The 117,856-nt window shown below is 41.4% G+C and overlaps 2 protein-coding genes across 4 annotated transcripts; both read left to right on the plus strand.

The window, feature by feature from the left end:
* Positions 1 to 11,644: 11,644 nt before the first annotated feature.
* LOC109890737 (uncharacterized) lies at positions 11,645 to 15,528 on the plus strand. 2 transcript variants are annotated; one of them, XR_004210462.1, is made up of 5 exons: positions 11,645 to 11,756; positions 12,110 to 12,332; positions 12,465 to 12,632; positions 12,916 to 13,022; positions 13,618 to 14,411. XR_004210462.1 is itself a non-coding variant. In XM_020482754.2 (5 exons), exons 1-5 carry the CDS (start codon positions 11,689 to 11,691, stop codon positions 14,068 to 14,070), a joined length of 1,008 nt encoding a protein of 335 aa, XP_020338343.1. In that variant the 5' UTR covers positions 11,645 to 11,688; the 3' UTR covers positions 14,071 to 15,528. The 2 variants fall into 2 exon arrangements, 1 of the variants encoding a protein (XP_020338343.1); XM_020482754.2 differs by having other exon boundaries at positions 12,476 to 12,632; positions 13,618 to 15,528.
* A 7,049-nt stretch (positions 15,529 to 22,577) lies between these two features.
* Positions 22,578 to 112,700, plus strand: sptbn1 (spectrin, beta, non-erythrocytic 1). 2 transcript variants are annotated; one of them, XM_020482574.2, is made up of 36 exons: positions 22,578 to 22,690; positions 42,747 to 42,962; positions 60,464 to 60,615; positions 71,565 to 71,738; positions 72,946 to 73,040; positions 73,360 to 73,440; positions 75,489 to 75,604; positions 76,032 to 76,144; positions 76,433 to 76,620; positions 77,224 to 77,341; positions 77,893 to 78,051; positions 79,334 to 79,636; positions 80,349 to 80,502; positions 80,787 to 81,657; positions 84,750 to 84,887; positions 87,242 to 87,998; positions 88,830 to 89,032; positions 89,682 to 89,772; positions 90,094 to 90,240; positions 93,021 to 93,284; positions 93,566 to 93,790; positions 94,275 to 94,364; positions 96,166 to 96,444; positions 96,591 to 96,721; positions 97,098 to 97,302; positions 97,675 to 98,049; positions 100,045 to 100,289; positions 100,460 to 100,598; positions 101,184 to 101,268; positions 105,876 to 106,072; positions 106,636 to 106,736; positions 109,293 to 109,347; positions 111,201 to 111,415; positions 111,577 to 111,750; positions 112,002 to 112,044; positions 112,423 to 112,700. In XM_020482574.2, the coding sequence occupies exons 2-36, from the start codon at positions 42,812 to 42,814 to the stop codon at positions 112,639 to 112,641; spliced, it is 7,053 nt and encodes a 2,350-aa protein (XP_020338163.1). In that variant the 5' UTR covers positions 22,578 to 22,690; positions 42,747 to 42,811; the 3' UTR covers positions 112,642 to 112,700. The 2 variants fall into 2 exon arrangements, with proteins under 2 accessions (XP_020338163.1, XP_020338172.1); XM_020482583.2 differs by lacking the exons at positions 22,578 to 22,690; positions 42,747 to 42,962 and adding an exon at positions 50,207 to 50,654.
* Positions 112,701 to 117,856: the final 5,156 nt, after the last annotated feature.

Below are 117,856 nucleotides of genomic sequence, written 5' to 3' on the forward strand. Positions count from 1 at the left end.
AGGAGCACTTGGTGTTTTAGTGATTTTGTTTTCTCAAGAGGGTATTGTTGCTTTCATAAATACGTTTGGCTGTCGGCTTGTTTTAAAGTCAGATCATGTTGAGCTTGAGTTCATTCCAGGCTGAACACTTTCATCCAATGGGTCTACAGGCTCTGTACTACTGAAGCTGGTGTCAACGTCATCATCAGCAGCTGGATTAATCTGTAGGACATAGTCTGTGATTAGCCAACGTTTCACTATACTGAACAAAAATATAACTGCAACAATTTCAATGATTTTACTGAGTTATAATTCATATAAGGAAATCAGTCAATATAAAATAATCAATTAGGCCCTAATCTATGGATTTCACATGACTGGGCAGGGGCGCAGCTATGGGTGGCCATGGGAGGGGCATAGGCCCACCCACTTGGGAGACTGGCCCACCTACTGTGGAGCAAGGCCCAGCCAATCAGAGTGAGGTTTTCCCCACAAAAGGGCTTTATTGCAACAGAAATACTTCTCAGTTCCATCAAATGTTCGTGTGGCTGGTCTCAGAGAATCCCGCAGGTGAAAAAGCCGGATGTAGAGATCCTGGGCTGGCGTGGTTACACGAGGGAGGTCTGCGGTTTTGAGGCCGGTTGGACGTACTGCCAAAGTCTCTAAAACGCCATTGGAGGCGGCTTAAGGTAGAAAAAAAAGAATATTAAATTATCTGGCAACAGCAAATAAATTCATTAAAAATCCTACAATTGGATTTTTTTCTCCATTTTGTCTGTCATAGTTGAAGTGTACCTATGATGAAAATGACAGGCCTCTCTCACATTTTTAAGTGGGAGAACTTGCACAATTAGTGGCTGACTAAATACTTTTTTGCCCCACTGTATATGCAGTCAGCATGCCAATTGTGCGCTCCCTCAAAAGTTGAGACATCTGTGTCAGAAAGTTCCCTCAAAATTCGAGACATTATATGCGCAGAAAGCTACATTTGTATGTGTTCATCTACAAAGCCCTTTTAGGTATACTCCCTCTGTAATCTGGTCTCCCTCACCACCAGAAGTTACTATACCCAGTCTGCTATGTGGTTGCGGCTATGTGGTTGCGGCTTAAGGTAGAAAAATGTACATTAAATTATCTGGCAACAGTCTCTGGTGGACATTTCTACAGTCAGCATGCCAATTTGCGTCTCCCTCAAAAGTTGACATCTATTTCATTGTGTTGTGGGACAAAACTGTACATTTTAGTGGCCTTTTATTGTCCCCAGCAGATCGGGAGGTAATAGGGATAGATGCCGTAAAGAGGTCAATGGACTGCAGAACGTGGGGGATAGGGTGCTGACAAATCTGTCATGATTGATTGTAAAATGCCCACAATGGGGTCACTAAAATAAGATTTAGATATATTTGGCTGCATAACATTTAGAAGTTGTCCCTTTTTAGATTCAGAAAAAGTGGCTTCTAAATGCTAACTCCCGTTTGTATAAACTGGTAGCATTAGCTAGTATACAGAAATCGGTGGTGGTAGTCATGTTTAACTGTAATGCAGTTGATTGATGACAATGACATGAACATGTATTGGGGTTGACATCCATGCAAGCATTATACTCAGATTTTTACCTCAACACACTAAAAGTATTTTTATTTTATTTATTTCACCTTTATTTAACCAGGTAGGCTAGTTGAGAACAAGTTCTCATTTGCAACTGCGACCTGGCAAAGATAAAGCATAGCAGTGTGAACAGACAACACAGAGTTACACATGGAGTAAACAATTAACAAGTCAATAACACAGTAGAAAAAAAAGAGTCTATATACATTGTGTGCAAAAGGCATGAGGAGGTAGGCGAATAATTACAATTTTGCAGATTAACACTGGAGTGATAAATGATCAGATGGTCATGTACAGGTAGAGATATAGGTGTGCAAAAGAGCAGAAAAGTAAATAAATACAAACCGTATGGGGATGAGGTAGATAAAAATGGGTGGGCTATTTACCGATAGACTATGTACAGCTACAGCGATCGGTTAGCTGCTCAGATAGCAGATGTTTGAAGTTGGTGAGGGAGATAAAAGTCTCCAACTTCAGCGATTTTTGCAATTCGTTCCAGTCACAGGCAGCAGAGAACTGGAACGAAAGGCGGCCAAATGAGGTGTTGGCTTTAGGGATGGTCAGTGAGATACACCTGCTGGAGCGCGTGCTATGGGTGGGTGTTGCCATCGTGACCAGTGAACTGAGATAAGGCGGAGCTTTACCTAGCATGGACTTGTAGATGACCTGGAGCCAGTGGGTCTGGCGACGAATATGTAGCGAGGGCCAGCCGACTAGAGCATACAGGTCGCAGTGGTGGGTGGTATAAGGTGCTTTAGTGACAAAACGGATGGCACTGTGATAAACTGCATACAGTTTTCTGAGTAGAGTGTTGGAAGCTATTTTGTAGATAACATCGCCGAAGTCGAGGATCGGTAGGATAGTCAGTTTTACTAGGGTAAGTTTGGTGGCGTGAGTGAAGGAGGCTTTGTTGCGGAATAGAAAGCTGACTCTAGATTTTTTATTTTCGATTGGAGATGTTTGATATGAGTCTGGAAGGAGAGTTTACAGTCTAGCCAGACACCTAGGTACTTATAGATGTCCACATATTCAAGGTCGGAACCATCCAGGTTGGTGATGCGGGCCGGAAGTATACAGAATGGTGTCGTCTGCGTAGAGGTGGAGGGAGCGGTTAGAAAGCAATTGAGTGAGTGAAACAAGGTGGGGAAAGTGAATTTAGGGAGATGCACATGAACAAATGGTACGCTAGAATCAAAGCAAATTAGAATTGCTTCAAGACTACATTTTGACCAAATAGTTTTACAGTATTTGTAAAAATGTCATCTCTGGTTAAAGATTGTGTTTTCATGTCTGTTTGAGTACTCGATTACTCATGCCCATCCCTAGAAACAACATTGAGGAACTACTAAGTTGTGTGTAGAGTACAACTTCAACTGTCTCGTTGGATGTCCACACGCTGACATGCACAGCTCTCTGGGTGAGGTTCTGTCTTCAAGTCTCCAGTGGGGGGTGAAGTCCATTCCATCTATGTAATGTATTTCAGGTTATGGACAGGTGCAATCAGGTGGCAGGAGGGGTGGAGTGTACCTCATCCTGGATATGACAGAGTTTGCCTCAACCCATGGGTCCAGAAGGCAGAGTTCAATAACTACAGACAGATGTGAGATGCAGGAGGATGGCACTCTTCTCATACCACTCTCTAGGCTACTGCCAAATTCAAAGCTACCTCCAGGAGGAAGCTGATAAAGTGTTTTGATAACTTTCAAGTGTAACAGTTCCATGTAGAACATACCATACTACACATAATATTGTTCAAAGCAATGTTCTGCTAATATAACAATGTACAAATATTATACCTGTCTTATTTGTATCACCTTTTGTCCCTTCTGACACGTTAGCTTGATGTACTTAGCTCGCTAGCATTATCAAATAATGTTGCATAGGAACAGCTATCTACTAACGTACTCACCATCACCAGTAGTTTGACGGTTGACAGGCAGCAGAAGTAACCATGTTGAATGTAACTTGTAATGTGCCATCTCGCCGTGACCTCCCAAATTTTGTAACAAAATAGCTCCGTATTAACATTGGTTGACGGAAGGTGGCGGCGATATGTCCTGTATAAACACAAACTCACTTCCTTGACAACAGCTCTGCTCTGAGAAGCACAAGTATGAATGCCCTGACTTCTGCAGAGGCCGCATCGCAGTAAATGCTGTACGTTCAATGCAGACACCAGAATGTCCATAAATTGGCTTTAAGTAATCCATACCCAACCCTCCAGTAGTTGTGATAAATTCACTTACAAAACACAGTTTTATACTTTGTCGTCAATTTTGACTCTGAAATGAATGTTTCTGACTCATATCGATGCCACATAGAACCAACTTCTCTGGTTTGAAATGGCCTAAGGGGCAGTTGACCATCTAGGCAGGAGTTTTTGCTCTTGCTCCACAAAAAAAGTATACACTGAAATCAGATTCAGCTTTCCTTGACTTTGCAGGCTTTGATTTTGAAAAAAAGACCAGGCAAAATGCATGGAAACAGATTAACCTGCGCAGGAACTGGAATACACATTTGCAGAATAAAAAATGTTAAGTATTTAAAAGGAAATTGCTTTCCCATCATAATAAGAAAATACTTCCCAGCATGGCCGCCTGTAGTAAATCTGCATATACACTGCCAGCCAGGCCAGAATCCTCTTAACTGACAGCAACGAGATTAGATCAGAGGCTTAAGGGTTTATATACAGGCTTTACCACCCAGATGGGAAAAAACAATACAAGGTCAATATATGGGGTCTGTGTGTGTGTCTCCGGAAAGCATTGTGTCCTGCAGTCCAAGCAGATAGAGGCACTTTGCACTGGTTAAACTCTTACCGCTCCAGCTTTATTAGTGTAAAGCCATTTTGCATTCGGATCATTAAGCTACCCCATGGATGGAGCAAGGGTTTCTAAATCACATTTTATCCGATTAATTTCGTAATTTAGAAGTGATGTTGAAATAAATGTCATTGTTTGCACTTATTTAACAACATACGCAGATGTGAGTAACTTGGAATTTAATATTCTCAGTTTAGAGCTACAGTCTGCGATTCGAAAAACAATAAATAGGCTTCTCTGCCTCTTATTTTGATATACAGCTGAGCTGAGGGATGGAGCTTGGGAAATGTGACCCCTCTCAAGTTCATAGACAGCACTCTAGATGCACTCTAGCCTGTTCATGACACCGAGAGGATAGTTTCAACAATGTTTTCAAGCTATACACTGTTTGATTACAATGACATTGTTTATAAACAATGGAGTAAAACAAGCTTTTATTTGGTTGTATGTCAGGGTAAGACCGTTCCGTTGTACTAAACTCATGAACTATGCATAAGTTATATTCTTAAAGAATCAATGGCATTAATTTAAAATCCAAAAATGGATGTATCAATTCCAGACTGTATCTTTAAACCCAGTCCATACTAGTAGGACTTGCTATTGTTTGCAGACCAATAACACAATAATAACCAAATCAAATCAAATCAAATTTGATTTGTCACATACACATGGTTAGCAGATGTTAATGCGAGTGTAGCGAAATGCTTGTGCTTCTAGTTCCGACAATGCAGTAATAACCAATGAGTAATCTAGCTAACAATTCTAAAACTACTACCTTATGCACACAAGTGTAAAGGGATAAAGAATATGTACATAAAGATATATATGAATGAGTGATGGTACAGAGAGGCATAGGCAAGATGCAGTAGATGGTATCGAGTACAGTATATACATATGAGATGAGTATGTAAACAAAGTGGCATAGTTCAAAGTTGCTAGTGATACATGTATTACATAAAGATGCAGTAGATGATATAGATGATGATATGATATAGAGTTCAGTAGATACGTATACATATGAGATAAATAATGTAGGGTATGTAAACATTATATTAAGTAGCATTGTTTAAAGTGGCTAGTGATATATTGATATATTTTACATAAATTCCTATCAATTCCCATTATTAAAGTGGCTGGAGTTGAGTCAGTGTGTTGGCAGCAGCCACTCAATGTTAGTGGTGGCTGTTTAACAGTCTGATGGCCTTGAGATAGAAGCTGTTTTTCAGTCTCTCGGTCCCTGCTTGATGCACCTGTACTGACCTCGCCTTCTGGATGATAGCGGGGTGAACAGGCAGTGGCTCGGGTGGTTGTTGTCCTTGATGATCTTTATGGCCTTCCTGTGACATCAGGTGGTGTAGGTGTCCTGGAGGGCAGGTAGTTTGCCCCCGGTGATGCGTTGTGCAGACCTCACTACCCTCTGGAGAGCCTTACGGTTGTGGGCGGAGCAGTTGCCGTACCAGGCGGTGATACAGCCCGACAGGATGCTCTCGATTGTGCATCTGTTATAGGGCTAAAAGGAGTTGTAGCTTTCATTATTAAGCAAATATTCGAACTAGTTCAGCGCAGAAACTTGGGAACTAACTACAATGACCATAATCCATTGCTCCTGTTCTTTCCATCTCGGACAGAGACGGATACACTTTTACACCTGCTATGCTAGGTTAGATACACACAGACTGCATGAGAAATGAATGTACACAATGATGAGAGGGGTAGAGACAGTTTGTGAAGGTATGCCTAATCTACTTTGAAGAACTAGTCCAATGATTTCGTCAGACAGCTCTGGAGCATACAGATGTCGGATCTTAACTTGACCACTCTTTGGTCATGGAGAATTTTCCTAATTCATCAGGATATTCAAATGAGCCTCGTGAGTGGCTGTAAATGAGCAGTTCTCGTTCTCCCGTACGGGTGGTAGTCGATTCATTGGGATCAGGGCTATCAAAATTATTTTCTCTTTCGCTCACACAAAAGCTATGCCTACTGCAACATTCAAATCGATAAAAATGTATCTGAAATGCAGCCATACTCATCAACAGCCATCGTTTTATTGATCTCCACTAGGGTACCACATACAAATGTGTAGCATATCCTAAGGTCTGTGGTCGTTTAGTGGTTAGGGCCACTGCCTTCTGTGTGCAGATATAGACCTACTGTGTCAGAGTGGGTCCGATTCCAGACCACAAAAAGCGCTATTGACTTAATGTAGTTACACATTTCAAATATGAACAGTCCATGGTTATTTGACCCCCAATCTAGGTAAGAAATTACCATCCCAAATGCTTTTGTATAACATAAATAGGAAATAATAATAACAATCAGTAGGCTTTACCAGCATTACTTTCCGTTCATACAACATGTCGGCTAAATTGCCACAGTAGAGGAAAAACTTTATTTCTATTCTACGAACTTTTGTCTATAACCACGTTTCCATCCATAGTTTTTATGTGAATAATGTCATACCTTATTTAAAAAAATTACGGCAGCTGTGATGGAAACAGGAAGTTTTGGTACAGAAGTTTTGGTGCAGATCATTTGTTCGTTCGACATGGTGGGATCTTTTTGTGTATGTAAAATGAATTAGAAATCAGATAATGGGACAGTTAGAAAAGATACTGGGACACCTTGCAATCATAACGCAATATGCACCTACACACACAGACTATATTTTCTACAAAGTTACAGAAAGCTAAACCAACAACCACACAAACTGAAATTGGATACATTGTAAATGCAGGTCCAACCAGGAAAAACGTAGCTAGCTAGTTAACTAGCATTTGTGTTTTTGCAGAAGACATCTTTTTTCAGAGCATCTGATGACAATGTGTAACAGTCTTGAGACAACAGAAGCTGGGAGACGGGAAGCAAGTACAGGGTGAGAATTTAATAATAAATAGTCAAGAAACAAAGAAAAAACAGCGTCTGGACAAGAGAAACAAAACCACATCAATGCAGACACGGAGATGAAACTGAGGAAGTGACAGATATAGGGGAGGCAATCACTGACGTGATGGAGTCCAGGTGAGTCCGATGTAACGATGGTGACAGGTGTGCATAATGAGCAGCCTCGCAGCCTCGAGCGCCAGAGAGGGGGAGCAGGAGCAGACGTAACATAATGTGGGGAGTGATGAACATGAATTTCACAGGTCTCTAATGTTACTGTTGCAGTCATGTTGCAGTCATGACAGAAGTGCTGTTAAATCCTCCCACATGTTTCTAGTTTGACCAGCTGTTATCAGTAACTGGTATTTTTGAATTCAGTTGTCATATTGGCAGGTTTGTTAGCAACAAACTATTTAGCTAGCTTCTAGCCTAGTGTTTGATATGCAATGTAATGAACAGTGTCCTGACGAGAAGGCAAACTTTTCTAGCTGTGCCGGGCAATTTTGTTTTCATTACCTTGGAGAAATTAACTCTGCAAAGGGACTCGACTTCAGCACTGCGTCGTCCATTATTTCCAAGATAATGTACAGAACATCAGCGTTTATCCCTTACATGTTCTCCTTCTATGCATAATAATCTCATCGTGTAGACTAGCCTACCCGCATTGTATCTGTGAGCTGTTGGTTAGAGCGCAAGTGCCAAGACCAGAGTAGACACATTTTCTATTTATTTGGTACATAAAAAACGTAAGCGAAAAAAGGACATTTTATGTGCACTACATCACACACTGATTTTTATCCACAAGAAGTCAGTTTGTTGGAAACATACCACTGGTGGGAAAATGCACATATTTTCTTTATGCAGATTATTTTATATTCTAAGGAAAATCTGTCGCCAATTGGATGGAAATCTAGCTAATGTCAAATAGATCAATCGCCCTTAGTCTGTTCAAAAAGGACTCAGTTGTTGTGATGACAATACCAACCAAAGGGCAACATACAGTGAGGCAAAAAAGTATTTAGTCAGCCACCAATTGTGCAAGTTCTCCCACTTAAAAAGATGAGAGAGGCCTGTAATTTTCTACAATGTGATTTTCTGGATTTTTTTCAAATTTTGTCTGTCATAGTTGAAGTGTACCTATGATGAAAAGTACAGGCCTCTCTCATCTTTTTAAGTGGGAGAACTTGCACAATTGGTGGCTGACTAAATACTTTTTTGCCCCACTGTATCTTGAAAGACTTTGGTTGCAAACCGGACACCAACATCATCTTTTAGGGAGTGGTAATGATGTGACCTTTAATGGTTGCAATTGAGATCAGCTGTGCAGGTGAATTTAGCCTCTTTGATTGTTTAACGAGAGATCAGAATTGGCATTTTCCAATCCCATGTATCTTTCACCGAAGAAGCTATCCCATTACACCTTGTGGCGCAGCGGGAAAAAAATGTATATTCCTGATTTAATGGCGGACAGAAGTCCCTCGGATTACATTTTCTAGAAGAATACAGAATAACTTCAGGAAATGTAAGTATAACGTTTATTTATTCACCAAATATTGAACATTTTCAACAAATTACTTTCATAGTGTCACGTTGGCATGAATGATTCGGGAGACAGGTGCAGGAATAGGTAATATGGGTTTTTATTTCACCCAAATTACGGTGTGCCTTGTAAAAGCACGAGAGGACCAAACAAACACGTAACAAAAACACAGCGTTGATACCCAAACAAAAGAGCGAGGAGTACCTTGAATAAATAACACACACTCACGATGATAAACACACGGGACGAGACCCATAATCATCTGCGCAATGCACAAGGGCACGAAAGCCCAAAACACACAGCACAGGTACTCACACGCACTAATGGACATTGGAACAATAATTGACAGCACCATGGTGAACAAAGGGCAGGTGTACGCAATGAAAGCTCCAGAGGGATCCGTGACACATAGCTATGAATTTTTTATTCAAATGTTGAGTAACTAGTATTTATCAGCCCGGTGCAAAGCTAGCTAGCTAGCTAACACCATGGCCGCTATAGCTAGCTAGCAGGCGATCTTATTCTGCTTATCGGCTGTATAGAGATTAACAACTAAACTAACTAATTGTAGATTCAGCAATGTGTCAATTGTGAAGACCCAATAATTTTATATATCATGAATTGGTGAACTTGCTAGTGCACTAAAGACATATAGCAAATCGTTTCCCCCCCATTTGATTTCAGGGACTAAAGTGGGCACCTAAATGCGTTTCACTCCATTGCATTGGCTTGGCAGGAGAAAACAGTCCTGCTCGACTCATTTGGAGTTAAGACATTTTAACAACATCTGATGAAAAACGGCTTGCTAGCCAGCCAAGTTATTTGTGCATTCTGTTGATGAGTCTGTTTTACTAGCTAGCTGCATGCAATGTCTGTTTACCTAACTAACTTTCGCTAACTGCCTCTTGCCACTTTCCGTTATTATATTGTGTTGCACCATTGGGGTTAGTGTTACTAGGTAATATTAGGGCCAAGCCTTGGCCAATTGCACATTAATAAAGGTAGTTGTGGGTTCAGCAACTTGAACCAGCAGTGACATTTTTGCAGTGAGGTTAATTTCTTCTTCCTTGTCTCTGCTTGTTCCAGGTTGAAGCACATCCCACAATGACACTCTGCAGATGTAAAGAACTTGTTGTGAACCTCCCAGCCACCAGGATAATTACTATATCCCAGGGTATTATTCAGGAGCCAAAACCGCAATTTAGATAGAAAAAGATTCACCCATGTTATTGTTTATCATGCAGATTTGTCATGGCATTGTAATTTATGAAGCCCATTCTAAATTATGATTTATGCCGTGGGGATTACAGTGTGCAAGTCTTCAATTTAGACCACAATTACTTTAATTAGGTGTTAGTGAAGGGCTGGAACAAAAACCTGTAAACTCCTGTCCTGTGTATAAAAAAAACAACCCTGTGGCTGTCATGACTAAATTTGTCCTCCTACTGAACAAGTTTCTGAATGTTGGAGGTTAATCTCCTTGAGATGTCCCTCATTTGGGAATTACTTATTTTAACATTAAAAATGACAAGTGTTGATGTCTCCACATGTTTCTGTTTTTGAGGCTTGGGCAGCTGGTGACTGCAGTTCATACTGTATGTCTAATTCCCTGCAAGGAGAGAGAAAAGCATCAATAATATTACAATGCTGTATTAATTGAATTGAATATATATTCCTGTTTGATATTCATTTATTTAATTATAATATCATCTTATATTACATTCTAATATTTGTTTTGGATCATATGTATTTAGCTTACATTAGGATGAAGTAGTTTAGGCCTTCTCATCTAGTTAGATTGCATCATATCACCTTTAATATATATGCACGGGTGTGATAGTTGTATGAATTAATCACAATGCAAGCCTACACAGTAGAAACAAAACATTATCAGCTCTAATGCAATATTAGCTTCACAGTGAAACACCACTATTCTGACTATTAATCACACAGTCAATAAAATAGATGATTTAGCTATCTCAAAAAAACATTGCCTGTATGATATCATGCAAGCAAGCTTACCTATGTCCACAACGATGGAGTAGCAGACCAAGCAATGTGCGAGAGGAGGACCCTGTACTGTAGGATAATTATTCTAATCGGTGTCAACGTCATTTATTAACAGGTACTGAGATCTACTCTACTTGTTTACTTGTTATTCGTGTCAGATATTTCCATTTTGGGATAGTTGTTCACTGAATTGCTAGCACTTCATTTCCTAATGCTTTTGTTGAAAAAGATTATCGAAAACCATTAAATTATGTTTTAATCATCGAACCGAAACCGAACCGACCTCAAAAAGCACTAATCGCTCAGCACCATCCAACACAGAAACACTGCTTGGACCAATACAGTAGGCCTAGGCTATTACTCAGATGTATCCTGTTGGTTGGCCTACTGGTTCAGTTGGTTGGCCTACTGTAAAAATACATATGTTTTTATTTAACATTTATTTGCACAAGGAGTCCCGTTGAGACCAAGGCCTCTTTCGCAAAGGAGCCCTGCATACACAATTTATAGGCAACAAGTTATACGATTTACCACAAATTATTATCCTATGTATTTCTTATTTGGCATTTGTGGAAGGGTTGTCACTTATGATCTAAGAGTTAACATTATTTTACATTGGTTTAGAAAAAATAGTTTCAAGATCTTGTATTGATTTATACCTAGGTTGCTAACTGTCAAAACATATATACAATATATATATATATAAGGTTAGTGTTACATTGACCATTGTTCCAACTTGTGTCGCCAGTTGAATTGTCGCTGCGCAATAATTAAGTTGCTTAGCAACCTGGAAATAATGAATTCGCTGCCAAAGTCCACACGACAATTTCTTTCACACACTTTATCATGAGTAAAATGTATCAGTGTGCTGAAATTTGCTTGCCAAGAAAGAAGAAAGTCTGCGAGTCTTTCCAGTAAGTACAGTATTTCTGATTGTAAAAGGCCTAGATTCGATGTTCAGAAGACATATGACTAATGATTGAGTAGATATTGATTCAATAAACGTTCTTCATAATCATTATGTGCACACTTACAAGTAATCCACGAGGTATTTTAATGACTATTTTAATGATTTTAAATTCGTGTTTGTCGTTTATAAACGGCAGGCAATTATTTACAACCCAATGCTATACAGTTACATGTGAATTGTTTCTATCTGTTAGGCTATGTCATATTGCAACAGTGTGATTTGGAGGTTGGCCTATTTGCTGCCATTTATTTGTTCTTGCAAACTTTAAGTAGATTGACTCTTTCCCTCTGTTTTTAGCTCAAACACATACAGGATATTTGATGAAAAGATACCTGACAGATTGGACCCTGATAAAGTCTATAAAGTAAATTCATATGCTCAGAGAGATCCCAAGGAATATGATCAGCTTAAAATACACAATACCCCACAAATGTACAATGCCAAGTTCATAAGAACCAATGTCAGGTTCATGAATGCACCCATTTCTCACATGGAGACAGAGAGTACAATGGCTGAGCAGGTATGTTCCATGAAATGTTATTCATAATTGTAACCATTCTGCAATGACTAGTTTAGTTCCATGCCGGATAAATAAAATAACTTCCAGTTTAGTTACATTTCATTCCATGATAATTCATTTTCTCTCCATGAGACTTATAACAGTGTCACTGGTGGCCCAATACATCGTATCACGATGTGAGCACCCAGGCACCTTACAGAAAGGACAGCACTCAGAGACAAGACTACCAGGCCATTCAACAAACACACGCCCTGGTCAGACATGGGAGGAACAACAACAGAGTGCCTGCTTCAGGAATCGGTGAGCGCGTGTGCGTGCGTGTCTTGTGTGTGTGTTTGCGCAAGCACGTTCATGATTGTTTGGTGTTATCCAATTAGGCCTCTATCTTATACATTCACTTGCATTAGACTCAAATAAAGGCATTGATACTATGTCAGGTTGGCACTTAGGTTTGAAGGAGTGTAAGGATTAGAACAAATAGATTTGTGTTGCTTAGTTGCATCTGAAAGGAGATCTGTGCAAGAAAAATGTAACTATTTAACTGCAGTGAGTGACATTTTACTACATGGCTTATGGTTCACAGTTCCCATGCTGAGCTCTATTGGTAGCCCAAAAGTGTTGCTCGAGCACATGTCTTTTATTCACCAATATGATTCAAGGAAATTACAGGACCAACCATACCAAGGAAGGGTAAGATTTATACAATTTCTCAGTAGAGTCATTTTGCTGCTTACTATCCTACGCAGCTAACATTTAATAAAGTCTTGTTCCTGGAAACTCATAGGGCAGGTTTCCAAGACACCGATTAAGCCTAGTCCTGACCATTCTCCATGGAGAATCTCCATTGAAAGCATTTTTTTTTCATCCAGGACTAGGATTAATCTGTCTGTGAGATCAGCCCATGGGTTCAGTGTTAAATCATGTGTATTAGTTATGGCCTGGAATGTATAGTATTTTTCCAAAATCAAATGTAATATTGCAATGTTACAAATGTTATACTGTGATGGTATTTTAATGAATTGATAATGCTCTTATTTACATTCTCAGAATGTGATCCAAGAAATACAACAAAATGGGATTCAAAGCAAATTAATATTAGCCTTCAAACGTTCTCAAAACTTTCCTTTGCTCGATCGGGGCGTCAACTCTGGACAGCGTTTGAACTATGTGATGAACTCAACTCCCAGCCACAGCTGCATTCCCCCATCCCTCCCTCCCTCCCTCCCACCCTCCCCACCCTCTGCTTCCCCCCAGTTATGCTCATGTCTGTTTCCCCTTTCTCCAGCGACATGGAGCTTTAGTGTGGAGCGAGGCTGGGCCATGGTCTCCTGTCGGGGAGAGCACATACCTCAACTCCGAGGGGTCATGTTTGCCAGCGGTGCGGGGAGGAAGAGGGGGGAAAGAGGTAACCTCTCCCCAGCAGCAAGTTTTCAATGACGGCAGGATCCACTCCGGAAAGGCGGGCCCCAGCGCTAAAGGCACCAAGGCCATCGCCTGCCACTCACCGACCCATCCCTCCAGCCAGCTGTTTCACAGCTTCTATACTCCCATGACACATAGGGGAGGGGTTGAGGGAGGGTTTGAGGGGATCTCCTCAGTCTCTGACAGGGCTGCGGAGGGTCGGAGAGCTATGCATGCGGACGGCGAGGGGACTGTCTTGCAAAGGCAGGGATCCAACAGTCAACAGGTAGAGGTTCAAGCCCCAGCCCAAATTGCAGGCTCAGAGCATAACAACTGATGGCACTGATGGCATTTGAACACTTTAGGGGCTGCCTTATGTAAAGATCTGAGTAGAAATCGGTTGCAATTGTGTTACATTTTTGGTCAAAAGTAAGATAAAGATTAAAATAATAAATGGTTCAAACTGCAAAAGTAACTGCTGTTAAATGGTATTTTCAATTAAAGAAAAATAGTGTATATGGTATGTACAACTGTCATACCCAATTCTAACCCCAAATCAGGAGCCTTAAGCAAGATTTGGTTGGGCCCCCCCTCCCCACCTTGCAGCAAAAATTTTTTTTAGATGAAATGTTGCAGTTTTAAAGCAAGTTTTCTGCAATTTTACTCATTGTACCATGGGGTGGAGAGACATTCTTGCTGTTTTAAACCTAATTTCCTGCAATTCTACACATTTTTTCATAACTTATGCCATGTTAATATGATATTTGAGTGAGAATGTCTAACAAAATCAATGGGGCCCCACTGGAAATCAGAGCCCTGGGCACATGCCCTGCATGCCCGGTCAGTATTCAGCTATGATTACTATAAGTTTAGATAGCTGGCTAGAATAACTACCAATTTTGTTTGTTTGTTGCTGATATGGCAAATTGAGTGATTGTCAGTGACTGACATAACAAGAGAAAAGCTTCCAAAAGATGCACAACCAAATTTCAAAATGGAACCTAGTGTATTCTACTATATACTGTTCCTAAAAAAATTGGAACTCAAAAATGCGTCAGTGGCTGGTGGCCCTAAGCGACCGCTGATGTCGTTTATGCCTGAGCCGGCACTATCCAAAATATAAGGTTGTTTTACTTAAGAAAAACTAATTAAAATTGTGACTATTGTGGCTATAGATTGTGACTGATGTACTGGAGTGTTAACATGAACAGACTATATTTATAACGTTTAGCAAAGTGAATATACTTTGCCAGCACACAATTTTTGAAAAAGAAAGAGCATGTTGAAACCATAGAATACAGTTTTTGTGAGCTATCTAATTGCTTTTCATAGTCCTTATGATGAAGCCCACACCAGTTTTCTGCATTTAGATAGAATAGTGGATCTGCGTCAGGTGATGGATCTATATCAGGTTTCAGTACAACTGTGTAGAATAAAAGATTAGAGGAATAGTTATTTTATTGTATATTTGGTTAGAAGGGTAATTATATACTCTTTTCCCATTACCCCAAGACACACACATGTTGAGAGGCCCAGGCATTGCCGCGCCCCTGGATAGAGAAAAATGTTGTTCTCCAAGTGCTTTGCTCAAGTACCTTGCTCAAGGGCACAACGTTAGTGGTTTGTACCTGGGATTAGAGATTAGCAGCCCCCCAGCTACAAGATCAGTTCCCAGTTCCCATTTCTATTAATGCTCATCTTTACCCTAAAGTGCAGTGCCTTCAGAAAGTAATCACACCCCTTTACCCTTTCCACATGTTGTTGTGTTACAGCCTGAATAAAAACTTGGATTCAATTGAGATTTCACTGATCTACACATAATACCCCATAATGTCAAAGGGGAATTTATATATTTTCTAAATTAATAAAAATATATATACCTGAAATAAGTAGTCAGCCCCTTTGTCATGGCAAGCCTAAATAATGTCAGTAGTAAAAATGTGCTTAACAAATTGCATAATAAGTTGTATGGACTCATTCCATGTTCATATCTGTACCCCACACATACAATTATCTGTAAGGTCCCTCAATGTTCAATGCCTCACAAAGAAAGACACCAATTGGTAGATGTGTAAAAATAGAAAAAGCAGATGCTGAACATCCCTTTGAGCATGGTGAAGTTATGAATTACACTATGGATGGTGTACAGGCGTGCATCCTAACTCAGTTGCCGGAGAGGAAAGAAACCGCTCAGGGATATTAAAACAGTTACAGAGTTTAACGGTTGTGAAATGAGAAAACTGAGGATGGATCAACAACGAAGTTACTCCACAATGCTAATCTAAATGACAAAGTGAAAAGTGAAAAGAAGGAAGCCTGTAAAAAATAAAAATATTCCAAAACATGTATCCTGTTTGCAACAAGGCACTTAAGTAATACTGCAAAATACTGTATGTGGCAAAGAAATACACTTCTCACTGCCTTCCTGAAGACAAACAATGTATACGAAATGCTTCAGTCTGGTTTTAGACCCCATCATAGCACTGAGACTGCACTTGTGAAGGTGGTAAATGACCTTTAAATGACATCAGACCGAGGCTTTGCATCTGTCCTCGTGCTCCTAGACCTTAGTGCTGCTTTTGATACCATCGACCACCACATTCTTTTGGAGAGATTGGAAACCCAAATTGGTCTACACTGACAAGTTCTGGCCTTGTTTAGATCTTATCTGTCGGAAAGATATCAGTTTGTCTCTGTGAATGGTTTGTCCTCTGACAAATCAACTGTACATTTCGGTGTTCCTCAACAGCTGTACATTTCAATGAAACATGGTGAAGCCCCAAAAGCCTGTGTTTCAGACATAAGGAAGTGGATGGCTGCAAACGTTCTACTTTTAAACTCGGACAAAACAGAGATGCTTGTTCTAGGTCCCAAGAAACAAAGAGATCTTCTGTTGAATCTGACAATTAATCTTAATGGTTGTACAGTCGTCTCAAATAAAACTGTGAAGGACCTCGGCGTTACTCTGGACCCTGATCTCTCTTTTGACGAACATATCAAGACTGTTTCAAGGACAGCTTTTTTGCATCTACGTAACATTGCAAAAATCAGAAACTTTCTGTCCAAAAATGATGCAGAAAAATTAATCCATGCTTTTCTTACTTCTAGGCTAGACTACTGCAATGCTCTACTTTCCGGCTACCCGGATAAAGCACTAAATGAACTTCAGTTAGTGCTAAATACGGCTGCTAGAATCCTGACTAGAACCAAAAAATGTGATCATATTACTCCAGTGCTAGCCTGGCTTCCTGTCAAGGCAAGGGCTGATTTCAAGGTTTTACTGCTAACCTACAAAGCATTACATGGGCTTGCTCCTACCTATCTCTCTGATTTGGTGCTGCCGTACATACCTACACGTACGCTACGGTCACAAGACGCAGGCCTCCTAATTGTCCCTAGAATTTCTAAGCAAACAGCTGGAGGCAGGGCTTTCTCCTATAGAGCTCAATTTTTATGGAATGGTCTGCCTACCCATGTGAGAGACGCAAACTCGGTCTCAACCTTTAAGTCTTTACTGAAGACTCATCTCTTCAGTGGGTCATATGATTGAGTGTAGTCTGGCCCAGGAGTGTGAAGGTGAACGGAAAGGCTCTGGAGCAACGAACCTGCCTTGCTGTCTCTGCCTGGCCGGGTCCCCTCTTTCCACTGGGATTCTCTGCCTCTAACCCTATTACAGGGGCTGAGTCACTGGCTTACTGGTGCTCTTTCATGCCGTCCCTAGGAGGGATGCGCCACTTGAGTGGGTTGAGTCACTGATGTGATCTTCCTGTCTGGGTTGGCGCCCCCCCCCCTTAGGTTGTGCCGTGGCGGAGATCTTTGTGGGCTATACTCGGCCTTGTCTCAGGATGGTAAGTTGGTGGTTGAAGATATCCCTCTAGTGGTGTGGGGGCTGTGCTTTGGCAAAGTGGGTGGGGTTATATCCTTCCTGTTTGGCCCTGTCCGGGGGTATCATCGGATGGGGCCACAGTGTCTCCTGACCCCTCCTGTCTCAGCCTCCAGTATTTATGCTGCAGTAGTTTATGTGTCGGGGGGCTAGGGTCAGTTTGTTATATCTGGAGTACTTCTCCTGTCTTATCTGGTGTCCTGTGTGAATTTAAGTATGCTCTCTCTAATTCTCTCTTTCTCTCTTTCTTTCTCTCTCTCTGAGGACCTGAGCCCTATGACCATGCCTCAGGACTACCTGGCATGATGACTCCTTGCTGTCCCCAGTCCACCGGGCCATGCTGTTGCTCCAGTTTCAACTGTTCTGCCTGCGGCTATGGAATACTGACCTGTTCACTGGACGTTCTACCTGTCCCAGACCTGCTGTTTTCAATCTCTAGAGACAGCAGGGGTGGTAGAGATACTCTTAATGATCGGCTATGAAAAGCTAACTGACATTTACTCCTGAGGTGCTGACTTGCTGCACCCTCGACATCTACTGTGATTATTATTATTTGAAGATGCTGGTCATTTATGAACATTTGAACATCTTGGCCATGTTCTGTTATAATCTCCACCCGACACAGCCAGAAGAGATCTGCCCCCCCCCTCATAGCCTGGTTCCTCTCTAGGTTTCTTCCTAGGTTTTGGCCTTTCTAGGGAGTTTTTCCTAGTCACCGTGCTTCTACACCTGCATTGCTTGCTGTTTGGGGTTTTAGGCTGGGTTTCTGTACAGCACTTTGAGATATCAGCTGATGTACGAAGGGCTATATAAATACATTTGATTTGATTTGATTAGATTTTTGGCCTGAGTACTAAGTGTTATATTTCGGGCAATTCCATCACAACACATCACTGGTGGTGGCTGATTCATGTTATGGGTATGCTTGTCATTGGCAAGGACTGTAAAGATGGCGCAGAAGAAGAAGGCAGACGTTTTACGTGCCCCCAACCGATTGTGTTTTTTTTGTTTGTTTATTTGTGTTGGTTGTAACTTTTTTTAAACGTATTTTGTACATAATGTTGCTGCTACTGTCTCTTATGACCGAAAATAACTTCTGGACAACAGGACTGCGATTACTCACCACGGACTGGCAGAATCATTATTTTCCTTTAATGAGTCTGACGAGGCTCACAAACGATATACTGCTTTCTTGGGAACAGATTCAGATTCCTGTGATTTGCGTGAAGAGGAGGCGGAGAAAAAGGGGTCGGCGGGCGGGCTGCCTTCTGAGAATTCGTAGGCGATCGAATAAACCCCCACTTCCTTCCATTCTGCTAGCAAACATGCAATCTTTTGACAATAAAATAGATGACCAACGCGAAAGATTGAACTACCAACGGGACATTCAAAACTGTAATATCTTATGCTTCACGGAGACGTGGGTGAACGAGGACACTATCAGCATACAGCTGGCTGGTTATGCGCTGCACCGGCAGGATAGAACAGCTGCGTCTGGTAAGACAAGGGGCGGCAGACTATGTATTTTTGTAAATTACAGCTGGTGCACGATATCTAAGGAAGTCTCGAGCTATTGCTCGCTTGAGGTAGAGTATCTCATGATAAACTGTAGACCACACTACCTACCTAGAGAGTTTTCATCTGTATTTTTCGCAGCTGTTTTACATCCCACAGTCAGAGGCTGGCACTAAGACAGCATTGAATGAGCTGTATTCCACCATAAGCAAACAAGAAAACCCTCACCCAGAGGTGAAACTTACATTTCTATCAGCATGTTAAATGTGCAACCAGAGGGAAAAAAACTCTGAACCACCTTTACTTCACACACAGAGACGCATACAAAGCTCTCCCTCACCTTCCATTTGGCAAATCTGACCATAATTCTATCCTCCTGATTCCTGCTTACAAGCCAAAAATAAAGCAGGAAGCACCAGGGACAAGATCAATAAAAAAGTGGTCAGATGAAGCAGATGCTAAGCTACAGGACTGTTTTGCTAGCACAGACTGGAATATGTTCCGTGATTCCTCCGATAGCATTGAGGAGGATACCACAACAGTCATGGGCTTCATCAATAAGTGCATTGATGACGTCGTCCCCACAGTAACTGTACGTACATATCCAAATCAGAAGCCATGGTTTACAGGCAACATCTGCACTGAGCTAAAGGCTAGAGTTGCCGCTTTCAAGGAGCGGGACTCTAACCCAGAAGCTTATAAGAAATCCTGCTATGCCCCCCGACGAACCATCAAACAGGCAAAGCATCAATACAGGACTAAGATTGAATCGTACTACACCTATTCCGAAGCTCGTTGGATGTGGCAGGGCTTGCAAACCATTACAGACTACAAAGGGAAGCACAGCTGAGAGGAGCCCAGTGACATGAACATACCAGACGAGCTAAACTACTTCTATGCTCGCTTCGAGGCAAATAACATTGAAAAACGCATGAGAGCACCAGCTGTTCTGGAAGACTGTGTGATCACATTCTCCGCAGCCGATGTGAAACAGATCAACATTCACAAGGCCAGAGGGCCAGACTATTTACTAGGATTTGTACTCCGAGCATGTGCTGACCAACTGGCAAGTGTCTTCACTGACATTTTCAAACTCTCCCTGTCCGAGTCTGTAATACCAACCTGTTTTAAGCAGACCACAATAGTGCCTGTGCCCAAGAACACCAAGGTAACCTGCCTAAACAACTACCGACCCGTAGCACTCACGTCTGTAGCCATGAACTGTTTCGAAAGGCTGGTGATCGCTTACATCACCACCATTATCCCAGAAACCCTAGACCCACTCCAATTTGCATACCGCCCCAACAGATCCACAGATGATGCAATCTCTATTGCACTCCACACTGCCCTTTCCCACCTGGACAAAAGGAACACCTATGTGAGAATGCTATTCATTGACTACAGCTCAACACCATAGTGCCCTCAAAGCTCATCAATAAGCTAAGGACCCTGGGACTAAACACCTCCCTCTGCAATTGGATCCTGGACTTCCTGACGGGCCGCCCCCAGGTGGTAAGGGTAGGTAACAACACATCCGCCACACTGATCCTAAACACAGGGGCCCCTCAGGGGTGCGTGCTCAGTCCCCTCCTGTACTCCCTGTTCACTCATGACTGCACAGCCAGGCATGACTCCAACACCATCATTAAGTTTGCAGACAACACAACAGTGGTAGGCCTGATCAACGACAATGATGAAACAGCCTATAGGGAGAAGGTTAGAGACCTGGCCGTGTGGTTCCAGGAAAACCTCTCCCTCCACCTGATCAAGACAAAGGAGATGACTAATCAAGAGCATGCTGACTGATTGCATCACTGCCTGGTATGGCAACTACTCGGCCTCCGACTGCAAGGCACTACAGAGGGTAGTGCGAATGGCTCAGTACATCATTGGAGCCAAGCTTCCTACCATCCAGCCCCTCTATACCAGGCGGTGTCAGAGTAAGGCCCTAAAAATTGTCCGAGACTCCAGCCACCCTAGTCATAGACTGTTCTCTCTGCTACCGCACGGCAAGCGGTACCGGAGTGCCAAGTCTAGGTCCAAGAGGCTTCTAAACTACTTCTACCCCCAAGCCATAAGACTCCTGAATACCTCATCAAATGGCTACCCAGACAACTTCTGCTCTTTACTTGTTACTTTTATTTCTTATTCTTATCCATCTTTTTATTAACTGCATTGTTGGTTAGGGGCTTGTAAGTAAGTGTTTCACTGTAAGGTGAACACCTTTTGTATTTGGCACATGTGACTAATAAAATGTGATTTGATATTTCGCAATTAAAGAAATGTCATTCAAATTTTGCAGAGGCAAAATCCTAGAGGAAAACTTGGTTCAATTTCCTTTCCAACAGACTGAGGTAGCCTAGTGGTTAGTGTGTTGTGCCTGTAACCAAAAGGTTGCTAGATCAAATTCCTGAGCTGACAAGGTAAAAATCTGTCATTCTGCCCTTGAACAAGGCAGTTAACCCACTGTTCCTAGGCAGTCATTGTAAATAAGAATTTGTTCTTAACTGACATAAATAAGTTGCTTACCAAGATTACATTGTGTTATAGTTTTGACTTGAAAATCTATGTCAAGACTTGAAAATGGCTGTCTTGCAATGAACAACAATAAACTTGACAGAGCTGAAATAATTTTAAATAGAATATTGGGCAAATATTTTGCAATCCGTGTGTGCAAAGCTTAGCTGTAATAGTCACCTGTATATGAGATATTTCTGTATTTCATCTTCAATAAATTTGCAAAAATGTCTAAAAACATGTTTTCACTTTGTGATTATGGGATATTGTGTATAGATGGGTGAGAAAAAAATATTGAATCCATTTTGAATTCAAACTAACACAACAACATTGGGAATAAGTCAAGGGGTATGAATGCTTTCTGAAGGCTCTGTAGATCAGAGGTCCTTCTGAAGATCCATTATGACGTCCTGTGTATGACTGCAATGCATTATTGATAAGCGTGCACAATGGATGAACAAGATGAGGGCCAGTCAGAATCATGACACACCCTGTCCTTCTACAAGCAATGAATGAAAGAGAATATTACAAGTTAACTTTTCACATGTACAATTGAGGTGTAGAAAATGTGTTGTACTGTAGATATGACTCACAGATGTAATTATCTTCGATAGCCTCAGTGTCTTTAGGGCCTGCAGTCCTACATTAAAACTGGAAATGACACATCTTAAAGCCACAAAGTGACACACATTTAGTGTACAGAAGGAACATTTTCTAACTAAAGGACATATATGTTGATGCAGACTAAACTATGCAATATATATATATATATATATATATATATATATATATATATTTTAAACATAATCGATATCAAATATAGCTTGTTTTTTAAATGGTGTAGGCCAGTCCTCGGCGATAGGTTTACTTCGCTCTCTATAATCCCCGCCCCTTCGAAATTCAGTGCAGCACTACAGTTTTTGCTGGATTTGGGGGCGGCAGTGCGGATTCTCCCAGTCACTCCCAGCTCTTGTTGCCCAGCCTCTCGTTTGCCCGTTGCGGACTCTCAAGGAGGTGAAGTTCGTTCCTTATTATTTGATTGGTAAGTCAAATAAATGTGTTATTTCAAACAGACGAGTTTATCTCATCACATTGCCAGTTGTGTTGTAATTTTTGCCGAGGTTAGACAGTTTCCGTTACACAGATTTGCTACAAAGCAAATAGGTTACCTAAACTTACTGGGAGATGATGGAAACATTTGAAATCAAGCAAATATGAAATCGTGACTCACGTATATAGGCATACGATTTAAACTATGTTTTGTCGGTCTTTGTTTTTTTTCATAGGCCTGCGCAATTAACACCATTAGACATGTTGATGTTGTAGGCCTACTGTTCATATCAGAAATACCTTTATTTAAAGGAATATTTTATACATTATGCGCAATTTGGATTATATTTAATTTGTATAGTGTCTGATATCGATTTCCATGGTGTTCTGTGACTTCCATTATGGGTGGAATAACGGTAGAGTAGAATGGATGCAAACAGGCGTGGTCGTGCGGATCTGTGGCGCTGCGCGGAAGGTAGCCCAGGGTGATGCTGCGAGAGCAATGATTTAGCACGTTTGTTTATTCTGTACAGTTCGAAAGACAGGCTAACTGTGGCATTAACATTATGTTTGAGTTAGGTTGTGCACAATAACAAAAAATCCCCCCATGTTATGGTCCTTGGTTTACGTGGTGCGTAGTTGTTGATTGATGATTTGGGGTTATTGATATAGACAATATTACTCATTTTAGGTGAAGTGTATCGGTTGTTGAAATGGCCGCAGAAGGCTAATATTACGTAGGCAGCTACAATGTTTAATTGCATGATGCGATGATGATACAGTAACTATCAAAACGTAAGTGGTCGGCTCCTCCTCAAAACATAACTTCAAAGACATGAAGCCTCGCCTTCATGGTTTTCTTTAGTATGTGCTAATGATCAAATACTTGACATGTATCTCGTCAACATGTCGTTTGTGTCTCTCTATTTGGTGGACTGTAAATATTTGCGGTTGATGCTACATGCGGCCTTCTTGTCGTGATGCAGAGGACTCTTCAGACTCTCCAACGTTGCAGCACTAATGCGACCTGGTCGAGTCGAGTCCTCAATGTCCCAGTCACAGAGGGACTCGAACAACATTTAAAATGCGAGCAATGAGGGAGAAGAGTAGGTTATACAAAGGGATTTTACTGAGCAAAAAACTCGGGTTCTATAGTAGTGAAGCTATAGGCCTAGGCTACTGCAAGCATCTATTTTTCAAGCAACCACTCCACTCCATATAGCAATGAATGAAGTCACTTCCTAGTTCCAGTGGTGGCATGTTAGCATGGCCATACTGTGCTTACCTGATTGTCAGCCACAGTGGGAACTGAAGTTGTCAAATATCCACTGTGAAAAACAAAGGAAAACATGCACTGTTAAAGGTGGCACAGGATATAAAGGATTTGTAATAAGACCTGTAATTGAATTACACTGTGGGACTTCATATTACTGAATCAGTACTTTTTCTAAACAACACGACTTGAGTGAAATGTTTGGTTCAAGTTATTTGGGGTTTTAATGGTTCTCCGGAAGTGTGTTTGATCAGGCTTTGCATGGCATAGTGGCAATTAAGTGTGGCACTCTAGTGCATTTTCCTATTAGGTTTTGCTTGATGGAGCAGGCTCTTTTCTTAAGACCATTTGCTGTATGCAGACCTAGTGTCTGCCTTCCCCACTCAGCCTTGTCTGAAAGGGCGGGGTCCCTTTGCAATGGGAAAACACTTCACAGTTTGTGAATGCAGAAAGACACAAGCACACATGCACACACAACCTATCCATCTGTCTAATATCACACACATGGATGAATGCAAGCACATACACACACATACACAAACACAAGACGCATTAAAGCGTCTTTATAAGCTCTAAAACTTGTTGTTCGTTTAAAATTGGACCAACATTTGAATGAGTTTCCAACTTAGCCTTGTACACATACAGTGTGCAGTCACATGTGGAACGTTTGTGTCTCACTGAACCTATAATAGGGGTGAAGATAGTGTAAAGGCCTTTAATCACTCAGGTTCCTACCAGCAGACACAGACAAAATAGTACATCAAAATATTACATAATATCTGGTTTCCAAATGATGTGTTCTGCCCTGCAAATTACAAGATGATGATATCACGGCATATCCTAAACCGACATATTTTCCAGTATCTTTAGGTTGTTCTTTTTGTCTTTTGTTTTTCTCAGTTTGAGTGTCCGTGCAGCTACACCAATGTTGTTGCATTAGCCTCTCATGTCAATTGAGTTCACTGTGTAGCGGGTGGATAAAACCAAGGCATCCCTTTCAATGAGTATCATTTGTTCAGGGAGCAGTGGAACAATTATTTATATGTGCCCTGATGGTTTCACAATAAATACATCAGTTGTGTTAAGGAGAGATTATTTTCACAGTTCTGTCTTGAATTGACCTTCAGTCTCCATTTTCCCCAAACTCTCCTTTACATTATATGCTCATCCAGTCAAATGACTGATAAAACAGTCATGCTCAAACTGCACAGATACTGCATGTCCCCTCCACTGTAAGCAAACGGCCATTTTACCCACGGGCCCTTTTTAACTACAAACTGCTTCTTCTACTTGTTCGAGATAGATAGTCCTGTCTTAGAGGCTTCTTAAGAATCAATTATTAAAAAGACAATGAATGTCATGACATAAACTGATACCTGGTGTGTTTGGGGCAGTTATTCGAAATGGATACAACACCATGTGTTATAGTGAAACAGGTGGTGGAGAGGGTGGTATCCTGTTTTATATCAGGGCAGGCGATGGTCAGTAAAAGAGGAGGGGAATGGGGCAGCGGAGGGGGGGGCTGGGGGACAGCTGCCACCACAGGGGTGACAGGTGAGGGCTGCTGTGTGTGTGTGTGGTTGTGCGCGTGCATGCAGCTGGTAGCCTAGCAGTAAAGAGCGTTGGGCCAGTAACTTAAAGGTCGCTGGTTTGAATATCTGAGCCGGTCAAAAATCGTCCGAAGTGCCCTTGAGCAAGGCACTTAACTATAATTGCTCCTGTAAGTCGCTCTGGATACAAGCGTTGACTAAAATGTAAAAGTAAAAAATAAATGGTTGGGTGATGGTGTGTACATTGTTTTGGGAGTGGTCAGCCAACTGGACATGCTTGGGCCACCTCCCCCTCAGTAGGACTGTCAAACATCTCAGCCATGGCAAGCATGTTTCCACAGCTGTGTCTGTTAGGCTGAAAGGAATTGACGCTCTTATTTTAGGGACCAAAGACTGAGAATACCTAGAGACTGAGCCATTTGTCTTGTAGTCTCCCCAGTGCCGTTTTTGTGTCTATAATACCAGGCCATTTTAAAAGGATGGAATTTCTTGAAATTAGTAGTAATAGTTTAGTCATTTTCATTGTGTTATTCAGTTCCATCTTTTCATCCATAAGGTGATACTATGAGTATTTAGGAAACAACACTGAGTAGATTAAGGAAAATACAGTGCCTTGCGACAGTATTCGGCCCCCTTGAACTTTGCGACCTTTTGCCACATTTCAGGCTTCAAACATAAAGATATAAAACTGTATTTTTTTGTGAAGAATCAACAACAAGTGGGACACAATCATGAAGTGGAACGACATTTATTGGATATTTCAAACTTTTTTAACAAATCAAAAACTGAAACATTGGGCGTGCAAAATTATTCAGCCCCCTTAAGTTAATACTTTGTAGCGCCACCTTTTGCTGCGATTACAGCTGTAAGTCGCTTGGGGTATGTCTCTATCAGTTTTGCACATCGAGAGACTGAAATTTTTTCCCATTCCTCCTTGCAAAACAGCTCGAGCTCAGTGAGGTTGGATGGAGAGCATTTGTGAACAGCAGTTTTCAGTTCTTTCCACAGATTCTCGATTGGATTCGGGTCTGGAATTTGACTTGGCCATTCTAACACCTGGATATGTTTATTTTTGAACCATTCCATTGTAGATTTTGCTTTAAGTTTTGGATCATTGTCTTGTTGGAAGACAAATCTCCGTCCCAGTCTCAGGTCTTTTGCAGACTCCATCAGGTTTTCTTCCAGAATGGTCCTGTATTTGGCTCCATCCATCTTCCCATCAATTTTAACCATCTTCCCTGTCCCTGCTGAAGAAAAGCAGGCCCAAACCATGATGCTGCCACCACCATGTTTGACAGTGGGGATAGTGTGTTCAGGGTGATGAGCTGTGTTGCTTTTACGCCAAACATAACATTTTGCATTGTTGCCAAAAAGTTCAATTTTGGTTTCATCTGACCAGAGCACCTTCTTCCACATGTTTGGTGTGTCTCCCAGGTGGCTTGTGGCAAACTTTAAACGACACTTTTTATGGATATCTTTAAGAAATGGCTTTCTTCTTGCCACTCTTCCATAAAGGCCAGATTTGTGCAATATACGACTGATTGTTGTCCTATGGACAGAGTCTCCCACCTCAGCTGTAGATCTCTGCAGTTCATCCAGAGTGATCATGGGCCTCTTGGCTGCATCTCTGATCAGTCTTCTCCTTGTATGAGCTTAAAGTTTAGAGGGACGGCCAGGTCTTGGTAGATTTGCAGTGGTCTGATACTCCTTCCATTTCAATATTATCGCTTGCACAGTGCTCCTTGGGATGTTTAAACCTTGGGAAATCTTTTTGTATCCAAATCCGGCTTTAAACTTCTTCACAACAGTATCTCGGACCTGCCTGGTGTGTTCCTTGTTCTTCATGATGCTCTCTGCGCTTTTAACGGACCTCTGAGACTATCACAGTGCAGGTGCATTTATACGGAGACTTGATTACACACAGGTGGATTGTATTTATCATCATTAGTCATTTAGGTCAACATTGGATCACTCAGAGATCCTCACTGAACTTCTGGAGAGAGTTTGCTGCACTGAAAGTAAAGGGGCTGAATAATTTTGCACGCCCAATTTTTCAGTTTTTGATTTGTTAAAAAGTTTGAAATATCCAATAAATGTCGTTCCACTTCATGATTGTGTCCCACTTGTTGTTGATTCTTCACAAAAAAATACAGTTTTATATCTTTATGTTTGAAGCCTGAAATGTGGAAAAGGTCGCAAGTTTCAAGGGGGCCGAATACTTTCGCAAGGCACTGTAGAACAAAACATACGCCAATGTTTGGACTGGGGCATAACTGAAGCCAAATAGTTGATAGCATACTGTACTCTCTGTTATCTAAGCCCGAACAGAACTAGCGGAAATGACAGACCCCTTGGGAGTGGGCGAGAACCATGCGCGGCAGCAGTAGCCCCAAATAGTTTTACTCTTTCCCAATTCTCCCCTGGATACTTGATACACATTTGTTTCCATGATTTGCCCCTAAGTGCCCTAACTCAATATCTATCCTGTGAGGTAGAAGCACAGCAAAGACTGTGTTGGGTTGATGTTTTGTCCTTCCTAACCTCAATTGGGGCCTATACCACCTTGAAAGCATTAGTAATACGTATTGTTTTTGGTAAGGATGAGTTACACAGCGACAAGCTTTCCTTGCATTGCTGATACGGGCTCCCAGTTGTATTTTATTCAGATCACTTACTGTTTCGACACATTAGCCATTTACACAGCTGGCTTAGAACCAAGAGAACCAAAGGAATTCTGATGGAGTGTCCTGCCCAAGGGTTCACAGCTGGGCACACCAAGATTTCACTCCTCTGACTGACCCTGCAGTAAGAAGTTGTCTTGAATGTTGGCTGTATGATTCATATACATAATGAAATAATATAATCAAACAATCTCATTTGGTAGCAGTGCTCATCTAGAACCAAATAGTGAATGATGTGTCTAACTCTTGTTCAACTTTAGCTCATTTGCAATAGATTGTCATGTCATTCAAAATGTAGATTTGCAACTGGGCTAGTCTCTTGGAAAGGGAGAAGTGTCTTTTTTTGTGCTTTAATTTGTGCCACGGCTGTAATGACATTATGCCGTCCTTTGTTTGTCGTGGTCTATCTCTTGTTCAACGGCGTTAGTGCACGTTCTAAAAGCACTAACGCCCTGGACCAGCGCTATCCATGGTCTATCATTCTTGGCTGGAGGGGAAAGTTGTTGAAGAGTCTCTGGAAAAGATGAGGTAATTCTAAGAGGATGCATTTCCCGGGTCATGAACCTCCTATCACTTGTGTTCCCCCATTTCCCACGTCTCTGTGCCACAAAAGCAGGAAATCATAACCTGGTTCCACTGGTGCAGTTTCCATGTCATGTGGCTTGTTGCCACTACACAGCTGAAGGGCAGCATCCATCTTGGCTCCCTATACTCTCTCTCAAGCAATTTCAATACCAGCCACATTTAGCGTATGATTCATGTGTAAATAGACAATCCTTGATTCCCTACAGTTTTGACTAAGCCAAACAGGTAGTCATTTATAGAACTTAGTTAGACGTTTAATTCCACCTGTTGCATAAAGCTGTCGTGGGCCGCGTTCAGACGGAAATGTTCTATCCTCCATATACATATTTAGCATACTGTTTTTCTATGGGGGTTGACAGACAATGGAAAGATTTTTTCTTACGTAGGTCAGAACTTTAAATGAGGTTGAAGTTCTAACGGATAGATGCTTAATTCGTTGTTTGCACAAAGACATGCAAACAAAAATATTTGGAGGAAGACACACAAAAGGTTAAATGAAATGCACAGTATCCTCACCTCCCAGCTTAGTAAGTGAGTAAGCCTTGTCTGAGCCAGAACGGCCCATAGGGGCAGGAGCCTTCCTCCTGTTTCTACTGCGTGAGGCAGCTTGATGTACAGGTACACCTGCTGGACAGGATGCTAGTCTGTCGCAAGGCTTTACCCCCAATCCATCTTGTTAAAGAAATAGTTCACACACAGAGGATTTTATCTACTTCCCCAGAGTGAGATCAACTCGTGGATACTGTTTTTATGTATCTGCGTCCAGTATGAAAGAAGTTAGTGATAGTTTTCTAGCTGTTCCTGTAGACTTTTCCAGTCATTGTGCTAATGCTAGTTAGCAATTGAGGAAATGCTAGTTAGCAACTTCCTTCGAACTGCACGCAGATACATCTCATTGCAAAAATCACAGACTATCCCTTTAATGCTGAGTGCCAAGCAGAAAGGCATTAGGTCCCATGTTTAGTCTTTGGAATGACTCGACCAAGGATTGAACCCCCAACCAATCTTGGTGCGGACAATCTAACCCAGGGTTTCCCAAATTCGGTCCTCAGGATCCCAAGGGGGGCACATTTTGTTTTTTCCCCTAGCACTACACAGCTGATTCAAATAAACTAATCATCAAACTTTGATCATTTGAATCAGCGGTGTGTTGGGCCAAAAAACTAAATGTGCACCCCTTTGGGTCCAGTTTGGGACCACAATCCAGTTAGGGATCAGATTTTATAATTTGTGTGTAATATGTGACAATGTATACTTATCACCTAATTAAAGTATTGGTAACAAACCAACGTTATCAGCCATCTGTTTCTGGCCCCGGCCTTAGACCTCTCTCTGGAATGTGGCTATCACCTCCTCTGGCCAATAATACTACAACCCAGAGGAAGATGGTGATGCTCTCTCCCTGGTCTCTTCCCACACCACTATCTGATCTCAATGGTTCTCTACTCTTATAGGGATAAGTGGTACATATTGTTTCATTCCACTGGCTGATAAAGATATAATTTGTTACACCCAGGAGTGTTTTCTTTTTTTCAGTAAATCTTTGATCTTTGTTTTCATTTCATTTAATGGGAAATACTGTATTTGGCATTTGTATTTCAGATAGTATTTACATCACAGAAACTGAAAAGTAATAATTACCATTTTAGCAGGTCATTTGTATGGAAATAGAAATACAAGTCAACAGTAAAATAAAGCAGAACCCATTATTCTTGTATCTGTTTTGTTACTGAGATACAGTGTATTCGGAAAGTATTCAGACACCTTTCTTTTCACACATTTTGTTACGTTATAGCCTTAATCTAAAATGGATTCAATCGTTTTCTCAGTCATCAATCTACACAAAATACCCCATAATGACAAAGCAAAAACTGGTTTTCATCAAGGATCTCTCTATACTTTGATCCGTTCATCTTTCCCTCGATCTGGACTTGTCTCCCAGTCCCTGCCGCTGAAAAACATCCCCACAGCATGATGCTGCCACCACCATGCTTTACCGTAGAGATGGTATTGGCCAGGTAATGAGCGGTGTCTGGTTTCCTCCAGACGTGACGCATGACATTCAGGCCAAAGAGTTCAATCTTGGTTTCATCAGACCAGAGAATCTTGTTTCTCAGAGTCCTTTAGGTGCCTTTTGGCAAACTCCAAGCAGGCTGTCATGTGCCTTTTACTGAGGAGTGGCTTCCATCTGGCCACTCTACCATAAAGGCCTGATTGGTGGAATGATGCACAGATGGTTGTTCTTCTGGAAGTCTCTCCCATCTCCACAGAGGAACTCTGGAGCTCTGTCAGAGTGACCATCAGGTTCTTGGTCACCTCCCTGACCAAGGCCCTTCGCCCCCAATTGCTCAGTTTGGCCGGGTGGCCAGCTCTAGGAAGAGTCTTGGTGGTTCCAATCTTCTTCCATTTAAGAATGATGGAGGCCAATGTGTTCTTGGATACCTTCAATGCTGCAGACATTTTTTGGTACCCTTCCCCAGATCTGTGCGATCTGAGCTCTACTGACAATTCCTTCAACCTCATGGCTTGGTTTTTGCTCTGACATGCACAGTCAACTGTGGGACTTTATATAGACAGGTGTGTGCCTTTCCAAATCATGTCCAATCAATTAAATTACCACAGGTGGACTCCAATCAAGTTGTAGAAACATCTCAAGGATGATCAATGGAAACAGGATTCACCTATCTAAATTGCAAGTCTCATAGCAAATGGTCTGAATATTTACGTAAATAAAGTATTTCTAAAAACGTGTTTTCGCTTTGTTATTATGGGGTATTGTGTGTAGATTGATGAGGATTTAAAAACATTTTTTTTTTTTTGAATAAGTCTGTGACAAAAATGTGCGAAAAGTGAAGGGGTCTGAATACTTTACGAATGCACTGTAGATGGGCCAGAAGAACAGGTTCATTCACTTGATTGAAGACAGTTAGGTTGGGGACATTTAAGTCAAATGCTTGCCACTTTAGGCAACAACTACATCTGTATTCTCACTTTGGGGCTCGTCTGCATGTAAAGAAAGACACATCCGTATCATAGCGTCTAGGACCAATGGAGAAAAAACAGCTAACATTTTCCAGAGGTTTTGTCTTCAGGAAATGAAGTCATAATTGTCTGGCATGTGTGACATTTTAAGAGCATGACATTGATGCATAAGAAAAGACAGAGTACTCATTACTGGCTGTCAGGGGCTGGTTTGTCTGATTAGATCACAGTAAGATACTTGCATCTCAATAGTCTACAGTGGCCTCCACACCTCTTCTACTCTACTTTATCTGTACCAATCCAAAAGAGGACAGGTGAAGGCAATCTGGCTCAATCGTAGTAGATCATATGCTTGCATCTTGCCAGTTCTTTCTGATCAGTGCTGGGAGGCAAGCAGCAGAGGATAGTTTTAGACTCTGGAGATGCGTATAGATCAGGGGTGGGCAAATATGGCCCACAGGCCAGATCCGGTCTGCATGCCCATTCAATCAGGCCCATGGGAGGTTTGAGTGAGGTTTTTTTTGAGATGGGAGAATTATTGTTTTGGGACTCCAGGCCACACTTGAATATTTAAAACTAGATAGGAAGTATGTAGAAATGATAATGGACCTATATATTTTCAAATTGATTTTAGCAAACAAATCTTTCCCCCAGAAAATCTGTGTGGCACACCGTTTATTATTTTCGTCCCGATGTGGCCCTCGAGCCAAAAAGTGTGCCCACCCCTGGTATAGACTGTGTCCTAATCCTTTCCTTGTATATATGACTATCAATTGGTGAAATGACTACATAGAATCTCACTTGTCAGAAGAGACCTAGCCTATGCCCCAGTTGGGACCCAGAACACATTTTTAAATATATTGTTTAGTTACTGTAAAATGGTGGAGAAATCTCCGTTCAAAAAAATTGGATTGGTTCTCAACCCTGCACAACTGTTGTCCATACTCTTTGTTATCCCACTAGCTTTGTCATTCATCTTGCAAATAGCTGAACATTACATAATAATAAGAGCTTTGGATGTGTGCCTTTACCAACAGTATACTGGATAGCCATTAGCACATTTGAAACTGAAAACTGATCATCTTGCAGCTGTTGTAGCAAGACATTTCTCAGATTAATTTTCTCAGATTAATGTTGGTTTATTATTTAAGGATGCATGTCAGTAGAAACTGCAGACAAGTACAATTTATTTAAAAAAAACATCACCCTTTTAAGAATGGATCGTAACATTCATGTAGCTCATATGAAAATAAAAAAATGTAAACATTTTTTAAATGTGTGTTTTCTGGACATGGTATACGTCAACAAACTCACTTGAGAAAGGGATTAGCATAGTATGGCATCGACTGTAAATATAATAATGTTGGAGGAGATACGGTCAGCTAATGGGGCTGAGGGAGGTAGGTGACAAAGATCTGATTGGAAGGCTTGGATCTCTTCCTTCATAATCTTAGCATGTGATGCACATGCTTTCATACATTAATGTCAATAGAAGATTTGCACTCAAACAATTGAGTTACGTAGGCGGATGTCAAAGTAAATGAGGATTCAGGGCTGAGTGAGTCACTGTATTATGGGGACTCCCCAAATCTCCCTTCAACCAAAGCCCAATATCATCATCTGGAATTCACATAATTTGCCTTGTTTTTGCACAATTCTACACAATTTAGAAACGATCTAGTTTCAAATCCGACTCTGAGCAATTGTATCTCTTTCAGCACATACGCAGTAGAATATAAATGAGTGCCTTCTGTAGGGCCTTGTTCTATGTGTGTCATGCTAAAAAGCTGTAGCACAGCTGTAGCAAGCACTTGCGTTAACACACATTCCATGCATGTGTGTCCAGTTAGTAGGAGACCCTCCCAAAATACGATTGCCTGGTATGCTAGTGATGCGTTACAAAAAGCCAGTCGTACAGTAATATGGTCAGCTGCAAAACTACATGCCTTGGATAGCATACATGTTTGAATGCACAAAGACTTGAGTGGCATGATGTCTCTCCTGTCGCTTTAAACAGAGGTAGTGAAGGGGGGGCTTAACAATAGATGCAATCCGTATCCGTAGCACCAGTATGCGATGCGAGGTGTAGAGCAGCATCTGTGTGGGTGTGTGGAGATACAAAATCAGATTTTGTTGCGTGTGTGTTTGGGAAGGGGATGTGTGATGTAACAAGGATTGTCTGGCTTTATACATTGAAAAAGGGGGAAAGTGTCCATATTGTATGCTCTAGAATGTCCTGCTTGCAAAGGAAATCATCATTGTGTGATTGCCATGTAGATTTTAAACATGCATACCCTCGGCTTAGCCCTAGTTTAGAAACACACAGCACTGTCATGGTGAGCTGATGTAGAATGCATGAAAATTACTGAAACAAATTATGCCAGACGGTTGCTATATCAGGATAGTATGGCCATCATTCCCCTCTTGTCCATACAGCTTTACATGACGGACATTGTGGAGAATAGATGGTAAAATGATAGCTTCAGACTGAACGGGTCCACACAACAGCCAACTGTTAGATAGCACAAAGGTTTCTGGGTATATAGGGCTCCATGGTGATTTGCCAAGCTAGTATCCAAGCTGTTGCAATTTCTGTTATTGCTCAGAGTGAGGGGGTGGAAGCAGCCTAGTCTCATAGACTAGATGTAGTATAGTAAATGTAAATCCGTGACACTCAAGTTAGTTTGGTATAGTTACATAAGACAGAAGGTTACTTAAGGCAAAACCAAAAGTAGGGTGGTTGGTTGTGATGGATGAGTGGGCGTATATAATGTGAACGTCTAGCAACATAAAGGTTGCGCGTTCAAATCTAACCAAGGACAACTTTTAGCTAATTAGCAACTTTGCAACTACTTACTACTTTTTAGCTACTTTGCAACGACTTAGCTTGTTAAATTACCTTAACACTAACCTTAACCCCCTACGGTAACCCCCTTAACCCCCTTTAACCCCCTACAGTCGATGTCCGTGCCCCCGTGGGAAATCTAATTAGCATGATGAAATAAATCCCCATCCAAGTCCTTCTGTTTTAAGGTAGAGATATCATTTTTTTGCATGGGCTGCGTCTCAATTCAATAGCGGCTTTCTGCATCATGGGTGGAAGGTGGCCAAGCTACAGCGGTGATCGTCAGCACAAGGAGACATCCCGAAAATCGGTTTTCTCATGAAAACGTCTGTAAGCTTCCGAACAGTTTGGGCTACACTCTAATATATCTGTTTTTCCATGTCTGAATCTGCCATTCAATGCATATCTATGGGCTAATAGCAGTAAGGCCAAATTAAATGTTTCATCAGAAATACCTAACATTCAAAATCAAATAGTTAAATGATACTTGGTATGACCATCTTAAAACAATTCTTTCCATATGTTATCTTAGTAGAATCCCCCCCACCACCCCCCAGTTTAGACTCATAAGGATTAACCCTAACCCTAACCTTAACCCCTAACCCCTAGCCGAGCTAATGTTAGCCACCTAGCTAACGTTAACCACAACATATTGGAATTCGTAAACATATCATAACTTTAGCTAATTCGTAACATATTGGACAATATGCCATTCTAAACATATCATATGAATTGTTATTCATAACATACCATACAAAATGGATGATGGACATCCACAATACACACCATGTGAAACATGACATATCATTGGAGAAACCCACATCTACATCTACTGGATTTTCATACCATCTGAATAGGGTGTCAATATCATGATACTTTTTCTTGGGGGAGGAGGCAGGTGGGACATTCAGATTCTGAATATACCCCATAGCCTCAGTTTTTTTGGAATGTATGTAAATAGCATGTATTCCATCAATGGAGGTGCCTTGTAACTGGAATGTATATCTTGTAGCCTGCTCTCATTCTGTGAAGTAAACATGACTGTCTGTAAAAATAAATTGTTCAAATGTTGCCATTTGAAGAGACAAAATGCTGGTTGATATTCTATGATTGCACCATCTCAGATCAATGTGGATCTCCGTTCCCTAGTGGGTGAAATTGTGTCTGCGAGTGAAATATCATTACATTTATAGTTGAGTCATTTAGCAGATACTCTTAACCAGAGAAATTTATCCAGAGCAACTTACTAAATGGCACATTGACAGATAATTCCCTTAGTCAGCTTGGGGATTAAAACTAGCGACCTTTCGGTTACTGGACCAACATTCTTAACCGCTGAACTGGACTGCTTTGCCATAATATTTAACCTGGGGTGTATTCAAGAAGGTGAAATGTTCAAACTGTTGCTCATAGAAATGTGATGTGTAGAGATGATATTACTCACCTTTCCTTACCAAACCCTAGATTTAGGGTGATGAAAGGGCTGTGGGGTGAAGTTTCCCCTAGGTACAGGCTAGGATTAGTTTCCTTTACTCAATCCGAACCCGCCTGACAAATGATCAGCGTCTAGGGACAACTTCACCCTACTCCGAATGAAAGGGCTGTGGGGTGAAAAATTATAATATATCGAACAGAAATGCCAGCCAATAGAGATGAGTCTAAAGGCCTGCTTTAAATATCCCATAGGTTTGAGCAGCCCTGAGATTGTCGGGAAGGGAGTTCCAAAGGCGTGGTGAGTGGGAGGAAAAAGGAAGTTTCATAGATCTGACAGGATGGAGGGTCCAATGCCATTTAGGGCTTTTGTAGGCCATCTAGGGATTCTGTTGAGATGGACCATAGCAGAAATTAAATGACCCAACAGCTGCATATAAGCAATGTCATAGAGGAGCGGAGAGAAGGAGAGGGAAGGGGGTACTGAGCCTGACTTGATAATTCTAGCAGTTGTGAGAGCCTTTGGAAGAGGAGGACACCTAGTGGTGGTATGGTAGGGCTTTGTAGTGTTTCTTAGAGAGAAAGGATGGCTACCCACTGGGCACAGATGTCAGTTCAACATCTCTTTTTGATTTACATTTGGTTGAGTTGTCAACTAATGTGAATTCCATGTGAAATCAACAAAACGTGTCACCATGTCATTGGATTTAAAGTTGGCTGAAAAAAAGACTAAATTCCCTTACGTTGATGACCTTTTGCAAATCCAATCAGTTTTCCATGTTGATTCAATGGTATCACATTGACTCTTTTTTTAAACGACATGGAAACATTGGTTCAACCAGTTTTTGCAGAGTGTGTAGTTTCATGTTATTCCTCTCTGAAATTAGTAGATGGAAAGGTCTATAGTGAAATGTACGCTATATTGCAGGCAGGGAGTACATGTCGAATTGCAGGAAAAATCAGTACACACACGAAGGAATTTAAGAAACCCAGTAAGTATTTGGCATAAGAACACACTAGAAATAACATCATTTTAACAACATAATTCAAATTCTTAAGGTATTTCTTACAAGGAATGAATAGATGAACCTGAATCTACTACCTGACCCCTTACAGTCTGACCTGACCTGATGACTGACCATTGACCTAAACTCACCCAGCAATATGTATACCTGTATCTCAATATGAACAATGCATCACTTCTGCATTTGATATTTGCCATACTTTACGTTTGACGGAAGTCTGTTTTTATATCTTCATGGGATTTTTCCACAGGTTTATGGAGTGTTTGGAGGGCTCATGTTACCTGTTCCATTAGAGTTGTTCTAGCCCCAGGGGACCCTTATTAGCTCTGCTTTCCTTTCAGGACATTAACACGAAGGCCATTTGAAGAGCTCCATACCGTCCCATATCTCCTCCTCCATTTCCTCGAGGGCTGATATCTCCTCTTACATCCAGTAAATGTTAAGATCACTAATACACAATTGCTAATGAACTTTTTTTCTGAATCCTAGGACTTCTTATGATGATTAAAATGTATCCCCCCTTGATTCATTCTATCAAAACAGAACATTCATTTTGTATTTAGAATATGGATGGGGGCCTCCCGAGTGGCGCACTACAGACCCGGGTTCGATCCCAGGCTGTGTCACAGCCGGCCATGACGGGGAGACCCATGAGCCGGTGCACAATTGGCCCAGCGTCGTCCTGGTTATGGGAGGGTTTGGCCGGCCAGGATGTCATTGTCCCCTCGCGCTCTAGTGACTCCTTGTGGCGGGCCGGGTTCCTGCAAGCTGACTTTTGGTCGCCAGTTGGACGGTGTTTCCTCCGACACATTGGTGTTGCTGGCTTCCAGGTTAAGCGGGCAGTGTGTCAAGAAGCAGTGCGGCTTGGCTGGGTCGTGTTTCAGAGGACGCATGGCTCTCCACTTTCGCTACTCTCGAGTCCGTACGGAAGTTGCAGTGATGGGACAAAACTGTAACTACCAATTTGAGAGAAAAGGGGTAAAAGTGAAAAATATATATAATACGGATGGACATTTTTTATTAAAGAAGACATAAACGATCAGTACAGAGCAGTTGAGCAGAAGTATTATCAATGATTGCCGTAAAGTAATGCTTTTGCATAATTTCAGCCAGTAGTTTTGAATGTTGTGATCATGTGCCAAAACGGGTCACTGAAGATTTTGCACAATTGTGTTCTACCTCATCTATGCCGTATGATATGTTACATCCTGCATTTAAAAAAATGTGCATGGTATGTTACGAATTCCAATTCGTACAATATGCTACGGATTTGTAAATTCTTAAGATCCCGGACTACATCTTTAAAATTATTTGAATTATTTTTTACCAAACAAAGACTGAGAACTTGAGAATTTGTATGTTCAGATAACTAGTCAAATATAGACATTAGCTGCGTTGGTAACCAGCTAATGAAATTGGTTGAGTTGAATACTCTTTGGCGGTAATGGCTTGGCAGTCTTAGGAGCAGGTTAGCATTTTTCATGTTATGCAGGCAGCTCTGCAGTGTCTTCATAAAATCTGATTTTAAACCTAACCCTTACCTTAACCACACTGCAAACGCCTAACCCTAACCTTAAATGAAGACCAAAAAGCGAATTTTAGTTTTCTGTAATATTTACAATATAGCTAATTTTGACTTTGCGGCTAGCATATCTAGCCGAAATCGCTCAGTTCCGCCTCCAGGACAAGACTCATGACAATACATGTCAACCTGCACCCTAGGCTACATCACAAATGACAATCTATTCCCTTTATAGTGTACTACTTTGAGCAGGGCCCATAGGGCACTAGGGAAAAGGAAAAAGGGTGCCATTTGGGACTCATGCCTAGACAGGGGAGGGATAGAGGGGGATACACAAAGTATCAGAGGAGCAGGAAAAGGCTGAGGCAATCTATAGATAACTACTAATGTTTACAGGAAGTGGAGAGCCCTTTGGTTGCAGTTTCTGCTGATGATCATATGCACTTAGAATTGTCTGCTAAGTGGCGAAGTGGGTAAAAGGCAGCTGTAGTCCCTGTGGAGGCCTCTGGTTAGCGAAATAAAGTATGTACTGTATGTACACTGCTGCTTCCATCAACTGTAGGAGCTGTGATAATGACAACGCCAATGATGACGCCCTCCATCTCTCTTTCTTTCTTTTATTCTTAATTATTCTTTATTGTAGGGTATGATGCCTATTTTCGAAAAAGCATCTGATTGGGAGTATTATTAGTTTATGTATTATATACAGTACCAGTCAAAAGTTTGGATACACCTACTCATTCAAGGGTTTTTCTTTATTATTACTATTTTCTACATTGTAGCATAATAGTGAAGATATCAAAACTATGAAATAACACATGGAATCATGTAGTAACCAAAAAAGTGTTAAACAAATCAAAATATATTTTATATTTGAGATTCTTTAAAGTAGCCGCCCTTTGCCTCGATGACAGCTTTGCACACTCTTGGCATTCTCTCAACCAGCTTCATGAGGAATGATTTTCCAACTGTCTTGGAGTTCCCACATATGCTGAGCACTTGTTGGCTGCTTTCCTTCACTCTGCGGTCCAACTCATCCCAAACCATCTGAATTAGGTTGAGGTCAGGTCATCTGATGCAGCACTCTATCACTCTCCTTGGTCAAATAGCCCTTGCACAGCCTGGGGGTGTGTTTTGGGTCATTGTCCTGTTGAAAAACAAATGAAAGTCCCACTAAGCGCAAACCAGATGGGATGTCATATCGCTGCCGAATGCTGTGATAGTAATGCTGGTTAAGTGTGCCTTGAATTCTAAATAAAACACTGACTGTGTCACCAGCAAAGATCCCCCACTCCATCACACCTCCTCCTCCATGCTTCGTGGTGGGAACCACACATGCAGAGATCATCCGTTCACCTTTGCTGCATCTCACAAAGACATGGCGGTTGGAACCAACATTTTTAAATTTGGACTCAACAGACCATAGGACAGATTTCCACCAGTCGAATGTCCATTGCTCATGTTTCTTCGCCCAAGCAAGTTTCTTCTTCTTATTGGTGTCCTTTAGGAGTGGTTTCTTTGTAGCAATTTGACCATGAAGGCATAATTCACGCCGTCTCCTCTGAACAGTTGATCTTGAGATGTGTCTGTTACTTGAACACTGTGAAGCATTTATTGGGCTGCAATCTGAGCTGCAGTTAACTCTAATGAACTTATCCTCTGCAGCAGAGGAACTCTGGCTCTTCCTTTCCTGTGCCAGTCCTCATGAGTGCCAGTTTCATCATAGTGCTTGATGGTTTTTGCAACTGCACTTGAAGAAACTTTCAAAGTTCTTGACATTTTCCTGACTGACTGACCTTCATGTCTTAAAGTAACGATAGACTGACGTTTCTCTTTGCTTATTTGAGCTGTTCTTGCCATAATATGGACTTGGTCTTTTTTTTACCAAATAGGGCTATCTTCTGTATACCACCTCTACCTTGTCACAAACCAACTGATTGTCTCAAACGCATTAAGAAGGAAAGAAATTCCACAAATTAACTTTTAACAAGGCACATTCCAGGTGCCTATGTCATGACTACCTCATGCATATGATTACCTAATGCATATGGAATCATGTTGTAACCTAAAAAGTGCTAAACAAATCCAAATATATTTTATATTTGAGATTCTTCAGATAGCAATCCTTTGCCTTGATGACAGGTTTGCAAAGCTTCTGAATACTTATGAATAAGATTTAATTTTTTAATTTTTAATACATTAATAAAAATGTCTAAAAACCTTTGTCATTATGGTATTGTAGATTGATGATTAATTATATTATTTAATACATTTTAGAGTAAGGCTGTAACGTAACAAAATTTTGAAAAAGTGAAGGGATATGAATGCTTTCCGAATGCACTGTACATACACGAGTGTTCGTAAAACACGTTTTACGTTTTACACAATCTCAGGTTGTAGTTCAGTTGTTAGCTCCATGAACGACCCCGTCTAGCCGGAGTGCTGACTTACACATTTGTCCATTAAAATAACATCAAATCGATCAGAAATACAGTGTAGACATTGTTAATGTTGTAAATGATTATTGTAGCTGGAAATGGCTCATTTTTAATGGAATATCTACATAGGCGTACAGAGGCCCATTTATCTGCAACCATCACTCCTATGTTCAAATGGCATGTTGTGTTAGCTGATCCAAGTTTATAATTTTAAAAGACTAATTGATCATTAGAAAACCTTTTTGCAATTGTGCTCAATTGTGCACCGGGGCCTCCCATTTCTCTTTCTATTCTGGTTATAGACAGTTTGCGCTGTTATGTGACTGGAGTAGTACACAGCATTGAATGAGATCTTCAGTTTCTTGGCAATATCTCACATAGACTAGCCTTCATTTCTCAGAACAAGAATAGACTGACGAGTTTCAGAGGAAAGTGCTTTGTTTCTGGACATTTTGAGCCTGTAATCTAACCCAGATACTCAACTAGTCTAAAGAAGGCCTGTTTTATTGCTTCTTTAATCAGAACAACAGTTTTTAGCTGTGCTAACATAACTGAAAAATGGTTTTCTAATGATCAATTAGCCTTTTAAAATTATAAACTTGGAGTAGCTAACACAACGTTCCATTGGAACACAGGAGTGATGGTTGCTGATAATGGGCCCATATTCCATAAAAAAGCTGCCGTTTCCAGCTACAATAGCCATTTACAACATTAACAATGTCTACACTGTATTTCTGATCAATTTGAACATGATACCATTCGGTATCAATACATTTATTTCAAATAAAGCACTCTGGACTTTCAGGGTAGCAATATTTAAAAATGGGAATATCATAATTTTGAAACTAATGCTGCCATCAACTTTATATACATCACAGAAGACTGAAATATAACAAAAAATATGAATAATATTCCACCCATGAGGTCGAAGAGGGTGCTTTTGGTCATTGACTGCAAGAAAGGGCTACCCTGAATGATTGTGGTATATTTGATAGAAAACGATCTGTAGAAGTGAGTCTCGGGTTTTACCAGAAGATGGCACTGTGTGTCTTGATTAGTTTGTCCTTAGGCAGCAGCAAAACATTGTTGGCTAATTCACTTTGAGTGGGGAAACACTGTTGTCTCCATTTATGTAATTTCTATTATGACAAAATGACACTGTCATTCAGTTTCTCACTTTTCACATATCTATAATTGGGTTTAAATCCTTGACATATTTGGAAAATGTGATTAAACCAAGAGATAGACATTGTGTACTCTTGCTCTGTTTGTCTACCTATGAACCATGTTTAGGCAGCCAATCGAAAGTATAGCGTGATACATCGGGCTGAAATCTTATTGAAAATATCCCCATAGTTCTGCCCTTATACAATGGTTGCATTCCAGGTCATCTTTTCTGCAGTCATGCTGCACAAATGATCAGATCTCACAACCACATTAATATGATACAGCAATCTTCTGCGATGCACAGCATGACTGCATAAAGACGACTTGGAACACCATCTACAATATGTAATTCCACCTCTCAGTGAAGTGTACCCCAGGCACAGAACTAGAATCAGCTTTCCCTCCCCCAACCCATTATAAAGGGGAAAATGCTAAACTGACCCAAGATCAGCATCTAGGGGCAACTTCACCCTAAACCTAATACAGCCCTGCTGTTCTAACTAAATGTAGCATGTATGTGAACATGTCTCTCTCTGTCTGTGTTTGCAGGGCTTCATCAGAAGCCACTGATGAGGAAGTATAATCGGTGAAAAGGTCAAAGGTGAAAGGTCAGGATGACGACAGTGGCCGCGGAATATGAGCACATGGAGATCACGCAGCAGTACAGCAGCAGCGACACGGTCAACAACCGCTGGGAAGATGAGTGGGACAACGAGAACAGCTCAGCTCGCCTGTTCGAGCGCTCGCGCATCAAGGCCCTGGCAGGTGAGTGAGGCAGAGAGGAGAGGAGTTAGTGCCAAGAAGGATAACCCCTGTTGTTGGCATTGCATTCACTTCATCTCATAGAATAGCAATGGTCGTATGATGATGTACACTTGGACTTCGGTTGAAATACTATTCAAAATAGTGGAGCTGTGCTTGCCTGATGCAATGAAACCAATAAAAATGATGGCAAAAGTGCAAACCCCACCCACCTGGCACTCCAGGCAGGCAAAGCAATCGCTCAAGGTAGATGTTGGCAGACAGATACAGGAAGATAGGGAAGAAACCTCTTTGAAACTGCCCGGCAACCACATCATTCATTTGTATATAGATCAATGTGTGTTGAGAAATTCAACTGAGAAAATAAGAAATTATAATTTGGTGCAATTATTGTTGGTGGATTGACATGACATTTGGTAATAGTAGAATTGTTGTGACTTTCTATCATTGAGCTGTTTTAAATGAGAGATTAGATACAAAATCCCCATGGCAAAGTCACCTAGGCTTACTGGAACAGAGAGAGTTTCATTAGGTAAATGCCTGCGCAGAACCAGCAGCCAACCCTGCAATTGAGCAAAATGTTTTGACAAGAGAGAAAAAATGATCAGAAATAGAAAGTGTTCCTTGGTTTCTCTTCTTGCTGGCCAGAGACCGCAAGCTGTTTTGAGAACTCGAAAAAAAAGCCCTTGGCATTCCGATGAGCATCCTGCTTCTCACATGACTGTGTTTTCCTGCATTCCTGCCCAGTGGAGCATACGCCTCTCACCCAACTCCACTTGCTGCAGTCAAGAGTGTCTTCAATGGCTGCATGAACATGTACCTACTAGAGGCCCTTCAAATCCAACCTAGTAACCAGGCGCCCTGGGTTGAATCAAAAACGGGTCATTCTGCTATTAAACTTTGTTCTTAAATAAAACTTTGTAAAATGAGAATGAAGTCAACGGCATATGAATTCAAGACATTTGATTGAAGAGGGCCCGCTTGATGTTTACAGTAATGGTGTTGCATCTGAGAATCATCTCGCCCCGTATGACTCAAACAGGAAGGGACATCGTTACATTCCCAGTGGCTTGGTAACTCTGTAACCACCCCTGCCCCCACACACACACACGCCCACACAAGCAGCCAACATACTCTGTTAAAGTTGCAATATGTAGAAATCGCTCCCGCCATTTCCTGGTTGCTAAAACTCTAATAGTTCGCCTGATTTCAGTTTGTGACAAAATAAGCTAGTATAGTGGAGAGAATCATCGTAGCTTAGTTTTAAGGTAGCCTAGGCATATGAAGCGCTGTCCGATTGGTAAAATATTATGAGGTCTAGTGAAAATTACATTAGTTTATGCCTACCTTTCACTGAAAGATGTCAGGCAGCGTGTTGACCCCTTTTATCTCCCATTTATCTCACTTTTATCTCCCTGCTATCGGGGGAATTTGAGAAGGTTGTGGCTGTTTATACTTCCTGCTAACCCACTTGTTGTGGTGACTGTCACAGGCTAGCGGAGATTCAGCACATTGGATAGCGCAGTTAATCAATTGTCTGCGAATCTGACCAGTAGCCAATCGTACGCCCTCTTTTGTTAACGTAAGATTGTGCATTTTTTATTGCAAATATTTATTTCCTCAAGCGCTTTTGTGGTCACAGTGTATCAGCCGTTTTGTGATTAGCAACAGTTTATATTTGAGCCTCTGCCAGTGCCACACATTAGTGGAGATTTGAATGGGAGAGGGAGATTGAGATTGGATTGTCTACCGTAACTATGTTGAAATGTCGTAGTAGGCAATTCAATGTATAGAAGCCATGCAAGTAGCCTAAGGAATGTTTTCCTTAGGCATAAAGGCATAAATATTTATTAGAATTTAACGGTTTCTCAACATTGTTTGCCCCAGGAAACAAGAATGGGTTTGGGTGGGAAATCTCAGGAAATCTCACTAGCCCGGTTCCCTGCAATTAAACCCTAAGTAAGCCTTGGACAATTAAGCCTTGTCCGAGCCAGAAAAGGAAATATATCTCTTGGTCCAGTAGCGTGAGACAGCTTGATTTAAAAGTATACCCCCTGGACAGGATGCTAGTCTGTTGCAAGGCCTTACACCCAATCCTTAAAGCTATAATGCTAAGTGCCAAGCAGAGAGGCATCATTATTATTTTTTTAAAATTGTCTTTGGTATGACTCGGCTGGGGATCGATCTTCCTACCTTCCAATTTCAGGGAGTTCAACAGTAGTGGAAAAAGTACTAAATTGACCTTAAAATATTGAAAGTTACTCATGTAAAATTGAAAGTCATCCAGTAAAATACTACTTGAGTAGTAAGTCTAAAATTATTTGGTTCTAAATATAAGTATCAAAAGTAAATGTAATTGCTAAAATATTAAGTATCGAAAGTAAAAGTATATTTCATTTCAAATTCCTTCTATTAAGCAAAGCAGATGGCACCAGTTTCTTGTTTTTAAAATGTACGGATAGTCAGGGTTATATTCCGACACTCAAGACATCATTTACAAATTATGCATTTATATTTAGTGAGTCTGTCAGATCAGAGGCAGGAGGGATGACCATGTGTTCAATTGATAAGTGCGTGAATTGGACAATTCTCCTGTCCTGCTAAGCATTCATCATGTAACAACTACTTTTGACTGTCAAGGAAAATGTAAAAAGTACAGTATTTTGTCGTGAAGTAAAAATTTAAATTGTCAAAAATATATAAATAGTAAAGTAAAGTACAGATACCCCAAAAAACGACATAAGTAGTACGTTAAAGTATTTTTCCTTAAGTTATTTTGTTGGTAAGTTGGTAAGCTTTCAAACTCACATATTATGACCAATGTCCACAAGCAAGCATTGCTTCACCTAACAACACTAGCTTCTCCCAGAGTTGCTTACCATTTGGGTGCTAGCAAGCCGACAGCATGCTAGGTAGTGCTAGGTATCAACAGCCAATCCAGTAGGGGCTAGAAGCTATAGTAGGCTTCGATTGATCAACCACGCTACCACATCGCCGGACATTTGCATAAAATTGAGCCTTCCCCGACTTAAGTCAGACTCTTTTCATGCTCTGTTTGACAAGCTCTTCATTTCTATGCAATTACTAAGGTATTAAAATATTACACAATTATTTTGTAACAACAATGTTGTGACTGTAGTAATTGCAGGGTTACTACACAGGTATAAGAGCAACTTAATGTAAAGTATTACCCTGAAGCCAGATTGGAATCTACACATCTTAAGTGAGGCTCTTTATTTTAATTATTGATTAGACACGTAGATTAACTGATGGGAACACATGGGGAAGTGTAAAGCAGTGGATTGTGGGTAAATTATTTGGTATTTGGTATTCTGTTAAGATTCCCATTAGCTGTTGCGAAAGCAGCAGCTACTCTTCACACACACACACACACACACCACACACACACACCACACACACACTATCTTAATTTGACCCTTCTTCTCTGCGACAACAGAGTGATCAAATTAAGATAGGAGACCTGCATACAGATCTGCTATTTCAAGGTAAGTCAGCAAAGCAAGGTTCATTTTGGTGCATACATTTTCCACTCACTGCAAATCTGTGGGCTTGGCCATTCTCCATGAATTGTTCTGACCTCATTCTTTGTAGCATCATGTAAAACTTTTGAGAAGAGGCTACTTCATGAGCTCAGTGAAGGCCCTATTGTTTCACATCCACCTAAAATAAAAGCATATCTACATTAAATTTGCCACAAGGAAAAGGAATGGATGACTGTGTCATTTTTATGAACAACTCAATTTGACATTTTAAAGAGATTTCACTCTCAAGTTTTTGGTATTTTCAATTTGTCTGATTATCACAGAGGTTGACCATCACACAAACCCACCCAGAAACCCACAACCCAATGTCACCACCCTATTTACTTTCTCTGTTTCATAGACATTCCTATGAGGTGAGTCATGTGGAAGGACGTGTGTATTTTTCTTGACTAAGAATCTGACTTAAAACCGTGTGTTACAAGTCTAGATGAAAAGGCTTGTAATCAAGAGGTTATGGAAGAATAGGGAGGCTGTGGAAGAATAGCCCTTAGGCAGGGTATGGCCTTGTGGATACCTTGTGACCAAAACAAGGAAGTCTTTAATGTCTCGTTCGTTCCATTTACAGTTCACATATTTATTTTGGCTCTGTACAACTAGGAATGCATATTCATCATGTGTTTTTACCCATTGTATATTTGTTTAATATGTTTTGTTTACCACTTCCTTATGCTTTATTGTGACACAACAAATGTAATATTATTTAACACATAATAATCAAATTTATATTATGGGAATTCTAGTGTTCCTCAATCAAACTGCCCAAGCACATGAACTACTGGGATCTACATCTAAGGATCTACGTCTAAGGTTGGGCAGGCAGACAGACAGGCAGACAGCAGAAAGACAGACAGACAGGCAGACAGCAGAAAGACAGACAGACGGCGTCCTTTCTGGCCTCTTCTCATTCCCTGTGTCCATTGTCGTAATGATTCGATTTGCAAGACTCGTGGTACTGAGATGAGCATGAATTCATAACATCATGAGGAGTAGGTATAAGGCAGCATATCTGTGGCCTCCTCCTTCGCCACAAGGCTTTCTCATGAACAGGAGGAGGACAAATGGGATATTGTTGATGGTGCTGCTATGTAGCAAAAATACTCTGTGGCAGAGAACTCCTGAGACTGCCATGAATATAAGGTTACATGGTTGAGTCAGTGGCTAAATCCAAGGGGGAATCATTGTGGAAAACATTTGGTCAGAGCCTAGTCTTGTATGGTATGGATTTCATTTGGTTGTATTTACTAGGATTATCTGGACTTTACTAATGATTTCTTTTTTTGTGACCGCCTTTTTAAAATTATTTTTATTATTGGGGGTGTGGGGTACAGGTACAACATAAGGTTTCATATCATCATATTAACCTGTGGGCTGCCACTCAAAAATATTTAAAAAACATACAAAAATATACATAAATAGTAAGTATGGATCATTATGATCATATTACAGAGTTAAAAGGTAATAACAAATGTTGTATGTAAAGGAAAATAAACAAAAAGAAGTGAGCCTCCACCCCCAACCTCCCATCCCATCCCCCAACCCCACCAATCCAACATGTTTCCATCCAACGAAAAACATTTCCTTGGTGTTAAATACAGTCTGTGAACAAACTTAAATGTATAGTATAAATTGATGGTTCGGATCACAGGATGCCAAGTTCCATATTCTGTTCCAGTTAAAGGGTTATACACATTCACTTATATCTATGGACCACACTTTTTTAATGACTAGCTCAGAATATGAACTTTCCAAAACTGGTTTATACACTGAGTATAATAAACATTTGGAACACCTTCCTAATATTGAGTTGCACCCTCTCCCTTTTTGCCCTCGGAACAGCCTCAATTAGTCGGGGAATAGACTCTACAAGGTGTCGAAAGCGTTCCACAGGGATGCTGGCCCATGTTGACTCCAATGCTTCCCACAGTTGTGTCAAGTTGGCTGGATGTCCTTTGGGTGGTGAACCATTCTTGATACTCACGGGCAACAGTTTAGCGTGACAAACCCAGCAGCATTGCAGTTCTTGACACAAACTGGTGTGCCTAGCATCTACTACCATACCCCGTTCAAAGGCACTTAAATCTTTTGTCTTGACCATTTACCCTCTGAATGGCACACATGCACAATCCATGTCTCAATTGTCTCAAGGCTTAACAATCATTCTTTAACCTGTCTCCTCCCCTTCATCTACAGTGATTTGAAGTGGATTTAACAAGTGACATCAATAAAGGACCATGGCTTTAACCTGGATTCACCTGGTCAGTCTGTTGTTGAAAGAGCAGGTGTTCATAATGTTTTGTATACTCAGTGTATATTATAGAGATCAGTTATTTTGGAAGCCCAGATAATTTCTTTATAAATCCCAATATTAGATGGTTCGGTAGTTGGGTTTCCCGAGGGATACCATAGGCCAGCATAGGTGACTTAATTTGTAAATAAGACCTATAGAAAAAAGGAGTTGCCTGGTAATGTGTATGTGTCTTTCAAATCTTGGAATGTGCAATAACCATTACTCTCCATAATATCAGAAATGGTACGGATTCCACATTTTGACCATTGGGGAGATGCAAAAGGCCGCCCTTATTGTGCTTTTTTTTGTATGGACATGCCATTTTGATTCCCAGTTACGTTGTTTATCAGTTTTGCAGCAAATAGAAATTGTGTGAGCAATAATAGGACCCAAGCATAGTTTACATTGTTTAAGGGATCTATCTGTGAAGACCACCTCTTTTGGACTTTATGATTTATGAGTCATTTTATTTTTTGATTGACAAATAGATTAATCTTCAAATGATACAGTACCATCTTTAGTCCTAACCCAACTCTTATCTGTTGCTATACTAAGCTCCTACTTTCAAAGCCTCAAAGAATCAAACACTAACTGTTATAGAAGGTGTCTCTGCTTAGAGAGAAATCTGTCTGTCCTTGCCCTGGCAATGTTCGCAGAGGTACCTTGACCATTTATGTTTGATTTGTAATCAGAATCCTTTTTGCTTTGTGATGTTCTGCATAGTGGAAACTGGTTGAGTGTGCTCCTCCTTTGTTTGGGAAGCAACCATTCATGAGCCAGTATGGGGACTATTCATCCATTAGGAAGAAAGAGGGGGAGGCTTTCAGTTCACCTCTGAAACAGGAAGTTTGTTGGGTCACTTTTTTGACAGGACGTTGGTCGCTCACATAATTTAAAACCAGCATTTATACATTTCTGGAATGGCTAGATTTTTCCTCTGTCTCTAACTGAACAACAATGCTGGGAAATGGGGGGTTGTAATCCTGGCTAGCTTCCCTCTAGCCCCTCCTCTCTTCAGGCTTAGTATGGCCCAACCTCCTTCCTTTTTCTCCCCACTGCTGGGGCCATCATGGAAATGAGGCGGTGACATCATCACTGAGCTCCCAGGCAGTGGCTAGCCACTGACGATATTACAAACTCCTGTTCCCCTCCCCTCCTCCTCCCAGACTTATGAAAGGTGTGCTGTATTTGAGAAAAACCCTTTCATTCTCTTTTTTTTATTGGACACCTATTCCTTCTCCTTCCTTAGTTGTCTGCCAGTTGAGGATGAGGTGCAGTGATTTTTTTGGGGGGGGGCAATACCACTCTTTAAAAAGCCTGTACCCCTGAATGGGTGGGCCGCTCACAACCAGAGGGAGGGGGGCGTGAGAGGGGGGTGGGGTGGAGGCTGCTTTTGAATGGGTTGAGAGGGAAGACAGAACAATCAAGAGAGAAGAAGAAGCATGTTGTGCCCCCTATCTGACACAGATCCTGCTTCTCCACGCCTGGTCCTTCAGTGGCTGCTCTGGGAAGAGTCTCGTCCTTGAGAACATTCCCTCCTTTCCTTACTTTTACTGGATTCTTTTTTGGAGCTTGCGGTGTAGCAAGGTTGGCGGTAGGAGGCAAAAAAAAAAGCCCATTGGATCCCTTCTTAACTTCCCTCCGTTTTTCCGCCTTGCTGTGCTTGTGTTTTTTTCCCCGAGGGGGTATTTTCTTTCAGCGGGTCCCAGTTTTCGTTTGGAACTATGGAAGTGGACTGGGAGTTGGGTGGGCAAGATGTACAATACACCGACCCGGACTCTGGTTACCCCGCCCAGGTGGCTTTCAACTACAACATGTTAGAAGGGCGCTTTAAACAGCTACAAGGTAAGTGAAGGATGGAGACTGCAGTCGCCTTTTGTTTATAGGTGTTGCTATGCTATATGCTCTGTCAGCAGATAGACGGCGAGGTCCAGAGAGAGAATTCTGGATCCTCTGTGTTGAATTTATCACGGTAATATTAGTTGGATGAAGAGCATTATATTTCGTCGTTGTTCTTTTACTTCTTAGAAAATAAAACAAATTGTGTGTATAAGACAGTAAGACAGTGGTGGATAGGACACGTTTAGTATGGCAGCACTATGATCTGGCGTAAGGATGACTTTCAGATTGGATTATAAGGCTGTGTCTTTTTTGGAGGATAGGAATTTAGTGTTGACATTAAAATAGTAAATAACTGTTTTTGAAGGAGGACCTCTGTCTACAAACACACAATCCACGATGCTATATAAATGGCATGCATGCTAGTTCTTAGTGGGTAGTCAGGACAACAATAGCATGAGAGGGGACAGGGAAGGTGGGAGTGGTTGTTTTGTCCAGCCATCCCATGCAAATACACTTTCAAGGAGTCAAATTCTAGGAAATTCTAGCGCTTAACAATATGTTTTTACACAGTTAGTATAGGAGCCTTGTGTGTTATTTAAAAAACGTATTTTTATTTTTTACAAAACAGGGATATACGCTATATAGCATCACTATTAGTTGAACAGTATGTCATTGCGTTATTGTGTGATATTGTTTACTATTGTTTAGCACATTTACTACAAAATTACTTATTTTCCCAAAACATTTTTGACATACATTTTCATATTTTCGTTATGATGAACCCCAGGCTAGACTGCAATAGAAAAAAAGGAGAAATGAACATGGTAATGTAACCGTTATCATAGTAACATTGTTTTATAGTCCTGCTGTCCTTGTGTAGATTACTTTTGTTGACATCTTTGTTGGGGATTCTCTCATCCCAAAGAGAATGTGGTCTTTGCCACATGATAATATCAGTCATTAACTCAGTCTCTCTATGAGCTATTGTGTCTGAATGCACTATTGTGTTGTTGAATGTGTCTCTTCTATATATGTTATATAGAAGTCCCCTTTTCATTAATATATCATTACATTTACAGCAATGGTCAGAATTTGTCCAGTTTTTCTCATTTGAATGGTATAAACTGGCCACAACAACTATGTGGATACGGCTGGATGAATATGTGCCATTTGTTAATATGTAGCTTTGTGTAGAGTTTACTAACTGCCGAAACCTTGTCCAATGTTGTAAAGCAGCCGGAATGAAAAGGAAGACAGAGAGATAGACTTGAACTTTCACCCTCTGGTCTATTTGCTTTACTCAGTTATAGATGACTGACTTGATAAAAACATCACAGAGTCAACTTTATTGATTACTATTCTTGTGTCATGTAGTGCCAGCATGCGTCATAATATTTATTGTTTAAATTGAGCGAAGATATTACAGAATTTATGGATTGACCTGGTGTGATGATCATGCAAATTTTAGTGCAACACTTCTACTGTAGCAAATGTTGATAGGGTCTCAAAGTGTAGTCTACAGGATCTAGGAACAGTAACGTTCAACTGAAAAGGTCAGACTTAATGTAAGGGGACTAGGATTACCATTGGTTGTATCACCGCGACCCTTGATTTTAGCAAGAGGAAGTAGTAACCTTGTTCGAGCCAGAACTGCTCATAGGACAGGAGCCTATCTCCTGTTTCTGTAGCGTGAGACAGCTTGATGTACAAGTAGACCCCATGGATAGGACGCTATTTAGGCAGAGCTCTCTGGTTCATAGTTCGTAAAATGTGTTATATTTTCAGCATAACCGCGTGGTGTCATTGTGCCAGTGACTTTTTTTAAACAGACATGATCTGTAAAAAACATTGAGCAAATCATTTTGTACAGCTGTCCCGTGGCTGTATCAACCAAAAATAAATTGAAAGTGCATTGTCAGGTCCCATGTATTTTTCTGTTTTATCTAATACATTTAAGGCTGGTTTCTCTAAGCCAGATGAAGCTTATTCCTGTACTTAAAAGCACTTTTTAAATGGAGATTTTCCATTGATCCTTTTCATCCAGGAGTAGGTTTAATCTGGGTCCTTGAAGTGGGGTTTTTAGGTCAATAATTTGCTTTGACAAGCTTGAGCTGGCTTGGTTACACATCCGCCATAGTTGCTAAAGCCGTGCTGGAAAGGACCGTGTGAAAAGACGATATTCGATCTAACATTGTATTGATTGGGTTGGCACAATAGTGTAAAAAAGTTATTAGATGCACTCCAGTCACTTCTGTACAAGACTGTAGCTACTTCTCCACCCCAATGAGCTGGACTACCACCACACGGACTTGAGTGCTGAAGTACTACGTTTGTCTGCAAACAGGGCCCTGCCAACCCGGCTTCCACCACAGTCGGCCTCTAAATGACCGTCTGTTCTGCTACTGGCAAGAAAATATTTTATGGGGAGACAAAAAAAGAAGGCAACAGAAAGTCATGGAACTGAAGAAGTCTTTGAATGGGCTGGGGTGGGGAAGGGGGCAAACTTGAGTGTTGAAAAATAGTTTAGTTCTGGTCTTTACAAGTTTGATTTACTCTATTAAGCTACACTGACTGACTATTTGAACTTGACACCCCATTTGAATGATACTCTGAAATATAACATTGAAGGTTAGCTTTTGTTATGCCCTCAGTTGTTGAATTCTTATTAGTAAGTTCCAGAGAATACCATTTACCTAGGCTGGGATTAAATCCAATCGTGCTTGGTCAGTAATGCAGCTTTTAAAGGCAATGTTCCCGCTTTCGCGACGCATTCACAGTAAACGCTGCATATGTCGGCTAAATCGGAAATGACCTTTAAAGGTGCATTGTCGACAAAGCGTGATCGGATTGAATTCCGGCCTTAATCCTAGTTAATAGCAGATAAATACCAGTGGAAACTACTGTAAAATATAGTGCTATCGTGACTTTTGAGAATAGTAAGTATGATCTTGAGGTTTTCAATCACGTCTTTACTATGTAGTGAATGTTTTTACTGGGTGTAAATGGACACAAAGCCATGTCTTGTTTAGTGCTTTGTTTTCCCTTTTGCCAGGCATTGTCTGCCAGCAAAATGTTGATGTTGAGTCATTGATTTGAAACATATAGCTGTTGGTAGCTGCTTGTGTGATAACCTGAGGCCTTGTTAAAGAACAAACAGGCCATCTGCCATAACACCCTGACTTATCTGACTGGTGATCTGTTTTTACCCTTCTATCAGTAGAGGGACTTTATCCACTTTATGACATGGAGACATCTTGTCAAGTACGCTACCTGGTATTTATGTTTTCCCAGTGTTCCCATGTGTTTTGTTGGCATAAGGTTTTTAGATCGACATTGCTGGTTAGTTGGCAAAACATCGTTAACACGCACAGTTTTTGTTTAATTTCGATCTAGTTTTCAAAGAACAATCAACAATAGCATTTCAGGTTTTACGTGAAGTTAATGTCTGACAACTCAATCAAATGTTGAATGTTGATCTGACAACGCCTTTGTCCAGTGGTTAGTCACCCCTAAACATAGCAGTGTGACCTCATCCACTAATCCAGCCCTAATACACAGGAAGTCAGAAGAATTTCAATCTTCTGACCCACCACAGGCCACAGGATGTTGATTCAACAGTGAGGGAAGAAGGAAGCAACCTTTGAACTGCTTCGCTAAGATGTCCAGTCTTCCACCATCGTTTTTAGTCCTTGGATGCCGATTTCTAGTCTGTTAATTTGCTAGTTTGCTATATCATATAATATGTATATCTAGGCCTAAACAAAATGGCTGTTGTTATTTTTGTCACTCAGAATGATTGTTTTCAGTCTCTGCCAATCATTAGACTGCCCTCACAAGAGTGGCTGAAATACAGACGGCAGAATATGAGAGGAGTAAATCTTGTCAATAGGTAACTAGCACTGAACATGAACAGTGCTTTAGAGGTGCAGTTACAAAATGGAATCTTTCACCACGTTCAGTATTTCCTGCAAGCTAAGGGTGGGGTAGTAATCTAAATGGCCTTGAACTCTGCAATTCCTGAGTAATGCCCTAATCAAGATCTCCCTTTCCTGCCGAAACCTAGAGAGAGGAAAAAAGAGAGAGAAAAGAAACCAAACTGGAATTTGAATGAATGTGCATCTCTATTGAGATAATATGAGATATTTGCTTTTGGGAACTGGAGAGTTATCCCCCAGGATAGAGATACAAGATGCGTCAATAAATCAATAGTTTCTATTTTGTGTCAGTCGTGATGACCAGACTGCTCATATCCCAGCTGGTTGGATTTGCAATAGAGCTGTTGGTCAAGGTCACAAAGCAATGCTACGACTTGGGATGATTTTCTCTGGAAGAGAGTGATATCCAACACAATTAGTACTAAAGAACACTATTAATCAGTGCAATAATAAGAAATGAATTAATATACTTGAATATATGGGTTTTTGCACCAATTAGGTTCCATTTGCATAGCTACGGGAAGTAGGGGTGCTGGCACCTCCTGATAAATCACAGTAAAAAATATATAATAATATAAAAATAAGAAAAATACATTCCCACAAAATTAGTGCATTAGGCCTTTATTACTCCTGTATGAAATTAGAACCATTTCCCTCTGTTGACCTTAAAAAGGGGGACAGTTTTTTTTTGTGTATAAAATGAATTACTAACAGCAAGTCTGAATTCATATAAAAAAATCAGATGTATTGAATTTTCCATGTGGTCCATTTTAAAGGGAACTTCAATTAATATAACAGACTTTTACAATTCAATATTTGTGCACAACTTCTACTTAAAATATCAAAGGGACGCAAAAGGCACTCATTTTGTGGAATGACCCATATCATATCTATACTTCAATAAAGGAGTGAATTAGCAGTCACAGAAAGACACAGGAACTGATACAGGACCGATGCATTTTGAAACAAAGTGTATTCCATGATCTCATACAGACGAAATTTGGATTAGAACAGGGTCAAATAGGGGTGGTACTACTGTATGTAACAAAGTGCAATGAATGTACCTTCCAATGCAATTACCTTTTTGCATGATTTTTTTGTGACAATAACCAGGTTGCCAGCCAACCTTTTTAATGCTGGTAATGTACATGGCGGGAAAAAAAATGTCACAACAAGCCGATTGGGGTGGTGAAAGTGCACCGTGATCTTGATAAATATCAAGGGTCTTGTTTTGGTGACATGATGATCGATGCTTGACTGCCGTTTGACAAATACAAATATTTTCACTCTTATCCATAATAATCTCATCATGTAGACTGGCCTACCCACACTGTATCTGCGAGCTGTTGGCTAGAGCGTGCGTGCCAAGACCAGAGTAGGCATACCTGCTATTTTGTGACAAAAATATCGGTAGACTTGTGTCTATAAGGTAGTAGTTTTGGAATTGTTAGCTAGATTACTTGTTGGTTATTACTGCATTGTCGGAACTAGAAGCACAAGCATTTCGCTACACTCGCATTAACATCTGCTAACCATGTGTATGTGACAAATACAATTTGATTTGATTTGATTTGATAATGTGATGGAATCACATTGAGCTTTAGATCATCACAAACTGATTTTTATCCAAAAACAAAGCTTTCCGGAAACACAATATGCATATTTTCTTTATCCAGATTTTCGAATACTCACATTAAAATATGTTGCCAATTGAATGGAAACCTAGCTATGTACTATAAAGATTGATACTAAAACCTCTTTATACCAACAAAGCCATTTTATAGCACAAACTAAGAATCTCAATTGGTGGTACTCAATCAGTGACCCAAACCCCCAAAAAGTATTAGTAGTATTGATTGAATTCAACTTCCTCTATTGCAGCAATTCCCAAACTGGTGTACGCATACCCCCAGGGGTACGAGCAATGCCGTCAGGGGTACGTCAAATAATAATGTGATTCACAGTCCATTTAGATTTTCCAACGGGGCTATACATTTGGGTGATGTTTTTTTCTCGCCTGAGTAGCCTCGTTTCACTGCCAAAAATAAAATCAAACCATCTAGTGTTCAGAAAAATAACAACACAAAGTCAAATACAGGTAGCCTCGTCAAATAATTAACATCCAATCACATTAACCATTACTCTCTCGCAGGAAACCTTCACTCTTGCGCAGATATTTAGAAACGAAACATGCCAATTAGAAAAATAAGCCACGGGAGTTTGAGCGAGTCGTAAGACGTGTATGAAAGCAACAGATACCATTAATAAGAAGCGGCTAGAAGCGTCTTATATGGTGAGCTACCGAGTGGCTAGGACAGGCATGCCCCATACTATTGTGGAGGACTTAATTCTTCCTGCTGCCGTGGATATGGCTGGGACAATGCTGGGGGAAAAGGCCCAAAACACTATACAGACAAATGCTTCATCAAACAACACTGTTTCACAACGCATCAGTGACATGGCAGGAGATGTTTTGAAACAATTACTGCTTTGCATACAAGTCAGTAGATTCTATGCGTTACAGCTAGATGAGTCAGCAGACGTGGCGGGCCTGGCACAGCTCCTGGTATATGTCCGTTACGTTTATGGGAGGGTCAATTAAGTATGACAGGGAGTGGTAACGCGCGACGCCACTTGGGTACACTGCAGCATCAAATGTGATATAGCAACACACACAGCTCACACAAGGTGCTCAATTACGCAGGTACTTTCCTGAAACGGATGATACAAACAACTCCATTCGTTATCCCTTTCATGCCCTGCCTCCAGTCCACTTACTGACATCTAAACAAGAGAGCCTCATCGAAATTGCAACAAGCGGTTCTGTGAAAATTGAATTTAATCAGAAACCACTGCCAGATTTCTGGATAGGGCTGTGCTCAGAGTACACAATTACCCATAACCCAACATTGCAGAGTTATGTGCATCCTTTCAAGCAGCACACCATTCCCATTAACCTGTGGTGAGTTATTCACCATTTTTGATGAACAAATAAGGTTTTATATGTAAGATGGCTAAATAAAGAGCAAAATGATTGATTATTATTATATTATTAGTTGTGCCCTGGTCCTAGAAGAGCTCTTTGTCACTTCCCATGAGCCGGGTTGTGACAAAAACTCATTCATTCTTATGTTTTATACATGTATCGTATAGTGTTTGTGTGGCACGTTTACAATGATTGCAACAACAAAAACAAATTTGAGAGTGCGCTGACCCTGGTGCTAGAAGGGGTACGCAGCTGGAGGTTGAATGTTTGAAGTGGTACAGGACTATGAAAAGTTTGGGAACAACTGCTCTATTGCATGAAAGTCCTAAAGCAATCATCTGCTAAAAATGGCATTGAGATGACGTTGTCATCATTTGATAAATATGGGTGTCATTTCAGATAATAAATGATGTATTCCTCTTATCCATATCCCCCTACATGGCCCTTCAAGATACCGCTATCATTTTCCAATCAGCCCAAGGTCTTTGAAAAATGACAAACAGCATGACGCAGCCTTGTTTAATGAAACAACCTGAAATTGTCTTTATTGGCATCTGTTTTTGTTGTTGTTAAACAGGTTAAACTCACTATTCAAACTGTGTTAATAGTTCGGGAGCTATGTGTTTACCTAACGATAAGACCAGATGCGAGTGCAACATTCCTCTAGCTAGCCCTCCCCGGAGTTGAGCTAGGGCAGGGGTGGAGGAGAGGAACACTGCCTCTATTGTTCTGTCCAGCTCTGTCTTGTCCTCCGGTCTCACAGGAGATATCTTTAAAAAATCCCCACTTGCGTGTACCACTATGTGACGCTTGTGGTGATGTTACCATTTGCAATATTGCCACAGAAATGGGTTTGGATGCATTGGAGGTTGGTGGCACCTTAATTGGGGAGGATGGCTCGTGGTAATGCCTGGAGCTGAATAGGTGGAATGTTATGAAATACATCAAACACATGTGTTTATGCCATTCCATTCGCTCCTTTCCAGCCGTTATTATGAGCTGTTCTCTACTCAGCAACCTCCTGTGATGATAGCTGGTTGTACCCCCGAGGGGTAGGGCAGCAGGCAGGAAGTTGGCTCTGGGTCTAGTTAGTTTAGTCATACACACTACAATTGTGGTCAGGGTTTAGTATTAACTGAGCGATCGATTCCAAATCATAGTGTTTTTTAATCAAAGGATAACTTTTTATTTCATATGTTGATATCATGTTTTGTGTTTCAGGGATGGGGGGGATGTGAGGAATAGGTTCGACCTTCTCCAATTGTTTTTCTTCGGCAAGATCGTCAAACGTGTCAAATAAATCACTAATAACAAAAAAGTCAAGAGGGCCTTGGAGTTGGAGAGTACATTGCAAGGTGCAGCCAGCCCTGCGTGAGGCGAGGTCATCTATCTCTTTTCGCCATGTGGCGAACGAACAATCAAATCAGATGCTTACGTCTTTGCAGGGATAAGGAATGCAATAACAGGAAAATTGGGGAGGATTATAAATAAACCCTCCTTGTGTTCATGGATATGAACTCTGAGCCAGAGGGTGCGGCATTGGCCCTGTCAAGGGCCCCGAACATAAACAGGATAGCCCCAGCTCCCACTTCCACTTATTTTTTTACATTTTGAAGCTGTGGTTGTATCACATTAGTCTGCAGTGGCTTTCTCCCCTTGTCTCCTCACTTTATGCGCACTGTCCTGAGGAGAACCCAGAACAGATGATAGCAATATGGTCGACCCCTTATCAAGCATTTGCCTTCACCTGTCCATTTCCTTAATCTCAGTGGACATGGAGAGACCAGGAGAGGAAGCCTTAAGACATTCTGCAATAGATCTGACGAGGCAAGGCCACCAGTCCCAATCCGCTCTAGTCGTTTTAAAATCTGAATCATGAAAGGATGATGAGTTGCATGTGACAAGGGGAGCCAATCACCCACAGTGACGAAACCTCTCATATGACATAATTATACAATGAGTATCAGTACTGTTACTGTATACAACACATGGGTTCCATAATTAACCACAATACTTAGCTACACAGTATTTATTTTGTTTACTTAGAAAGTTACATTTGAATGGCAGTCTTACAAGCTTATTGACATTTTCAATCTATCCTTGGGGACCCAGGGAGTACACATTTTAAATATACTTTAGCCCAGCATTAAAACACCTGGTTCAGTTGATCATGGGATGATTACCGTAGTTGATTAGTTAGATCAATGCTCTATAGTATTTCAGACTTGAAATGAAAAGACCAGGCTGTATAGGGAGAGTGTGAGCTGTTATCTATACTTCAATGTCTTGTTCCAGCATTATTATCTTCCATAGCCTTACTTTACTTAACTAAAGCTACTTTGAAAAAGTAATTTATACATTTATCAAATCTAGCCTATTTCACCCATATTTTCTTCTCTTTTTGCCAAAAAAGTAGTGTGTAGTTCCTGTAGTTAGCTGCACCGCTACATGGTCAAAAAGTAATTAACTTCTGCAAACACTACCAAGATTTGAGTTTAGTTAATCTACCACCAAGCTACTGCAAAATGTAGTTTAATTACTAGTTGAACTACATGTAGTTCACTACTCCCCAACACTGCTAATTTGGCAAACATAGGGCAGCAGGTAGCCTAGCGGTTAAGAGTGTTGGGCCAGTAACCAAAAGGTCTCTGGTTCAAAACCCTGAGCCGACTAGGTAAGACATCTGTTGATGTGCCCTTGAGCAAGGCACTTAACCCTAACTGCTCCTGTAAGTCACTCTGGATAAGCGCGTCTGCTAACATGTATTTCTTTTTTACCGTAACTCTGCTTATCCGTCATCAGGAATTCACTTGTTTCATCTCCAATTAATTTAATGACATTTCACTTTGACATGTTTCTTAATTGTATTCCCTGTCTTCTTTTCTCTCCAGATGAGCGCGAAGCGGTGCAGAAGAAGACCTTCACCAAATGGGTGAACTCTCACCTCTCCCGAGTGTCCTGCCGCATCACCGACCTGTACAGGGACCTGAGTGATGGACGCATGCTCATCAAACTGCTGGAGGTGCTGTCTGGGGAGAGACTGGTGAGTACCGTGCTACCCGGGCCTGTATGGATCAGTTTAGCCTTTTAGATCACATTGAATAAGATTACATGGTCAGGGAGGACCTGATCCTAGATCAGCACTTTTACTCTGAGATGCTTGGGGGTCGTTCCACAAAAAGAGTGCCTTTTGATATTTTAAGTAGCCTGTTATATTAAATGAAGTGCCCTTTAAATAATCATAAGGATCGGACCCTTTCCCCCCCAATTTTCACCTAAAATGACATACCCAAATCTAAGTGCCTGTAGCTCAGGACCTGAAGCAAGGATATGCATATTCTTGATACCATTTGAAAGGAAACACTTTGACGTTTGTGGAAATGTGACATTAATGTAGGTGAATATAACACATTAGATCTGGTAAAAGATAATACAAAGAAAGAAAAAAAAACATGCTTTAAAAAAAACAACTTTGAAATGCAAGAGAAATATTATTATTACAGCCCAGGCACAATTTAGATTTTGGACACTAGATGGCAGCTGTGTATGTGCAAAGTTTTAGACTGAGCCAATGAACCGTTGCATTTCTGTTCAAAATGTTGTATCAAGACTGCCCAAATGTGCCTAATTTTCTATATTTTTTATAACTTTTGAAGTTCATAACTATGCACTCTCCTCAAACAATAGCATGGTATTATTTCACTGTAATAGTGACTATAAATTGGACGGTGCAGTGAGATGAACAATAATTTAAGCTTTCTGCCAATATCAGATATGTCTATGTCCTGGGAAATGTTCTTGTTACGTACAAACTCGTGCTAATCGCATTAACCGTCCTGTGGGGGAACCACGATAGACCACATGGAGAATTCAAAATATCAGAATAATTCAATTAATATGAATTAAGACGTGCTAAAGTGCCAATATTCAGTTTTTTGACATGTCACTCTGTCATCCCTGTCTATTTCTAGGAAGATTTTAACCCACTTAACCCCAACATTTCACCATCATTGTAAAGCCTTAGCTAGTTTGTTGCTTTGACAAAGTCATTTCTGAAGATTATTTATTTCTTGTTACTGATTCATTTACATCTGTCCCTCATTTTAAGGTCAACCCTGTTACGTGAACTGATTTTAATTAGGTTACATTTTTGGCATTTAATAGGCAGGTAGCCTAGTGGTTTGAGTGTTGGACTTATAACCGGAAGATTGCAAGGTCAAATCCCCGAGCTGACAAGTTAAAAATCTGTTGTTCTGCCCCTGAAAAAGGCAGTTAACCCACTGTTCCTAGGCAGTCATTGAAAATAAGAAATTGTTCTTAACTGACTTGCCTAGATAAATAAAGGTAAAATAAAAACTTACTAAAGTAATTTTTTGAGATGGGGAAACGTGGTTTTTATGAAGTTGAACATGTGCTCTTTATGACAGAATGTTAAAATTTGGTGAAATCAAAAGTTAAACTTTGCTAAAGGCACCGAAATGGTGGAAAGACCCTTGATACATACTAATGGTACAGTGCCTCTGGAAAGTATTCAGACCCCTTGACTTTTTCCACATCTTGTTACGTTACAGCCTTATTCTAAAATGGATTAAATCCAAAAACATCCTTAGCAATCTGCACACAATACCCCATTATGACAAAGTGCAAACAGGTTTCAAGAAATGTTTGCAATTTTATAAAAAATTAAAACTGAAAAACCTTATTTACATGATTATTCAGACCCTTTGCTATGAGACTCGAAATTGAGCTCAGGTGCATCCTGCTTCAATTGATCATCCTTGAGATGTTTCTACAACTTGATTGGAGTCCACCTGTGTTAAATTCAATTGATTAGACATGATTTGGAAAGGCACAAACCTGTCTATAGAGAAACAAGATTCTCTGCACGATGAAACCAAGATTGAACTCTTTGGCCTGAATGCCAAGCGTCACTTCTGGAGGAAACCTGGCACCATCCCTACTGTGAAGCATGGTGGTGGCCGCATCATGCTGTGGAGATGTTTTTCAAAGGCAGGGACTGGGAGACCTGTCAGGATCGAGGGAAAGATGAACGGAGCAAAGTACAAAGATCCTTGATGAAAACCTGTTCCCGAGCTCTCAGGACCTCAGACTGGGGCGCAGGTTCATCTTCCAACAGGACAACGACCCTAAGCACACAGCCAAGACAACACAGAGGGACATTCAGACAAGTCTCTGAATGTCCTTGAGTGGCCCAGCCAGAGCCCGGACTTAAACCCGATCATACATCGGACCCGCACGACATCCAACCTGACAGAGCTTGAGAGGATCTGCAGAGAAGAATGGGAGAAACTCCCCAAATACAGGTGTTCCAAGCTTGTAGCGTCATACCCAAGATGTCTCAATGCTGTAATCTCTGCCAAAGGTGCTTCAACAAAGTACTGAGTAAAGCATCTGAATACTTGTGTAATTGTAATATTTCTGTTAGATTTTTTTTTTATCAGCAAACATTTCTAAAAACCTGTTTTTACTTTGTCATTATGGGGTATTGTGTGTAGATGAGGGGGGGAGGAATAATTGTATCATTTTTAGAATAACCTCTCTAGGGTATGTGGGACACTAGCGTCCCATCTGGCCAACATCCAGTGAGGTTGCAGAGCGCCAAATTCAATTACAGAAATGCTCATTATAAAAATTCAGAAAAGAAAACATATTTTACATAGGTTTAAAGATGAACTTCTTGTTAAACCAACCACAGTGTCATATTTATAAAATGCTTTTGGGGCGAAAGCATACCTAGCCCAGAACATACCTAGCCCAGAACATACCTAGCCCAGAACATACCTAGCCCAGACCATAGCCCAGTTGACAAATTATTACAAACAGTAACCAGCCAAGCAGAAGCATTACAAAACTCAGAAATAGAGATAAAATTAATCCCTTACCTTTGATGATCTTCAAATGGTGGCAATCAGAAGACATTCATTTACTCAATAAATGTTCCTTTTGTTCAATGAAGTCTCTTTATATCCAAAAACCTCTGTTTTGTTAGCCCGTTTTCTTCAGTAATCCACAGGCTCAAACTCAGTCAAAACAATCAGACAAGAAAATCTAAATTGTATCCGTAAAATTCATATAAACATGTCAAACAATATTCAATCCTCAGGTTGTTTTTTAGCCTAAATGATCTATAATATTTCAACCGGACAATAACGTCGTCAATATAAAAGGTAAACAAGAAATGCACATGCGCCTGAAAAAAACTCTGTGTCACGTTAGGGTCCACTCGTTCAGACTGGTCTTACTCCCTCATTTATAAGAATACAAGCCTGAAACGATTTCTAAAGACTGTTGACATCTAGTGGAAGGTATAGGAATTGCAAATGGAGTCCTAAGTCAATGGACACTGAAATGGCATTGAACAGAAAACTACAAAACCCCCCAAAAAACGACTTCCTGAATGGATTTTTCTCAGGTTTTCTCCTGCTAAATCAGTTCTGTTATACCCACAGACACTATTTTAACAGTTTTGGAAACTTTAGAGTTTCCAAAACTCAGTTATATCCAAAACTCAGTTATATGCATATAATATATTCTGGGCCCGAGTAGCCGGCTGTTTAATTTGGGCATGCTTTTCATCCAAAATTCCGAATGCTGCCCCCTACCCTAGAGAGGATAAGGCTGTAACGTAACAAAATATGGAAAAAGTCAAGGCGTCTGAATACTTTCCGACGGCACTGGCATCTCCAAAATGTTTGATGCCAGGGATGCATTACACTGAAATTTTCCAAAAGAAAGGCCGTCCCCTTTTTTAAGAGTGTCTTGAGAAAAGGTCATGCATGTGAAAAAAAAAAGTTCATCCTTGTGACACTTAGGTAAGTACCTTATATAACTGATGCAATTATTTCACTGAATATTACCTCTGGGGATGCTCTTGAGCCAAAAGGTGTCACTGGCCTAAAAAGACAAAGATATTGTCCAGAAATGACCTAATTAGATGGAAAGGGGAACACTTCTCCACATGGATATATTTTTAGCCTAAGGATTTGTGTTGTTTCATTAGATATATATTTGTATTAATTTTGTATCATACAGTATATGAACCACACAGCCAACATCCACAGTGTACATAAAGTGTACAAGACATTAGGAACACCTTACCTAATGTTGAGTTGCATTTGCTCTCAGAACAGTCTCAATTCATCGGAGCATCTACAATGTGACGAAAACTGGCCCATGTTGACTCCAATGCTTCCCACAGTTGTGTCAAGTTGTCTGGATGTCCTATGGGTGGTGGACCATTCTTGATACACACAGGAATCTGTTGAGTGTGAAAAACCCAGCAGCGTTGCAGATCTTGACACACTCAAACTGGTGCGCCTGGCACCTACTACCATTCAAACACACTTAAATATTTAGTCTTTCCCATTCACCCTCTGAATGCCACACATACAAAATCCATGTCTCAAGGGAAAAAAAATCTACACTGATTTAAGTGACATCAAAAACCCAGACGCGAGCTGCCCAGTGACGCAAGCCTACCAAACAAGCTAAATGCCTTTTATGCTCGCTTCGAGGTAAGCAACACTGAAGCATGCACGAGAGCACCAGCTGTTCTGGACGACTGTGTGAACCCTCTCGGTAGCCGATGTGAACAAAACCTTTGAACAGGTCAACATTTACGAAGCCACTGGGCCAGACGGATTTCCAGAACGTGTACTCAAAGCATGCGCGGACCAACTGTCAAGTGTCTTCACTGACATTTTCAACCTCTCCCTGACGAGTCTGTAATACCTACATGTTTCAACCTAGTAGTACCTGTGCCCAAGGAAGCGAAGGTAACTTGCCTAAATGTTTACTGCCCCGTAGCACTCACGTCAGTAGCCATGAAGTGCTTTGAAAGGCTGGTCATGGCTCACATCAACAGCATCCTCCTGGACACCCTAGACCCACTCCAATTCGCATACCGCCCCAACAGATCCACAGATAACACAATCTCAATCACACTCCACACTAGCCTTTCCCACCTAGACAAAAATAACACCTATGTGAGAATGCTGTTCATTGACTACAGCTCAGCGTTCAACACCATAGTGCCCACAAAGCTCATCACTAAGCTAAGGACTCTGGGACTAAACACCTCCTTCTGCAACTGGATCCTGGACTTCCTGACGGGCCGCCCCCAGGTGGTAAGGGTAGGCAACAACACATCCGCCATGCTGATCTTTAACACTGGGGCCCCTCAGGGGTGTGAACTTAGTTCCCTCCTGTACTCCCTTTTCACCCACAACTGCGTAGCCAAGCACGACTCGAACACCATCATTAAGTTTTCTGATGACACAACAGTGGTATGCCTGATCACCGACAACGATGAGATGGCCTATAGGGAGGAGGTCAGAGAACTGGCAGTGTGGTGCCAGGGCAACAAGCTCTCCCTCAATGTGAGCAAGACAAAGCTGCGGGTCAAGAGTTTCAAGTTCTTTGGTGTCCACATCACCAACAAACTATCATGGTCAAAACATACCAAGACAGTCGTGAAGAGGACACAACAAAACATTTTCCCCCTCAGGAGACTGTAAAGATTTGGAATGGGTCCCCAGATCCTCAAAAAGTTCTACAGCTGCACCATCGAGAGCTTCCTGACCGGTTGCACTACTGACTGGTGTGGCAACTGCTCGGCATCTGACTGCAAGGCTCTACAGAGGGTAGTGCGTACGGCCCAGTAGATCACTGGAGCCAAACTTTCTGCCATCCAGGACCTATATAATAGGCAGTGTCAGAGGAAATCCCACAAAATTGTCAGAGACTCCAGTCACCCAAGTTATAGACTGTTTTCTCTGCTACCACATGGCAAGCGGTACCGGAGCGCCAAGTCTAGGACCAAAAGCCTCCTCAACAGCTTCTACCCCCAAGCCATAAGACTGCTGAACACTTAATAAAATCGCCACCGGACTATTTACATTTGCCCCTCCCACTCCCTTTTGTACACTGCTGCTACTCGTTGTTTATTATCTATGCATAGTCACTTCACCCCTACCTACATGTACAAATGACCTCAACTGACCTGTACCCCTGAGCACTGACTCAGTACTGGTACCCCCTTTATATAGCCTCATTATTGTTACTCTTATTGTGTGACTATTTGGTAAATATTTTCTTATCTCTTCTTGAACTGCACTGTTGGTTAAGGGCTTTAAGTAAGCATTTCACGGTAAGGTCTACACTTGTTGTATTCGGCGCATGTGACAAATAAAGTTTGATTTGATTTATTACTGAAGTGTAGTTGGTGAGAGTTGAAGCAGGTAGGCTGCCTTTGATAGATTTTTTGCTGATGTCGGGAAAAGATGTCCACATGGTCAGAGCCACGTACCATAAAAGGTTCCGCTGTCCAGGCTTGCTATCACATAGCAAGGCTCCCAATAAGATATCTCACTCTATTGGCAAATACCCAACAAGGCACATCCCATAATGCAATCTACCAAGGAAACTCTATGCCAGGGGTACTCAACTCTTACCCAATGAGGTATGGAGCTTGCTGGTTTTCTGTTCTACCTCATAATTAATTGCACACACCTGGTGTCCCTGGTCTAAATCAGTCCCTAATTATAGGTGAACAATGAAAAAATGCAGTGGAACTGGCTTTGAGGTCCAGAGTTGAGTTTGAGGGATTTATGTGGCTATTGGTGTAATCCACGTGTGCAATTACAAACAGCAGTTAATGTTCAAAACTCAAAGGGCTTTCCCTTTTGTATTGTATTGTATTGTATTGTATTGTATTGTATTGTATTGTATTGTATTGTATTACTGTGCTTGGCTGTTGTAATCTCCAACCCCTATTTTTGGATTTCCTCCTGAGAAAAAGGTCTCCTTGACATGAATGAATTCCTCTGGGCACGCCTTGTGCCAGGTTTAATTATCCTGGTCAATGTGTAACTCGAATTGAGTTTAGGCACAGCAGGTAACAGCTATTTGCCAGGTAGAGGCATGGGGCCAAATAGTATTTGGAATTGTTCAAAAACTTACGCTGCTCTTGACTGAGCTTTCCTGGTGCAATGTAAGCAATGGAATAGTCCCACAAGTACAAACCCAGCCCGTCTGGCACTGCAGGCAGGCTCAAGCAAAAACTCAAGGTTTTTGAATGATTTTAAATACCATTTGAACCCAGGTCTGGTACCACATTAGGTTACCAGAATATTATGCTGGATGATTCGATTTGCATAGGCCCCATGCCAGTGTTCTTCTGACCCTGTTATGTGTGTCTTCAGGTATCATGATATGGAAACTAGTAAGTACACAAGTCATGTACTATTAAGCACTGAAAAGTAGTGCCACACACCATTTTTTATTTTATACAAGCATTTACCCACCCTCCGAGAAATGCATTGAAAATATAGATACTGCTGCTTTATTTACAGCTACCAGAATTTACCCACCTTATATTTTTACCAGTACTTATCTGCTCATAAGCACTGAATATATTTTTGTCAATAGCTAGCACTTTTTTTAATGACATAATTCAAGATGCTATACATACAGAATGTGCTTACCAGCGGTTAAGAGCATTGGGCTAGAAACCGAAAGGTCACTGGTTAGAATCCCTGAGCCAACTAGATGAAAAATATGTTGATGGGCCCTTGAGCACGGCACTTATCCCTAGTTGCTCTGGATAAGAACGTCTGCTAAAATGTAGAATACCCAGCTGTGCATGTACGTACATACATTGCATATAAAATGCAAGCCATGGTCTACCCACATTTTGTACGTCACCTTTCAGCAATGATAAAGTGAAGTGAACTCGTACAGGCTGTAGGAATGAGGCTTCCTGTACATGATGTCATGGTCTGGTAGAAAAGTGCTTATGTCATTGCTACTCGGCTGGCGCTGCACTCCCAGCTCCTACAGAGTGTAACTCTGCATCTCAAAGAGCTGCACCGTCACACATTGCCAGTCTGTCTCTGCAGACACACACACTCAGACGTGCATGTACACACACAGAGATACACACAAACACACACACACACGTATTAGAGGTCAGCAGTGTATTGTGCTGACTGACTCAGCAGTAGGAGTTGAATAGGGATTTTGCTTTCACTCTCACTTGGGTGTCCATCAAATGCTGTTAAGATACAGTAAGTCAATGTTTTCATTCTTCATCCAAACCAGTCATCGGTTTTCAGGGAGACATTTTCTTCTATCAACACCGTGAAAAACTAGGCATGTACAGTACTGTATTTTAAATTAATTATTAATTAAATTAGTTATGTTTTTTGTTTTACACTTTTGACTCAATGTGCCTGCTTCCAGCTCTTTTTTTTATACCCAGATAGCGGTTTTGATTGACTAGGGCTGACTTCCCCCTGCCTGCACAAAGGACTAGTCCTCCCCCTTCTGCTCCTCCAAAACCACACCTCAGTGTAAAGTCTCCACGCACATCAGAGGGCAGAAGGCTGCTTTATTACCGGGTTACTCATTCACTTTCAACAGACTGAAATAGTCAGCTGCATCCTTTGCTTTTAGGAGTGAAGAAGTAGCATGTTGTGTATATAAAACCTCTCTGATTATAAGACCTTTGTCAGGGCCACGATATCACATACTTAAACTTGAATGTATTAGCTTTAAGTTTGCACTTTTAGGACTTTTGCATTGGTTCCATTGGACAGCTCAAAATAAATCAAACACAGCTTGAAAGTATTTGACATATGTATTTAACCAGGTCTGCTAATCATTGACTGGGAGGGTTGCAGAATGTAGCTCAACATATATTGGCAAAAGTTAAATGAAGTGAAATGCTAAATGGCATATTAAGGATCTGTTCCTTTTTTTTTTTGTCAGGTTGAATTTGCAAACATGATTATACTTTTGATTTTATGTAGATGACCAGGCAATTGTAAAAGTGTGATACTTTTGTATATACTGTATCATTTATGTGGACACCCCTTCAAATTAGTGGATTCAGCTATTTCTGCCACACCCATCGCTGACAGGTGTATAAAATCGAGCACACAGCCATGCAATCTCAATAGACAAACATTGGCAGTAGAATAGCCTTAATAAAGAGGTCAGTGACTGTCAACGTCGTACCGTCATCGGATGCCGCCTTTCCAACTGTCAGTTTGTCAAATTTCTGCCCTGCTAGAGCTGCCCGGTCAACTGTAAGTGCTGTTATAGTGAAGTGCAAATGTCTAGGAGCAACAACGGCTCAGCCAGGAAGTGGTAGGCCACAGAAGCTCATAGAACAGGACTGGCGAGTGCTGACGTGTTTAGCGCATAAAAATTGTCTGTCCTCCATTGCAACACTCACTAATAAGTTCCAAACTGCCTCTGAAAGTAATGTCAGCACAATAACTGTTTGTCGGAAGCTTTATTAAATGGGTTTCCATGGCCGAGCAGCCTAAGATCACTATGCGCAATGCCAAGCGTCGGCTGGAGTGGTGTAAAGCCCACTGACATTGGACTCTGGAGCAGTGGAAACGCTTTCTCTGCAGTGATGAATCACACTTCACCATCTGGCAGTCCGACGGATGAATCTGGGTTTGGCGGATGCCAGGAGAACGCTACCTGCCCCAATGAATTGTGCCAACTGTAAAGTTTTGTGGAGGAGTGGTCAGGGTCTGTTTTTCATGTTTCCGGCTCCTTAGTTCCACTGAATGGAAATCTTAACGCTACAGCATACAATGACATTGTATACGATTCTGTGCTTCCAAATTTGTGGCAACAGTTTGGGGAAGGTCCTTTCCCGTTTCAGCATGACAATGTCCCTGTGCACAACGCGAGGTCCATACAGAAATGGTTTGTTGAGATCGGTGTGGAAGAACTTGACTGGCCTGCACAGAGGCCTGACCTCAACCCCATCGAATGTCTTTGGGATGAATTGTTTAGCCGACTGCGAGCCAGGCCTAATAGCCAAACATCAGTGCCCGACCTCACTAATGCTCTTGTGGCTGAATGGAAGCAAGTCCCCAGGGCAATGTTCCAAGATCTAGTGGAAAGCCTTCCCAAAAGAGTAGAGGCTGTTATAGCAGCAAAGTTTGGACCAACTCCATGTTAATGCCAATGATTTTGGAATGAGATGTTCGACGAGCAGGTGTCCACATACTCTTGGTCATGTAGTGTACAAACATAAACAGAACTACATGTCAGTATGAACACCCTTTCCAATGGCATGGGAATAATATAATTAGAAACATAAAGGAATAGTTAACCCAAATTAAAAAATGACAAATTGATTTCCTTACCCTGTAAGCAGTCTATGGAAAAGGAATGGACAAGTCCTGTGTAGTTCAGTTGGTAGAGCTGGTTGGTATAGTATGGTGCTTGCAGCGCCAAGGTTGTGGGTTTGATTACCACAGGGATACAGTAGGAAAAAAGTATTTACAAATATGAAGCTCTTGATAAGAGTGTCTGTAAAATGTAAAAAAGTGTTTGGCAGCAATCTGTGCTTTGGTTTAGTTTCCCTGGCACTGTTTCCACATGCTAATGTTTTAGCATTTGTGGCACAAATCCCATTCTAGTCATGGGACCGATATTATCCTCACAATTAATTTTAGATACTTTTGGATGATTTGGACTTGTGCAAAAAATGCCAATATCGATACCATGACTTGAATGGGATTTCTGCCACAAATGCTAAAACATTAGCATGTGGAAACAGTGCCAGGGAAACTAGACCAAAGCACGGATGGCTGTCATACCTTATCCATAGACTGGAAACCAATGTATAATTTTGTGTAATATGGTTTAACTGTCCATTTAACAACAGGTATAATGCATTATGATGTCCATGGGCATGTATGATCCTATACATTTTTGGGGAAGCCTTATAATTACAGAGTAATAGGGAGAGTAATACTGTACATGAATATAACAAGAAATAAAGTGTCACCAACTTATTTTTTATTTTTTACCTACGGCCACTCTCAACTGATTGTAAATTGCTCTGGATAAGAGTGTCTGCTAAATTACTCAAATGTAAAAAACTAGAAACTGTGAATCTCTTGTTGCTGACATGTTTTGCGTCCTGTCCTGTCTCCCCAGCCCAAGCCCACCAGGGGACGGATGCGTATCCACTGCCTGGAGAACGTGGACAAGGCTCTGCAGTTCCTCAAGGAGCAGAGGGTCCACCTGGAAAACATGGGCTCACACGACATCGTTGACGGCAACCACCGCCTCACCCTGGGGCTCATCTGGACCATCATTCTCAGGTTCCAGGTAAAGGAGTCTTCAAACCAAAACGCATGAAACGTATGTCTGATGTGGCGAGAAATGATTTGCTAGAAATGCTGCTCTATGTTTTCAATTGGCTGATTGATAAGTCTTTGGAAAATATATAATGAACAGTACAACACAACCCGAGGGCCCCCCCCCTGCTGCGTATTTTATGCATCAATTTGTCTGGTTTGAACGCTCACTTAGCCAGTGATTCTCTATTATTATCCTGGAGACACATTATGTAAAGCAGGGCCACGATTATCTGAATCAGGTATGCTATTATTGTTATGTGAGCAACAAACCCAGTTGAGGAGAGTTGGCCCGTATGCTGATTTCAATCCAACTGAGCATCAGTAGCTTATTTACTGTAGGGCCTCATCCTTTATCACAGTGATCTTGTACTTCTCAACACACATATTACACAGTCAATTGTTTACATAAAGTTTATGTTATAACATGAGTAAGAAATGTAGGCTATGTATGAGAGCAACTGCTTGGCATCGGACCGCAAGGCGTTACAGCGGGTATTGCGTAAAGCCCAGGACCTCTATACCAGGCGGTGTCAGAGGAAGTCAAAGACTCCAATCACCCAAGTCATAGACTGTTCTCTCCGGCAAGCGGTACCGGAGTGCCGAGTCTGGGACCAAAAGGCTCCTGAACAGCTTCTACCCCCAAGCCGTCAGACTGCTGATCAGTTAATCAAATTGCCACCCGGGCTATTTGCATTGACCCCCTTTTTTGATGTTGTTGCACTGACTCTCTTGCACTGGCTCTATGCACATTCACTGGACTCTACCCACACACTCACACATACTACACTGACACTCTCAACATACACATACACACACTACATACGCTCACACTCATTCACTCTGTTTCACACTCTTCCCACACACTGCCGCTACTCTGTTTATTATCTATCCTGATCTCCTAGTCACTTTTACCCTTACCTACATTTACATATTACCTCAATCCCGTCAACTACCTCGTACCCCCAGCACATTGACTCTGTACCAGCGTGCCTTGTATATATCCGTGTTATTGTTATTTTATTATTTTACAATAAAAAATATATATTACATTTTCTTACTTTTTAACTCTGCATTGTTGGGAAAATGCATATTCGCCGCATGTGACAAATAACATTTGACTTTTGATTTGATTTGAAACTTCTCACACTGCTGTTGTATCATTGTCTGTGTGACAGATCCAGGACATCAGTGTTGAGACTGATGGAGACAACAAGGAGAAGAGATCAGCCAAGGATGCCCTGCTCCTCTGGTGCCAGATGAAGACTGCTGGGTGAGTGATTGGCTGTCACCTTGCATTCAGACACGTTTCTTAGAGATTTGAAATACTTCGATTTGGGTCATCTACTGTACATGGCAGCTCTCAGTTCTACCTCTTGACTTAAAAGAATCCTCCTAAAGATAAATGTACATGTATTTAGACAGCAACGCCATTGTGACTTGATGTTACTGGACTTTTTACTTTCAGAACAAGTCAGTAAAGAAATTCCAGAAGCAGAGCCACATCTTGAATTCTATAGAAATTGCTTAGGGAATGAATTTGAACATTGAACAAATCATCATATCTGTTTTCTCTGTTTTGTTCTCTGTAGCTATCCAAACGTGAACATTCACAATTTCAGCACCAGTTGGCGAGACGGCATGGCTTTCAATGCCCTCATCCATAAGCACAGGTAACAAGAGTCTGTTTGATCAATTATCCTTCATGCCCTTGTGGGTCACATGATTCAGATATTTTTTCTCATGGAATTCACACCAATTATCCTTTGTGATTTACGTCACAGTCTGCTATTTACTTTATGTGGTCACCAATATATACAGTGCCTTGCGAAAGTATTCGGCCCCCTTGAACTTTGCGACCTTTTGCCACATTTCAGGCTTCAAACATAAAGCTATAAAACTGTATTTTTTTGTGAAGAATCAACAACAAGTGGGACACAATCATGAAGTGGAACGACATTTATTGGATATTTCAAACTTTTTTAACAAATCAAAAACGGAAGAATTGGGCGTGCAAAATTATTCAGCCCCTTTACTTTCAGTACAGCAAACTCTCTCCAGAAGTTCAGTGAGGATCTCTGAATGATCCAATGTTGACCTACCTAAATGACTAATGATGATAAATACAATCCACCTGTGTGTAATCAAGTCTCTGTATAAATGCACCTGCACTGTGATAGTCTCAGAGGTCCGTTAAAAGCGCAGAGAGCATCATGAAGAACAAGGAACACACCAGGCAGGTCCGAGATACTGTTGTGAAGAAGTTTAAAGCCGGATTTGGATACAAAAAGATTTCCCAAGCTTTAAACATCCCAAGGAGCACTGTGCAAGCGATAATATTGAAATGGAAGGAGTATCAGACCACTGCAAATCTACCAAGACCTGGCCGTCCCTCTAAACTTTCAGCTCATACAAGGAGAAGACTGATCAGAGATGCAGCCAAGAGGCCCATGATCACTCTGGATGAACTGCAGAGATCTACAGCTGAGGTGGGAGACTCTGTCCATAGGACAACAATCAGTCGTACATTGCACAAATCTGGCCTTTATGGAAGAGTGGCAAGAAGAAAGCCATTTCTTAAAGATATCCATACGAAGTGTCGTTTAAAGTTTGCCACAAGCCACCTGGGAGACACACCAAACATGTGGAAGAAGGTGCTCTGGTCAGATGAAACCAATATGGAACTTTTTGGCAACAATGCAAAACGTTATGTTTGGCGTAAAAGCAACACAGCTCATCACCCTGAACACACCATCCCCACTGTCAAACATGGTGGTGGCAGCATCATGGTTTGGGCCTGCTTTTCTTCAGCAGGGACAGGGAAGATGGTTAAAATTGATGGGAAGATGGATGGAGCCAAATACAGGACCATTCTGGAAGAAAACCTGATGGAGTCTGCAAAAGACCTGAGACTGGGACGGAGATTTGTCTTCCAACAAGACAATGATTCAAAACATAAAGCAAAATCTACAATGGAATGGTTCAAAAATAAACATATCCAGGTGTTAGAATGGCCAAGTCAAAGTCCAGACCTGAATCCAATCGAGAATCTGTGGAAAGAACTGAAAAATGCTGTTCACAAATGCTCTCCATCCAACCTCACTGAGCTCGAGCTGTTTTGCAAGGAGGAATGGGGAAAAAATGTCAGTCTCTCGATGTGCAAAACTGATAGAGACATACCCCAAGCGACTTACAGCTGTAGTCGCAGCAAAAGGTGGCGCTACAAAGTATTAACTTAAGGGGGCTGAATAATTTTGCACACCCAATTTTTCAGTTTTTGATTTGTTAAAAAAGTTTGAAATATCCAATAAATGTCGTTCCACTTCATGATTGTGTCCCACTTGTTGTTGATTCTTCACAAAAAAATACAGTTTTATATCTTTATGTTTGAAGCCTGAAATGTGGCAAAAGGTCGCAAAGTTCAAGGGGGCCGAATACTTTCGCAAGGCACTGTATATTTTTATCCCACCTCCAACCCTCCTCATTTATGACGATTTATTTTCTTATTTACAATAGAGTAATGTTCAAATAATTACTTTTTGGTGTCTTTGGGATTTATTGATGCATTACTGTACATCATTTGGTGTAATTGTGTTGAATCTTTGAGGTATCAGAACATAACAATTTAATCATAACATTTCATCTGGGTATTTACCTTGTGATTATTTGGTGGTATACTGTATGACTGGTGCTGTGGTATGATGCTTTGTCTCGTGTATAGGCCAGACCTGATTGACTTTGACAAGCTGAAAAAGTCCAATGCCCACCACAACCTGCAGAATGCCTTCAATCTGGCTGAGCAGCATCTTGGGCTTACCAAGCTCCTAGACCCAGAGGGTGAGTTCTGGACTATGCTCTTCTATGTAGTAGAGGAGTGCATATGTAGTAGAGGAGTGCACATGCGTGGCTCAATCTGATGCCACGCATGATTTCTCAGTGCACTGTGACATACTTTTTTTGTTGTCCAAATAAACGTAATCAAATTGTAATAATCCTTAACTGGATTGTATAAAATACTGTAGGTGACAGAGTCTGGTCTAGTGATATTGCTGCAGACTCTAGACTACATATATCCCCTGGCAATAGGGGATAGGGGAAAGTGTCTGCCACTTTCCACTTTCTATCGGCGTATCACCTGCTTTACCTTCCCACTGCCCTGTCATACAACATCATGAAATACAAAAAGAGATCTTCTTTGAACATTTTTGTAACGTTCCAAATCAAATTGTATTAACCAATCAGAAATGTCATTTTTGCTTCACAGATATCAGTGTGGACCACCCCGATGAGAAGTCGGTCATCACATACGTGGTGACGTACTACCACTACTTCTCCAAAATGAAGGCGCTGAAAGTGGAGGGGAAACGTATTGGGAAGGTGACCGTTTATTATCTCAAATTCCATGTTTGTTTGGTGGGTTGTTGTCAACAAGTTGTTCTGGGCAGAGTAAGAGCTTTTCAGATGTGGATTCAAATAGTATAAAACTTTCAAGATGTACTTGATTGAGCTTTTCTGGGGTAATGAAACCAGTGGAATAGTACCAATTGTGCAAACTCTGTCAATCTGGCAAACAAATACTATATACTATAAAACAAATACTATATATGAACCCAGGTCTGGACATTTTGGGCCAGAGTTTGACATGTGTCCTCTTTGTTCCGCTAGGTACTGGACAATGCCATTGAGACAGAGAAGATGATTGAGAAGTACGAGTCTCTGGCCTCAGACCTGCTGGAGTGGATCGAGCAGACCATCATCATCCTCAACAATCGCAAGTTTGCCAACTCTTTAAACGGGGTGCAGCAGCAGCTTCAAGCCTTCAACACATATCGCACGGTCGAGAAACCCCCTAAGTGAGTGCCCCCCCCCCCCAGCCAGCAACCAATCCCAAATCCACCCCTATACCCCAATGCACCCCCTATGCACTTATGGAGATCTGACAAGATGGGCAATCTTCAGCTTTAAGACGATCTTAAGAATATTTGTAAATGTCTATAATATTTACTTAAGGTATATCATTGTCCAGTTATCTTGCCATTCCCTCAACCCTTTTTTGGTTGATGTTCCTGTGACATTCCCTGAACATCACAAAATCTTTGTTCCAAACTTCTAAACCAATATTTTAATGAAAAATTCATTTCACTACCTAAAACAAAAATGTCAAGTCTAATGTTAAATGAATGGTACAACACCGAACATTCTGGGTGCGCGCCTCTCTCCCGCTTGTAGTGGAATTTACTTCAAAATGTTTTGTTCTGCTATGTCCATGAATTGAAGTGATAATGTATGCATGTTTAGTATTTTTAACGGTGCAGAAGTAAGACATGACTCCAAAAATGCTTTGAAATAAGTGCAACCCTGAGAACTTAAAGTGATGCGATGTGTTTAGACATGAGCTTTTTTTTACGCTGTCAAAATATCACTCCCCCAAAACCATTCCTCTTTTTATCGATCAGGTTTACTGAGAAGGGCAACCTGGAGGTGCTTCTGTTTACCATCCAGAGCAAGATGCGGGCCAACAATCAGAAAGTCTACATGCCCAGGGAGGGCAAACTCATCTCTGACATTAACAAGGTGATGTCTGTAGTCTCTGATGAACGCTTTAGGGTGAAGTTTCCCTAGGCACAGATGAAGAATCAGTTTCCCTTCTCCCAATCCTAACCTTTACCTTTAGTGGTGAAAATGCTAAACTGACTCAAGATCAGGGTCTAGGGACAAAGTTACCCTACTCCGCGATCAATGTTTTGTCTTAATGAAACATCAGGTTGTTCACTATCTCTCTCTCCTGTTTGTCTGTGTCAGGGTGTTTGGTAGTCTCTCTTTGGTGTGTGGTAGTATTATTATTAGTAAGTAGGAGTTTTACTATGGTATAATTATTACAATCGGAGTAATTCAGCCAACTCATACATTTTGCATCTGGACATAAAACTGTGAGATTATGAGAGAGTTTAATCTACCATTGGCATGTGTAAGGTACAAGATAGACTGGTGGCAAATGGTGTCAATTCATCATGTAGAATAGTCTAGAAATGAACAGAAAAAGGATGTCTGACGTTCATGTTGGTCTGTCTGGACCATATGATATACCTGACTTAATATTGTGTGTTAAACTTTGTCTATGGTAGACTTGGGAGAGACTGGAGAAGGCGGAGCATGAGCGGGAGCTGGCTCTGAGGACAGAGCTGATTCGACAGGAGAAACTGGAGCAGCTGGCTCGCCGCTTTGACCGCAAGGCTGCCATGAGGGAGACCTGGCTGAGTGAGAACCAGCGCCTCGTCTCACAGGTAAAAAAACTAATGCTTGCACACAAATACACGAACAGACATGCATATGTATGCACACACTCACACAAACACTCAAAGTGGCCATGAGGGACAACTGGCTAAGCGAAATCCAACGGCTTGTCGCACAGCTACAGACACACAAATGCGTGGACACACACACACGGACAAAAGTAATAATTATGGAAAGCAATTGTGACCAGCAATTTTACCAAACTACCAAAATATTTTACATCCTTCTCCATACAAATGTCTCAGCCATTGTTTTCTCACAGTCTGGACACCCAGATTCAGTGTAACGCAAGCGTCAAGTTCACTGGTATGGCATCATTAAGATTAAGTGCTGAAGATGTAAACGTTGCATCTCATTTGCTTTCCTACTATTTGCAGTTGAAACAATAGCAAAGCGGAAACCCCAACTCTGTTTTGGTAATAACCTGAGGAATGGGCCAGGAAAATGTAAGCACTCTCAAATTCATAGACAGAGCTATTGATGCAAGGCTTGACCATCCATGATATCATAAATTATCGTTTTAACCATGTTTTGAGGCTATACAGTGTTGGTTTACATTTACAATGTTTACAAACATTGGAGCAAAACAAGCTCATATTTTGGGTTTTGATGGGGTGTGACAGTTGAAATAATCTCACGAGGCATGCATTTTTTTTAATTGTAAAAAAAACGTTTCCTCTGAAACACATCCCTGCCAAGCCGCACTGCTTCTTGACACAATGCTTGCTTAACCCGGAAGCCAGCCACACCAATGTGTCAGAGGAAACGTGCATGCGCCCAGCCCGCCACAGGAGTTGATAGAGAGCGATGGGACAAGGACATCCCGGGCCAGCAGAATCCTCCCCTAACCCGGATGACGCTGGGCCAATTGTGTGCCGCCTCATGGGTCTCCTGGTCACGGCCGGCTGTTACACAGCCCAGTATCGAACCCGGATCTGTAGAGACGCAGCTAGCACAGCGATGCAGTGCCTTAGACCAGTGCACCACTCGAGAGGCCACTCACAATGCATTTAGAAGTTATAATCTTCAAGAATCAATGGGTATATATCATCAATGTATAAATCCAAAAATGGATGTAGCAACTGCGGGTTGCCCCTTTAAAGGATCAAAGTATTTTATGTCATTGTCAAATTGTAGACACGATAACATTATAGAAATGGAGAGTGTGTCTTCCTTGTATCCCAGTATGTTGCCACCCATGCAGTATATCCTAACAGTATTGTATTTTATTCTATTCCATTCCATTCCATTCCAATCACTTCTATCTCGCAGGACAACTTTGGCTTCGACCTTCCGGCGGTGGACGCGGCCACCAAGAAGCATGAGGCCATCGAGACGGATATTACGGCGTACGAGGAGCGTGTGCAGGCCGTGGTGTCTGTCGCTAAGGAGCTGGAGGCAGAGAAGTACCACGACATCAAACGCATCACAGCGCGCAAGGACAACGTGATCCGGCTGTGGGAGTACCTGCTGGAGCTTCTGAAGGCGAGGCGCCAGCGCCTGGAGATGAATCTGGGTCTGCAGAGGGTCTTCCAGGAGATGCTTTACATCATGGACTGGATGGACGAGATGAAGGTAAGAGAGGGAGGGGGACACTTCTGAAAATGTATGTGTTAAACCGTGTTGGAAAGACAAAAATGAATAATTATTGTAACACAAATTGAATTGTTCAAAATGCATTGAACCTCATCTACCCTGCTTCCACCAACACCTGAACACATTTAAAATGTATTGGAAATATGTCATTTCAAGTAATTTCACATGTTAGAATTACAAACGGAATGTATTAATCTTGTATTAATCCCTCTTCTAAATGATCAGTTTAAGCAGTATCAATGGTGAAACTAACTGGATTATGTTAGTCCAATGCTGAATAATTCCAAATCGGCACAACTGAACCTCGTCCTAGACCCTCCTGTAGATACAAGAGGATTGGGTTGGCACTGTAAACACTACGTCATCTTGCCCATCTGACTGGCTGGGTGGAATTCTCGGCATTATGCTTCCACCTATCGAATCCTCTTAGGTTTACAAGAGTCGCTAGGGAGTTGATGGTAGTTGTTGATTTGGAATTGATTTTGACATTTCATCTAACTTGTAGATGAAGTTAGATGAAATGTAAGTTTCAAAAAGTTTCCTCTCCTCACCTTGAAAAAAGTATTGCGTTTCAAAGTGCACAAAAAGTAAACGATTCATATTGGCAACTGATGATCTTAGACTTAGAAGGTGCCTGTATGTTGCTGCCACACATGCCTGTATGTCATGCCTCTATGTCTCTGCCACACAGATGATGCTGCTGTCCCAGGACTATGGGAAGCATCTGCTCGGAGTGGAAGATCTCCTGCAGAAACATGCCCTGGTAGAGGCCGACATCGGCATCCAGGCTGACCGTGTCAAAGCTGTCAACAACAATGCCCAGAAATTCGCAATCGACGGCGATGGTGAGAATGTCCTAAACATTCAGGCTGCTATTATTCAAATTGTGACTCATATTGTTTTCTACTTGTGTTTGTATTATTAATGTCATCATACAATTTCACAGTTCAGTTGAATAGCATAGTGTTTTGCAAGATACTTCAAGATCTATACAAGCAAAGTGAAAAATAAACATAAAAGGAATCATAGTCATTGGAATGAAATCACAACATGTGAGTCAATACAGTTTAATGTACATCTGTGGGTGCTGCTAGATGCTAACTGGGCCTCTGTTCTGTCTCCTCTACAGTTTACAAGCCCTGTGACCCTCAGGTAATACGCGACCGCGTGGCCCACATGGAGTTCTGCTACCAGGAGCTGACCCAGCTGGCTGCCGAGCGCCGGGCCCGCCTGGAGGAGTCCCGCCGTCTCTGGAAGTTCTTCTGGGAGATGGCCGAGGAGGAGGGCTGGATCCGTGAGAAGGAGCAGATCCTGTCGTCGGACGAGAGCGGCAAGGACCTGACGGGGGCTGTGCGCCTGTTAAGCAAGCACCGCACCCTGGAGGACGAGATGAATGGCCGTGCCGGTCACCTGCAGCACACCATCGCCGAGGGCCAGGCCATGGCCGACGGTGGCCACTTCGGCGCCGCCAAGATCCGCGACCGTATCGCCGACCTGCGGGCGCAGTGGGCAGCATTGGAGGAGCTGGCGGGCGTGAGGAAGGCCCATCTGGAGGAAGCGTGTGCCCTGCACCAGTTCCAGGCGGACGCAGACGATGCCGACGCCTGGACCCTGGATGCCCTGCGCATCGTGTCCAGCAGCGAGGTGGGCCATGACGAGTTCTCTACACAGGCCCTGGTGCGCAAGCACAAGGACGCCGCCGCCGAGGTGGCCAGCTATCGGCCGGTGATCGATGCGCTCCATGAGCAGGCGGCCGCCTTGCCTGAGGAGCAGGCTCAGTCGGAAGAAGTCAAGGGCCGCCTGGCAGGCATAGAGGAGCGCTACAAGGAGGTGGCCGAGCTGACCCGGCTGAGAAAGCAGGCACTGCAGGACGCCCTGGCCCTCTACAAGATGTTCAGCGAGGCGGACGCCTGCGAGGTGTGGATTGATGAGAAGGATCAGTGGCTCAACAGCATGGAGATCCCAGAGAAGCTAGAAGACCTAGAGGTCATTCAGCACAGGTGAGAGAACCCATACATATAGAAATGCATGCTTAAGCCATAGTCTACCCCTAGACCCTACTCCTTTAGGCCGTATTTAGCTTGGTGTGCCACTCAAGTATCTGAAAGTATTTTACATACAGTTCCAGTCAAAACGCCTACTCATTCCAGGGTTATCCTTTATTTGTACTATTTTCTACATTTTAGAATAATAGCGAAGACGAAACTATGAAATAACATGTATGCGAGCAGTTTTTGGAACAACGTTGTCGATTTTCAAAACACTGTACAGAAGACACGGAACTCTGGCCATTTGCAAAACATTAAGGGCCCAATTCCGACCCGAGTTAAGCGTGCTTAAATGGAACGTAAACTCCTTTTTTATGCACTTTTCTCTCAATGCGAATTCTGACCTTGAACTTAAGAATGAGAATAGCGTGCTATTCACCTGCTATTTGTTTTGGCGAATAAATGAACGTGCGGCGGAGGTGGGTCTACAGATATGCCATATTCTGACTGACTTAATTTCCTAATCATTCCACCACCTTTTACGTGTGAGGAAAAAATGAATAAGGTCGAGCGAACCTACCAGTTTCAAGTGGAAAAAGAATCCACTTAATTTTTTAATAACACCATTCTTATAATCGCTGGAGACAAATGTGAACCAGTCATATGGAAGCAAACTGAACCATATCCACATATCAACTTTCCCACAGTAAAGTTCATGAAATGCTGTGCAATTACACCGAATTTGAATTGCACAGCCTTTTAACTTGCAGGGATGGGCTCTTTCGAATGTCCTAATTGCAGGCTACCCCAACTTTCTCTGTTTCATATTTCTATCATGTTAAATATTGGCCAATATTAGTATCGAATGCCAGTAGGCCTAAAAACAACACACGTACAACTGCCAATTTACTCTTAGTTCCCTTCAGCTGGTATAGCCTACATTATCATTCCATTTAATGACATTGTTTCCTTTACCTCCATTTGCTTTGCTTCCTCTGTAAACGCTCGGCCATGTGGTTGTTGCTGAGGACGATTAGTAACAGTTGATAATATAAAAATACACATGTAGGCTAACTAAGTCATTATGGAGTGGAACGCAGACCAAGCCATAACTGTTTGAACTTGACGCATGGCGCGATACTTGGCTGTGTCATCACATAGTACCACGGTTAGTGCAGGCAACAGACGAGGGTATAGCCTACTATTGTACACTATTCTCCTTATTATAATTATATGTACACTAATCTTCCAACATTACCATGTGTTAATGAACTGAATGTGGCACCGTTTTCTTTCTTTCTTGTGTAAAGTGTCTCCAAACTTGGCTTTCTTTCATTGATCCCTAATATTTCGAACCCGTTCTCGCGATTTACAAAACGTTTTCCAACGTTATCATAGACTGACCAGGCGAATCCAGGTGAAAGCTTTGATCCCTTATTGATGTCACTTGTTAAATACACTTCAGTCAATGTAGATGAAGGGGAGGAGACAGGTTAAAGAAGGATTTTTAAGCCTTGAAACGATTGAGACGTGTATTGTGTACAGTATGTGTGCCATTCAGAGGTTCAATGTGCAAGACAAAAGATTTAGGTGGCTTTGAACGTGGTATGGTAGCAGGTGACAGGGCACACCGGTTTCAGTATGTCATGAACTTCAATGCCTTGGAATACAAACTATTAAAAATGATGGAAAATGACTCTACTTTTATGCATATTTCACCAAACAATTTCACATTGTGTGCAGGATTCATTCATCTGATCATCATAATCCAATTCCATGTATTCTATAGGCTGGTAGACTTTCCATCACCAAGCAGAAAAACATTCCCAAACCGAAAAAAGGAAAGGTGAATATAGTGGAGGATATGTGCTGATATGAGTGGATAGGCATCCATTTACACCAAAGTTCACTCTGTAATGGAAGATTACAATCAGGGCCGGATTACTGAATGGGCATGCAGGGCACATGCCCTGGGGCCGCCGACCTCTGCTATATTTTACGCAAATTTACACTGATAGAGCCATTTACAATTTTGTGCACTAGTATTTACTGATTGCTGGAAACAGTGAACACATTTTCACAATTTTCTCTTGTGTTGTCATGCCCTGACCTTGGAGATCCTTATTATTCTCTATGTTTGGTTAGGTCAGGGTGTGACTCGGGTGGGAAATTCTATGTCTTCTGTTTCTTTGTTTTTGGCCGAGTGTGGTTCCCAATCAGAGGCAGCTGTCTATCGTTGTCTTCTGATTGGGGATCATACTTAGGCAGCCCTTTTTCCCACCATTAGGTTGTGGGATCTTGTTTTCTGTTTAGTTTCTGTAGCGTGACATAACTGTGCGCTTTCGGTTTTTGACTTGACTGACTTGACTGTTATTTGGTTTGGTGTCATCAATAAAGATACGATGTACGCCTACCATGCTGCGCCTTGGTCTCCTAACGACGGATGTAACATATGTGAACCAAAAACTGTGAATGTGGTATTCATTGATGGCAATTGTATTTCAGGTTTAGCAAAAGGGGGTCTAAGATATGCAATCCAAGTAGAAAGAAAATAAAACAATCAGAAGTTCTGCAAATGTATTTGAACGTTTGTTCACTAGGTACATTTGACCCCAGTTCCAAAAAACTATTTTACCCGATTGAGAAACTGTAAATATACAAATGATAAACTAGTTACAATGCAACAGCTCCTCCCACTGGGCGTTAGGTGCCCTATTTGTTAGGTGCCTTTCTCGAAACTGATGTTCACCTTACAGAGAAAATGAACAAAATAGGTATTTTAAACAGACAGAACAAGACAGATAATAAAAAGAGTACAGAGGTACAAGGAGAAATGCGCAGGAAGTACTTAGGAGGTTAAACACCAAACAGGGGAATATGTCTGAGGTACATTCATCAGGGTACAACATTGTGGAACATTCAGATAAAAATGTGGTTTGTAGAACAAACATGCCTCTGACATGTAGTATAAGAAATCATGTCAGCTGAAACGTTCCACCATGTTTGCCTGAACGTGGCCCAAACATCAATGTGCGCAAGGGAAAATGGTTTGTTTTGGAGGTGAACTTGATTGGTCATGACATGGCATGCTCTCTCTTTCCCAGGTTCGAGAGCCTGGAGCCTGAGATGAACAACCAGGCGTCACGCGTCGCTGTCGTGAACCAGATCGCCAGGCAGCTGATGCACAACGGACACCCCAGTGAGAAGGACATAAAAGCCCAGCAAGATAAGCTCAATAACAGGCAAGTTGAGCCATTCACAGTCAGACGTCATACTATCTCCTATCATACAGATGCCTTAGCTTAATTTGCTCATCCTGTTGTTGCAGGAAATGCAAACTTGTAGTGTATTAGAGGTTTAACAAGGCTTCAAGGGGGCCTCCCGAGTGGCGCAGCGGTCTAGGACACTGCATCGCAGTGCTGAGGTGCCACTACAGCCTTAGGTTTGATCTCAGGCTGTATCACAGCCGGACGTGAATGGGAGCCCCGTGGGGCGGCTCACAATTGGCCCAGCTTCGTCCGGGTTAGGGGAGGGTTTGGTCAGGGGATTTACTTGGCTCATCTAGCGACTCCTTTTGGCTGGTCGTGTGACTGCAAGCTAACTTCGGTCGTCAGTTGGACAGTGTTTCCTCTGACACATTGGCGGCTGGCTTCCGGGTTAAGCGAGCAGTGTGTCAAGAAGCAGTGCGGCTTGGCAAGTCGTGTTTCGGAGGATGCATGGCTCTCGACCTTCACCTCTCCCGAGTCTGTTGGGGAGTTGCAGTGATGAGGCAAACTCGTAACTACCAATTGGACATCACAACAAAGGGGGTCAATTTTTTAATAATAATAATTTAAAAAACAAGGCTTCTAAAGTTTATTTCCCACTTAAAATATTCATACTTGATTTACCCTAATTAAAAATGTATCAATTAAGAATGTTTCCTGTTGCTGTAGGATTATTTTTCTACTATAGCAAATTAAGTTCCTATATCTTTAGCTCATATGTCCCTCAGTGGTGCGCGGATCAGCTGTTTGTTCACCCTCACCCGGCCGCAATTGCTGACAACCCATCCGCAACCGCCCGACTATATGTGATAAAGTGACAATCTGAATCCCACACCTGATGTGTTTCTACTTATCATTTCCAACATTTTGATAGGCTATTTGTTTGTCAACTTGTCTATAATTAGATATATGCAGCTTCTCTTCTGTCATTATTTGCTTCCCTAGAAGACTAAATAAACCCTTGCTCAGCAGAATAATGTCATTAATCAATAGAATGAATGCTTCAATGTATTTGACATCAGTGAAGCTTTCTGAGTGATCTCTGCTTCTTTCACAGCGCAAAGACGTTTAGGGCCCGGGGAGAAAATACAATAACTATTAAGAAAAATGAAAAGATTTTCTGTGCTAAATGTTCAAATTACATCATTTTGACCGGTTGTAAGGAAATAGAAATCTGTGAAAACAACCCAACATCTTTCTGATAACATTTCAATTTGGATACATATTTTATGTGGTTGAAATACTATCAGCTTGTATGATGCTGATAAAGATAGGACCACTACAGATGGTATTTAACTGCGCATTCACATTCTCTCAAGATGCTAAAATAATATTCTTCCACTATCGTTCTCAAGTAAACATTTTGCCTATTTGAGGTCTCCATCTTGTGTCTGTCAAATTTGTATAACGCCTCACAATCATCACACATAACACTGCTATCATCCTCTTTTGCCAGAAAATGTATGTTTGGAAAGATTTGGTGGGGTGGTGAAAGAGGATGATTGCAGTGTTATATGTGATGATTGTGAGGTGGCTTTTCTCTTATTGAATTGAACTCTGACATCGGCCTTTTTGCCTCCATGGATCAACGTTAACTTTTTACTGCCCGTTCCCAAAAGCATTTGGCGATTGGCGTGCGTACAGTTAGACCCTAAGCTTAGGCTTACTCACTAATGCCAGATAGCCTAAAATAATGAAAGAAACACCTCAATATAGCCTATAGATAAATTGCACAATAACTATACATTTATTATAGTCTTTAATTCCCCACCCATCTGCCCTTCATCCACACATTGACCCTTTCATGAACCTAAATCTGCCAGCCCTGTGGATATAACAACGGGGACTGCGGGTTATGAGTCAAGCCGTGCACCACTAATGTCCCTGGTATTCACAACATTTACGGTTGAAGATAACACTTTCAGGTTCTGATTTAATTCCTTACCATATGATTGGCAACTACCCGATGCCAAATGAAGAAACCAAAAGATGATTAGCTTATTACAATGCAGTTAATGTAGTTTAACTATGTCTGACCTTTTACTTGGCTCATGGTGACTTTCAAATACCTATTGACTTAAAATTGTGTTATTGTGTTGTTGGATATCACTGTATCCTTTGAATTGAAAAATGAGCTGGATATTTGTTGGTTATCATCAAATTAATTGGCCAATGGGTCAGTCAATTTGAGCCTTGGTCTGGCAACAACAGGGTAATGGTGGGATTGATTCCCGTATGGGTCACATGTATTGAAATATGTATCACTGTCTGTCAACTGTGTAAAACTGTCTGCTAAATTAGCATATTTTATTTATTAATTTGTTCACCAGATGGAGCCAGTTCCGAGATCTGGCGGACCAGAAGAAGGAGTCTCTAATCTCCGCACTGGGTGTGCAGAACTACCACCTGGACTGCAACGAAACCAAGTCGTGGATCCGCGAGAAGACAAAGGTCATCGAGTCCACCCAGGAGCTGGGCAACGACCTGACGGGTGTCATGGCGCTGCAGCGCAAACTCACTGGCATGGAGCGTGACCTGGCTGCCATCGAGGACAAGCTGGGCGACCTGCGTGGCGAGGCTGAGCGGCTGGCCGGCGAGCACCCAGACCAGGCCAAGGCCATCACGGGCCGCCTGGCCGAGATCACCGCTGTGTGGGAGGAGATGAAGGCCACACTGCGTAACCGCGAAGAGTCCCTTGGCGAGGCCAGCAAGCTGCAGCAGTTCCTGCGCGAACTGGATGACTTCCAGTCGTGGCTGTCGCGCACACAGACAGCCATTGCCTCGGAGGAGACGCCCAACACGCTGGCTGAGGCAGAGAAGCTGCTAGCACAGCACGACGGCATCAAAAACGAGATCTGCAACTACGAAGAGGACTACCAGAAGATGCGCGACATGGGCGAGATGGTGACCCAGGGTCAGACCGATGCCCAGTACATGTTCCTGAGGCAGCGGCTACAGGCACTGGACACAGGCTGGAACGAGCTGCACAAGATGTGGGAGAACCGGCAGAACCTGCTGTCACAGTCCCACGCCTACCAGCTGTTTCTCAGGGACACCAAGCAGGCCGAGGTCTTCCTCAACAACCAGGTACGCCGATTGGTCGATACCCCTTAAACCAGGGTACTTGATTGGTCGGTTCAATTTTGAATTGGTCCATCCAGGAAGTGAGATGAAATTCCAAGAGTGGAAAAATCTTAGCCTAGGAATCCAAAGTGAATGGTTCCGTTTCACTATTATTTAATTACACTGATTCCGTCTCATAAAAAAAAATATTTTCGGCAACAGTTTATTTTAAAATGCTCTTTGTCGCTGCTATTACCTAATTTTACTAGGCAGGGATGTGGTAACAATGTGTAATTTTCCGTGCCCACCCAGAATCCACTCCATCTACCGTGGGCATGCTGCTTTGCAAATCAAATGCACATATTAACGGACATTTCAAAAAGTGTCATATCAGATCTAATTTTATTCGTCACATGCGCCGAATACAACCTTACAGTGAAATGCTTACTTACGAGCCCCTAACCAACAACGCAGTTAAAAAAACATGGATAAGAATAAGAACTCAAATTAACCAGTAATTAAAGAGTATCAGTAAAATAAAAATAGCAAGACTATGTACAGGGGGGTACCGGTAGTTTTAAAGTTATTAAAGTGACTATGCATAGATGATAACAACAGAGAGTAGCAGCATTGTAAAAGAGGGGGGCAATACAAATAGTCTGTGTCCAATGTGATTTAGATTGAATTCCAACAGGGTTGGGTTCTATATTCGGTTTCAATTCAGTCAATTCAAGAATTTCAGTTTACTCCCTGACTGATTTGAAATGGAATTGACCCCAACCTGGATATCCAGTCTCAGTCACAGGATTTTCTAATAATCCCACTGACTCTCTTTTTTTATAACCCTACTCTTAGGAGTACATGCTGGCCCATACAGAGATGCCCACTACGCTTGAGGGGGCCGAAGGAGCCATCAAGAAGCAGGAGGACTTCATGACCACCATGGACGCCAACGAAGAGAAGATAAACGGCGTGGTGGAGGCTGGCAGGCGGCTGGCGAGCGACGGCAACATTAACGCCGACCGCATCCAGGAGAGAGCGGCGTCTATTGACGACAGGTTAGAAGCCTCTTCTACTATATAGTAACAAATGACATTGCTGGACAGGTCGTCATTTTTACAGTTACTCTGCTGCGCAGATTAGATCTCACAACACCTGTTGGAGTATTCAATGCCCCGGGAACCACATTAATATGATAAAGCAATCTCCTAGAAATGGCATAACTACTTAGTTGCAAAACTGAATGCATTCAACCAAAATGTGTTTTCCGCATTTAACCCAACCATTCTGAATCGGAGAGGTGCAGGAGGCTGCCTTGATCGACGTCATCGGCGCCCGTTTTAACTGTCTTGCTCAAGGGCAGAGCAGCAGACTTTTCCACCTTGGGGATTAGAGCCAGCAACTTTTCAGTTACTGGCCCAACACGCTTAACTGCTAGGCTACCTGCACAGCTTGACTGTGAAAAAGACTACCAAGAATACCACCAATGGTTAGATGTGTACCACCTACTTATTAGGTTTACAACTACCACAAATGCCAGTACAACACTTGATATGTATCTTTGCTTTTACTTGGTAATGCGTATTGTGATGTAAAAAAATCTGTAGAAAAATCTGGTACACACAACTGTCAACTTGTTTGTGGTACTCACAATTAACATGGGATCTATTATCCATGATCAATTCTGTTTACCCAACGTTTGCACAGGCATAAGAAGAACCGCGAGGCTGCTGTGGAGCTACTGATGAGGCTGAAGGATAACCGGGACCTTCAGAAGTTCCTACAGGATTGCCAGGAGGTCTGCTGCCCAACATGTCTTTCCCGGACCCAGATCAAGCCTACTCCTGGATTAAAAAGCACTTTCAATAGAGATTCTCCATCGAAAGTGTTTTTTAGTCCAGGAATATGCTTAACTTGGATGTGGGAAATCTTCCCTAAGAGTCTAACATTGGTATCAGTCCCGATACTATGGAAATAGGAATACTTACATGTACTGATTTACATGTAATACATTGTGTGGCAATGTATGCATAGTGACAGACTGCTTTCACAGTCTAAGGCAGTCAAATACAATGACCTACCTACCTGTGTGTGTGTGTGTGTGTGTCTTTGTATGCAGCTGTCTCTGTGGATCAATGAGAAGATGCTCACGGCCCAGGACATGTCGTACGACGAGGCCAGGAACCTCCACAGCAAATGGCTCAAGCATCAGGCCTTCATGGCCGAGTTGCAGTCCAACAAGGAGTGGCTGGACAAGATTGAGAAGGTTAGCAAACCAAAATAAGATTCACTCTGTCTTGATGATTTTGCAATTGGTATTAGATGAATGAACTAGAGGTCGACCGATTATGATTTTTCAACGCCGATACCGATTATTGGAGGACCAAAAAAGCCGTCGGCCAATTTTTTTGTTTGTAATAATGACGATTACAACAATACTGAATACTTAGATACTTGTATGCTCAGTCAGATTATATGCAACGCAGGACACGCTAGATAATATCTAGTAATATCATCAACCATGTGTAGTTAACTAGTGATTATGATTGATTGTTTTTTTATAAGATAAGTTTAATGCTAGCTAGCAACTTACCTTGGCTTACTGCATTTGCGTAACAGGCAGTCTCCTTGTGGAGTGCAACGAGAGAGAGGCAGGTTGTTATTGCGTTGGACTAGTTAACTGTAGGGTTGCAAGATTGGGTTCCCCGAGCTGACAAGGTGAAAATCTGTCTTTCTGCCCCTGAACGAGGCAGTTAACCCACCGTTCCTAGGCCGTCATTGAAAATAAGAATGTGTTCTTAACTGACTTGCCAAGTTAAATAAAGGTGTAAAAAAAAAAATATTGGGAAATCGGCGCCCAAAAATACCGATTTCCGATTGTTATGAAAACTTGAAATCGGCCCTAATTAATCGGCCATTCCGATTAATCGGTCGACCTCTAGAATGAACACACGTTAATAAGCGCTTTCGATTAATTGAAATTAACATGATCAGTAATCTAGACTCTTAAGTATTCTTAAGTGAATGTTGTTATTAAAATTACATTATTTTAAGACAATTAAATACATATTTCAAATGGCTTTCTTTTGAGGGCCTAGTTGTACTATTATCAAGTGGCCTGAAGCTCATCATTTAAAGGCCACATCAGGCCTACAAGCCACATTATACTGCCTTGCAAAGTGATGTGTAACTGCTATTGAAATCCAGCCAGAGTGGGGATATCCAACATTTAAAATGTTTATTCACTCGCAACCTGCATTCAGAATGACTTCCAGGGTTGGGAAGATTGAGGTATGAGACCACCTTAAAACATCTAGACTGAAACAACAATTTCAGTAACGGGTACAAGAAGTCCAATTAACAGATTTGAATAGTTTAGAAAAATGTATGTTATTTATATTTGAATAGCATACGATGAATTAATCAACCAATGTACATGCAAAAACATTTATATTGAAACAAACTATTTAAAAAATCAACCTGCAATAGAGCATGCTGGGAAATATGATAATGATAAGCATGTTTTTTTCAACTCTGGTTATTAACACCAACAGTGGGGTTATTTTACACCACTGAGTGTTAATTTAACTCTTTGCAGTGTCAACACAAAAAAATGTACACAAAAAAATCAACACTAGTAACACTGGACAATATGCATCTGCATTTCAAGAACGTTTTAGAATTCTGAAGAACCGTAGATGCCACATCAAGAACCCCACACTTAAGGTTTTTTACAGGGCAAGAATTCTCCAAGGGAGCTGAGGAAGAACCATTTTAAGAACCTTTATTTTTGTTCAGAGCAGGCAAAGCACATAACAGTAAACTGTCTCAATTTCCTTTAGCGTTACTTTATGAAAAATATTCTACTTCTTATAATCAATACACCGCCCCGTTCACGAAAATGGATCGCTCCCACTGTCACGTGGCCGTGGATTGCTATATAAAGCAGGCAGACAGGCATCAAGGCATTCACTTACTGTCCGATTGAATGTTAGACTGGGAAACATTTGTGCCCTTAGCGACTTTTAGTGCGATATGATCGTTGGTGCCAGGCGCACCAAATCCAGTATCTCAGAAACGGGCACCCTCCTGGGCTTTTCACACACGACAGTGTCTAGGGTTTACAGAGAATGGTGCGATAAACAAAAAAACATCAAGTCTGCTTGTTATTGAGATAGGTCAAAGGAGAACGGCAAGAATCGTGCAAGCTAACAGGTGGGGCACAAACAGACAAATTATGGTGCAGTACAACAGTGGTGTGCAGAATGGCATCGCAGAACGCAGAACTCGTCGATCCTTGTCACGGATGGGCTATCGCATCTGATGACCACACCGGGTTCCACTCCTATCAGCTAAAAACAAGAAGTGGCTCCAATGGGTATGCGATGACGTCCACTGGAAAATTGAGGAGTGGAAAAACATTGGCTGGAACATGCGCAGATCCCATACCTCAACCCAATAGAGCATCTTTGGGATGGGATGGAACGGGCTGTTCACAGCATGAATGAACCACCGTCCATTCTGCAGCAACTGTGTGATGTCAACATTGACCAACATCCCTTTGGAACATTTCCGACACCTTATAGAATGCCCTGAAGGATTCAGGCTGTTCTGGAGGCAAATGGGGTCCGACTCGGTACCAGATGGGTGTACCTAATAAACTATCTATTTAGTGTATGTACCCACTATAACTCCCCAACTGCTTCTAACTAACTTATACTCACTAACTGCCCTATTATACCCACTCCAAAACTCATGGGGTTACCCACCATAACTAACCGACTGTACCTGCCAACCCCACTAAATGTATTTCACTACCATAAAATGTGTTTCAACAACCTCAGCAAGACAAAGTTTATCCAGAAACTTGACCTTTTCTACTTTCTACCTGATTTTATACTGTATGTATTTTATGCATACATTTTCTCTCTGTATATTTTGTTATTGTAAGGCACAGCAGCACCATTTCATCAGCTCAAATTCCTGGTACATGTAAATGTACTTTGCGAATAAAGGTGATTCTGATTCTAATTCTTTCCACTCCAGGATGGGATGCAGCTGGTGTTGGAGAAGCCTGAGACAGAGTCGGTGGTCAAGGAGAAGCTCTCAGCCCTCCAGAAGATGTGGGAAGAGTTGGAGTCCACCACCCAGACCAAGGCCCAGTGCCTGTTTGACGCCAACAAGGCCGAGCTGTTTACACAGAGCTGTGCCGACCTGGACAAGTGGCTGGGTGGCCTGGAGGGCCAGATTCAATCGGACGACTACGGCAAAGACCTGACCAGCGTCAACATCCTGCTCAAGAAGCAGCAGGTACTGTACTTGGTGGAGAATGCGTCATTGTAACCAAATTGATAAATAATGTTGGCATTATCATTTCATTAATGAAAATAATAATACTAAGAATAATTGAAATAAATTGGCTTCAATTGGTTTTAAGCAATAAAATAAGTATGGCATCAATTGTTCTGATCTGAACATTTTGGATAAGAACCCATGGATGTGGACTTAGTGGCCTGGGCCCCGCCCGGAACATCATCTAGGGTCAACGCTGTGTTCAAAATGTTCTTCTCCCTCTCCCTGGTGGCCCATAGATATTGGAAAACCAGGTGGAGGTCCGTCAGAGGGAGGTGGTGGAGCTGCAGAGCCAGGCGCTGGTCCTCAGCCAGGAAGGGAAGGACACGGGGGAGGTGGATGGCCAGAGACAAATGGTGGAGCACAAGTTCAAAGAGCTGCTGGACCCGCTGAGGAAGAGAAAGAACTTCCTGGTGGCCTCCCGCGAGATCCACCAGTTCAACCGCGATGTGGAGGACGAGATTGTGAGTTAGTTGATAGTTGATTGGGGGCGTACTGTGTGTGTGTTTTTTTGTTTTTCCGAAACAAGGAAAATTCGGAGAAGTGGGGACATTTCAGTTTTCAGGGGAAATGGAAAGAGAACCTGTGATGCGACTTTGCAACGTTAACAAGGCGACACTCCATCTTAACTCCTCCTCCACATTTACTGGATTGTTTGAACAGTACAGAAGGGAACCTCCCCTGACAGTTTCTTTATTCTCAAGACCAGTATGTTGGGGATCTAGTTTCAGGCATTTATTTTACGCCTGCTACGTTAGGTTAGGGTTAGGTTAGGGGTTAGGGAAGATAGGATTTTGAATAGGAATCAATTGTTTGGTCCCCACAAGAATAGTAAAACAAACGTGTGTTTTGTGTGTGCACATGCATGTACATGTTCTATTGAGGCTTTATTTGTTCTGGTATTTTCATTCAATGCACTTAATCATCTATTTGGCTTGTCCATTTTAGCTGTGGGTCGAAGAGAGGATGCCAATTGCAACCTCCACGGATCATGGTCACAACCTGCAGACCGTTCAACTGCTTATCAAGAAAAATCAGGTATGTGGGTCACTTTACAAGGAAGTCACACTTAGGCGCAAATTTAGCACCATTCAATTTTTGTGAATACGTTTATGCGCCTATTTATAAGCCAAATTAGTATTGTTAGTGTCAGTGTTTAGGGCTGTGACGTGGCGTTCATTAAATTTTGTCAGCCAGTGATTGTCAAGCAAATAACTGCCGGGCTTACTGGTAATTGACCGTTAGTTAGTATAAACACGTTTAGGATATCCTGGCTTTCAGGCATAGCCTACAAGCCACTGATGCAGACCTTTGGAACATATACATTTTAAAAAGTCTAATAAATCCATTTAATATAGCCTACAGCATTACAATAAATCCATTATTTATTTTAGACAGGTCAAAAGAAACATGATATAAAGAAAATGTAGTCTATTTCAGAAGAACAGAATAACATGCTCGCTCAGTTGTCCTTATGTTAGGCCCTGATATGGCAATGCCAAATGGCTGTGGGCTACACTTGTTAATTTAGCAGACAAGATTTGCTTAAGACTCCCTGGCATTATTTTTTATTATTTTATAATAGAAGGATATTTTCTCCAAACAATTTCAAAGGAAGTGAGCACATGCGGATATTCTGTGCTGAGCGGTTAACAAAGAAACCGCTCGTCCTATATGCTTCATTTAGAGTTATTTATGCAACTTTAGTTGAGAGGTCAGTGAGAAACCGGTCGTCCTATATGCTTCATTTAGAGTTATTTATGCAACTTTAGTTGTGTTATAAACTATGGGCTGTATGTGTTGATGTTTAATGCATTATAAGGCTGCATGATTGGACTCTAATGATGATTGGAAAAAAGTTGCAAGCTGCACACACATCATCAGTCTCTCATTCATAATTTGACAAGCGCTTGATAATATTCTCACCAGGCCTCAAATTTCCTGGCGGCATCCCCCTTGTGTGGCCATAATGCCCCCTAAAATATCTATGCCATTTGCGGCCAAAGTGGCAGTTGTGCCCTTGGGCTGAATATAATAGACTAATTATAATTCCCTTCTCCCGGCTGCTGTGCTCCGAAGCACCTCTCACTCACATGGCTCTCTTAGATGTAGCCAATGAGGTCACGTGATCGGGTCCTTCTCACAGGCATTTCAGCTAAGAAGTAGGCTACAAGTGAATGAACACAGACACATCGGGGACACAACTGCGGACTTCCCTCTTATCAAATTTCGAGGCGCATATTGAAAATGTCCACATTTAGCCTACTTTTCGTCAGCCAACAAGATGAGTAGACCTAACCAACAACAAAAGCACTAGCCTATGTCAATCTACTATCCCCCATAGTACAAAGGTTAACCTATTCTATTGGTCAACTTGTACTTCTGTGCAATAAATAAATGTTCCAAACATACTCTGGGACATTTGTGCGATGCGATAGATCCCAAGCTAATACAACCACTCGCATCAACACAACTTTTAAAAGCAATGAGGCTGATCGTTTAGGTGATAAGTTAGTGCCTGTATAAATCTGTTATCCTATTCCTACCAAGTCATTTAAACAAATGTATTGAATGGTATCATACATAGCAAAGAGTATCACTCTCTTATTGAGTTTTAATTGAGATATAGACTACGACAGATTGGTGTCCTCTCCAAGGTTGTACACTACAGAAATAGGGCTCCTGACCGTTTAGGCAAGGCTTACTTACTTACTACTTACTTAATGAAGTGTATCTAAAGTATTGTACTCTTGGCTTTGTGTATCTAGTATTTTAATGTATTGCTGACATTACTTTTATTGCACATAGTACATAATTTTGTACTGTATCCCCTTCTAAGACCTTGCAGAAGGAGATCCAGGGACACCAGCCCCGCTTCGATGACATTTTCGAGCGGAGCGAGAGCCTGCTGATGGAGGACAGCCTTGCCGTGGAGGCCATCCGCCAGCGCCTGGCCGACTTGCAACAGCTGTGGGGCCTGATGATTGAGGAGACGGAGAAGCGTCACGTCCGACTGGAGGAGGCCCACAATGCACAGAAGTACTACTTTGATGCTGCTGAGGCTGAGGCCTGGATGAGCGAGCAGGAGTTGTACATGATGTCTGAGGAGAAGGCCAAGGTACTAGGGTGTTATTGTGTTATTGTGTGTGTGTGTCTATGTGTGTCTGTGTGTGTCTGTGTGTGTGTGTGTGTGTGCCCTGTACTGATATTTCTTTTAACATAGAATTCACAAAAGTGCTAAAAACAAGTGTATTTCCCTCTTAGGATGAGCAGAGCTCCGTAGCCATGCTGAAGAAGCACCAGATTGTGGAGCAGTCGGTGGAGGACTACGCTGAGACAGTCCATCAGCTCTCCAAGACCAGCAGAGGCCTGACAGCTGCAGGACATCCAGAGAGGTCAGTGAGAGAGCCTAGAGTGAAGCCATTGAAATAGAACGTAACTTAATATTGCCGCCCGTCAAGGAAGGTTGACCTGAATATGAATGTCCGATCTAGAAAAAGTATTTTGCATGAGTGGAGCATTCAGTAGACCAGAGTGTGGTGTGTATGCATTTTTGTTGTTTCAGCTTAACCCTAACAGACCTGATTTCACTAAAGAAAGCCTTGATTTAAATAAAGGTAAAATAAATCAAATAAAATAAAAATTCAGACCATGACTAGTGTATTAGTGTTGGAACAAGAATGTTTTTTTTTGCAAAAAAACTAAAAAAGATAACTCTTGTTAACCCCATCCACTGATCACTGAACTCTTGATTTCTGTTTGTGTGGGCAGTGAGAGGATAGGCATGCGTCAGTCTCAGGTGGACAAGCTCTATGCCGGCATGAAGGACCTGTCTGAGGAGAGGCGGGGCAAACTGGATGAGCGGTTCCGCCTGTTCCAGCTCAACCGCGAGGTTGACGACTTGGAGCAGTGGATTGCCGAGCGGGAGGTGGTGGCCGGATCTCATGAGCTGGGACAGGACTACGAGCATGTCACCGTAAGCAATGCCACCTGACTTCAAACCCTACCCTCTCACTCCTGGTACTGTCAGGGAGGAAAAACAGACCATCTGCAAAGTTACCACATTCCAAAAATGTTCCAATAACTGAATGACCCATCTAAATTGTAGTTGGGCATCATATCTAAATATATCATATTGATATAGTTGACATGTTTAACATTTTTCAGGTGTTGTGTGCTTTGGTGTGTGACTGCTTTGCAAACGGTCTGTAACGTGGCCATAGACTGATTTCAGTACTGCCCATTTGATAGCACCATTACCTTTTAGTAGGTAAGACAGGGCAGTACAATATATATTTGTGTTAAAGGTCCTCATTCTCCCCCTCTCCATCCATCTATCCATCCACAGATGCTCCAGGAGCGCTTCCGGGAGTTTGCGCGCGACACAGGCAATATCGGCCAGGAGCGTGTGGATGCCGTCAACCGCCTGGCCGATGAGCTGATAAATGCGGGCCACGCAGATGCCGCCACGGTGGCCGAGTGGAAAGATGGACTCAACGAGGCCTGGGCTGACCTGCTGGAACTTATCGACACGCGCACGCAGATCCTGGCCGCCTCCTACGAGCTGCACAAGTTCTACCATGACGCCAAGGAGATCCTGAGCCGCATCCTGGACAAACACAAGAAACTTCCAGAGGAGGTGGGACGTGACCAGAACACAGTGGAGACACTGCAGAGGATGCACACCACCTTCGAGCATGACATCCAGGCCCTGGGAACACAGGTTGATGCATAGCTAATATCTCCCTGTAGCTCACTGCACCAAATCACTGCACTGAAATCTCATGTTAATATTAGTGGTGGGCACCAATATCGATAATGCAATATGATATTGATAACTTACACTATTACGTAAAAGAGGACACATGACTGTTCTTGCAGACACAAAACACTCTCACAGGCTCTCAACTTAGCATACAGTGCTTTTGGAAAGTATTCAGACTTTTTCCACGTTTTGCTACGTTACAGCCTTATTCTAAAATGGATTCAATAGTTTATTTTCGCCTCATCAATCTACTCACAATACCCCACAATGACAAAGCAAAAACAGGTTTTTAGAAAACGGAAATATGACCCTCTATTCAGTACTTTGTTGAAGCACCTTTGGCAGCGATTACAGCCTCGAGTCTTCTTGGGTTACAAGCATGACACACCTGTATTTGGGGAGTTTCTCCCATTCTTCTCTGCAGATCCTCTCAAGCTCTGTCAGGTTGCATGGGGAGCGTCGCTGCACAGCTATTTTCAGGTCTCTCCAGAGATGTTTAGATACGTCCGGGCTCTGGCTGGGCCACTCAAGAACATTCAGAGACTTGTCCCGAAGTGACTCCTGCATTGTCTTGGCTTGTGTGCTTAGGCTCATTGTCCTGTTGGAAGGTGAACCTGCGCCCCAGTCTGTGGTCCTGAGTGCTCTGGAGCAGGTTTTCATCAAGGATTTCTGTACTTTGCTCCGTTCATCGATCCCTTGATCCCGAATGGTCTCCCAGTCCCTGCCACTGAAAAACATCCCCACAGCATGATGCTGCCACCATCATGCTTCACCATAGGGATGGTGGCATGTTTCCTCCAGAAGTGATGCTTGGCATTCAGGCCATAGAGTTCAATCTTGGTTTCATCAGAGTCTTTAGGTGCCTTTTGGAAAACTCCAAGCGGGTTGTCATGTGCCTTATATTTGATTGGTGGAGTGCTGCAGAGATGGTTGTCCTTCTGGAAGGTTCTCCCATCTGCACATAGGAACTCTGGAGCTCTGTCAGAGTGACCATCGGGTTCTTGGTCACCTCCCTGACCAAGTTCCTTCTCCCCCGATTGCTCAGTTTGGCCAGTCGGCCAGCTCTAGGAAGAGTCTTGGTGGTTCTAAACGCCTTCCATTTAAGAATGATGGAGGCCACTGTGTTCTTGGGGACCTTCAATGCTACAGACATTTTTTGGTACCCTTCCCCAGATCTGTGCCTCGACACAATCCTGTCTCGGAGCTCTACACACAATTATTTTACGGACAAATCTCATGGCTTGGTTGTTGCTCTGACATGTGGAACCTTATATAGACAGTTGTGTGCCTTTCCAAATCATGTTCAATCAATTGAATTTACCACAGGTGTACTCCAATCAAGTTGATCAATGGAAACAGGGTGCACCTGAGCTCAATTTTGAGTCTCATAGCAAAGGGTCTGAATACTTATGTAGATAAAGTATTTCAGTTTTTTGTTTTTAATAAGTTTGCAAAAATGTCAAAAAAATCTGTTTTTTCTTCGTCATTATGGGGTATTGTGTGTCGACTGATTGAGGAAAATGTTTTATTGAATACATTTTAGAATTAGGATGTAACGTATTGAAATTTGGAAAAATTCAAGGGGTCTGAATCCTTTCCGAATTAGCTGTAATTAACTGCCTGCTGATGGGTCACCAACTGGCTTCCCATTGTATTCAAACTGCCCCCCAGAAGGCAAGCCCAATAGGCAATCAGCAAGCAGTTGACTGAGCTTCACAAAGCAATGGAAATGAACAGAATATGAAACAATCACACAGTGGCAATGTTATTCAGAATCCTGTCTCTGAATTTTTTACCACTATAAATATAGATTTTACATATCAGTTCACATTGCTAGTAATTATTAACCTGTTAATTACACATAGCCTGTAATTTCATGTAGATACCAGGCACTGGAAGGTAGTGTAATTATAGAATAAAATGCATTAAAGTGACTTGTGCTCGGACCTTCAGGTGAGGCAGCTGCAGGAGGATGCCGTCCGCCTCCAGTCGGCCTATGCCGGCGACAAGGCAGACGACATCCAGCGGAGGGAGAGTGAGGTGCTGGAGGCCTGGAATACCCTGCTGGAGGCCTGTGATGGCCGCAGGGTCCACCTCCTGGACACGGGCGACAAATTCCGCTTCTTCAGCATGGTGCGCGACCTCATGCTGTGGATGGAGGACGTCATCCGTCTCATCGAAGCCCAGGAGAATCCAAGGTAAATTACTCTTGTACTTAGTTATGTTGGGGTCAGTTCCATTTCAATTCAATAAACTGAAAATCCTATTCCAATCTTAGGTTCGTATACTAATATCCTGATGTGTGTGTGTGTGTATGTGTGTGTGTGTGTGTGTGCGCCTGCGTGCATGTTTTCCTTTCTCTGCACAGGGACGTGTCCTCAGTGGAGTTGTTGATGAACAACCACCAGGGTATCAAGGCTGAGATCGACGCCCGCAATGACAGCTTCACCGCCTGCATTGAGTTGGGCAAGTCTCTGCTAGCCAGAAAGCACTATGCATCAGAGGAGGTAAGTTCCATAGCCAAACCAATGCTATGCTACTGCAGGTCAGCCCATGAGCCATTTGCGGACCACTGCTCTTTCTCAATTGAAATATGTCCTGGTCTCATTTCTTTCTTTGCACTGGTCTGAATGACCTGACCAGGTGAAAGCCACCCTAATGATGAGCTTTCACCATTTTGTTTTGCCAGCACTTAAATGGTCCATTTGGGGAAATATTTTGACAGCCCTATGTTACTGGGTCATTCCACCAATTTGGTGCATTTAAAGATGTGAAAATAATCTTTTGATTTCACCTGGAGAAATGTTGGAGTGAAGTGGGTTAAACTCTTCCTAGAAGTCATAGAGGGTGCACAGATGGATGAAAAAATTCTGAATCTTCTTTATTCACATAAAAATTTTTTTTATTAAAGGGCACTTCAGGCTTTTATAATTCAATATTGGTGCATCATTTCTACTTAAAATATTAAAGGCACTAATTTTGTGGAATGACCATACTGCATTGTAGCCTCTTCAGGTTTTAGTGTATTGCATTGTTTGTATGTGATACCCCATGCTAAAATATAAGTATTCACTGCTATGTCCTCTGTTTAGATCAAAGATAAGTTACTACAGCTGATGGACAAGAGGAAAGACATGATTGACAAGTGGGAGGACCGACGGGAGTGGTTAAGACTGAGTAAGGGTTTTTGTTCATACTTTCACACATGCTATTGGATGGAATCTTGTCACTAGTTGGGCATATCCAGTCCCACTGGGCACAAACTGGTTCAATCAACGTTGTTTCAACGTAATTTGTCAATGTATTGTGACACGCAATTCATTATATGTATTAACCCTAGATGACTGACAGGGCACTGTTTTGAAGCCCCCGAGCAGCCATCTTGGTACTTTTTTTGGAAGCTATAGAAATCCATTTTTGTATGTCTACATTGATTTTTGACAAGTATATTATAATACAGACACCTTTTAATACTTACTTTAAAAAAGTATTTTGTGAACTGAACACGAAAAAAATATATATTTATATAAAAAATACATAAACATATTCCTTAACATTTTTGGTGGAGAAGACTAATGCTACTGGCGCCACCACAAAGTCATACTTAAATACATGTACATTTGTCCATTTTATTGAAATAATGTAGACTTAAATTCATTCCTATGGAGGCCGACGGCTTCAAAGACACACATTGACCTTTTACATAGAATCACCATTCCAGGGTTTATACACATCATTGCATGAAATCTATGTGTAAAATACATTGGATTTGCAATAAGTCTTTAACATAAACTGTTGTTTTGAGGGGGAAATCTAATGTTAATGTGTCTCTATGAAATTGTATGTGCTGGTATTTTGGCCAGGCCTATCTTGAAAATGAGATTAGGTAAAAAAAATATAAAATAATAAATAATTATTTTTCCATAAATAAATAATAAAATAAATATGGAAGTATCCAATCTGTAGATACTAACCAAGTAGATCTTCAAATGTTGATACAGTGTATTTGATTACATTGACAACCAAACACAATTCAACATACATTTTGTAATACAGTAATTACCCTAAAGTGAAGGATATCTTACAAACTAATTTAACAGTATTTATTCATTCAACCTTAATGAGTAAAACATCCATGGCTACGTTTTGGGGTTACTGTAACTATAAATGTTTTCTTATGTTTTTATTTAACTAGGCAAACCAGTTAAGAACAAATACTTATTTACAGTGAGGGCCTATACCGGCAAAACCCAGATGACGCTGGGCCAATTGTGCGCCACCCTATGGGGACTCCCAATCACGGGCTGATTGTGATACAGCATGGATTCGAACCAGGGTGTCTGTAGTGACGCCTCTAGCACTGAGATGCAGTGCCTTAGACCGCTGCGCCACTCGGGAGCCCCTAATCATAGAAAGCGTGCCTGTTCAAAATTAGCATGCAAAGGTTGCAGGTCTGTGGAGGTCTTCGCTCTTGCTATAATAATCTATGCAGAATCTGCAACCACATTGATCACTTGCACAATGTACTTTTATCAGGTTCTCAACTGCAATTTCGGTACCGGTACCCCCGGTATATAGCCTCGTTATTGTCATTTTATTGTTTCTTTTTACATTTGTTTATTTGGTAAATATTTTCTTAACTCTTCTTGAACTGCACTGTTGGTTAAGTACAAGCAAGTAAGCATTTCAAGGTAAATACTTGTTGTATTCAGAGCTTGTGACAAAAGTTTAATTTGATTTGAGTTCCGGTCATTTTGTTGTGCTATTATGTGAAGCACAGTGATCACACATTTAGTCGTACATAAACTAAATATCTGAAATTTCTAAATATCTCATTGGAACTTCATTGCGCTTATAAACGGTTGAAAACACAGTGATAACCTATCTAGGTGACAATGAAACCAAAAGGCAGAAATTGTTTTTTGATTGGAATTTGGTTGTGCTTTTAGATTGTTGAAAGCATAGTGATAAGATAACACATTGAGAATTCAACAAACTTATGGCTTTCTTTCTGAGTGGGTGAATGTAGGTTGTAATCTAATTGATCAACGTCTCAACCAAATATTACCCAATTGTCCACGTTGAAATGACTTGGTGTGCCCGGTGCAGTACTGTCTGTAGTATTTAGAATATGATTTTTGACAGATCCATTGCACTAACGTTGTGAACAATCCTTCGTTGTCCCTCTGGAAGACTGTTTCATTATGTTACTATGCATACATTGGAATGTGATGATGAGAAACTGTCCCTAAAGTGTTGGCCATGTGTAGAGCTGGGTTGTGTTCATTATGCATCAAACAGAAGAGAAAAGATCAGAAAAGCTCAATTGAATTTTCAGTTGAACATTTATTTTACAAGTTTTTACCTTTACGTGCCCTAATGAAGACAACCTTGGTGCGCTTATGTGTACTTTGATCAATCTGGCCTCCCTCTATTTGCCCCATGTCCTCTGCCAGACTGGTCTCATCGACTAGACATAACATAGTAAACGTAAATCCGTGACACTCAAATTAGTATGATATGGTATGCTTGGTATGGTTACATACGATATAAGGTTACGTAAGACAAAAATGAAAGGAGTGTGATTGGTCAAGGTGGATGTGTAGGCTTATAACGCGAATGTCTAGCGGTTGTGTGTTCGAATTTCATCACAAACAACTTTAGCGTTTTAGCCAATTAGCAACTTTGCAACTTCTTACTCATTTTTAGCTAACCCTTTCCCTAATCTTAACCCTTTTAGATAACCCTAACCTTAACCCTTTAAATCTTAACCTTATTCCTAACTTATCCCCTAACCCTAACCCCTAGTGCTAGCTAACATTAGTGTTTGCCACCTACCTAATATTAGCCACAACAAATTAGAATTCTTAACATATACAGTGCATTCGGAAAGTATTCAGACCCAGTGACTTTTTCCACGTTTTGTTACTTTACAGCCTTATTCTAAAATTGATTGAATTGTTTTTCCCTCCACATCAATCTACAAACAATACCCCATAATGACAAAGCAAAAACTTTTGTTTAAAATTTGAATTAATAAAAATCACATTTCCATAAGTAGTCAGACCCTTTACTAAGTACTTTGTTAAAGCACCTTTGCTTTAAGTTCTTCTCTCCAGATCCTCTCAAGCTCTGTCAGGTTGGATGGGGAGCGACGCTGGACAGCTATTTTCAGGTCTCTCCAGAGATGTTTAATCGGGTTCAAGTCCGGGCTTTGGCTGGGACACTCGAGGACATTCAGAGACTTGTCCCAAAACCACTCCTGCATTGTCTTGGCTGTGTGCTTAGGGTCGTTGTCCTGTTGGAAGGTGAACCTGTGCCCCAGTCTGAGCGCTCTGGAGCAGGTTTTCATCAAGGATCTTTCCCTCAACCCTGACTAATCTCCCTCCCTGCTGCTGAAAAACATGGTGTCAGGTTACCTCCAGATGTGATGCTTGGCATTCAGGCCAAAGAGTTCAATCTTGGTTTCATCAGACAAGATAATCTTGTTTCTCATGGTCTGATAGTCCTTTAGGTGCCTTTTGGCAAACTCAAAGCAGGCTGTCATGTGCCTTTTACTGAGGGGTGGCTTCCATCTGGCCACTCTACCATAAAGGCCTCGATTGGTGGAGTGCTGCAGAGATGGTTGTCCTTCTGTAAGGTTCTCCCATCTCAACAGAGGAACTCTAGAGCTCGGGTTCTTGGTCACCTCCCTGACCAAGGCCCTTCTCTCCCGATTGCTCAGTTTGGCCAGGCAGCCAGTTCTAGGAAGAGTCTTGGTGGTTCCAAATTTATTCAATTTAAGAATGATGGAGGCCACTGTGTTCTTGGGGACCTTCAGTGCTGCATAATGTATTTGGAACCTATCCCCAGATCTGTGCCTCGACAGAATCCTGTCTCAGAGCTCTAAGGACAATTCTTTCAACTTCATAGCTTGGTTTTTAATCTGACACGCACTGTCAACTGTGGGACGATATATAGAGAGGTGTGTGTCTTTCCAAATCATGTCCAATCAACTTAATTTATCACAGGTGGACTCCAATCAAGTTGTAGAAACATTTCAAGTGTGATCTATGGAAACAGGATGCACCTGAGCTCAATTTCAAGTCTCATAGCAAATGGTCTGAATACCTATGTAAATAAGGTATTTCGGGTTTTTTTTCTTTATACAATTGCAAAAGATTATAAAAACCTGTTTTCGCTTTGTCATTATGGGGTATTGTGTGAAGATTGAGGAGGGAAAAAAGTTATTTTATACATTTTAGAATAAAGCTGTAATGTAACAAAATGTGGAAAAAGTCATGGGGTCTGAATACTTTCCGAATGTACTGTATATGTTTAGCAAATTCGTAACATATTGTACGTTTTGCAAAATCGTAACGTACTGTAACAATTGCAATTCATAACATATTGTGTGTTTTCCTAATTCTGAATATATTGTATGAATTTAAATTCGGAACATATCATACAAAATAGTAATTTGTTTACAAAATGGATGATGGATATGGACATATTAATGTATACCATATCATACTAAATGGAGGGTCTCGGATTTACGTACAGAATAATATGAAATGCTCTGAGACCACATTCGCTCTGCTGATAACTAATGCATGTGGGCTAAAGTGGACAGTGAGTGTTTCTGTTTGGGGAGGGGGGATATTAGTCATGAATGCTCAGGTTACCCATTCCCACATGCCAGAGGCATAAGTTAGCTACAACATTGGAATGAAACAATTGCAGTTGGGCCTTCTCTCTTCCAGTTTTCCCTGCTGACTTTCTTCTCTTTGTTCTGCATGGTCTAGTTTTGGAAGTTCACCAGTTTGGGAGGGATGCAGGGGTGGCAGAGGCGTGGCTGCTGGGACAGGAACCATACCTATTCGGCCGGGAGTTGGGGCAGAGTGTGGACGAGGTGGAGAAACTGATCAAGAGGCACGAGGCATTCGAGAAGTCGGCCGCCACTTGGGAGGAGCGCTTCTCAGCACTGGAGAGGTTGACTACGGTGAGTGTTTTGGCGGGTTGCAATGTTCCTGTCACATGTGTCACAAATCTTTAGGTTAAACGATTCTTATGAGAGACATTAGTCTTACTCATAGACAGTTACATTTTCAGTCCTATTCCAGTGAGTATTTGTAATGTTCATAAGGTTTCAATAAGAAAGCTGTTCACTAAACAATGGTATCTTCTCCTCGTCAATTATTTAAGTTCACGTACTAACATTGACACCTAGTGCTAACTGCATGTTAACTGCATGTCAGTACAGTATTTACCCAGCATTTAATGAAAAATTATGGAGTAATAATCTGGTGCTTTCAAAGAATACAACATAATTGGTAATCATTGTTACAAAGATTTGCATGTTCCCATGAATCCCAAAGAAACTACAATGTAATCATTAGTTAATTAAATTAGCTGCCAATTTTCACGTCTTTCAGTCCCAGGTAAATAGCAAACGTTAGAATTGAAGTGTGACCCATCACTTTTGAAGGTGGCATTGCCAGATTAATTTACTCAGATTAAGGTGGTAAAATGTGACTGAGGTTCCGTTGTGTCTTGTTCTTCCAGTTGGAGTTATTGGAAGTGAGAAGACAGCAAGAGGAAGAAGAAAGAATGCGAAAACCCCCTTCGCCAGAGCCTTTACCGGAGAAAGACTCACCACTGCAGAGGTAAGTGTAGCAGTTAGTGCTGTTGCGGTGAACATATTCCCATCACACTGGCGATCATGATTGCAGTCAAATTCCACGTGAATGTTTAGTCACGGTAATTAGGCATCTCCAAGCTCTGATGCTGCTTATGGTCATTAGTAGCCTACTTGCTAACTGCCTGTTACTCATCACTCTATTGTCCATATAAGCACTCTGACATTAATGCAAATGTCTTCGAAAATCTAATCAAACACTCCATGAGACCTCATGAGCTCATGTTGAGCAACATTTTTATAGGCTATGCAGTTGTGTGAGAAAACAGAGTGATGGCCTCTACTAAAAAGAGCAGGATCCCATCAGCTTTGTAAAGGCTAGTCCTACTATATTTAATTCTCAACATTCTAATATTAAGCACATTGTTTATCTTTACAACAGGAGTGTAGTCTACCTGACTGGCATGAAAATGAACCACGAGAAACGCATCCTCCATTCGCTATTTAAGTGGATAGATTACATGTATCTTTTCCCACTGCCCCGGTTTCGAGACCGGTCCATGATAATGGTCAATTCTAAATAAAAACACATTTCACACATATATTATTTAGTATATGTAAAGACAATATTAAATCAAGAATAGTCTGATGGGTGACAATATTAGCCTATCACTTTGTGAATGATGCCCAGCATAAGACAATGCCTTTTCTTTCTAATCATAGTAACACACCTCATGTAGCCTAGCAGATAGGCCTATATGTTTTGATAAGGTTTGTATCACAACTAAAGTGGCCAAATAACTTCTTAAAATTAATTAAATTAATCCGCTTTACAAGGGGGTTTGAGCCTAACTGGCATACATTAACAGCGCATGAGTTGCACGTTTGGGAAAGATAATTTCACCATAAAAATGCACATTTAATAATTAGCATTTTTTTTAATCATGGTGTTTTCCGCTAATGGAACAATTTTATAGCCTACTGCCATGTGCACATTTCTGCGCTCATAATGTGAAGAAACAGCCTAATAGTTTATCAACATTTTAAGCTAAATGTTCTGATCTGTTGCGTCAGCCAAATTGCGGGGGGAAAAATCTAAACATATAGCCCAACGTTTGTAGAACAACTAAAGTTACATTAATAACTCTAAATTAAGCATATGGGAGTACATATTTGTTTGTTAACCGCTTAACACAGAATAGCCTCGTGTGCACTCCCTCAAATCGTTTGGAGAAAATATTTATAATTTATTCAGCTTTGTTCTATTGTATTCTTCATACTATAAAATAATGTCACCAAATTCTATGAAAATCTTGTCTGCTAAATTAACTAGTGTTATCACGTTTTAAGGTATGACTCAGGTGGAGACAGTGTTGAAGAAACAAAAGAAACAGGGGCAGGCAAACGACAGGTCAATGCAGGCAGGGGTCAATAATCCAGAGAGGGTGTAAGGCACCGGAACAGCAGGCGGGCTCAGGGTCAGGTCAGGCAGAGGTCGGTAAACCAGAGTAGTTGGGCAAAGGTACAGGACGACAGGCAGGTTCAGGTTCAGGGTCAGGGCAGGCAGAATGTTCAGAACCGGGAAACTAGAAAACAGGCACAAGGAACAGGCATGAGCAGGGAAACAAAACGCTGGTAGGTCCTATGGACAAAGCAAACTGGCAAAAGACAAACAGAGAACACAGGTATAAATACACAGGGGATAATGGGGAAGTTGGATAACACCGGGAGGGGGATGGAGACAAGCACAAAGACAGGTGAAACAGATCAGGGCGTGACAAGTGTAGCCCACAGCCATTTGGCATTGCCAGATCAGGACCTAACATAATGACATATCAGTGTATGCTATTCTGTTCTTCTGAAATAGACTAATGTTTCTTCATATCATGCTTCATATCATGCTTCTGTCCAAAATAAATAATGGATTTAGTGTGAAGGTATACGCTATATTACATGGATTTATTATACTTTTTCAAATGAAGATGTTCCAAAGATCATCAGTGGCTTGCATCAGTGGCTTGTAGGCTATGTGTGAAAGCCAGGAGATGCTAAATGTGTTTATGTTAATTAACGGTAAATTACAGTGAGACCGACAGTTATTTGCTTGACTATCACCGGCTGACAAAATGTTGTGACCGCCACATCCCTAGTAGTGGTGTTGGTAAAGAAACAGACAAGGGAGTGTTTCCCAAAGCCATCGTAGCTAATGTAGTATGTTACTTATCTCAAAGACACAGAGTCATTCCAATTGTAGAATATCAAAGCGCTTCCTTTTACATATTTCAGTGTTTCCCAAACTCTGTCCTGGGGAACCCAAGGGGTGCAAGTTTTGTTTTGTTCCCTAGCGCTACACAGTTGATTTTGAAATAATCAACTCATCATTAAGCTTAGATTATTTGATTCAGCTGTGTAGTGCTAGGGCGAAGAACCAACATATGCACCCAGCAAACAATTGTGACTCTTTCAAGTAAATCAAGTTAGCTATGAAAATCACCACAAGTTGTTGTTAGTTAACTCATGGACACTTACTCACCTTCACTGACTCGCTCCCTGATTATCCCTTTCTACTGTATATTCTCCACAGTGGAGTAGAGAACGGACTGCAGAATGGACTGCCCTCAGACCAGGATTCCCCACAGGTAAGTTACTGCTCCAAATTTACCACCAAAAATATGCCAGCTTTTAGGGTCAAAAGACTGACTAGGGCCTAACTTCTCAGAGCTTTACATTGTTCAATCTCACCTAAGGTGCATTGTTTGCATCTGAGGCGTTTCCCAGAAAACATAATTGCATTAAAGCTGAAGAATGAAATATGAATATATTTAAATATTTCTATGTAAAATTTAAATGTAATTATTTTGGTGTGAAGGCCCATCCATGCCCCTTAAAATGAATTGTTTTATTTTTTATTTAACCCTTATATTACCAGGTAAGTCGACTGAGAAGACATTCTCATTTTGTCCAGGTGGGAAAGGGCTGGGGCGGTATGCAAATTAGAGTGGATCTAGGGTTTCTGGGATAATGCTGTTGATGTGAGCTATGACCAGCCTTTCAAAGCACTTCATGGATACAGACGTGAGTACTACGGGTTGGTAGTCATTTAGGCAGGTTACCTTAGTGTTCATGGCACAGGCACTATGGTGATCTGCTTAAAACAGGTTGGTATTACAGACACGGACAGGGAGAGGTTGAAAATGTCAGTGAAGACACTCGCCAGTTTGTCAGCGCATGCTCACAGTACACGTCCTGGTAATCCATCTGGCGTGATTTCACAGTCGTCCAGAAAAGCTGATGCTCTCATGCCATTTTCAGTGTTACTTGCCTCGAAGTGTTACTTGCATGGATGTTATTTAGCTCGTCTGGTAGGCTCGTGTCACTGGGCAACTCTCGGCTGTGCTTCCTTTTGTAGTCTGTAATAGTTTGCAAGCGTTTGCAATTGGTGTTATCCACATTTAATTTTCCACAGCCAACAACACGAGTAAGCAACAGAAAAATCAGACAACACCAATTGTTCAGCCTGTTGGTCACATTTTATGTAAGAAATTAATATTCCTCTCGAGGTGCATTCAAATTGTGAGTGCAACACAGGGAGAGAAATATGCATGCCCTGTCATTGTAGCCTACAACATTCTAAATCCTGTCGTGGGAAAACACACCTTTTAAAGCAGTTTTGATGGCCGCTGTTTAAAGAGGAGGATCACTGCGCTTTCTAGTGTCACTAGGCTACACTTACTTCTCACATCCAAGAAATTTGTCAAATGTACCATTTCACAACGGGAGTTTTTAGCAGCGGCATGGTTTATGGAGCATTAGCAGGCGGCAATTGTGTTGAATGCAAAAGTCAGGTCAGGTGTAACTGGTAGGCAAACAGTATATTCACAGTAGGCTACATGAGCCTTGGTTGGCTGAGTGCCAGTGGAACGTTTTTTTGGGACATTCAAGTCATCAATATGTTGCTGTAACTAGCAACAAGATAGCCGAATGTTTTGACTTTATATTTTGTGACCTAGCTAATGATTAGCCCAGTGGGGTAATTGGAAACGTGCAACATTTCAGCTTATTTATTTACAGCCACTATGTTGCATCAGGTGGGGTACATCAGTTGATAATGCCTATTGCTAAATAGCACACCTGCCTGATAATATGGACCAATATGTTATATTGGGCTCATTTCTGGAGGGGGAAATTATAGTTTAGATGTTAGCATCATTCGATTCTGCTCTAATGACTTACATGGCTTATTACGTTTCTCCGTTCACAGCCGACGAGTAGTCCATGCGCACAGGCTCGTTTCGTGTAGACATAAGCACCTGGCTCAGCTTGTTCCAGCACTCCAACAGGTCTTGGGCTCAATCACAGCCCGAGGCAACAAAAGGCCTACTCAGTCAAGATTCTTTGTCCAAATACAATTCAGAAACCAAAATGAGCTATTAGCGTTGCATACTCTAGTTTTCAGGCATAATTGGGGCCTCTCTTTCTCTCTCTCTCTCAGAATGGTGTGGACAGAGTTGAGATCATGAATGGAGTGGCGGAGCAGAACTCAAAGGACCCCAGCCCCATTCCCTCACCCACAGCCAGCCGGCGGGGCAAGGGCAGCCTGTCCTCCACATTGCCGACCCAGAACCAGGATTTGCCTGCAGCTCAGCTGGAGGGCTTCCTGCATCGCAAGCATGAGTGGGAGGGTCACAACAAGAAGGCTTCAAGCAGGTATGGTGAACTGGATCAAAAGAGAAAATCCAAATAGCATTGTTTGGGAGAAGTAATTTAAAAAGGTTTATTTTTTACATAAAATATATTGTTTTAAGGGAGTTCACTTGTTATACAGTGCATCCCTGGCTTACAATGACTCATTGGGCTCTCTTTTTCAGATCCTGGCATAACGTGTACTGCGTTATCAACAATCAGGAAATGGGCTTCTACAAAGACAACAAGGCTGCTGGTCAAGGCATCCCCTACCACAATGCGATTCCGATCAGTCTAATGGGGGCTGTGTGTGATGTGGCCATGGATTACAAAAAAAAGAAACATGTCTTCAAACTCAGGTTAAACATGATAAAAATGAGAGTTGTGTTCAAGTTCCTTCTAACGGAATCAACCCAGAAGTGGATTCTCTTAGTTGTACTTCATTACGCTATCTGCAGTCCAAATCTTAATTCTTAATGTTCTAGTTCATTTTGTTGACTGCCATTTCAGAAATATATATTTTTTTGCAAATGTTGCTATCCGAATCTCGTTTGAATCTCAAATATATATGTTTAGAAAGTTACCAATTGTTTTATTTTTTTTATTTCAGAGTTACGGATGGAAATGAGTATCTCTTCCAAGCCAAAGAAGAAGTAAGTCTGTTTCCTTTGTTTAACATTTTGTGTCACCTGTTAAAGATTGTTTCAGTAGGCCAAAACAACACAGTGGGTATACTGTAAAGGCCCTGGTCTTGACTACAAAACCTAATTCCTGGGCTAGTTCTTAAACTGACCTCCACAACCTTGCATGTACTTGTTCTTCTAGGGTGAGTTTCCCAAAATTCCCAAGCTAATGTGGAACTTTTAATCTCATGACGACCCAGACTCGGTCCACTTGTAGAAAAAAAAGTACTTCTTTGGCAAATTTCATTCACTGATAAACATAGATCATTACAATTGCCATTCTCTTTTTGAGACAGATATTTAGCCCAAAAGTGTTTAGGAAACTGACTTTTCAATGACCCCTTACAGGAGGAGATGAGCACATGGATCCAGGCCATTCTGAATGCGGGGACACCTGACAAGGTATCGATTACGCCCAGCAACCAGAGCACTCCGGCGTCAAGCCGAGCCCAGACCCTGCCCGCCACCGTCACCCTCACCAGCGAATCCAGCCCGGGCAAGCGGGAGAAAGACAAGGAGAAGGACAAGGAGAAGCGATTCAGCCTGTTCGGCAAGAAAAAACTATAAAGTTTCTCAGCAATGAAGACTTTCAGTTTTTTATTAGTGCAGTATTTTTTTTTCTTTACTTTAAATTGTTTTGTTGTCTGCCAAGCCACAATGATACTCCAGCTCAACTACACAACATGCTGTGCCTAATGATCCTTGATTTGGGTAAAACGATTGATGAGACTTCAAATACAAGTAAAATAAACATTTGTACTTTGTTAGAGTGTCAAGGTGTATGGGGCAGGTTTTATCATTACATTTATTTGGTAATATCATGAGGACCATTTTTTTTTTTTTAAGTTAATTCTTTACTTGTAAAAATGTGTTTTGTGTGTTTTTGTGCTTTTTCCTTGTCATTGTGTTTTGTTAAAATGGGTCTGAGTATTTAAACGTTTCCTCAATTTTGTGAGGGTGTCTACAAGAGGCAGGCCTACATTCTCTTTTTGCTGTTGGAAAGGGAGACAACATTGCTTCAAAATAATTCAGTTTTGTGACTGCACATACACATATTGAATAAAAAATGTAATGCAACTTTTCAACAAAATTTACTATGATTCCTACTTGAGTTTAAATTGAAAACAAACAACCTCGAGAAAATATCAGGCTCCAAAAGGGCATAGTTAGCCAGTATTATCAGTAAGCGCATGCCTTTTTAGGTCAAGAAAAGCCTAATAATACACCTGTAATTGAAATGATTTCCTCATGGAATAGTGTTTTATATATATATGATGGACCAGTAATTCTTCTTACATGTTTTTCCTTTGTTCCCTTTTGTCCCTCTTGAGTTGCATCATAATATATGTTTCCAAATAGTTATAGTTGGCAACAGATTATAAAATCAGTATGTATAATAAACACTTTAAGCATTGATGTTAAATGGAAATGTGGAAATTCAGCATTTACTGCAAAAAAAGGTTGCTTGCTTGTTGCTCTAGCACTGCACATTATAATTTTGCTACGTTATCCTGCTAATTGATACATAGCGTGCATTTCTTTGTCACTGTATCTATTGTATTGAGAAAAAAAATCTTACTGCACAATCAGAAATTACGTAATAGGAATTAAATTCTTTGCAATGCCTGGGTCTTTGGGCATATATAGAACATTGACCTGGCTTTCTGATGTATGAAACTGTACCTGTAGTCTTTTTTTCTCTCTCTCTCTCTCTCAAATATGTGCGATGTCATTAAAATGCTATTAAACATTATGGGTCTGTGTGTTATCTATGGTTTTGGAAAAGTGGAGCTCGTCTGCTTGAAAATGTTGAACCTTGCTGTAATCTAATGAGTACTTTAAGTCTACTCTGTCTGCTCTGTGCAATCGATGCAGCCCCTAGTCTATAACTTCAGCACAGAGCACACTTGCATGTGCGGTCAGATTTTTGTTAACAGCCCGCAATTGCTAATAACCTATCTGCAACTGCCTTACTACTGTATATGTGATAGAGTGAAAATCTGAGGCCCTCACTGCACCCTAAACTGCAAATACAGAAAATGCGCTATTGACGGGGTGCAGGATATTTATTTTCCTGCCTACTTTACAAAGGCCTATGTTTCTTATTATAATCTCAGACATTTTGATAGGCTATTTGTTTGTCAACTTGTCTATAATTAGCTAAATGCTGCTTGTCTTCTGTCATACAGTGCCTTCAGAAAGTATTCGCACCCTTGGACTTTTCCACAGTTTGTTGTGTTACAAAGTGGGATTTAAAAAAAAAATTTTTTGTCAACGTCTACACAAAATACTGTAATGTCAAAGGGGAAGAAAAATTCGAACATTTCTTTTTTATTATTATGGAAAATAAAACACTAATATATCTTGATTAGATAAGTATTCAACTTTTTTTTAAAGATTAATCCAAATTAAATAACTAAAATATAGTTGTTGCATAAGTATTCAGCTCTCTGATTCAAAACATGTTAGAATCACCTTTGGCAGTGGTTACAGCTGTGAGTCTTTCTGGGTAAGTCTCTAAGAACTTTGCACACCTGGATTGTACAATATCTGCCAATTATTCTTAAAAAATTGTCAAGCTCCGTCAAGTTGGTTGTTGATCATTACTAGACAGTCATTTTCAAGTCTTGCCATATATTTTCAAGCCGATTTAAGTCAAAACTGTAACTAGACCACTCTAGTAAGCAAGTTGCCTGTGCTTAGCTCTATTACGTTTATTTGTATCCTACAGAAATGCCATAGTCCTTTCCGATGACAAGCATACCCATAACATGATGCAGCCACCACCATGTTAGAAAATATGATGAGTGGTGCTCTATCTCCTTTTTCTAATATCTCTGGCAACGGCACCATGCCAGGCAAATCAGATTTTTTTTTTATTACTAATTTATTGAGGTAGGAATATCGCAAGAGAAGACATCCTCCCGAGTTATGACATGGGTCAGTATTGAAATCTGACATGTAGAATAGACGTTTTCGCGATCTAAAAGTCGTTTTCCAGTGTAGTGAGAGCAACTTTATCACAGTGCTCTGTCATACCGGATGCAAGCATTTGCTATTTTATTTTATGATATTTCTTATTGCAAGGCAGAACACTCGATAAACAAGTCACATTTTATTTTTCAAATGTGGTTTCTGCCTGCTTGAACTCCAATAACTCAGCTACAAATGAAAACATGAAATGATCCAGTGAGTCGATAGAACATCACTCAGAGATGCACAAAAACAATATAACATTCAAAATGAACGTTCAAAAAGCTTCATTTTAAGTGTGTGAATTGAACCGTTTTCCTGTCCTGCTAAGCATTCAAAATGCAACAAGTACATTATGAGTAAAAAGTACACTATTTTCTATAGGAATGTAGTGAAGTAAAAGTTGTCAAAAATATAAATAGTTAAGTAAAGTATAGATTCCCCCAAAAACTACTCAAGTAGTTCTTTAAAGTATTTTTACTTAGGGAGTTTACACCACTGCTTGCGCATGGTGATCTTAGGCTTGTGTGCAGCTGCTCGACCATGGAAACCCATTTAATGAGGCTCCCGACAAATAGTTATTTTGCTGATGTTGTTTCCCGAGGCAGTTTGGAACTCTGCAGTGAGTGTTGTTGTTTCACGGGCTACGCACTTCAGCACTCGGCGGTCCCGTTATTGTTGCTCCTAGACGTTTCCACTTCACAATAACAGCAAATACAATTGACCAGGGCAGCTCAAGCAGGGTAGAAATTTGACATAACTAACTTGTTGGAAAGGTGGCATCCTATGACGACGCCACGTTGAAATTCACTGAGTTCTTCAGGGCCATTCTACTGACAATCTTTGTCAATGGAGATTGCATGACGGGGTATCCACATATGCAGTGCATTCGGAAAGTATTCAGACCTCTTGACTTTTTCCAAATTTTGTTATGTTACAGCCTTATTCTAAAATGGATCAAATAAAAATAAATATTCATCAATCTACACACAATACCCCATAATAACAATTGAAAAACCGGTTTTAACAAATTTAGAAAAACGGAAATATCACATTTAAGTACTCAGACCCTTTACTCAGTACTTTGTTGCACCTTTGGCAGTGATTACAGCCTTGAGACTTCCTTGGTATGACACTACAAGCTTGGCACACCTGTATTTCAGGAATTTCTCCCATTCTTCTCTGCAGATTGCCTTACGCTGTTCAGGTTTCATGGGAACGTTCGGTGCACAGCTATTTTCAGGTCTCTCCAGAGATATTTGATCAGGTTCATGTCCAGGCTCTGGCTGGGCCACTCAAGGATATTCAGAGACTTGTCCCGAAGCCACTCCTGTGTCTTGGCTGTGCGCTTAGAGTCGTCCGGTTGGAAGGTGAACTTTCACCCCCAATCTGAGGTCCTGAGAGCTCTGGAGCAGGTTTTCATCAATGATCTTTCTGTACTTGGCTCAGTTCATCTTTACTCCTGTCTACCATAAAGGCTTGATTGGTGGAGTACTGCAGAGATGGTTGTCCTTCTGGAAGGTTCTCCCATCTCAACAGAGGAACTCTGGAGCTCTGTCTGAGTGACCATCGGGTTCTTGGTCACTTCCCTGACCAAGACCATTCTCACCCCGATTGCTCAGTTTGGCCTGGTGGCCAGTTCTAGGAAAATTCTTGGTGGTTCCAAACTTCTTCCATTTAAGAATGATGGAGGCCACTGAGTTCTTGGGGACCTTCAATGCTGCATAAATGTTTTGGTACTCTTCCCCAGATCTGTGCCTCGAAAACAATCCTGTCTTGGAGCTCTACAGACAATTCCTTCAACCTCATGGCTTGGTTTTTGCCCTGACATGCACGGTCAACTGTGGGACCTTATATAGACAGGTGTGCGCTTTTCCAAATGATGTCCAATCAATTGAATTTACCACAGGTGAACTCCAAGATGTGGAAACAACACAAGCATGATCAATTGAAACAGAATGCACCTGAGCTCAATTTCGTGTCTCATAGCAAAGTTTCTGAATACAGTCGTGGACAAAAGTTTTGAGAATGACACGAATATTAATTTTCACAAAGTCTGATGTCTCAGTTTGTGTGATGGCAATTTGCATATACTCCAGAATGTTATGAAGAGTGATAAGATGAATTGCAATTAATTGGAAAGTCCCTCTTTGCCATGCAAATGAACTGAATCCCCCAAAAACATTTCCATTGCATTTCAGTCCTGCCACAAAAGGACCAGCTGACATCATGTCAGTGATTCTCTCGTTAACACAGGTGTGAGTGTTGACGAGGACAAAGCTGGAGATCACTCTATCATGCTGATTGAGTTCGAATAACAGATTGGAAGCTTCAAAAGGAGGGTGGTGAAGGGAATCATTGTTCTTCCTCTGTCAATCATGGTTACCTGCAAGAAAACACGTGCCGTCATCATTGCTTTGCACAAAAAGGGCATCATCAGACAAGGATATTGCTGACAGTAAGATTGCGCCTAAATCAACCATTTGTCGTATCATCAAGAAATTCAAGGAGAGCGGTTCAATTGTTGTGAAGAAGGCTTCTCAAAACTTTTGGCCACGACTGCACTTATGTAAACAAGGAATTTCAGTTTTTTCTAAAATGTCAAAAACCTGTTTTGACTTTGTCATGTGTGTAGATTGACGAGGGAAAACTGTATTTAATCCATTTTAAAATAAGTGTAATGTAACAAAATGTGGAAAAAGTAAAAAAAGGGTCTGAATACTTTCCGAATGCACTGTATAGTGTATATTTTTTTCTCAATCCACTACATCCAACTTCAACATCTGAGGTTGAAGGTGGCCAGGCTACA

This window comes from Oncorhynchus kisutch, linkage group LG1 (genome assembly GCF_002021735.2).
Source record: "Oncorhynchus kisutch isolate 150728-3 linkage group LG1, Okis_V2, whole genome shotgun sequence".
NCBI lineage: Eukaryota > Metazoa > Chordata > Actinopteri > Salmoniformes > Salmonidae > Oncorhynchus > Oncorhynchus kisutch.

Excerpts from the sequence above, each read along its gene's own strand:
- sptbn1 (XM_020482574.2), top strand. The coding sequence starts at position 42,812 with ATGACGACAGTGGCCGCGGAATATGAGCACATGGAGATCACGCAGCAG. Across the intron at positions 42,963-60,463 it reads GCGCATCAAGGCCCTGGCAG|ATGAGCGCGAAGCGGTGCAG; the intron begins GTGAGTGAGGCA and ends TTTTCTCTCCAG. Across the intron at positions 100,599-101,183 it reads AGCACTATGCATCAGAGGAG|ATCAAAGATAAGTTACTACA; the intron begins GTAAGTTCCATA and ends TCCTCTGTTTAG.
- LOC109890737 (XM_020482754.2), top strand. The coding sequence starts at position 11,689 with ATGAGTAAAATGTATCAGTGTGCTGAAATTTGCTTGCCAAGAAAGAAG. Across the intron at positions 11,757-12,109 it reads AAAGTCTGCGAGTCTTTCCA|CTCAAACACATACAGGATAT; the intron begins GTAAGTACAGTA and ends CTCTGTTTTTAG. Across the intron at positions 13,023-13,617 it reads ACCAACCATACCAAGGAAGG|CGACATGGAGCTTTAGTGTG; the intron begins GTAAGATTTATA and ends CCCTTTCTCCAG.